Source organism: Zosterops lateralis, assembly GCF_965231275.1.
Source record: "Zosterops lateralis genome assembly, chromosome: W".
Taxonomy (NCBI): Eukaryota; Metazoa; Chordata; class Aves; order Passeriformes; family Zosteropidae; genus Zosterops; species Zosterops lateralis.
Window position 1 is genome coordinate 6,816,066 of NC_139801.1, and position 144,179 is coordinate 6,960,244.

At 45.0% G+C, this 144,179-nt stretch overlaps 1 protein-coding gene across 3 annotated transcripts; it reads right to left on the minus strand.

The window, feature by feature from the left end:
• Positions 1-1,248: 1,248 nt before the first annotated feature.
• LOC310922286 (Golgi phosphoprotein 3-like) lies at positions 1,249-110,784 on the minus strand. 3 transcript variants are annotated; one of them, XM_083882730.1, is made up of 6 exons: positions 110,334-110,784; positions 67,699-67,830; positions 38,751-38,865; positions 11,017-11,090; positions 7,783-7,893; positions 3,575-3,686 (listed from the first exon to the last, which is right to left on the minus strand). In XM_083882730.1, exons 1-6 carry the CDS (start codon positions 110,550-110,552, stop codon positions 3,666-3,668), a joined length of 672 nt encoding a protein of 223 aa, XP_083738856.1. In that variant the 5' UTR covers positions 110,553-110,784; the 3' UTR covers positions 3,575-3,665. The 3 variants fall into 3 exon arrangements, with proteins under 3 accessions (XP_083738854.1, XP_083738855.1, XP_083738856.1); XM_083882728.1 differs by lacking the exon at positions 11,017-11,090 and having other exon boundaries at positions 1,249-3,686; positions 110,334-110,773; XM_083882729.1 differs by lacking the exons at positions 7,783-7,893; positions 11,017-11,090 and having other exon boundaries at positions 1,249-3,686; positions 110,334-110,766.
• Positions 110,785-144,179: the final 33,395 nt, after the last annotated feature.

Below are 144,179 nucleotides of genomic sequence, written 5' to 3' on the forward strand. Positions count from 1 at the left end.
CTACTGAACCAACATTCATGTGAGGAGTTTGAAGGACTGTGTTGCTTCAATCTGTCATCTAAGGCTGAAAGCGTCAAAAAATCAATCCAGCAGCTGCGAGGAATGGTCGAGTCCATCAAACAAGAAACAGGGGACTGGTTTGATAACCTCTTCAAAGGTGTTGGACTCTCTAACATCGCCAGCTCGTGGATCAAAACCGGACTGTTGTTTCTGTTCATCATCTTAATTGTAGCCATTGCTTCTGGTTTGGTCAAAAGCCTGATCATGAATGCAATTTTCCCCACTACTGCCCCCTCAGTGCATTCAGTGACACCTGCCATCGAATTCCCACCAGACTCTGACTCCAGCAGCGAGTGTGACTCAGATATGTACACTCCAGACCAGTGACACAAATAAAAGAAAAAGGGGGAGGTGTGGGGGTGCTGGAATAGTATCATAAGTTTCTTAGTTGTAGGTTTGATGTGATTTGGACTTTAACCCTAGCCAGGTAAAGTTACTGTCTTGGAATGTGCTTATCAGAGGTTGATAAGAGTTGCCAAGACAACTCTAATCCTCTGCCCTGGGTTTCGATCATCCTATTGTGTTTTCCCCCATCCCATTGTACTTCTCCCCCACATGTCCACCATCCCCCAGACCCCAGACCTTCAGGAGAGGTGTCTGACAGGGATTGGTGAGTCTCCCAGGGCCACATCCCAAATCCACCTGATTTGTTAATGTTGTGTATTGCATTTTGACCTTACCCACCTGGCTTTGTGTGATTGGTCTTGTAACCTGTATCCACCCCTGAGATTTTGGGGGAACAAAAACCCCCTGTAACCGAGGCCCGGGGTCACTCCCCAGAGGCTCAGGCCTGGAACCAGGGGCTGCCCCCTGAGTCACCCGAATAAAACCTTTTCTCCCCGAGCCTCCGGAGTGTCCCCTCTTTTAAACCACGGCCGAGACAGCTAAGGCAAAGGGGCTGCGGAGCCAAAAACCCACGCAAAGGTACTGTTGGACGTATCAGAGCTAGCAGGGTGGCTCAGCTGACGCTGAGCTGACCTGAGAGACAGATACGCGAAGCAACAATAGTATTCTGTAAGTTTTCAAATATAAGAGTAACACAGCAACTTTCATTTTTCCTCCACTTAAAGCAATCACATTTTGAAAATGTTTAAAAGAAAATGTCCAACGTTCATGCCCAAGCTCCTCAAAGTTTTAAACACAGCATCTTACACCTAGGAGAACACCATTTATCTTTTTATTTGTAAACCAGAGTTTGAAATACCTTACATTATACTTTAATTTTTATAAAGAAACATAATTAAAGAACTGAAAGAACAGTGTGCCACTAAATGTTAAGGACTATATTTTTAAATCTTTATTTTAAAAAAGGTTCTATAGGTATGATGAATTTAAGCTGTATTTTCACATCACCTACTTAAGCATTTAAATTATATAAAATTAGGTGCAAAATTGGAAGTCCAGTCACAGATGAGGCTGTAGAGTTCTGCTCAAGATAGAAGAGGCCTACTTATGGCAGACACAACTGAACACTCACAAGTTAACTCAGTCTGACCCAGCCATGAATCCTGCAGATCTGTGTGACACTGCTGATTAGGTCAGTTTGATCTACTTAATATAAACTCTCTTTCTAAGAAGAATATTAACTAAAGCTTTCAGTTAAGCAATAAAACCTTTCTAATTAGCAACAACAAAAAATTACATGCTTATTCTGTTTCAGGCACTTTTAAGATCATAATTTATTTGCTGTAGGTAAAAAGCTAGTATACAGACTAAGTGATCTCTTAAATTTCAACTCTAAATTTATATGCCACCTAGTATTCTTACTCTGAATATTAACCAAAAAAAGTTTCTCAACACCTGTAAGCCCTACCATAAATCTTCATTGTTATGAGGAAAAAAATACATAGATTGATGCTTAATTTGTTCAATGCATATTTGCACTGTGAAACAATTGGGAAATAACAAGCAGTGGCAAAAAGAGAATACATTTTTTAAAAGACAAAGTATAATATATATTTTTAATAATAGTGTGCTAATCAGAATATTTTTATATAAAAAAATTAAAATATAGCACAGCATCCCATTACAGAAATTTTAATAATCTGAACTGCAGTCATTACTTGCTAACCATTTAAATGCAACGCCTACTAGAACTGACTTTTTGTTTTTAAAGTGTAAAATAGATTGAGAGATTTGAGACAAATATTAATTTGTGTACAAACAAACATAAAAACTGCAGTCAAGAACTGTACTAGTCACAAGTCTCTTCCATAGAGGAGGGGAAAAGAAGAGAAGTAAAAAAAGTACAAATGAAGATATGATGATAGAAAGTGGTCTCTTTCTAGACAGTAATTCTCAAAGACAATGTATAGACTTAAAATACCAGGATAGCAAACTCTGTAGACACTGGAAACAGCTTTCACACACATGCTCTTTATAAGAGGCCTTTTTTCCATCAAATGGCTAATGGCAAATTAGGGGCACCAGGTATAAAACTTGCAAAATACTAAGATGGGGCAGTTGTTAATTTACAATTTGATCTATATATACAATATAATGGAATGCATGCCATCCCAAAATGGATTTATGAAAAAAACTGGACCTTTCAACTCTAGCCTTATGACTCAGATATATTTTTAATGTAAACATAAGTATGCAAGAGACTTTCATGAAAAGTAAAATTTATGGGGCATTTTACAGGAACTATTGAAAAAGCTGCTTAATGGCATTTTTGCTGTTAAAGTAATTTTGTTAGATATAATTGAAACCACATCTGTATATAAAATGTCCTGACAGATACTTCAACATGAAGCTTTGGTGATTTTAAAAGGTCCTTCTTCAGTCTTAGGAGATGTACTGCAGAAGCATTGATGCATGCACATTTGTGTCAGCTGAGACTAGTGATCCAACTGCATGCACATTTCCTTCTTGAGGTATTTTCCATGTTAAACCACTTCAATAACAGTACGATGAAAAATAGACTAAACAAAGTATTTCAGATAACTCAAAACTGAATAGGAATTAGAATGCCAATATGGCAGTAAAAACCTTTTCTGATGTTTTTAAATGGGAAGGTCTCTTGTACCAGCAGAATCCTGTATACAGATAGAGAAGGAGGGAATTCACCACATAATTTCTATTAAGCAAGAGTTGAATCATCATGTGAGAAGGTACAAATAACAGAAAACATGAATAGTCAATAAAAGAGAAACAACTGGTTTACATCAAAAAAGAGAGAACACTTCGGTCTGAATGCAGTTATTTTGTGAAAGCTGCTACAACAGCCCATAGAACCTCATTCATGTTGGCTTTCATACATTCAACCTCAGGGTCTAAATCCAGAAGCTGCCGCACTCTCTTTGTGGCTAAATCATACTGCTCATCCAGAAGGGGGGCAAAAGCATTCTCCAAAACATCTGAGGCATGGGCTAAATAAACAAGTGCCAGCAAGCGTTTCTCCATGCGGTGAGGGTCATTCACCCATTTGTCAAGAACTGCTTCTTGAACCTTCTTAATGAGGCGCTGTTTGATATTGTTGTCGGTGAGAGGGTGTGTAGTCATGTCAAAAAGAAGGAAGTTTTGCTTTTCTGTGGTCAGTACACCTTTTTCCACTAGATTTTTTGCTAAACGTTCACGGACATTTCGCAATTGGTAATGCAACTTCAATGGGTTCCATGTTTCACCTAAAATAAAAAAAGAAAAAAGCCAAGTCAGGCAAAGTTTAAGCTGTATTATTACAGTGATTCTCTCCCCTGCTCACTAGAATGACCTGTCAAATTAATATAGCTGATTATTACACTAAGATATTGTGCTCATGTCAGTATTTAAAGTTTGGACAAAATGCTACTAAGCCATGTCTTGATTAGAGTTATGACAAATAACCACTCTTGTATTGAAGGGAACTAAAAAACCCTATGAACCCCCAAAATAAACCACCAAACAAAACACCACACACAGCTATGAAGAAAGAGTTACAAACAAAAAATAAGCGTCTTCTTCAGTCTTGTCCATTTGTCTACTTCCAGGCTTTTATCAATTCAGAAGCTGGAAGAAGCATCATTGCCATTCTTTCTGCCACAGAGATAAGTAACACCTATATTATATGTCCTACTCCTCTATTTCGTCATGTTTACATTCTTTTCTCCCTTCCTGCCCCCACCAGATGAAACAGTGACATGCACTGTGTGAGTGTAGGTGGGTGCATTACACACAGGCACATGGGCACAGGCTTTGATGTTTCAATAAAAATTTTCTCTAATGTTTTTTGTAAAGGCAGGAGAACTGGGCACTTCAATTTGTGTGCTTAGAGGAGGGAATTTTAAAAGCACAAAATCAGCATCAACAACTACTGAGAAAGCTAAGGTTGCCAGATGAAAAATTGTTTGCACCTGGTGAAGCAATACAATGCTTATTCTTCAAAACCCACTGGCCTATGGAGCCGCACAATGTTTATTCTGTAGGAAGAAAAACTGGAAAGTAACCAACCCAGTTGTGCCAACTTTTACCAGTTCACCAGGTGGTCAGGTATGATTTTGGGGTTGTTGACCACCAGGGACCACCAAAGAGACCCCCAGGGCAGAAGAATGCATGCGTAAAGGGGAGGGAACGTATGTTAATGATTTTAGGGAAATGGTTATCATATGTGTGTTTATTCCAGGAAAATCAATGAATATGTATGTAAAATATAGTATATAAACAGGAGCTTTTTCTGTACTCAGCATGCACAATTTTCAGAGGAGATATCCCCTTGTGCATCCAGCTGAATAAAGAATGCCTGCTTCTTAATGCTACATTGGTGTTAAGGAGGTTTTTTTACTGATTTTTGGTAACAGTTTTGGTGACCACAGATAGGACCTGCTCCTGAATTTCAACTGATCCGAGGGATCGCAGGACCTCCAGCCAGCACTGAGAGATTCCTGGGGAGAACATGCAATCCCTGAACCAAAGGAAATCAGAGCAAGACCCCTGGTAAGATAAAGGCGTTCTTTACTTTAAAGGTGTTAACCTGCCCATAAGGTGCAGCAAAAGCTTCACAGGGTTAAGTTTATAGGTACCTAAGGTGGGAACAGGGAAGGATCCTTCTAGGAGCTGCTAAATAGCAATTGGTTTGGAATACCACATGGTTTAAATGGGGAATGGATCATCGAGTGAAGAGAGGGCATTCTGGAAAAATTCCCCCTGGGATGCATATTAAAATATTGGGGAAAATTGTGGAAGGACCTGTCTTGGTTTGAAAGACAGGTGTCTGCCAAGGAAGGCAGGAGCCTTCCTTGGAATGGAAAATTTGACCCCCTTCACTCTGAATTATTATAATTTTGAAATGAAGGGACTATCAGGCAAAGATATGAGAAAAAAACCAGTTCTTTACTAGTATGTATAAGAACACAAACAAACAACAATGGCAGCATCAACAAACAGAACCAGAAACCCATTAACAGCCTTCTCTTAGCTGCCAAGCACTTTCCCCTCTGGTGTAGTTCTGGTCACAGCCGGCAGGGGCACTGGTGGCTCCCCAGCTGGGCGAGGGGGTGTGATGATTCTCCCATGGCTGCACGGGGGGCTGTGGCATGTGGCTGTCTCTCTCATGTGGACAATGGTGGGCGTGCCAGCAGAAGGGATGGGAAAAGAGCTTCCTTTACAAATTCACAGGGGCAGCCAATCCTGGTGCCCCCTCTGGATAGCAAAAGGCGTTGTAGCAGGAAACTTAAGAGGCAGCAAGCTGGAACGGCCAGGATGAGCAAAATGTCAGAGTGGTAGATGAGATGTATCAGAAACTCCACAGCTGTAGCTGGAACCATGGAGCATCCAGGCAGACAGGGGGGTGAAAGGCTACAGTGTAGCAAAAAACCTGGAGCGGTGGCAGAGAAATGGCAGGGGCTGGGCAGTGGCAGCCTGGCTCCTGAACACCGCAGGGAGAGGTTCCCTGGCATTTCTCAGTGGTGCTGGCTGGTCCCTGGGTCTGGGCTGTGTGGAGGGGGGCAGCCCCCAGCAAGAAACGAGGGTGTTCCTGGGTGCTCGCGTGGCACGCACTGGTTCTGGGCTTCCCAACAGCAGAGCAGCAGAGAAGTAAGCCAGCAAGCCCAGTCACAGTGCTGAAGCAAAAGAAACAACCCCAAAATTATATGAGATGATAAATCATACCCAGGACAGGACCCCTCACTCACAAACAATTGGTCGAGTATTGTAATAGTTGGTAGCTGAAGTATACTTTGACATTTTGTATTGTAATAATTGGTGGCTGAAGTACACTTTGGCAATTTGTAAAGAAGGGGAACATTGAAAAAGGTCAGGGGATATCAGACAGGGAACCAAAACCTGGCTCTTCAAACCATTAAGCTCATGACCTTAAGCAAAGATCAAGAATTTCCCTGAAGGAGATCGAGGGAATCATCCTCAGCTGAGCCTCTAGTTACATTATTGCTGGGGAATGAAAATGTAAATTTTTTAATTGATACAGTATCGCTGTTCACGAGACACAAAGAACAAGGCAGGCAACAGAAAATCAGGCAAGAAAGCTCTATTTTTATTTTCTGACTCCATCTTATATACACTTTGATCGGAGGGCAAAGGATTGGCTACACAGGTTTCTACCTCATTGACCTCATTGGTGAACATCACCATCAATCATATTTCTCCTCCCAGAGGACAAATATGTAAACAAAAGTAGATAAGTTCTAAATATCCATTGTTTTCATGAAGCTGTGTGAGAATCTCCACTGCAAAGATTCAAACACTCGAAAGCAAGAAAATTTAGGGTGACATCTCACCCTTATACCATTTAAAAAAAGAAAAAAGGAAAAAAGAAAATGAACAATGTTCAATTTCTTCTCATGGAAGGGCCATTGGAGTAATCACTCGTGTCATCGACATCAGAGTCATCACTCAGTGGTTCCTCCACTTGTTGACCTTCATTTTGGTCACAGTTTCCTGCTTTCAACATGACAGGGTTAATAGAATTCTGTGGTACCTTACGGTGCTCGATGGCATACAAAGCCTTTGCCAATTGAATGTGTGGAGTTTCACCCTTCATTCCCCATTTTTGTTTTTGAAGAACCGTGTCTCTGTGGCACAACACAGGTTCTTCAGCAAATGAAACAAAGCAACATTGCTGACTCCCTTCAAAATTGAATGACCCAACTGCTGTGCCATGTCGGCCACAGAAATGGAATCCGTGACTAAATGAAAAGGTTCCTGGGAAAACTTTGGAAATGCCATGACAGCAGCCCCCATTTCAACCAATTGGGCTGCTCCATCCTCATGACCTTCCAAAACTTGCCCCTCAAAGCCATCCTTCCAAGCAACAATGGCCTGTCTTGTCCTTCCCGAACCGTCTGTAAGGACGGTGGGTCTTTGCACTGGCTTCCAACTATCTTTGGGCCGCAAAAAAATTTTAAAGAATTTTGTCACTTGCAATAGCTCATGGCTCCAGAGCATTTGACAGAGAAACACTGCTTGCAAAGCTCCAGTCAAATTTCTCCCGTAATACCAAGAGCATGAATTTTACAAAAATCCGCATCCATCAATTTGCAAGCACTGTTGCCTGCATTTAATTATCAATTGAGCAATGAGCTCTAACAAAGTGATCGCCATCTTTTGCGACTGAATTCAAGCAATTAGCTCAAACAAAGTATTTGCCATCTCTTGCGGCTGATGGGCAGGAAGACCCAGTCCAGAATGTGCAAGGAATCGGACCATTCATCATTCCATTGGCCAATGATACCTGTAGGATGCAAACCAATCACAAGAAAACAATCTTTCAGATTCACAGTGAGGATCGACCTTTCGGAGGTCTTGTAACAACCTCCATTTCCCAGAGTTCTTTCCGATGCAGAAAACAGGAGTGTCCCAGGGACTGGTTGAAGGTTCCAGATAATCCTGGTCCAACAGCTCCTGAAACAAGTCACGAAGAGCAACAAATTAATCTTGAAAGAGAGTCCATTCCAGATGCCAAGCAGCAAAGGAGAGAATCGCAATGTCCACTCCAAAAATCGTTTCAGGACAGTCTCTGACCAGAACAACAGTCCAGTGAACTTGAGGCAGCTCAGTAACTTCAGAGCAGCCACCTCCTTGCCACCGGCTCTTTGTCCTGTGAACAGAAGACTCAAAAAATACAAATTTAACAATTCTGGTCCCTTCAGGGACAATGACAGGCAGAGGTGGGTGTGGAGACTGAGCTTGCCCAGCAGATCTCCATCAGCTCTGGGGATTAAGAAGTCACTCGAGTCTGAGCGCACTTCCTCTTCGCGCTCCACTGCCTGTTTCCCGAGCCTCATAGAGGCTGCCCATTCGCATGAATCATTGCCTTACAAACATTGGCCATGTGATTTGGCCTTCCACACTGTTCACAAAGAAAAAAGGAGTGGTCCCCTTTTGCACTTTCTTCCCTTTTTTCTGGCCGGCCTGAGCATTTGCCTGTTTTTGCTTCCAACCCTGCTGCCCCTTCTAGGTTGGCCGTAGGGCAGCAGCCACGGAAGCCACCTTACAACCTGTGGCGCCCATTTTTGCACAGGTCTCGGCCATTTGCGAGAGTGAGGGATCACCCGGGAAGGCCTCGATGATCCTCCTGCACTCTGCATTACAATTGCTCCTTGCCAAAGTCTTGAGCAACAACATTCTGGAAGCAGAATCATCCACCTGTCGCTCAACTGAAGCTGTCAGCCTCTCTGCGAACCACAGGAAAGATTTGTCTGTCCCCTGAACAATTGTGGCAAACGACTGCTTCGGTTCAGACATCTCCATTGTCTGTACCAATGCTGCCATGCCAGTTTTTTGGCACTGCTCCAGTACCCAGGGCTCATAGGCGATTTGCTTATTAACATCCGCAAATTCACCTATACCCAGCAGCATGTCTGGCCTGGCCCCATACCTAGGGTTGTCTTGATGAGCCATCTGATTCTGTGCTGCAGTGTTTTCAGCCAATTGAGTCCACTTAGACTCAAAAATGCCATATTCGACCGGCTGAAAAAGAACCTTGGCCAAACACTGGATGTCATAGGGTGGTAATACGTCTGTGTCTACCAGTCGTAGCACTTGCATCATCTCAGGAGACACCAGACCGTATTTTCCAACCCTATCTCGGAGATCAATCAATGCCTGCCATGACAAAGGAGCATGTTTCTTGCAGCCAGCGTCCCGAATCACAGGGAAAGCTTGCAGACCGCCTGGCGAGGCATCACCGTCCTCCGAATCCTGTCCCGTGGACTCCACAGGGACAGAAGTGAGAGCCTGTCTCGCAGCACCTGCAGAGTTAGGGAATCCATCCCTGCCCTGTAGGGGGCGCCGTGCTGAACCACGGTCGCCCACTGCATCAGCCTTGGCTCGGACATCATCCCAAAACCATGCGCGGTCCCGCGGCCAGACTATCATTCAGCACAGAGGTAAAGTCCAATGACCAGCTGAAGGGGACCTGGTGTCCCGGGACCCTTTGCCGTGGGGGAGCACCTGCCTGTTGTCAGCTTCACTGTTCCGTCCCCTAAAAGTGAACACCGTAGAGCTGACAGCCGCCTTTGCATCAGTGGCGGCTGCTCGCGTAGGGGCGCCCTGGCGCCGCGCGGGGTGAGAGCGCAGCGCTGGGAGGGATTCAAAGGCGCGAGTGATTCAGGGTGAGAGGAAACCATGGGGGAGGTGCTGCGTGCAGACTGCAGGTCCCCGCCGCGCGAGTCCGGGGCTGCCCCGAGACGGCGCGAATCTGCGCTGTCCTCCTCCACTGAGTATCTCATGGAAATGCCACAATGAGGGCAGTCCGCTGTGACCATCCCCCCTCCTTGGTCCAAGCGTGCTTTTGGCTCTTCCAAAATCAAGAGCCATTTAGGCAAAGATTTTTATGTTACAGGAATTAAATGCGGAGGAAGAAATCCCAGAGGAGGTAGAGAATACTGTAACCCCACTGGCATGGGCAACTGAGATGCCTAGATGATCAAATGTGACCAAACTGGTGAGGATTACTCTCAAACCTGAAGCCAGACCAGTAACACAAAAACAATATCCTATTAAGCGAGAGGCAAGGAAAAAGTTGGAGAAACTTATAGAAAAATTTTTAGAATATGGGTTATGGAAAGAGTGTGAATCAGAATATAATACATCAATATTACAAGTTAAAAAGCAAAAGAGTAAAACAGGGAATATTGATTTGGTACAAGATTTAAGGGTCATTAAAAAAATAGTACCTGATATTCATCCAGTAGCAGCTAATCTGTACACACTCTGGACAGCACTGAAAGGGGAATACAAATGGTTCACAGTGCTCAGTTTTAAGGATGCCTTTTTCTATACCTCTTGACCCAGATAGTTAGAAATTGTTTGCTTTTGAGTGGGAGAATCCAAACACTAGATGGAAGATGGAACTAACATGGACTGTGCTACTCCAGGGCTTCAAAAGAGGCCCACTATATTTGGCAATCAGTTGGCAAAAGAAATTGGAAAGCTGGAAAAACTGGACAGAACTTTACTATAATGCGTAGATGATATTCTGCCAGCAATCAAGACTGAAAGGAAGTGCCTTGATGCTACTATAAGCCTGTTAAATATCTTGGGATAATCTGGATACAGGGTGTCAAAGCAAATGGCAAAAATAGGCAAAGAAGCAGTAATATATCTTGGTTTTGAGATCTTGCATGAAAAAGAAGCTTGGGAAGCAGCTGAAAAGAAGTAATTTGCCACACTCTGGAGCAAGGACTATAAGAGTTCTACAAGCCTTCTTAGGTATGGCCAGATGGTGTTGGTTATGGATTGCCAATATGGGGTACTGGCAAAACCCTTGTATGATCGTCCATCGAAAAATACTTGGTATGGACTCCTGATAGTCAGAGGGCCTTTAAAGCCCTAAAAAGAGCCTTAATGGCAACCCCTGGACTGGGACTCCCAGACTGAACCAAACCATTTGAGTTATTTGTGCATGAAAGGATGCACCTGGCACTAGGGATACTGGCACAGCATTTGAAGTCATGGAAGAAGTCTGTGAGGTACTTTTCCAACAACTGGAAAATGAGAGTAAAGGATGTCCTGGATACTTACTTGAGAGTGGTGGTAGCTGCAGAGCTTTGAATCCAGGAAGCACAAAAGCTGAAATGAGCCCCACATGGTAACAGCTGGTTTGGAACAAAAAGGAAGACATTGGATAGGATGCTGAAATACCAAGTTGCCCTATTGGAGCAATACAATGTTGAGTTTAAGGTAACCACTACTTTGAACCCAGCCATGTTTCTTCAGGCTTCAGAAGAAGCCCAGAGACCTTTGTACCATGACTGCCTGGCAACCATTGAACAAGTGTGTTCTGGCAGACCATATCTCAAGAGCGATCCCATCCATGACCTGGAACTGGACCTGTACACTGGTGGGAGCAGCATGGTACAAAATGGAAGATGGGCAGCTGGGTATGCAGTGGGAATCTCGACCCAGGTAGTAGAAGCCCAGGCTTTATCTTTTAACACATCCACACAAAAAGCAGAATTAATGACCTTACACTGTGTGCTAGAAATCACAGAAGGAAAAAGGGTAAACATGGACTGATTTAAAATATGTTTTTAGAATAATACATGCACATGGAGCCATATGGAAGGAAAGGGGATTGTTATCAGCACAGAGATCTCCTACTGAGTACAAAGAAGAAATTAGTCAACTACTACAGGGTGTGCAAAAGCCAAAAGAAGTGGCCCTGATGCACTTGTAAAGCCCATCAGTTTGGAGACTCCTCATTTAATACAGGGAATCGATTAGCTAACAAACAGATCAAGAGGTTACTGAAAAAGGTATCCTTGCACTAATATCTAGCAAAAAGTTGAATGTCCTGGAACAAAAACCAAATTATAGTACTCAGGACAGGCAGTTAGCCCCATCATTAGAAGCTACAGAAAATCCCAGCAGTTGATTGGTAACCTCATGTGGGCAGGTAATTGTACCTCCACAATTAATGTATAAGATAACAGAACTGAAACATCAGGAAACACATTAGGAAATAAAGGATATGGTAATTAGTTTACCAAGGAATATAGTAAGCACAAAAATGACAGAAATTAATAGATCCGTTATTGAAAAATATGGGATTTGTTTGCAAAATAATCCCAAGAAAGGAAGAAGGCCACCTCTGGGGGTAGTTAAACAGGAGAATTCACCTGGTAATTATTGGCAAATTGATTTTGCAGAACTGCCCAGGCAGAATGGGGACTGGTACATTTTGGTATTGGTAGATACTTTTTCTAGATGGTCAGAAGCTTTCCCATGTTGCACCAACAAGGCAAGGGAAGTCTCAAACATTTTGCTGAAATTAATATTTAATACCACTGTGACTAACTCTTTTAAGTCTTAAAAGGCACATTGTTATCAACAGATCATTGGGACTAGACTCGCATGTACATCCTTTCCAACTAGGAGATATGGTGTGTGTCAGAATCTGGAATTTTTGACCAGTCCAGAAGAAGTGGAAGGGATCATATCAAGTCCTCTTGGTATCCTACTGTGGTGGTGCATTCTCCCCCTCATCATCCTCCTTTCCAGGCTGCAGTGTGATCTGAGAAATGCTTGTTAGGCTTTGGCCTTGAAAACAGCACCTGGGCTCAGCTCTTTCTGGGCTTATCAGAAATACTCTTTGCTCCCAGGAATTGCTAACAAGCTCCCGTTTTCCTTATGACCAGCCTTGGAAAATATTCCTGTTGCCTGAATGGCATAACATTCTGTCTTGGGGTGGTTTCCTATTCCCTGACCATCTGCTCTATGCTCTGAAATGGTTGCTGTAGCTTTAAGGTGGATCCAGGGGAAGGGAGAGCCTTGGGGCTCTTAGGCTCTGACGCCACTGAGGCCACATGGAGTAAATGGATTGCCCTCATCACACAGTGTGCCCATATTAGAAACCCAAACTGCCCTGGGATTTTGGAAATGATTACAAATTGGCCTGAAAGTGAAAACTTTGGTCTGACTGACGAAGAAGAGCAGGAACAGGTGATACATGCTGAGGAAGCACCACCGTACAACCAACTGCCACAAGAAGAAACACAATGCTCTTTTCACTGTCGGTTCCTGTCGCATCATAGGGATGAAACGAAAGTGGAAAGCAGCTGTATGGAGCCCCACACAGCAGGTTGCAGAAGCTGCTGAAGGAGAAGGTGGATTGAGCCAACTTGCTGAACTCAAAGCAGTCCAGTTGGCCCTGGACATTGCTGAAAGAGAGAAGTGCCCAAAGCTCTACCTCTATACTGATTCATGGGTGGTAGCCAGTGCTCTGTGGGGGTGGCTGGAAAGGTGGAAAAAGGCCAACTGTCAGCATAGGGGTAAACCAATCTGGGCTGCTGAAGAGTGGAAACACATCACTGCCTGGGTAGATAGGCTACCTGTTGTTATAGATACATATTATAAAGTTGGCTTTTCACAAATATTAAAATTAATACTATATGTATAATGTTAGAAGGCTTTGCTGTATTAATATAGTTTATTTTATGCTATTAACAGGGCTTAGAAATGGTAGTGTGATGAACGTATATATATATATTTTAGGTTATAATACAATATTAAAATAAAAACTATGTAATGTAAGATACTTTTTGTAGCTAACTCAGAAGAACGGGAAAGATATCAGGAAATTCCCCACATTCTTGAATTATCTGGATGAAGATAATAGTGACAGACCCCAGAGCTCCAAAGGAAGAATTTACTGATTCTGTTATCAGGGAATGGGATATGGGACGACCAAGTGGAGCCATGAAGAGATTTATCTGCAAGGAGTAATAAAATGTTGAATTGATGAAATGGAGGCAGGTTGGGGAGGGTTGAAACCAAGAGAACATCTAAACTCAAAGGAATGTTTGAATAATGCATTAGGGTCTTTAAATATGTAACATACTGGTGCTTTTAAAGAAGTGTTCTGAGATGATAAAGTGTGCTCTTGGCTAAATGCCAAGTCACCCAGCCATGATCATTTAACTAATTTGCTTTATTCTGTCTCCTAATTCTCTTTTTATTAAACTTCTTAAATTTTACCAAGAAAGTAAACCTCATTTTTCAGACTGTGAAGGTCTGCCATATGGATGACCATGTCCCCAAGAATTGGGCTAATGAGGAGCACCAAAACAATGAACAGGTAGATCAGGCTGAAAAAACAGAGGTCTCCAATTGTCATCCTTGCATTTCTTGCTTTCAAGTGTTTGAGTCTTTGCAGCAGCTTCTCACGCTGCTTCATGCAAACAATATTGCATTCTTAGAATTTATCTGTATGTTTTGCATTCTTGTTCTCTGAGAGAGAACTTGACTGATGGTCATATTGACCAATGGAGTCAGGAGGTTGTAACCTCCTTGGGCCAATCTTGGCCCTCTGTACAAAATGTATATAAGCTATTGGAGTCAGATAATAAAAGAGCCTTCCATGTTTCACCAAGCTGTTGCCTGCCGTCCTCTGTGAAGGTCCGCTCCCACGTCACAACATGTTGCCCCTCTAAGGGCAGGGGTAACATCTGGTGACCCCTCCGTGTCTGGACTGCAGCTGAGTCACATCTGCTGACCCTTTGTGTCTGAATGGCACATCTGGACACTGTCTGTGTCTGAACGGACTCCTGACGTGGGAGAACAGGTCACATCTGGTGACCTCCGACTGCAAGAGAACTGCACGTTGGTGGACTTCTGTGCCCAGTGAGAGACTGTAGCTGCTCTGCCTGAGGTATCGTGGTAAGAGATAATGATCTCTAAACCCTCCTCAGATGAGGAAATCCTCATGTTGGACCTTTGCCTTGAGGTCCTGAGGAGAGAAGAAGTCTCCTTTCCTGGAGATGCTCTCCAGAAATTGTTTTATTATGCTAGAACTCATGGGTTTTTTTGCAGCCTTCAATAAGTTTTTTCTACAGCAGAGTGGAAGTCTTTGGGCGACTATCTGCTCCAGGTTTTCTTTGCAGATCGCAGTGTGAAGCTTTTGGAACTCATAGCCACCTGGAGAAGGCTGGAGATGGTTCTGCCTAAATTGCAGCTTTCCAGCTCTGAGTACAGCTCCAGCCCCATCGGGCTGAGTGCCAGGGAAGACGGTGGAGTCATTCCTCCTGTTCCTGCTCCGCGGAGGCGGACAGGACAGCCGACCCCCCTTCCTCGGAAACACAGCAGCTTGGGAGAAGTCCTGCCTGCACTCAGCGCACTCCGCACAGCTGCTGAGGCGGGCACGGGGTCTGCAGAGCAGACTCCTTCCCCACCCACGCCTTATCGGCGGTGGAGTGTGGAAAAACTTGGGGCTTGTGAAAGCCCCATGGGACCGGAGAGATCAGCGCTCCTGAGTCCCATGCCGAAAAAACGGTGGGGGAGGCGAAAGATCGCCTCCCTCAATTCCCCTCCGCGTGCTTTCCTGGCCTTGGAAGCACCGGGAGCGCTCTTGGATCAGGGGGGCGGGGTGTTTTTCATGGACTGTCTGCACCGTGGGGCGTCGGTGGAATGTTCTGTGCGGCGGGGCAGCGTGGGGCTGCGCCGTCCCAGGGCGCCGGGCAGGGTGGCCATGCGCCTCTGCGGTGGGGACTTGCACGGGGCACACAGGTCCGTGCAGTTTGGCGACAAGCCAAGTGCCCGCCGGAGCGAGAGTGGGGGCCTGCCCAGCCCGTGAGGGGCAGGACGGCTCCGAGAAGCGGCAGGGCCAGCCCAGGGCACGCAATACAGCCTGCCCAGCCCCCGCGGGGGGGGCAGACCCAAGGAGTGAACGGGCCAGCCCAGGGCCACCCCGCACGGCCACGGAGTGAAAAGAAACCCCCCCGCAGCGGCCAGTGCCACCTGTGAGAAAGGGCAGGCCAGCCCCGGCAGCGCGACAGCCGCAGCCACGGCTCCGCTTGGGAATGCAGGGCCGGGAAACCCTCCCAGCCCCCCCGCTCCTCCCTGTGCCAATCGGGGCACTCCCCCCGCGCCTGTGGGGGCAGCGCTTGGCAAGCGGGACACGCCTCCTGCAGCGCTGCCATTTCCCCCCGTGCCGGGTCAGGGCCGCGCAAAGTGGGCAGCGGCCGCCGGTCCGAAAGCGGCGCCAAGGGACACACCCCTCCCGGTGCTGCGATTCCCCCCTGCGCCGAGCAGGAGCAGCACGAGGGAGGCAGCTGCGGCCGATCTGTTCATTTTAAAGGGACAGTGAAATCACAAGCGGGTGTTCCCCCGCTGCAAGGGGTCCCGGGGTCCCGGATCCCCCCCAGTCTTGGACCATGTCCCAACCGAGACTGATGCTGTGGGCGGCCGTCGGTCAGCACGGCGCCCCCTGCAGTGCAGAGATGGATTCCCTCGTTCTGCAGGTGCGATGAGACAAGTTCTCACGCCTGTCCCTGTGGAGCACAAGGGACAGGATTCAGAGATCGATGATTCCTCATCTAATGCTCAGGCCAGCAAGACTAATGCTAAGGCCAACAAGAAACAAAGAAAGAGTGCAAAAAAGAGGAATCACTCCTTTGTTTCTTTGTGGGAGGTGTGGACGGCCAAATCACATGGCAGATGTTTGCAAGGCAAGCCATGTGAAAGGCCAACCTCTGTCAAAAGGGCAGTGGGGTGCAAAGAGGAAGTGTGCTCGGACAGAAGAGTCTTCCCAGTCCCCACAGCCGATGGAGGTTTGTTGGGAAGGTTTAGTCCCACACCCACCTCTCCCTGTCAGTGTCCCTGAAGGGACCAAAATTGTATAATTTGTGATTGAGTTTCTGTTCACAGGACAAAGAGTCGGTGGTGAGAAGGCAGTTGCTCTGAAGTACTGAGCTGCCTGGATTTCACTGGACTGTTGCTCTGATCAGAGACTGTCCTGGAACAATTTGGAATGGACATTGTGATTTTTTCCTTTGCTGTTTGGCAGCTGGAATGGACTGTCTTTCAAGATCCATTTGTCACCCTTCGTGACTTGGTTTGGGAGCTGTTGGACCAGGATCATCTGGAAATTTCAACCAGTCCTGGGAAGTTCCTGTGTTCTGCATCGAAACAGAACTCTGGGGACTGGAGGTTTTTATAAGTCCTCCAAAAAGCCAATCCTCGATTGTGAATCTGAATGATTGTTTTCTGTGATTCATTTGTATCCTGCAGGTATCACTGGCTGATGAATGTCCAATTCCTTGCACGTTCTGGAATGGGTCATTTTTGCCCCATCTGCCACAAGGCGGCAAAATATCGTTTGAAAAAACAAACAAACAATCAAATATTTTTTTTGTTTGAGCTAATTATTGCTCGATTTCAGCCGCAAAAATGGCAAACAATCATTTTTGTATGAGCTCATTGCTCGACTGATAATGCAGGCAACAATGCTTGTGAATTTGATGGGTGCAGATTTTTGTAAAATTCATACTCTCAGTATTATGAGAGGAATTTGAATGGAGCTTTGCAAGCAGTGTTTCTCTGCCAAATGCTCTGGAGCCATGAGCTGTTGCGAGTGGCAAGAATCCTTTGGATTTCTTTTGTGCAGCCCAAAGATATTCAGAAATTTAGTGCAAGGACCCACTGTCTTTACAGACAATTTGGGAGGACGAGGTAGGCCAGTATTGCTTGGAAGGATGATTTTGAGGGCAAAGTTTTGGAAGCCCCTGAGGATGGAGCAGCCCATTTGGTTGTATTGGGGCTGCTGTCATGGCATTTCCACAGTTTTCCCAGAAACTTTTTCATTTAGTCATGGAATTAACTTCTGTGGTCGACATGGCACACAGATGGGTTGTTCAATTTAAAGGGAGTCAGCAATGTTGTTTGTTCCGTTTGCTGAAGAACCTGCGTTGGGCCACAGAGGCCTGGTTCTTCAAAACAAAAACGGGGAACGCAGGGTGAAACCCCGCAAATTCAATTGGCAAAGGCTTTGCATGCCATGGAGCACCTTACAGGTGCCACAGAATTTCACTAACCCTGCAATGTGAAAAGCAAGAAACTGTGACCGAATGAAGGTCAACAGAGGAGGAACCACTGGTCCTCCCATGGGAACAGAAATTGAACTGTAGTTCATTTTCTTTTTTCCTTTTTTCTTTTTTTAAAGGTAAAAAGGGTGAGATGTCGTCCCTGCATTTCTTGCTTTCAAGTGTTTGAGTCTTTGCAGCAGCTTCTCATGCTGCTTCATGCAAACAATATTGCATTCTTAGAATTTATCTGTATGTTTTGCATTCTTGTTCTCTGAGAGAGAACTTGACTGATGGTCATATTGACCAATGGAGTCAGGAGGTTGTAACCTCCTTGGGCCAATCTTGGCCCTCTGTACAAAATGTATATAAGCTATTGGAGTCAGATAATAAAAGAGCCTTCCATGTTTCACCAAGCTGTTGCCTGCCGTCCTCTGTGAAGGTCCGCTCCCACGTCGCAACATATTGCCCCTCTAAGGGCAGGGGTAACATCCAATATATTTGGATTGGCAGCACAAGGGAGAGTTGTTCCTAGCTCGATGGGCTCATGATGCCTCCGGCCATCAGGGTAGAGATGCCACCTATAAGTTGGCATGAGATCGAGGGGTGGATTTGACCATGGACAGTATCTCCCAGGTTATCCATGATTGTGAGATGTGTGCTGCAATCAAGCAGGCCAAGCGGGTGAAACTCCTATGGTATAGTGGGTGGTGGTCCAAATATAAGTATGGGGAGGCCTGGCAGACTGATTAAATCACACTGCCTCAAACCCGCCAATGCAAGCATTACATGCTCACAATGGTAGAAACCACCACTGGATGGTTGGAGACCTACCCTATGCTTCACACTACTGCCCAGAACATCATCTTTGGCCTTGAAAAGCAAGTCCTTTGGAGGCATGGTACCCATGAGAGAACTGAGTCAGACAAGGGGACTCATTTAAAAAACAGCCTTATCAACACCTGGGCTAGGAAACATATTGAGTGGGTGTATCATATTCCTTATCATGCACCAGCTGCTGGGAAAGTTGAGTGGTGCAATGGACTGCTAAAAACCACCTTGAAGGTGCTGGGCAGGGGGACATTCAGAAACTGAGAGATGCATTTAGCAAAGGCCACCTGGTTGGTTAACACCCGAGGTTCCACTAACTGAGCAGACCCTGCCCAATCCAAACCCCTGCATACAGCAGATGGAGACAAGGATCTGGTGATACGTGTCAGAGGTTTGTTAGGGAAAAATGCTTGGATTAATTCTGCCTTGAGTAAAGACAAACCCATTTGTGGGGTTGTCTTTGCTCAGGGACCTGGTTGCACTTGGTGGGTAATGCAGAGGTATGGGGAAACATGTTGTGTACCTCACGGGGATTTGATTTTGGGTGAGAACAGCTTGTAATGTTGGAATGCCTATGTACCACTGCTTGCTGAATGTCACTGCGACTATTTGTATATAGTTATATGGAGATATTTATAGATGTGTGTGTTTAGAGTTGAAGTGTATTAATCTGGGCATTAAGGAGATGATATGGAATAATGGGTGGAATGTCTTGGGGTGGTCTGCTCTATGCCCAGAAATGGTTGCTATAGCTTTAAGGTGGGTCCAGGGGAGGGGGAAGAAGTCTTGGGGCTCTTAAGTGGGCTTTTTTCAAAGCCTTACTCTCAGGCATCTGTGGTGCCATGTGTACTCCTTCCTCTTTTTTTTTTTTTAGTTAGTTGTCAGAGTCCAGGACATCCCCTTGGATGACCTGGGACCCCTGGGACCCGAGGAAGGGAATTTGAGCCCTGGACAGGGGGGTGTGGAGCCGGTCCGGGGGTTTGGAGACCTTGGCACAGAGCCCAGGAAAACACTGGGTTTGATTTTAATCCATGGGAGAGGCTTCCGACACAGAGAGAGAAATTGCAAACCACCAGGATGTGAAAACAGTAGTTTAGTACAGTAGAACATGCAAAATTCAGTAGTTTTAGGGTTCATAGAATAGAGGCAAATGGAGGACAAAATGATGGAATTTGAGTGGTACCTTGTGTTCCTCTCCTTCTTCCTCGTCCTCCATCTTCTGAGGTAATGATGACACAAGGTAGTTAGAGTGGATTGGGTCAAAGTAGAAATGACCCTTTTAGTGTGAGCACTAGGTATTGGTATAAAATTGTAAATAACCGACACGTAGTTATCTGTATAAATGTAAGGTGACACCCCATTGGTGGGCAGTTGCCTCATGTCTCAGCCGCTGTCTGGACCTCGGTTGGGAGCAGAGAAAATTCTGAGATATTGAATAATAAACAACACGAGAAACCTTAAAACAGAACCTTGAAGATTCCGCTTTTTTATACCAACGCAACTCGGGGCTTTTAGAGGGCCAAGGACTTTAAACAACCTAAATCTCGGCTGAGGAAACCCTCCCTGAGAGTTAGCTTGGTTTTTGTTAGCTTAGGCAAGGTTTTTCCCCTTTCCCTGGCCTTGGAGACTGCGATGGCAATCCTTTGTTTTTTTTTTTTTTTTTTTTTTTCTTTGAACTGTTCAGTTTGGTTTAGTCCAAGATCAGAGGGAACAGCTGACAGGAGATGAATCAGCCAGGGCCTGGTAGGACAGTGAGGGGCTGCTCCGGCCAGGCCCCAGACCTCAGAACAGCCAAACCAACAAGAGAAAGGACACCAAATCCACCAGCTTCATCTGTTGTGAAGAGAGGACCCACACCAGAGATTCACCAGGTTCTCATCTGTTTTGCCTGAGCTGCTGTGTGGACTCTTTGGGATTTTTTTTCCTTCCCTGAGACTGGAGCCGGCACCATTTTTTTCTCCCCACCATGTGGCCAGCCATTTATTTTTTTTTTTTTTTCTTTCCCTGGCATTTTGGGGGTTTTTGTTCTGGTGTATGGCTGTGTGTGGGGGGGAGTGTAAGTTCTGACAATTCAATATCTAGCATTTTTTCATCTTTTTTTCCTGTGCTGTGTGGGCACTTTGTCAATAAATGGTTTTTTTTTTTTTTTTTTTTTTCATCCACTAATACTTTTTTTTTTTTTTATTGGTGGATGTAGTGGTGTGGAATTTGATTTTTGTATAATTTTTGTATCTAAGTTTTGTAAAAGGTTTCCTTCCTACTCCCACATCCCTGCTTCCCTTGATCACAGTCGTTAAGTCACATAAGGGATTCCCCTTTTCCACAGTACGTCCCTTGATGGCCCAGGCCCAGTCTATTGTATGTTATCAATACCCAAGGCCAACGTCTTTTCTTTACTGATAACCCTGGCTCCAGTCGTTAAGAATCTATTATATCTTATCTGTGAACACACCCAAGGTTCTTGATAGCCCGGGCAGACCAGATGGCCCAGCCATAGTTTCGTGTTTCTCTCCACCCCTTTCACCCCTAAATGGTAATGTAGCACCCTCTCTGATTTGGTCACACCCCTTAATTTCCATTGAGTTCCACCCCTGTTCATAAAGGCAGGGGAGACCCAAAATCGCTCTCTCTGGTCCTCACTCTCAGACACACACTCAAGCCTGGAACACCTGGGCATCTGCCTTGAATAAACACCTTTACCACCGATTGTGAGTCGCTCCTTCTCCAAAATAAGCATGCTTCTGCCCCGGGTCCGGACCTGCCTAAAACTTCACCTTATCACGACAGAGCCCAGCTAGCCGGAGGGCGACCTGGCAACAGTCTTAGGTGGAAAGGGATTGTTGGAGCTTTTTTCTTTAGAGGAAACACTCATTTCCAGAGTGTTTTTCTCCTAAATTTGTCTTTAAACCAAGACACATTCATGTTCTCACACTTTCGAAGAAAGTGCCAACTCAAACAATGGCCAGGATAAAACATTGTTATGACTAAAGCCCACTGTCTTGCAACCCTAGAAACAGTGGTCCAAAAGGAGACCCTTTGAGCTGTCCTGGAATGCAGCAGGCTCCAACCAGCAACCTCCCTCTGAATGGGACGCCTCTCAGAGCCAGCAAATCCTCAGGTTTGCTATACTTGGAGGCTTATTGAAACACGATGTATCCTGGGCCAATATCCTCACTTTTCAAGGCCAGATCCTTCATCCATCGGGAGATGAAAAAGGATCAGAAGTGAGTATTTCACTGACCTCTGAGGGGAATTTTTCACAGGTACCTTCCTTGCACTGACCATTTCTGCCTGGGTGCATGCCCCTGTGCATATACTATAGCAAATCTGAGAGAAATACTGCATTCTTAGATGTTTACCTCAGATATCCAAGTAAGTTAGGCCTGTCAGTAAGGTTAAGCTATAGTTATAAACTTACTTAAATGCTGCTAAGTGTTGTTCTTTTGCTAAGTTGTTAAACATAACTTATAAGCTAAGTGTTGTGAAGTGTTCTTATGCTGAGTTGCTAAGTATACCTTCGAAGTTATAAGTTAGGTTAACTGCTGTTAAACACTATTCCTCTGTTAGATTGTTATGGTTAAGCTATAAATTAAGTTATAATTTAAGTTAGTATAAGTTGTGTTTTTCCTATGTTAAATTGTTGGGCTTAAGGTATAAGTTAAAGTACTGCTAAGTTTGAGTGTTGTTAAGCTTTTAGGCCGTGTTCCTTTTTATCCTTGCCTGCACTGTCTTTTGACACACACTCCCCTCCCCCATACCCACACCCACAAATCCACACACAGCCCCCTAGATAGTTCTCAGTTCATTTCTGGTTTGATTGCCTGTATTTTGTTTGGTTTTGTTGTTGCTTGTTTTCCCTCTTTGTGCCTTAGCTGTCCTGTAAGTAATAGAGTGAATCTTGCCAATGAACTTGTCATGCTTTGTTGCTTAATATTAAATCTGACTTTTGCTCATACCCTTGCCAGCGATTTTTTAAGTGATTACAAACTCTCGTCCATAACACCTACACTGCACTCAAGGTAGAAGGAATCAAGCACTGGGTTCATCACACATGGGTAAAACAATCACATATCATTCTGAATTGGTGGATAACCCTTTGTGCATGAAAATATGAAGGAAACAAGATTAACCAACACTGGTAAGTTTTCTATTTTATTTCTCATGGGAGGAATTTGTATTACTTGCTTTTTGATTAGAGTTTTGTAACAGCTTGATTACCAATACCAACCTCTGCAGAAAATCCAGTTCTGTGGGGTGTCTTAGCAATCTGACAAAAATATGGGAACATGTGGGAAGGAAATAGTACCTATGCCAATTGGACAGGGATAGAAAGAGAATATTCCTTAAAATGGACACATAAGAACAATATTCTTGAGAATTGTAATATCTCAAATCCAGATCTGAAAATAATTTCAGGATCTATTTATTGGATGACACATTGCACTAATACACCTTTGGAGATGTCAAATACCAGAAGTATGAAATAGACCTCAAACAGGACAGTGGGAATATATCCAGTCAGTTCAGTGGTGTCTAGACTGGAGAGTCCAGGCCTCCCAGAGGACCCCTTACAGGTAGATTTAAAATATACTAATTTAATAAGATCAAGGGAAAAGTATCCAAGGACAAAGGAAAGGTGGAATTGTACTCAAATGTACTAGTAGGAATCCTGGGGTACAGCACCTCATGACTGTGGCCCAGGCTCTAAGGTTGAGATGTGTTTGTAGAAATTATTCTACCTTTCTTAATGAGACCTGGTCTCACCTAACAAACAATGAGACTTGGAGAGATATAGACTGTCAGCAGGACACGGAAAAATCATTAGGACCCACAGTATAGGTAGGAAGTTGAAGCCAGGGATTCCACTAATAATTATAGACGGTTAGACAGAACTCACACAGATCCGGCCAGTGTGGTTAATCCTATGTGATTCGTTTATTACGTGCTGTGCAGCGACTTATATAGAACTTTACATAGTTTATATATGTAATAACTCTTTCATTGGCACACAGCAGAGGAAAGAATGTAAACACACATTATTTAGTTTACTTTTAAGGTGGCTAACACACGCCTACTAACAACTCTATTTCGTGACCTTCAACACCCTGTTATATTTCCCAAACACCTTAATATCTAATTCTAACTGTGCCACAGCTCACTAAGAATTTTCACTGTGTCACAGGCTTCAAGGACTTAACAGGCCTCAAGTCAGGCCCCAGTTAGGGTAGGTAGGCCTCAGTTAGGGTAGTTCAAGGAGGTCTAAATACAAATCATGACCTCCTTTCCTGAGAAAATCTGTAACAGAAAGTAATGGAATTTAGATCACGTTTGCCCTTGGGAGAATCAAGAGTTCAGTGGACACTGGGAATATTAACATTATGTCTCTTGTGGGAGGAGTCACCCTTGGGAACCTGATTATGGAGGAAAGTTAAATGTGATGAAACTTGGAAACATCCTAGTATGGGAACTATAGTGGCATGGATTTCAGAATCCATCTTTACTCCTCAAATATCTACCTTTAGAAACAGACTAGCCATACAAATTTTGACTCTACAAATGGAAACTTTAGTGAATGCTACTCAATTGAGGTTGTAGCAGGACCTTCCCCTACCTCAGGAAGGCTTATCTGTTCTGCCTATCAGCTGGTGGGATAGCTCAGGGCATCTTCTCCCTCACAGGAATTTGGTAATTGGTGAGATAACACAAGATGGACATCTGTCTGCCAGTGAGTTATTTCTGGTGCCATGGAGGTGGCATTCCCAGTTGACAATAAGCATCTTGCTTTTAGAGCAAGATTGAAGGAAGATAAGTTTGAATTTCTGACTGACAGACACTTCACTTTACAAACTATAAAAGCTACACAAAACTTTCACAAAACAGATGTTTTCTGCACATTCCCTGGAAAAGTGTGGGGCTTTTCCCCAAAGTTGGGACACCTATGTCGTGGTTACTTTTCAAGAGATTGAGTGAAAGGACTCTATGTATATCCCATCATCAATTGATGGTAAGTTACATTGACTCCTAATCTTTACTATTTCTTTGCAAGCTATAATATAGGTACCCTTATGTTGTGCACTGTTTTATGTAATCTACTAGTAGTTCTTTGTTTTTAACCTGTATCATAAGTAACTCTGTTTAAGGTCTTTTGTCTGTTAATCTTCTGTCTATTCAATAAATAACTAATTTTTAATACACCTGATCAGCCATTCTTGAGAATTTGTAAGCCAGAGAGATTTAGGTGCAGGTCACCTGAGTAAAGCTGCTGCCAAAAATCTGAACTGAAGGCAGGGCTGGTCTAAAGGCTCTCACTCGATCTATAACAGTGGTTTACTGAAATAAAGGAACAACTGCAAGATTGACTTTAGACCTATTGCTGTTACATGAATATGGAATATGTGGTTATGCAAATTTAAACAATACTTCTTGTGTGCACATTCTATATGTGACTGCTAAATTGGATGATCAGATAGAGAGGATAAAATTGGTTGCTGCATCTTGCAGAGAATTAAGGGCAGGATTAGAAAGTAAATGGTTGAATAAAATATTTAAAGACTTGGATTTTCTCTGGCTGGTTGGTTGACCTCATTCTTGCAAAGTATAATTGTGATCACAGTAATAATTCTGATTAGGATACTTACTTTAAGGTGCATAAAAACCATGATTGCTAATGCAATTCAAGGAAGTTATATGATGTTAGTAAAAAACCAAAGTGAGGCTTATGAAGGCTTGAAGGGAAGATTAGCTTCACAAGCCTCAAAGAGGGGGGAATGTTGCCAGATGAAAAATCGTTTGCACCTGGTGGGCTAATACCATGCTTATTCTTCAAAACCCACTGGCCTATTGTGACAGGACCTTTCACCCTTGATACAGCAAAAGCTTATCTGTTTTCCCCCCATGGCTCAGTCAAGCCAGAATAACTTGCTTTGTGGTGAATTATCTTGGCTGTAAAACATCTTTAGCCAGCAATAAACATCCTGCCCTGAATGCAGGGGAAAGGATAAGCAAAGATTTGTGACTGACAGACACAGCACTTTTATAAACTATAAAAGACCACTATGATTTTCACAAAATCAGAAACCTCTTACACACTCTCTGAGTGTGTGAGGAGTTCCCCTCAAAATCGAGACGTCAGCCTCAAGTTACTCTTCTGGAAGTTGAGTGAATGAAGACTTCTGTACACCACTATCATTTGTTAGTAAGTTACATTAGCTTCTAATCTGTACTATTTCTTTGCTAGCTGTAACATAGATACCTTTATTATCATGCACTGTCTTATGAACCGACTAGTAGTGTTTCTTTTGTTTTATCCTGTGTAGTAAGTAGTCTGGTTAAAGTCTTATGTTTGTTAATCTTGTGTCTATTCAATAAATAATCAATTTTTTAATATACCTAATCGGCCATTATTAAGAACTTGCAAACGAGAGGCATTTGGGGTGCAGGCTGCCACAAACAGAGCTACTGCCAGAAATCTGAGTCAAAGGCAGGACTTGTCTAAACTCTCCCGTCTCCGTTCATAACACCTATGGAACCCCACAGTGCTTTTTCTGTAGGAAAAAGAACTGGAAAACAACTGATGCCTTAAGATTTTTAGCTTTTTAAATATTTTTTCATATATTTTTTGCTTTGTAGACTGCTAATACATGGTTGTAGCTTCTAGCATTTTTCTTAACCTTTTCCCCTACATTTTAGAACAGTAAGCTAACCTTCTAAGACAATCCTGAAATACTGTTTAGTCTTATTTTCAAGAAGAGAACCTACAACAAGGACATTTTGTTTTCCAACCAGAATCTGAGAAGACACTACAAGAAATGGGGCAAAGAAGCCCCTGGACCAATTCCAATGGGACAGTACCCGGGGCAAAATTACCTAACCAACTGCTCTTCTAATTGGACAGTATTTGATAGGCATACTGTTGGAGTGTGAATCCCCTGGGCCAAATCCACACAGGCCCAGGAGTGCCCAGAGATGTGGGAATTGAATTAGAACCTTCATAAAATCTAAAAAACATAAATCCACACAGACATGAGGTAGAAATGCAAGTTTAGTTTTAAATAAATAGGGGATTTTAAGTGCCTGTATTAGCTAGTAAGAGAAGTCCTAAAGCCTTGTTTAAAGTTCAAGTAGCTTTGCCTTTTGCAAAGACAAACTCTAGACATAATGAAAATAATGTAACCTTGCTATGCATCCTTAGATAGAACAAATAGAGCTACATGCATAGAATTTGTGTAAGAATTTACGAAAATTAACACACATCAATTTTAGCTTAGGATAGGTCCAACACTTTTGTAGAGAGTTCATGTTTAAGCCTGATTGGCTGAAAATAGAATAAAATGCACTAAGAATGTGAGAGCACATACTCTTGGAGAACACACATGGGACTCATGAAAACACTGATGCCACTGTTGTTGCTACTGCTTCGACTGCTACTGATTAGATGCTCACGGGACACAGACTACTGATGTGTTTACTGTGGCTGTGGCTGTGGCTGCTGCTTCAGCTTGGGACTTAGAGACTTTATGTTAGAAGGCTTCTGCGTACTGCTACAGACTCTAATAACTTTGCCTTCATGGGACTGATTTAACAATGAAATAAAGGACTTGCTTTTACAACTACCCAGCTTCTAGTCTTCAATGAAGATGCGCCAAATTCTCGGCAGTATACTAATCAATGAACCTTATAAAAATAGTAATAATACTGTATCACACATGCATATCGCCATATTGTGAACCTTGAAGGCTTTTGATTAAAGATTTGCTTTTATATTATCATTTTAACACTGTTTGGAAAAGATCTGTGTTTTATTCCAGGCAACAGTTTTGGCACCACCAGACGAGACCTCCGGGACCCTGGGGAACTTCTCTGAACTGAGTTACATTCTGCTGGAAGGTCTTCTGCCGGAACCTTTTAGGAGTTTCCCACGGCAATCTGGGAGGCTCTGTGAGTCCCAAGATCCCACACAGAAGCAGAAGGTAATATAAAAGCAATTCTTTTTGTTGTAATTGTGCTAGTAATTTTTGCTTTTTCCAGAAATAGACAGGTTTTGGGGACTGGAATACGACCTTTTTGCAGGATCCTTTTGTTTGTGGTCTTTGGAGGTCATTTATTTATTCAATCTTTGAAGGTTTGCCCCAGCACAGGGGAGGGGGTGCCCCACTTGAGGCTCCTAGAGGCTTTTCTCCCCTTTGCGTTTTTGCCCAGGGAACCGCAGGTTAACCCCAGCTCAGCTCGGCTTGTGGAAAAGGAGGGAGGGAGTTGGGGCACTGAACCATGCTTGGTTCTGAGACAAGGGTTTTATAGTACAGCAAGAAATATCCGACTCTAGTGGTGGTGCCCAGCACTAGCTACCAGTGTCGCAACCTTGGGTATGCCGGTTCTACTTCGGATTCAGGGAAGTGGGTTTTTTTCCTCTCTTCTTTTCCTTTGCCCTCTCCAGTCAGAGTTTAACCTGCTTTGGCTAGGTTTTTCGTAATCCACGTGGCACAGCTTTGGTCTACTTTTTGCGTGTAAGCAGACATTCCTCCCTGCAGTGGCTCAGCTGAGCCGCAGTGAGCCACATAGAAGCCGTCATCTTGGTTTTGTGGAAAGGTGGGGAGGAGCAGGGTGCTCTGGTTCAGTGCTTCCTAGACTGCAGTAGCCTGCTCATGCTGATCTAAGTGAATGGTGCACAGAGTTAGGAATTTGACTTGACACCTCAAGGCAGTGGATGCTATACATGCTCTTGGAAGTGTTTTTCTTTTCCTTCCCCTGCCTAAAATAGAATATGGGGTGTGGGCTTTTAAAGGATGAAGAAATTCTTGATAATTCTGCCTTAGGTTTGGCATTACAACACTGGGGGCATTGACTGGCTCTAAGACATCTCTTGAAAGCCACATACTAATTAGGCTGTCTATGCAGCTTTGGCCTTTACATAATTTGGAGGGAAGAAAGGCTTAGCCATGATATGGAACCCTGGAAACCATTATGGTACCTCAGCTTCTGTCTATTCTCCACCAGGAACAAAGATGGGAGGAAGTTTTGTATGCAGAATTATTTTTACTCCTTATAAACCACCCAGAGTTACAAAAAAGGAAAAGGGGGGATTGTTATAAATGGATAATGTGATGGTTTGCTCTTGCAATTAAGCAATGAATATTGCGTGTATGTTAAGAGAAGTTTTGTTGATGTATGTTTATGTTATTGTAGTTTGTTGTTTGGACACCCTCTGTTCTCCCCATAGTCCCCTTTCCCCCCCTCTGTATTGTTGCCACCAGACAGCCTGGGTTGTCAGGGTTGTCTGGGACATGTGGAGGGAGGGTGTGTACATGTGCCCCTTGGATGGGGCAGTGGGGAATGGGGAAAGCCTGCTGCTGGGGAGACGTTGCATGACAACACCTTACCTCCAATCAAGTTGCAAGAAAGTCTCCACCAATGGACGGCAAAGAAGAGTTGACTGCCAGACTTTGGGAGGGGCCAGGGTTGGCTGATGCAACACCAGCGATATAAAAGGCAGAGCAGCCATTTTGTGGACAAGCTTCTGGCAGTTGGCCACGCTCCCAGCGCTGCCCTTTTTCCTTATTCAGTCCTTTGTTGTATTTGTTAAGGTTTAATAAACCTTTAAAATTTTAAAGTGAGGGGTCGTTTCTCACATGAATCAAATGAAACTCTGGTGGAGCAGCAGCCTGTTGTGGTTTTGAAAGGAAAGAAAGAGAAAGAAAAGGAGAAACAGTGTAAAGAGCCCCTAGAGAGCAAAATCTATGTCAGAGACCCAGATATATTAGACTTAGGTTTATTGATAGCTCTGAGTTTGAGGGGACTGGGGAATCAGGGACCCGTGAGAGTGGCTCCCGGTGCACTGCAACCACTATTGCAGCCGCAACCCATCCCTTTGCAGCCACAGCCACTACTGCCGCTGCTGCCACTGCCGCCGCAACCTGCTCCTTTGCAGTTGCCACTGGTTCTTTCACAGCCCTTGCCAGGTGGAGCTGCCCAGCTGTGCAAACACGGTCATGGTCCAACCCACCTCCTGCCCCTGGGACCCCTCTATGCTGCCCACGTAGGAGTTGGAGATGTGTGTCCTGTGAGTGCTACTGGGGTGGCTTGCGCAGGCACCGCCATTTGTGGGTGGAGGTGAGGTTGGGGGTGGAGCCCTGCACTGCCCGTGCTGCCAGGGGTGGCTCTGGCCCCGACTCTGCTATCTTTGTTGCAATCCTGGCTGCCACCGCCATTGGTGGTGACCTCCCCAACCCCACCTGTGCTGCTGATGGTGGCCCCACTGCCTTTGCTACTGCTGAAGGGAGGGGATGAGGGCAGGGACTAGCCCACCCCAGGGGATGACGTACCTCTCGTGGGCGGTGTGGCTGTGGCTGTCACAGTGGGTGCTGCAGAAGTGGCCCCTGACAGTAAGGGTGAGGGCGGGGCCCCTGTGCTGCCCATGGTCCAGGGCAGGGGTGGCAGGAGCCTGGCTCCCGTAGTGGGAGGGGCCATCCCACCTGCTTCCCTCTTCCCTCCTGTCTATGCTGCTGAGGTTGAGGGCAGTACTCCATGCTGCAGCAAAGGGGGAATGAGGCGGTGGGCAGGAGCCTGGCTTTCCCGTCTGCCCCTCCCCTCTCCCCCACCTACACAGCCCAAGGTGGGGGAGTGGGACCAAGTTTTGGGCCAATGGTTTGGCGTGCTTCCTATGCATACCCCAGTGCTTCCGGGGTGGCACCGGGTAGAACCCAGCTCCTACCCATTGGGGTAGCTCCAATTCTGTGGGTGGGGAAATGTGATTAACACATTTTATAGTTTTGTCTTGTTACATATAGGTAAAATCTTACAAAAGAAAGGCCTTGTAAAATCATCCTGCAGGACTTGTTACTCCAGCTAAGTATAGCTAACAGCTAGCCTGTCCCATGAGAACCTGCAAGCACATCGGCCGTTGCTCGTGAAAACTATCCAACACCTTTGAAAATAAGAAGTCTATCCCATGAGAATCTGTGAAGAAAAAATGTAAACATGTAGGAAGAAGTGAGCCTTAGCACGTACCCACATGAGCACCTACTAACCAATGAACTGAGTGGTAAGAAAGTTACTAACCAATTAGAATTAAACACGCTACCTTCTCATAGCCCTATAATATGAGGTTTGTGGAATACAGATTTGGCTTTTGCTGCTGGAACTTTGAAGTGTTGTGCCCATCTTTGTCCATCATCACAGTGACATTGGCTTTTGCAAATATTAAAGTGAATGCTATGTGCTGTGCATTATATGTTAACTTTTGCAGAAGTAGCTATAGTTGTGAAAAAATAACTAATGCTTTTACTTTTGTAGCTGACAGTAATTAAAATAACTCAGACATATTTGTGAAGTAGCTGATGTTGATTTAGAGTACTTGTGGTTAACTTACAATAACTAAAATAGTTAAACCATCTGCATGGTCAGATAACATTTGAGGAACAGGCATGATGAGGACCCCTGCTACTGACATTTTGACTATCAACAACTGTCACCTGCTGAAACCACGGAACAGGGGGGCATTGTGGAGGGTGATGCACGACCCTCAAAACCACATCCAAGATTACTGCACATGCTCTAAAAAGGCAGATCAGAGAAGGGGCCATGCTAAAAAGTTCCTGGAACATGTAAACAAGTTCAAAGAAATGTTTGAATATGTATAATCATTTATGGATATGTATTTGAATGATGCAATAGAAAAGGTGTATAAGAAGAGTTGCTATGGTTAGCCGGTGTGCCTTTGGCTACAGCTACGCACCCAGCGCTGTTACTTTTGCTTTATTGATTTTGTCCCCTATGGTCTTTTATTAAATTTTTAAAAATTCAACTGAGGAGTGGGCTCCATTTCTCACAGGAAATAATACAGACCTCCAAGAAAAAAGAAAGGCAGGCTCACTCTCCCTACTCTCCTCCTCCCCTGAGAAGGGAAACTGCAGAACCAAAAACTATTAAAAGTGAACCTGCCAGCATACACTCCAGTACCTCCTCCAAAGAGGAGGAAACTGAGGAAAAAACATCTGTTTCAGCTGGGAAGAGAAAGGAAAAAAAGGCAAAAGAGGCTATAGCAGCCTCTAGCCCTGTGGCTGGGTGCACCACATCTAAAAAGGAAGAAATTGTTATACAAGGTGCCTTGAGACAAGCCAGGGTAGCCAGGGTCCTGTCTTAATAAGGGTTCCCTTTTCTCTTGTTGAGCTGCAGCAGTGGAAGCCCTCAGTCAAGGAGTATAGACACAATACAGAAAATGTAGCTAATTTTGTAGAAAGAGCTAATTAATCACCAAATCCAGTTCTGAGCCCCTCAGTTTAGGAAGGATGTTGAGACGCTTGAGCATGTCCAGAGGAGGGCAACAAAGCTGGTGAGGGGCTTGGAACACAAGCCCTGTGAGGAACGACTGAGGGAGCTGGGGTTGTTTACCCAGGAGAAAAGGAGACTCAGAGGTGACCTTATCACTCTCTACAACTTCCTGAAAAGTGGTTGTAGTCAGGTGGGGGTTGGTCTCTTTCTCCAGGCAGCAACTGACAGAATGAGAGGACACAGTCTTAAGCTGTGCCAAGGGAAATATAGGTTTGATATTAAGAAAAAGTTTTTTATAGAAAGAGTGATAAAGTACAGGAATTGTCTGCCCAGGGTGGTGGTGGAGTAACCATACCTGGATGTGTTTAAAAAAAGATTGGATGTGGCACTCGGTGCCATGGTTTAGTTGAGGTGTTAGGGCATGGGTTGGACTCAATGATCTTGAAGGTCTCTTCCAGCCTAGTGATTCTGTGATTCTGTAAATCCAGACTGGAATGATTTAGAAGCCATAATGGATACTTTGATAGAACTAAGAAAAAGATGGTAAGGAGGGCAGTTCAGTCTGCAATAGAGGCACAGATGGCAACTGGTACTCTTCAAGGGTCAGTTACTGATTTTTTCCCTTCAGAGGATTCCAAGTGGGACTTCAGTGTAACAGAGCAAATGGAATGGTTGAAACAATATCAGAATTGGGTGGTCTATGTGATGAGAAATGAAATCCTTAAAGCAATAAATTGGTCGAGATTATACGACATAAAGCAAAATGAAAATGAATCCCCAACAGACTTTTTGAAAAGGCTAAAAGAGGCTGCATGAAAATACACGACTGGACCTTGAATCAGCTGAAAGGATGACACACCTGGTCTATCTGTTTATAGGTCAATCTACAGATGATATAAGAATAAAACTGTAAAAGGTAGAGCAGAGGGAAGATCTAAGTAAATTGTTGATATGGCTTGGAAGGTATATTGAAATAGGGGTTCAAAAACTGGAGATCCAAAGGACAGGGAAAATTGCCATGAGTATAATAGATGCAAAGGCCAGCATTGTAAAGGGGTCGATCAGGAAAAGACATCTAAGGAACCTAGAAAGGGTACTCCTCTGGATAAGAGCCAATGTACTTTTTGCATGAAGAAAAGACTGGAAAAAGGAGCATCCTGTGCTGGTGAAGAAGAAATTTCCAGACCCAGCTCCTGAACTAGCTGTGAATGGGGAATGAGGGGCACCAAAAGTCTCTTCCCCAGCAGATCCTTTGGTTAGCTAAGCTGGGGAAAAACAAAATTGAGGTTTTGGTGGATACGGGGGCTACATATTCTGTTAAATACTTTAGAAGGGAAGCAAAGTCAAGACACTGTAAAAGTGATTGGTGCCACAGGGGTAAGTGAAACAAAAGGCTTTTCTTCAAGCCTTTGAAATTCAAACTGGGAAAGCACTGGGAGAGTCATCATCAATTCGTCTATATGCCAAAGTCTCCTAAGCCTTTGATGGGTAGGGATCTATTGGAGAAGTTAGAAGCAGAAATTAAGTTTTGCAAAGGGAAGGGAATACAAGTTATAATTCCTGAGACTAAATTTGTTAAAGCAGCTGCCCTTTTCATACCGGAGGACTGTAGTGCAATCCCCACAGAAGTGGAAAATGCTGTCCTTCCAATAGTGTGGGCCAGTGATTTTCCTGGCAGGTGCAAATGGACAGAACCTGTAAGCATTGCACTTAAACCAGGAACCACACTGGTAAGATAAAAGCAATACCCTTTGAAGTTAGAAAGTCGTAGAGGGTTAGCCCCTATAATTGAGAAGTTCCTTAAATTTGGGTTATTGATAGAATGTGAATCCAAATAAAACATGCCCAGCCTGCTAGTAAAAAAGGCTGATGGTAAAAGCTACCGATTGGTGCAGGATTTAAGAGCAATTAACGAAATAACAGAGGATATTCACCCAGTAGTGGCCAATCCCTATACCCTTTTGATCACACTGACAGAGTTTCGGGTGGTTTACTGAGTTAGATTTCAAAGATGCCTTCTTCTGCATTCCTGTAAATAAGAATAGTCAAGAACTTTTTACTTTTGAGTGGGAAAATCCTGAAACAGGGAGAAGAAGCCAACTCACCCAGACAGTCCAACCCCAGGGTTTCAAGAATAGCCCAACTATATTTGGAAACCAGTTGGCAGAAGAATTGGAGGACTGGAGAAGACAAGAACCAGGAGGGGCTGTTTTACAATACATGGAATATACTAATTGCAGCCAAAGATCAAGATGACTGCATCCAAGTCACTGTAGTTTGTTAACCTTTTTGGGACTAAGTGGGTATAGAGTCTTAAAAGAGAAAGCACAGATTGCCAAGGAAGCAGTGATTTATTTGGGATTTGGGATCTTTTGTGGACATAGACAACTCAGCAGAGAACAGAAATAAGCCATGGATACTAGCACAGTTCCTTGGAAACCAGTGAAGAGCTGTGTTCTGCTTTTCAGAACAGCTAGACAATGTTAGCCAAGGGTGGCCTGGGTGTTTGAAAGCTGTGGTGGCTACTGTTATATTGATCCAAGAAGCTCGGAAATTCACCCTTGGGCAACACATTGTCATGTACATACCCCATGCAGTGCTAACTGTACTTGAATAAAAGGGGAGGGGGGCAATGGTTGTGCCCTAGCAGGATGCTTAAGTGCCAAGCTGGGTTGTTGGAGCAAGATGTTACCCTTAAAACAACCTCTGTCATCAACACATGTTTCTGTCCTCCATGTTGATTGACAGTGTGCCTGAGCATGACTGTTTACAGACCATAGAAGAGGCCTATTCCAGCAGACCAAACCTGAAGGATGTGCCTCTAGAAAATCCAGATTGGGAACTGTATACAGATGGAAGCTGCTTCATGAGAGATGGTAAATGAATGACAGGTTATGCAGTGACAACTACGGATAAGGTAATCGGGCAAAGGGCTTGCCACTAGATGTATCATCACAGAACACTGAATTGATTGCACTGACAAGAGCTCTAGAACTGAACGAAGGAAAGAAGGTAAATGTATGGACTGATTTTAAATATGCATTTATTAGTGTTGTGCATGCCCATGGAGCCATCTGGAAGGAGAGAGGGCTGCTGACCGCTCAAGGTATTGGGAACAAACATGCTGAACATATCCTTGCACTCCTGCAGAGTATTTGGAAGCCTACAGAGGTGGCTATTAAGCACTGCAAGGCTCATCAAAAGGAAAAACAATTCCCAAATTAGGGAATCATTTTGCCAATGGAATAGCAAAAGGGGCTGCAGATAGTACCACAAAAAAAAAAAAAAAAAAAATCAATCTGTCAGGGTTTATGAAGCCACGGATATTGATAATAAGAGAGGGTCAGACTGAGACAGACGTAGATCCAACCAACATGGTTAATTCTACGAAGTCCCCCTATTTCATCTAAAATGGCAGGTTATATACTCTTCTAGATAGTTTACAAATGCAGACACATTTCCATTGGCACACAGCAGAGGAAAGAATGTAAACACACATTGTTTGGTTTACCCTTAAGGTGGCTAACACCTGCATACTAACAATTCTATTCAATGACCTTCAACACCCTATTATCTTTTCCAAACACCTTAATATCTAATTCTAACTGCGCCACAGCTAACTGAGAATTTTCTCCTGTGTCACAGGCCTAAGGCCTCAGGTTAGGCCTCAGTCAAGGTAGTTCAATATCTATATATAAATCATGTTTTCTTTCCCTAAGAAATTTAGCAACAGGTTAACCCCAAAGTATGATCAGAAAGACCACCAGTTAATTGGGTCCATTAAGGCTGAAATTAAAGTAAATAAATGGGCTGTTACACCAGTGGGACAGGTTGTAGTCCCACTCCTGCTCCTTTGGGAGATAGGTCAGCAGGAACATGAAGGTACCCATTGGGGAACAGAAAATCTTTTGAAGCATCTGAAAAAGGTAGTAATAGGAAAGGGAATGACTGAAATTGTGCAGTCTATAATGAGCAAATGTGAAATCTGCTGTCAAAATAATCCTGATACAAGCAAAAGAGTAGTGCTAGGGGTGACAAAGGCCAGAGACCTTCTTGGAGACTATTGACAGGTGAATTTTGCTCTTACCACATAATGAAGGATACAGGTATGTACTGATGTTGATTGACACCTTCAGTGGATGACCTGAAGCTTACTCCTGTTGTACTAACACAGTAAAAGAATTGGTAAAAGTCTTGCTCAATCATATAATTCCAAGGTTTGGAATTCCTTTGGGGTTGTCATCAGATAGAGGGCCGCACTTTGTTGCAACAGTAGTGGGGGAGGTTAGTCGAATTCTGAGAATTGCTTGGGATCTGCATCGCCCTACAGACCTCAGGTGAGTGGTAAAGTTGAACATATGAATGGAACCCTCAAAACACAGATTAGCAAAATTTGTCAAGAGACATCTGGGACATGGGTTCAGGCTTTGCTTATAGCCTTACTGAGATTTCACATACAACCAAGGCAGAGAGGCAACATAAGTCCCTATGAGATATTGTATGGCAGGTCATATCCAATTCCACATATCCCTGGAGACATCTATATGAGGGGGAAAATTGACTAACAAAAGTATTTAATGGCTTTAAGCTCAATTTTGCAGAAGCTCCAGAGAAGGACTGGACACACCTGCTCATCTGTTCCAGCCTGGAGACTGGGTCTATGTTAAATGGTGGGACAGTGACCCCCTGCAAGTTAAGTGGAGAGGACCATTCCGAGTCCTGCTGACTACCCTCACTGCAGTCAAAGTTGCTGGCAAAGGACCCTGGATTCACTACTCCAGAGTTAAAAAGGCTTCTGCTTCTGAAATAACTGGAAAAACAGAGACAGATACAATTGATGATATGGTTTAAACTGTTCTTTTGTGTCTGCTATCCACACCATTGGTAACCACGACTCAGGTGTAGACTCAAAATTTGCAAAGCAGAATGGCCATCAATTTCCTACTAGCCTCACAAGGGGGTGTGTGTACAGTCATTAATATTAGTGTTCTTACGTAGATCAGAGAGGAAGGATTAATAACGATTTGGCTAAAATCTGAAGACAAACTCAAATTCTACATCAGGTAACTCTCACAGATCTTTCGTATACTTGCCTCATGGTTACCAAATTGGGCTTGGATAAAACAACTATTCATACTGGCTATATTTGTAGTTGCTGTCTGCATAATAGCTGGCTGTATGATTCAGTGCTGTGATTTCTGGTCATCTTTATGGTCTAACATCAAATCTAAGTGGTAGACACTAAACAATGTGGAATTTTTGTCAAGTATCTGAAGGGGGGAATGATGCCTAAAGATTTTTAGCTTTTATGTATTCTTCATGTATTTGTAGCTCTGTAGACTGTTAACGCATGGTTGTAACTTCTAGTACTTTTCCAGCTCTCTTTCACACTGCAAACAAACCCTTATTGATACATTCCTGAAATTCTGTTTAGTCTTATTTGCTAGTTTAGCAAGGACATTTTGTTTTGCACCATGTATCATAGACATAACAAAGGTAGAGTTAGAGGATCAGGAAGGAGGGATCCAATGGGGCAGAACCTGTGGGGGGAGATTACCTAACCAACTGCTCTTCTAATTGGACAATATTTACTAGATATACTAATTGCCTGATCTTATAAAATTGTACAAATCTAATTCCAGGCACCTTTTTTCCACCATATTGTGTACCTAAAGGCTTTTAAGTAAATGTTTACTTTTATATTATCATTTTAACGTTGTTTGGGAAGGTTTTGTTCTATTTCCAGGCAAAACCGCAAGGCACCATTTTAGGCCCAATTGTCTTCGACATCTTCATAAACTACTTAAACGTAGGACTTGAAGCTATATTAAGTTTGCTGATGACACTAAATTGCCAGGAGCTGTTGACTCCTTCAAAAGCAGAGAGGCCCTGCAGAGAGACCTTGACAAATTAGAGGTCTGGGTAATCACCAACTGTATGAAGTTTAACAAGGGCAAGTGTCAGATCCTGCACCTCGAATGGGGCAACTCTGGATATACGGACAGACTGGGGAACGAGAGACTGGAGAGCAGCTCTGAGGAAAGGGACCTGGGGGTCCTGGTTGATGGCAAGTTGAATATGAGAACAGTGTGCCCTGGAGCCATAAGGATCAACCATATCCTGGGGTGCATGGGGCAAAGCATTGCCAGCTGCTTGAGAGAGGTGATTTTCCTTCTACTCTGAACTGGTGCATCCTCACTGCAAGTCCTGTGTGCAGTTTTGAGCACAAGCATCACAATATAAGAAGGACTAGTGATAGGCCCTAAGGAAACATCTAGAACAATGTCAGGGGAGGTTTAAATTAGATATTAGGAAAAGGTTCTTTACCCAGAGGGTAGTTGGGCACTGGAACAGGCTTCTGAAGGAAGTGGTCATGGCCCCAAGCCTGACAGAATCCAAGAAGTGCTTGCACAGTATTCTCAGGCATGTGGTGTGACTCTTGGGGCTGTCCTGTGCCTGGTTAGGAGTTGGACTCTGATCCTTGTAGGTCACTTCCAACTCAGGCTATTCTATGATTCTGTGATACTCCAAACTTCCACTATCCTTCATTTCCAATTACAGAGAAAGGACATTATATCTCCAGGGTGCAGTGCTGATTTACTTCAGTCAGCAGAAGACACCTCTTCCACAGATGTCTTCTGACACTTCCATCTAGATCCTTTCTGTACCAAGTTAAGTCAAAAGCAAGTAACTCATATTTGATTAAAGGCTAAAATTAGCAAGAGACTACTCTAGAGGACACAGTGATGAACTTTTTTGCATGCAATCTTCACAAAAATCTAACAGTATAATCTCTAGTGATGCCAGATAATTAGCTTTATTCGGGAGGGAAAAAGCAAATATATTATGTTCAAGGCTTACCACTAAGCAGTTCAATCCAATTTTGTACTGTTTCAGGAGGTTGGGTCTCTTTTATGTGTTTCAGAGCTTCATCAAGCAGAACATCCCCTGTAGGAGCATCTGACTTGCAAATTACCTAGGACAGAATGAAATGCAGTCAGGATTTTTACTTAATTCATATACCATACCATAAACATCCAACAATAGAAATTTGAAAAATCTACCTGTTATCAGAACCAAGGAAAATTTTAAGGAGTGAGCTATATTCTCAAAGAATATGCAAGTTTAAGAAATACGTAGTTGCTAGAAAAACTATTTAGGATTTTAATTACAAAGCTCTGTTATGTCTTAAGTTATCTATAATCTCTATTAACCTTAATTGACCAGAACTATAGTATTATTAACATGCTTAATACCTAATTTTTTAAGGAAGATAATCAACTAACCGGGCAAGGTCCTTCACTTTCTCCCCAAAATAAAATATACTACTGTGCTAAATTGCTCTCTGATAACAGTCCATTTTACTGCTTCAAGTCAATTTATTCAGAATAGTGCAGATAGACAATTAGGCCACGTGAAATTGAGAAATCAATTAGAAAGTGAAAAGGCAGGAAAAATGCTTTTCTTCTTTCATATGTTGATGGATAAAATAGGTTCAAGACAACATCTATCAGTTTTACAGCTCTGAGGAACATTTTAACCAGCAACACTAAATTCCATTCACTAACAGTTAAAATACACATATTAGGCAAAATATGTGTGTAGCAATAAATCCATTAATATGCAGTCATAAATGAAGCATCACTTAAGTTTGTTATTAAATAACTTCTAAAATTATTTTTTCCCCAAGAGAGCACAAGAGAGAGAAAAAAAAATCATTTACAGAAGCATAACAAAATTTAAAAATGTGAGTAACTGCTTGTTTACCAGTATAAGTAGTTGCATAAACCATGTACAAACACCCTTTTTTTCTGCTTAGAAAAACAACAACGCCTATGGTTCTTCCAAGCTTGTCTCCTGGCTAGCTTGCTATTCAGATACCATATAAACGAGTTATTCCTTTGGGTCCAGATTTCAGACAGAGACGTGATCTTGCTTGGAAGAAGGAGAGGCTTACACTTGGTGGTAATTAGAAAGGTGTTTATTCAGGGTGAAGCCCAGGGTGCAAGAGCGTGAGTGTGAGTGAGGATTTTGGCTCTCCCCTGCTCTTAAGTACAGGGGCGTTACTGTTGGAAATGGGGGGGAGTGACTTAGGTACAGGGGGCATTGTCATTGCCATTTTGGGACAAAAGGGGTGTGGGGATACCTGAAGCCTTGGCTGAGCCATCTGGCTTTGCCAGAGCCATAAAGTACCAGGTTGTGTCAATTGATAAGGTACAATGGAAGATACAATGGGGAGGGAGAGGCCGATTGAGGGGATAATGACAGGGATTAAGGAAAAGGGGGTGGGGGTAGGAATGAACTATTACAGAAACTCAATAACAAAAATCATACAGAACTTTAGAAAACTCAAAATGCACACTGCAGCAAATGCCAAACTAAAACATACAGATTTAACTAGCAACCCAAGTCACAGAATCACAGAATGGGTAAGGTTGAAAAGAACCACAGTGTGTTCATCTCATCCAACCTCCCTGCTCAAGCAGGGTCATCCCATAGCATATGGCACAGGATTGTGTCCAGATGGTTCTTGAATATCTACAGTGATGGAGACTCCATACCCTCTCTGGTCTCTGTTCCAGTCCTCAGTCATCCACACAGGAAAGAAGTTCTTCCTCATATTCAGGTGAATCAGTTTCTGCCCACTGCCTCTTGTCTTATTGGTTGCCACCACTGAAAAGAGCCTGGCTGCATCCTCTGACACTCTCCCTTCAGATAATGATAGACATTGATAAGGTCATCTCTCAGTTGTCTCTTCTTGAGGCTGAACAGGCCCAATTCTCTCAGTCCTTCCTCTTAAGAGAGATGCTTCAGTCCTCTCATCATCTTTCTCACCCCCTGCTGAAGCAGGAAGAGCTTGAAGCCATGGTGCAACAGCAGAACTATGATGTGGTCGCTATCACAGAAATGTAGTGGGACAACTCACATGGCTGGAACGCTGCACTGGATGGCTACAAGCTCTTCAGAAGAGACAGGAAAGGGAGAAGGGGTGGAGGGGTGGCCCTTTATATTAGGAAGGCTTTTGATGCCATAGATATTATAACTAGTGATGATGAAGTTGAATGCTTATGGGTAAGAATTAAGGGGAAGGCCAAAAAGACTGACATCCTATTGGGAATCTGTTATCCTCCACTCAACCAGGAAGAACAGGTGGACAACCTATTCTATAAGCAGATGGAGAATGTTTCAGGAGCACCAGCTCTTGTTCTTGTAGGTGACTTTAACCTACCAGACATCTGCTGGGAACGTAATATAGCAGAAAGGAGGCAGTCCAGGAAGTTTTTAGAATGTATTGAGGACAACTTCTTGTTGCAGCTGGTGAGTGAGTCCACCAGGGTAGGACTATGTTAGACTTGTTGTTTACAAATAGAGATGGGCTGGTAGAAGATGTGGTAGTTGGAGGCCACTTGGGGCATAGTGATCATGAAATTATAGAGTTCTCAATATTTGGTGAAATCAGGAGGAACATCAAAAAGACTTTTATACTGGACTTTCGGAGGGTAGACTTTGACCTATTCAGGAGGCTTGTCCGGAGACTTACTTGGGAAGTAGTTTTTAAAAACAAAGGAGTCCAGGAAAGGTGGGCATGCTTCAAAACAGAGATCTTGAGGGCACAGGAACAGACTGTCCTTGTGTGCCGAAAGACGAGTCAACAAGGCAAACATCCAGCCTGGATGGGTAACGAGATTTTGAAAGAACTTAGGAATAAAAAAAGGATGTATCATCTCTGGAAGGAGGTTCAGGTCTCTCAGGAACCATTTAGGGGGGTTTCTAGGGTATGTCGGAAGAAAATTAGGGAGGCCAAAACTCAGTTTGAACTTAATTTGGCAACTTCTGTAAAGGATAAAAAATCTTTTTACAAATATGTTAATGGTAAAAGGAAGGATGAGACCAACCTTTGTTATCTATTGTGTCGCTATGTCGGACACACAAAAGACACGCAGGCCACAGCAGGTCAAGCAGCTATGAATATATTTTAATGTCTGACTCCATCCTTATATACATTTTGTACAGAAGGCCAAAGATTGGCCAAAAGGGTCACCACCTTATGAACATCATTGGTGGGCTTGACCATCAATCTCATTCCTCCTCCTAGAGAAGAAATATGTAAACACATAGATAAAGTTCTAATAATACAATATTGTTTATGTGAAGCAGCGTGAGAATGCCGCTGCAAAGGCACAAAATTTCACAGGCAAGAAATTCAGGGCGACATCTCACCCTTTTACCATTAAAAAAGAAAAAAAAAACAAAAAAAAAGAAAATGAACAATGTTCAATTTCTGGTTGTGGAAGGGCCATCGGAGTGATCACTTGCGACCTCGACATCAGAGTCGTCACTCAGTGGTTCCTCCACTTGTTGACCTTCATGTTGGTCACGGTCTCCTGGCTGTCTGTTGGCCAAATTCTGTCTCTGCGGTCTCAGGTCAGGACGAACACACTTTGCAGGTACCCAGCGAACTCCAGTATCTGTGGAGACACAAGCATACCCTCGCCCCGAAGCGATAAGGTCATAGGGACCTTCCCATTGCTTGGTGACTAGATTTCGCACCCGGACCTTCGCTCGGGGCTGATGCGTCTCGTCCGAAGCCTGCAATGAAAGGTGGTGATTCAGGAAAACAGGGTTACTTGAGTTCTGCGGCACCGTAAGGTGATTAATTGTATACAAAGCCTTTTGCAACCGACTGTGTGGGGTTTCACCCTGCATTCCCCGCTTTTGCTTCTGGAGAGCACGCTTGAGTGTACCATGAGCGCGTTCTACAATTGCCTGGCCGGTGGGGGAATGAGGGATACCCAACTTATGTGAAACACCCCACAACTGCAGGAACTGCCGCACCCTCTGCGAGGTGTAAGCAGGACCATTGTCGGTCTTGACAGCAGAAGGTATGCCTAAAACAGCAAAGGCCTGCCTCCAGTGGGCAATGACATCACGGGCCTTTTCTCCTGCATGAGCTGAAGCCCACATAGCAGATGAGAATGTGTCCACCATAACATGCACATACTTGAGCCGGCCGAACTCGGCAACCTGCGTAACATCTGTCTGCCAAAGTTCCAAGGCCTTAAGGCCCCTGGGGTTTACCCCTGCCGGCAAAGGTGCAGCGACTGCGTGACAGTCATCACAGGACTCGACGATGTCACGGGCCTCAGTTGGTGTCAACTGAAACTGCTTCTGCAGCGTATGCGCGTTCTGGTGGAAGAACCCATGTGATGCCTTGGCCTGCGCGAGTGTATCAGGCTGAGGTGCTACCCACGCTGGGTTAGCCAACTTGTCAGCCCTCGCGTTACCTTCCGCTACGAATCCAGGCAAATTCGTGTGGCTTCGAACGTGCAGAACATAGTAGGGATGAACCCTGTCCTGAAGTGCACACCACAGGGTCTCCAGTAAATGAAACAAGGCAGGATTACTGACCTCTCTCAATACCGAATGACCCAACCGCTGAGCAATGTCGGCCACATAAGCGGAATCCGTGACCAAATTGAAGGGTTGCTGGGAAAATTTCTGAAAAGCCATGACGGCAGCCCTTAACTCAACCAACTGGGCTGACCCATCCTCGTGGCCTTCCAGGACCTTCCATTCAGATCCATCCTTCCAAGTGACAATGGCCTTCCCTGTTTTTCCCGATCCATCAGTGAAGACGGTGGGTCCTTGCACTGGTTCCTGGCTATGTTTGGGCCTCAATGAAATTTGTGTGGATTTGGCCACCTGCAGTAGCTTGTGGCTGGGCAGATGATAAGTGATCTGCCCTGTAAAATTCTCCAGAGCACTTTGCAGTGACACACTGTTTGCAAGGCTCCAGTCGAAATCTTCCCGTGGTACCGGGAGCACAATCTGTGCAGGATCCACACCCATCAATTGAAAACACCGTTGTCGGCATTTGGTTATCAAACGAGCAATGAGCTCGAACAATGCCGTTGCCGTCTTCTGCGGCTGATGGGGCAAGAAAACCCATTCCAGGACATGCAAGGGGTCAGACCACTTGTCACTCCATTGGCCAATTATAGCTGTGGGATGTAAATCTGGAGTGGTGATGAACACAGTGACATCAATGGAGGGATCAATACGATGAACCTGTCGAGCCGAAACAGCTCGCTGAACCTCCTCCAGCACCTGACGTGCCTCTGGGGTCAGTGTTCGAGGTGATTTCAGATCAGTGTCCCCCTTCAACAGATCAAACAGAGGAGACAACTGTCCTGTGGTCAGTCCTAAATACGGACGCAACCAAGTGATGACACCCACCAATTTCTGGGCATCATTTAATGTGTGCACTGAATTTTCAAATTGCACCTCTTGATGCTGGATCGTACGCTCCAGTATCTTGACACCCAGATACTTCCAGGGAGGTTGCTGCTGAACCTTTTCTGGAGCCACCTGCAGCCCATCAGAATGCAAAGCATGGACCAGCTGAGGCTGAATCCTCTGCAACTCATCCTGGCTGGATGCAGCCACCACGATATCATCCATGTAGTAAAAAATTTGGGCATTCGGAAACTGCCTGCGAACTCCAGACAAGGCTTGGGCCACATACCATTGGCACAGGCTCGGGGAATTTCGCATGCCTTGCGGCAAAACTCTCCATTGATATCGTTTTGCAGGCTCAGCATTATTAATTGCTGGCACTGAAAAGGCAAATTTCGGTCTGTCATCAGGATGCAAAGGAATTGTAAAAAAACAATCCTTCAGATCCACAACAAGGACCGGCCATTCTGCTGGAAGCATGGTGGGCGATGGCATACCAGCCTGCAGCATCCCCATGCTTTCCATCACTGCATTCACTTTTCGGAGGTCTTGCAACAGCCTCCATTTCCCAGACTTCTTTTTGATGCAGAACACAGGGGTGTTCCAGGGACTGGTAGAAGGCTCCAAGTGACCCTGGTCCAACTGGTCCTGCACCAAATCACGAAGGGCGACCAATTTATCTTGGGGAAGGGGCCACTGAGGATCCCAAATGGGTTTGTCCGTCAGCCACCATATAGGAGGCGTCGGACACACTGCGCCCTTCGACACAGTGGCCCCAATTAAAAATCCGTCCCCATGCGCACCCCCCACGCGGCCAGAGCATCCCTCCCCCATAAATTGGCAGGGGTGTCGGTGACATGGGGCCAGACAACAGCTGCCTGACCCTCTGGGTTCGTGATTGTCACCGGCTTCTGGCTCACGTAGCAATGCTTTGTCCCTCCCAGTCCTGCAACAGGCAACTGCACTGGGTCCAAAGGCCAATCCGGGGGCCATGCAGCAATGGACACAATCGTGATGTCTGCGCCCGTGTCAAGGGTCCCGCGGAGATGAATTTCTGATGGCGTTGCACCAGGAAGGGACAGGGTGCATGTCTTCTCGGGACGTCTCTTCTTGGTCAGGACGTCCGTCCAGAAGACCTGAGGTGGTCCAGTGGATCCGAAGCCGCCATCTCCTCTCACCTGACTCTCTGCCCTGGGAACAGAGGACTTAAAAGGCACAAGTTGAGCAATTCTTGTTTTCTCAGGGATAGTGAGGGGAGGAGTGGACGTGGAGACCATGGCATAAATCCTTCCCGTGTAATCTGCATCCACGAGACCCAGATGCACAATGATACCCTGAATGGTGGTACTAGATCTGCCCATAAGAAGGGCACTCAAACCATCACCCAGAGGACCAAAGGCGTCCAGGGGGATTTTATGCACTGTGCTGTCCTTCAGGACAACCGTTTCAGCGGTGCAGACATCTACGCCTGCTGAACCGCAGGTGCTGGCTATGAGCTTGCCCAGCAGATCTCCATCGGCTCTGGGGATTGGGAAGACACTTGTGTCTGAGCGCGCTTCCCCTTCGCGCTCCGCCGCCCGTTTCCCGAGCTCAACAGAGGTTGACCATTCACATGAACCGTTGCCTTACAAGCATCGGCCACGTGATTTGGTCATCCACAGCGTCCACAATAAAATGAAACAGTGGTCCCCTTTTTCCCTTTCTTTCCTTTCTTCTTGCCACTTTGAGCATTTGCCCATTTCTGCTTCCCACCCTGCTGCCCCTTCCAAATTGGCTGCTGGGTGGTAGCCAAGGCAACCACCTTACCACCAGTGGTGCCCGTCTTCGAACAGGCCTCAACCATCTGCATAAATGAGGGCTTGCCTGGCAAGGCCTCAATGATCTTCCGGCATTCTGCATTGCAATTGCTCCTTGCCACAGTGGTGAGCAACACACCTCTGGCAGTGAAATCATCCACCTGTCGCTCAACTGAAGCCGTCAGCCTATCTGCAAACCTCAAGAAAGGTTCATCTGGTCCCTGAAAAATCGTGGTAAATGTCTGTTTCGGTGCAGCCACCTCCATTGTCTGTACCAATGCTGCCATGCCAAGTCTTTGACTCTGCTCCAGCACCAAGGGCTCATAGGGAATCTGCTTATTCACATCAGCAAATTCACCTACACCCGTCAACACGTCTGGCCCAACCCCATACCTAGAGTCATCCTGACGAGCCATCCGATTCTGTGCTGCAGCAGTTTCAGCCAATTGAGTCCATTTAGACTCAAACATGTCATATTCGACTGGCTGAAAAAGAACCTTGGCCAAACACCGAATGTCATAGGGAGGTAACACGTCTGTGTCTATCAGTCGTAGTGTGTGCATCATCTCCGGAGACCCCAGACCGTGTTTACCAATCCTATCGCGAAGATCAACCAGTGCCTGCCACGACAAATGGGCATGTTTCTTTCGGCCGGCATCTTTCACCACAGGGAAAGCTTGCAGCCTGGCTGGCGAACCATCATTGTCCTCTGAATCATGTCCCGCGCGTTCCACAGGGACAGGGGCGAGAGCCCGTCTCGCAGCCCTTGCAGAGCTAGAGGATTCATCCTTGCCCTGCAGGGGGCGCCGTGCCGAACCACGGCCGCTCAGAGCTTCAGCCTTGGCACGGACATCCTCCCAAAACCGTGCGCGGTCTCGCGGCCGGACCGTCACCTGGCATGGGGGCAGGGTCCAATGACCAGCTGAAGGGGACTCAGCGTACCAAGACCCCGTGCCATGGGAGAACACCCGTCTATCATCGGCTGCGCCATCCCGTCCTTTAAAAGTGAACACCGCGGGGCTGGTTGCCGCCTCAGCGTCAGAGGCGGCGGCGTGCGAACCGCTGCCCCGGCTCAGGGGTGGGGGGGAGCGCAGCACTGGGCGGAGCGTGTCCCGCCTCGCCGTGGCACTGCCCCGCACTGCCTTCACAGGCGCGGGCGATTCAGGGGGAGAAGAAATCACGGGGGAGCAGCTGCGATCCCCACGAGAACGGGGGGGGGCTTGGGGAGGGCGACAAGCTCTTCGGCGAAACCGCCCGAAGACAACCCAAACGCCGCCCCATCCCGGGATTCCTGTCCGGCGGAGCCGCAGCCGCGGGGGGGGTATTGGAACCGCCCCCAACAAGGTCTCTTCGGCTGCGCGGACTCCAATGGTGGTGGTCCGGCGCCCCCGCTGCGGGGTGGACGTCTCACTCTCCGAGGCTGCGCCCCCCTGCGCGGACCGCGGCTGCGCTCCAGGCTGCCTGGAGCTGCGCGTGCTTTGCCGATCCCTGCCGCACGCCTCCGGGGCCGCGTCACCTTCCTCCACTGGGTATCTCGTAGAGATACCACAATGAGGACAGTCCGCAGTCACCATCCCGTTTTTCCGGTCCAAGCGCGCCTTCGGCGCTTCCAGCGCCGGGAACGCGTGGGGAGGGGAAGTGGAGGGATCAGCCCCCCGCCGCCTCCGCAGCTTAGAACTCAGGTGCATCAGTTCCGCAGGGCGTCCACGAGCCCCGGAATCTCCCGCACCCAAACGCCTACGAGGCGCAGGTACAGGTGGAGTCCGCACTGGGGACTCCAAGCCCGCCTCAGCGACTTTGGTGACGGAGGGCAAGCTGCCCTTACTGCTGCGCCTGTGTGGAGCGGGAATCGGTTTTCCTGCTGACATCGCAGGGGCGCGGGAGGTATCCAGTAAAGCCTCCGCACTCCAGCACCGCCTGCGAGGAGCAGGAACAGGAGAAACAGCCTCACCGTTTCTCCTGGCCTCCAGCCCGGAAGAAAAATTCAGGCTGGAGTCATCCTTTGAGGCCTCAGAACCGGGAGGTTGCAAAATACCCAGCGCCCCTCCCAGCTTTTTCCAAGTAATCAACAACCTCACAGACTCCCTGCCCCCCTCTTCAGTATAAACCTGAAGCAGCTCGTCTCCCAGGGACTGCCATTCTGCCGTCAAAAAAGCGACCTCAGGATTCCAAAAGAAACCATGGGTTCTAGCATAAAAAAACAACCCGCAAACGTCCCCTTGAGGTACATAGATTCCCTTCTTCCGTAGGACCTCAAACCAAAGGTCCAGCACGAGGGCATCATCCTCTGAGGACAGGGAAGAGACCATCTCTCTTACCACTCGTTACCTCAGCCACACAGCAAATGCAATCTCCACACTGGAAACAAACGCAGTCTGGACACGGAAGGGTCCACCCGACGTGCAGTTCACACGCGAGGTCACCAGATGTCGCTATGTCGGACACACAAAAGACACGCAGGCCACAGCAGGTCAAGCAGCTATGAATATATTTTAATGTCTGACTCCATCCTTATATACATTTTGTACAGAAGGCCAAAGATTGGCCAAAAGGGTCACCACCTTATGAACATCATTGGTGGGCTTGACCATCAATCTCATTCCTCCTCCTAGAGAAGAAATATGTAAACACATAGATAAAGTTCTAATAATACAATATTGTTTATGTGAAGCAGCGTGAGAATGCCGCTGCAAAGGCACAAAATTTCACAGGCAAGAAATTCAGGGCGACACTATTGGATGCAGGAGGGAACTTAGTAACTGCAGATGAGGAGAAGGTAGAAGTGCTTAACGCCTTCTTTGCTTCAGTCTTTAGTGGGAAGATGGCTTGTCCTCAGGATAATTGTCATACTGGGTTGGTCGACAGTGTCAAGGAACAGAATGCTCCTCCTATTATCCAGGAGGAGGCAGTCAGAGAAGTGTTGAGTAGCTTGAATGTCCAAAAATCTATGGGCCCAGATGGAATCCATCCCAGGGTGATGAGAGAGCTGACAGATGAGCTTGCAAAGCTGCTCTCCATCATTTACCAACAAACTTGGCTTACTGGTGAGGTTCTGGATGATTGGAAACTGGCCAATGTGATTCCCATTCATAAAAAGGGTAGAAAGGAGCATCCTGGTAATTATAGGCCAGTTAGCCTGACCTCAGTACTAGGTAAGATAATGGAGCAGTTTATATTGAGAGCTGTTATGCAGCACTTATGAGATGGCCTGGATATTAGACCCAGCCAGCATGGGTTTAGGAGGGGTAGGTCGTGTTTGACCAATATGGTCTCCTTTTATGACCAGGTGATCCGCCTGGTGGATGCAGGGAAGGCTGTGGATGTTGGCTATCTGGACTTCAGCAAGGCCTTTGACACTGTCTCCCACAGTATAATCCTGGAAAAGCTGGCAGCCCGTGGCTTAGACAGGAGCACTCTTTACTGGGTTATGAACTGGTTGGATGGCTGAGCCCAGAGAGTGGTGGTGAATGGTGCTGCATCCAGCTGGGGGCCAGTCACTAGTGGTGTTTCTCAAAGATCTGTGCTGGGGCCAGTTCTGTTCAATATTTCTATTAATGACATGGATGAGGATATTGAGTCTTTCATTATGTCCTAGGGTGACGTTATGATGCTTGTATCCCTAGTCATCTGTTCTGTGTGCTGTATGTTGTGTTCTGTACCTTTAGGACTGGTTCTGAGAGTGAAACAAGAAAAAAAGAAGCGTGCCGTTTGTTTTGAAATACAGTGTTCACTCCTCTGCATTTTCTTCCTCAAAACAGTGTGTTCGTTGGATGCATGAACAGCAGCCAGAAAGAAGTTTTAGTTTTTTTCCTTTTAGTTAATTTAGCTAGCTGAGGCAAAGAAGCTTCCTGGCCTGTTTTTTTTCCTTTTTCTTGGGACTGTTTAAATCTGCTTGGGACTGAAAAACCCAGAAGAAGACCAGGATCTTGTGCCTGCAGCCCACCGGGCCTGGACCTCGGCATTTTCTGGCGCCGAAGGGACTGGGATTGATAAGAGACTGAGAGAGCTGAGCTAACTCCCAGCAAGGACTTCTCTCAGTTTTGCCATCTCGCTTCAGAGCAGCGAAAAGTTTTATTGTTTCATAATATTCATTCCTTATGCTTGTGAGCATTTTGTTTGTTAAATAAATAGCTTTTTCCACTTTTCTCCAAGGAAGTTCTTTTCCCAGACCGGCTGGGGGGAAGGACTGTTTAAGTTTGCTCTCCAGAAAAACCCCATTCAGAAGTTTCCCCTCAAATTTGCCCTAAACCAGAACATATTAGTAAATTTGCAGACTACATTAAGCTGGGAGCGTGTGTCGATCTGTTGGAAGGTAGGTGGGCTCTTGCAGAGAGACCTGGAATTGTTGGATGGATGGGCGGAATCCAATAGGATGAAGTTTAATAAGTCCAAGTGCCCAGTCCTGCATTTTGGTCACAATAACCCTCTGCAACATTATAGGCTGGGGATGGTGTGGCTGGACAGTGCCCAGGCAGAAAGAGACCTGGGGGTTCTGGTCGATAATCGACTGAACATGAGCCAGCAGTGTGCCCTGGTGGCAAAGAAGGCCAACAGCATCCTGGCCTGTATCAGGAATAATGTGTCCAGCAGGACCAGGGAGGTCATTCTTCCCTTGTATTCGGCATTGGTGAGGCTGCACCTTGAGTACTGCATCCAGTTCTGGGCCCCTCAGTTTAGAAATGAAATTGAGATGCTTGAGTACATCCAGAAGAGGGCAACAAGGTTGCTGAGGGGCTTGGAGCACAAGCCCTATGAGGAACAACTGAGGGAGCTGGGATTGTTTAGCCTGGAGAAAAGGAGACTCAGAGGTGACTTTATCACTCTAGAACTTCCTGAAAGGTGGTTGTAGTCAGGTAGGAGTTGGTCTCTTTCTTCAGGCAGCAACTAACAGAACAAGAGGACACAATCTTAAGCTGTGCCAAGGGAAATATAGGCTGGATATTAGGAAAAAGTTTTTTACAGAAAGGGTAATAAAGTATTGGAATGGTCTACCTGGGGAGGTGGTGGATTCACACCATCTCTGGATGTGTTTAAGAAAAGACTAGATGTGGCACTCGGTGCCATGGTTTAGTTGAGGTTAGGGTTGAGTTGGACTTGATCTTGAAGGTCTCTTCCAACCTAATGATTCTGTGAACCTGCTCCAGGAACTCCATCTCTCTTTTGCACTGAGGAGTCCAGAACTGGATGCAGCACTCCAGATGTGCCTCACCAGGGCTGAGTAGAGGGGCAGCAGGATCACCTCCCTCAACCTGCTGACAATACTCTTCCTAATGCACCCCAGGATACTATTTGCCTTCTTGGTCACAAGGGCACGTTCCTGGCTCATGGACAGCTTGTTGTCCACCAGGATCCCCAGGTCCTTCTCTCCAGCTCTGCTTTCCAGCAGGTCACTCCCAGTCTGTACTGGTACATGAACTTATTCTTCTCCAGGTGCAAGACCCTGGACTTGCCTTTGTTGAATTTCAGATGGTTCTTCTCTGCCCATCTCTCCAACCTGTCAAGGTCCTTCTGAAGGGCAGCAAAGCACTCTGGATTATTTGCCACTCCTCCCAGCTTTGTGTCATCAGCAAACTTGTTGAGGAAGCATCTGCCCCTTTGTCCAAGTAATTGGTGGAAAAGTTAAAACAGTACTGTATTGCCATAATACTAAGCCTGATGATGATAGTTTACATACTTTCCTTCAAAATCTCTCAAAACAATGTATATTGTTTTCATTCCTCTCGGTGATGGACTTTTGGATTGACCACTGGGGTCAGAGAGGTGTTCCCCTCATTGACCAATCCTTGACCAAATCCCAAATACTATATAAACCCTAAATCATAATAAACTGCCTTCTTTTCCCTGCTTCTACCTGACGGGTGAGTGTGGTTCTTTTCGTGTCCATAATTGCGACATCTGGTGACCGCTCGTGAGAATTGCAGGTGTGGAGTCAGTGAGATCAATCAGGTAACGGGTTGTGTGTGTGTAGCCTTTGTGGGAATGATGTCCAATTTCCCCGACTTTGATGCCTTGGCCTTGCAGGTCTGGCGAGGTTTGCTGGACCGGGCAAAGGCCCTCGTTTCCGACGCTGATTTTCAGCGTTTATATTATTATGGAAAGGTGAAAGGCTTCTTTACTTATGACGGGGCGCTGGCCTCGAGAGGTGCCTGGAGCCGCTTTGGTGATTATCTGATTCGGGCTTTGGCCGTGACTCGCGAGGCAGGCATCGCGGAGCTGACGTTGCTTTGGAGAGAGTGTGATAAAGCTAGAAGGAGATATGAGAGCTCGGGACTCCCCGTGGGGGCCTGTGTCGCCCCTAGGGCCACGCCAGCCTCACCCATCCCGCCCGTTCCTGCGCCCGGGAGGTGGAGGATTGGGGGGGGTGTTTCCCCCCCCGGTGCCAGGAGGGCGCAGGGGGGGGGTGAGGGGTCGTTGACTCAACCCGCGCCTCTGTCGGAGGCCGGAGCCAGGGCGTCTCCGTGTGGCATTGCCTCAGAATGCCCCCTCGGAGCGGTGGATGTGGAGTTAACCCCGTCCGACGGTGTGGGGGCGGTGGAGGCTCCGCCAGAGGCGGCCGCGGCGGGCTCGGCCCCGGCCGCTGCGCCTGGAGAGGTGACGGAGTCCCCAAGCGGTGAGCGGTCCGTCCCGCCCCACACGGGGAGGACGGTGCCCCCTATGGGTCCCCGTGGCACAGGTGGGACCATGCCGGCCCCTCCCCTCCCCGTGGCTGCCCCGCCGGGCGCGGCGAGTGCCATGGCCCACGCCGCAGGTGCTGGCCCGGGCCCGAGCAGCCCTGCACCGCACCCCGCCCTCTCCGCAGGGGCTGCCCCACCCGCGCCACCTGTGCCTGCCCCCGCGCCGCTTGCCAAGGCTGTGGGTGTCGCGGGGGGCGGTGCCGTGGCTCCGCCAGCCACGCCCCTCCTGGCGCCACGCCCTACCCCCTTCACGGATGCAGCCTGGCCCGTGCCGCCTGCGCTCACCCCCCCGCCGCCTGCCGAGGCTGTGGCTGTGGCGGAGGGCGGTGCCGTTGCTCTGCCAGCCGCGCCCCTCCCGGCCCTCCGTCCCTCCCCCGTGCTGGATCGGGGGGACAGCGGGGCGGCCTCGGTCCGTCCCCCTCCGGGTTCACCTGCTCTGGCTCGGCCTGTGGCTAAAACGAGGTCCCCTGTGCGGGCTGTGGTGACCAGCGCTCCTGCGCTGCCAGCAGACACGGGCTCCATTGGGGCTGCAGCGCCCCCAGAGCCGACGGGCCCGGGCCCGCCGCCCCCCACAGAACCCGAGGCTGCAGCGGTTGCTGGTCCCGGGGAATGCGCTTCGGGCACAGGCGGGGGCATGGGCCCCAGGAGGCCAGCGCCTCCCTGGGGAGATCAAGACTGTTCACTTTGTGTTTTTTGAGTTTTCACAGAACAGAGAGCCGGTGGCGAGAAGACAGCTTGTTCTGAAGCTACTGGGCTGGCTCAAGTTCACTGAATTGTGGTTCTGGCCAGAGACTGTTCTGAACGATTTATACCCTGTCTGTCCCTGGAATGGACATTGTGATCCTCTGGAAAGGACTTTCTCTCAAGACAACTTAGTCGCCCTTTGAGACTTGTTCAAGAGCTGTTGGACCAGGATCATCTGGGACAGTTCTTGGGACACTCCTGTTTTCTGCATCGAAACAGAACTCTGGGAAAGGGAGGTTGTTGCAAGACCTCTGAAAAGTTATTGCCATGGTGAAAAGCATGGGGATGTTGCAGGTTGATATGCTGTCACCACCATGTTTCCTGCAGATTGGCTGATCCTCAGTGTGAATCTGACAGATTGTTTATGATTCAGTTGCATCCTACAGGTATCATGGCCCAATGGAATGATGAATGTCCGATCCCTTGCACGTTTTTGGACTGGGTCATCCTGCCCCATCTGTCACAAAAGACGGCAAAAATTCATTGTTTGAGCTAATTGCTCGACACCAGCCGCAAAAGACGGCAAAATACATTGTCTGAGCCGATTACTCGACACCAGCCGCAAAAGACTGCGATCCTTTTGTTTGAGCTTTGCTCGATTGATAATTAAATGCAGGCAACAGTGCTTGCGATTGATGGGTGCAGATATTTTTAAAATTCATACTCTCGGTTTTACGGGAGGCATTTGAACAGAGCTTTGCAAGCAGTGTTTTTCTGCAAAGTGCTCTGAAAGTTTTTTAGGGCAGATCACGTGTCATATGCCCAGCCATGAGCTATTGCATGTGGCAAAATTCTTTAATAATACCCAGGAGCCAGTGCACTGTGATTACTGACGATTTGGGAAGGACAGGAAAGGCCATTGTTACTTGGAGTATGGATCAGAGTGGCTGGTTTGGTAGGTCATGAAGATGGGTCAGCCCAATTGCCTTGAGGGCTGCTGTCATGGCATTTCCAAGTTTTCCCAGGAACCTTTCAATTTGGTCACGGATTTCGCTTGTGTTGCCGACATGGCACAGCAGTTGAGTCATTCAGTTTTGAAGAGAGTCAGCAATGCTGCTTTGCTTCATTTGTTGACGACTCTGTGTTGTATCGTTGAGGGGGAAAAAAATAAATCTTTTAAACAAAAATGGGGAATGCAGGGTGAAACCCTGCAGAGTCGATTGGCAAAGCTTTGCATGCCATCAAGCACCTTACTGGTGCCGCAGAATTCTATTAACCCTGCCGTGTTGAAAGCTGGAAACCGTGACCAAATGAAAGGCAGCAAATGGAAGAACCATCAAGTGATGATTCAGATGCAGAGGATGTGAGTGTTCACTACGATGGTCCTTCCACCAGACTGAACAATGTTCATTTTTCTTTTTTCCTTTTCTTTTTTCCTAATGCAGAAAGGGTGAGATATTGCCATAATACTAAGCCTTCTGATGATAGTTTACATACTTTCCTTCAAAGTCTCCCAAAGCAATGTATATTGTTTTCATTTCTATATAAACCCTAAATCATAATAAACTGCCTTCTTTTCCCTGCTTCTACCTGACGGGTGAGTGTGGTTCTTTTCGTGTCCATAATTGCGACAGTACTGAGTCCAGTATAGAACTTTGGGGGACACCACTAGTGACGGGCCTCTGACTAGATCCTGTGCCACTGATCATGACCGTCTGGGATCTGTCATTCAGACACTTCTCAATCTACCTCACTGTCTACTCATCCAGTCCACACTTCCTGATTTTGCCTGAGTATGTTGTGAGAGACAGTGTTGAAAGCTTTGACGAAGTCCAGGTAGACAATATCCACTGCTCTCCCATCATCCATCCAGGTAATTGTTTCATCATAGAAGGCAATCAGGCTGTTAAAGTATGATTTACCTTTAGTGAATCCATGCTGACTACTCCTGATCACCTTCTTGTTGTCCATGTGGATATGTGGATACAGATGGCCTCTGAATGAGATGCTCCATCAGCTTTCTGGAGATTGAGATGAGGCTGACTGGCCGGTAGTTCCCTGGGTCTTCCTTCTTGCCCTTTTTAAAGGCCGAGATGACATTTGCTTTCTTCCAGTCTTCAGGCACCTTTCCTGATCTCCATGGCCTTTCAAAGATGATTGAGAGTGGCCTAGCAATGATGTCTGACATCTCTCTCAGTACTCATGGGTGCATCCTGTCAGGGCCCATGAACTTGTGGATGTCAGGTTTACTTAGGTGTTCTCTAACTCATTCCTCCTTGACCAGGGGAAAGTCTTCTTTCCAACATTCCTTAACTGTGGTCTTCTGGGTCAGAGATCCCTGAGGGTTGATCTTGTCAGTGAAGACCAATGTAAAGAAGGCGTTCAGTAACTCTGCCTTCTCTGCATCCTCTGTTACTAGGGTCTCCCTCCATTTAGAAATGGCCCCACATTATCCTTTGTTTTCCTTTTGTTATTGAAAAAGCCGTTCTTGTTGACCTTGACATCCTTGGTAAGTTTTAATTCCAGATGGGCCTTGGCCTTTCTTGTCTCATTTGTACCTTCTCTGACAACCTTTCCATATTCATTCCAAATGGCCTGACTCTGTTTCCACCTCCTGTGTACTTCCTGCTTCTGCTTGAGTTCTTTATTCCTCCATGAAGGTCTCTTGCCCCCTTTGCCCAATTCCTTGCTCATTGGGATGCACTGTTCTTGAGCCTGGAGGAAGTGATTCTTGAACATCAAACAATTCTCTTGGACCCCTCTTCCCTGCAGAGCCTGTTACCATGGGATTCTTCCAAGAAGATCCCTGAAGAGGCTAAAGTAAGCTCTGCTGAAGTCCTTGGTCATAATCTTACTGCTCTGCTTCCTCTTCTCCCGATACTGAATTCCACAATCTCATGGTCACTAGACCCAAGGCTTCCTCCAGTCTTCACATCTCCAATAAGGCTTTCCCTGTTTGTTAGTGTAAGGTCAATCAGCACACCATTCCATGTGGGATTCTCTACTACCTGTGACAGGAAGTTGTCATCAATGCTTTCCAGGAACCTCCTGGACTGTTTGTACTTTGCTGCATTGCTTTTCCAGCAGATGTCAGGGTAGTTAAAGTCCCCTACAAGAACCAGGACCTGTGACTGTGAGGCTGCTTCAAGCTGCCTGTAGAAGGCCTCATCCACTTCCTCCTGATCAGGTAGCCTGTAGCACACACCCACAACAGTGTCACCCTTTACTAGTCTGCTCTTTTATCCTAACCCATAAGCTCTTGATCCACTTGTAATCCACCCCAAGACAGAGCTCAATACATTCCAAGTGTAGCCTCGCAGAGAGGGCAACTTCACCACCACACCTTCCTGCTCTGGCTCTCCTGAACAGCGTGTAGCCCTTCATAACAACATTCCAGTTGTGAGCTATCTTGTAGTGGTGTGGGTTTGGTTTTATCAGTTTTATGTATGTATTTGTTCCTTGTATTAAGTTCATTTTTATAAGTTATAATGGTTTGCCCCATGCACCCATGTTCCACCCTCATTGGTTTCATCCCAACCCCAGTTATATGTCAGTCAGAAGTTATCCAGCCCCTGGGTCTTGTCTGTCACTTTGGGGTCTCTCCCAAAAGTCTGGAAAGTTCCAGGAAAAACCCCAAGTGATTGGACAAGAGTTCAGCTGTCTCCCCACCTGAGTTATTAATTTGTTACTATGTATGTCATTTATCCAGAGAGCCATGCCCCGTTGGCCCCTGATTTGTCCCCAGTTAGACCCATCCCTGAGTTCCTCCCCCAATAAAAGGTGTTGCATTCGGGGGTTGAAAAAGAGATTTTTTCCCTCGCTTTTCCTCCGCTGCTTCTGCTGAGGGGTGTCTGCTGGGGCAGATACCCTGATGAATAAAGCCAGCAGTTAACCCAGAACAGCCTCCTCTTTTTCCTGCTGTCGTTGCTTCACTCCTTCAAGCAAGACAAGAACTCACAGGGTCGGTGAGGTTCATTCTGCTACTGAGCCGTACCCTCATACTGTCGAGGTGTCGGGGCTAGCCGAGGCAGAGAAAGACACCTCAACACTATCCCACTGTAATTGCAATGAGATCAAAGCCCTGTGACTGCACATAGATCTCTACTTCCTCCTGATTGTTCCCCATCTTGTATGCATTGGTGTACAGGCACTTTATAGAGGTATTTGAGTGTGGTAATATCCCAGTCGGGGTGCAAATGGATGCCCCATAGTCCTGTCTTGTGGTTATGTCTCTGGCTGCTTGTGCTTGAATGAGATATTCCCTCTTAAGCCTCCTTTTGCTACTTGGGTGGTTGCTAAAGTTCTCCCCTTCCCACACCTTATCTCTATTGAGCCTGGCCCTGTCCCCATCCCCTTAAAATCTAGTTTAAAGCTCTCTCAAGGAGCCCTTCTAACTCCTGAGCTAAGATCCTTTTTCCCATTGGAGACAGGTGGACCCTGTTTGTTGCCAGCAGGCTTGGTCCTGTATAAACTGACCCACGATCAAAAACCCCAAAATTCTGCTGGTAACAGCAGTCCTGAAGCCAGGTATTCATCTGCAAGATCTTCCTGTTTCTTGCCCCATCATTTTCTGCAACTGGCAAGACAGAAGAGAATACAGTTTGTGCTCCAGATCCCTTGACCAGTCATCAAAAGGTCCTGAGGTCTCTCTTGATTCTCTATAGCCTTCTTGTTAGGACTTCGTTGGTACTCACCTGGAAAACCAGGAGCAGGTAATAGTGGGTCTTACTAGGCTGGGAAATTTCTTGGTGACATCCTGTATTGGTTTGGTGTGGCCTGGTTTTTGGCAGCAGGGGGGCCACAAAGATGGCTCCTGTGGGAAGCTGCTAGAAGCTTCCCACCATGTCCAGCAGAGCCAATTGCTGATGGCTCTGAAGATGGACATGCTGCTGGCAAAAACTGGGCCAATGAGAGAGGTTGGTAATGCCTCTGTGATGACATATTTAAGAAGAAAATCAAAACAAAGTCACAGGGTTTTTGCTCCTAGTCAGAGAAGAGGAGGAGATGAGAACATGTAAGGGAAAACAACATGGACACACCAAAGTCAGTGGAGGAGGAGGAGGTGCTCCAGGCGCCGAAGCCAAGATCCCTCTGCAGGCCATGGTGAAGACCATGGTGAAGCAGGCTGTGCCCCTGCAGCCCATGGGTCCACAGGGGAGGCAGAGATCCACCCGCAGCCTGTGGGGGAGGTGTCTATGCCGGAGCAGGTGGCTGCCTGGAGGAGGCTGTGATCCAGTGGGAGACCAGGTGGAGAGAGGAGGCCCCTGCTTCTAGGCTGGAGCAGCTTGTCCTAAGAGAACTGCACCCCATGGAAAGAGAGACCCATGATGCGGCAGTTTTAGGAGGACTGTCTCCCATGGAGGAAGTTCATGTTGCAGCAGTTGCAGTATAGCTGCTGCTTGTGAGAGTGGACCCATGCTGGAGAAGTTACTCATGTCTACATGCCGCTGCAACTCGGGGGTGGCACTACAGATGCCCAGATGCTGAGTCCACATGACACCCGAAAATGCACCGGAACCAGGAAACACCAGTACAGCGATGCCGAGCCTCTCTCCTACTTCCGGTCCCGCTCCTACAGTTGTCGCAGCCTCATCGCATCTACAGCCAAGGCTTGAGCAGCCCCAAGGAGCCACATTGCTGATGGATACCCCTCACAGAGGGAACCTGTTGCTGATTTTCTTAAATCAGGAGGTCATGATTTATATCAAGAGTTTGAACTACTGTGACTGAGTTCTGGCCTGAGGCCTTGACAAGGCCTCAGGAGCCTGTTGCGCAGATAAAATTCCATCAGGTATGTGGCGCAGCTAGAAAAAGACACCTTAAGGTGTTTGGAGAAGATAGTGGGAATTTGAAGGTCACTGAGTGAAGTAGTTAGTAGGCACATGTGTAGCCACCTTAATTGTAACTAAAATAATGTATGTTTGCATTCTTTCTCTTGCTGTGTGCCAATGACTGAACTATCCAAACTGTAAACTATATAGAATTGTATAAAAGACGCCATTTCTCTTGAAATAAAGGAGTTACGTAGTGTTACTCACATTGAGCGGAGCTGCGTTTCTCTGGCCAGTCCTCCCTTTTATTTTTATCAAGGTTTCCCTGGCAAGAGGAACCCAAGTCTCTGCGCTGCTACCAACCTCGGAGAAGAAGCCCTCACAACCCTGTCAGCACCAGCACCAGCACCAGCTCCATCTCCACTCCTATTAGACACCATCCCAGCACATGTTAACTTAAAACTGAGTCCTAATGAAATCTGCAAACATGTGTACTCCAACCCACAGGTAGTCAAACTTGAAACAAAACCCCAAAAAATTATATACACAAAAATGTATATATATATATATATATATATATGCACAAGTATGAGAACTGACAGTGGTCAGAACATAGATTTTTAGGCTTCAGGCAGTAGCTTGGGCCTGTGAGAAAGCCAAGTATATAACTCTCTCACACTGGCCTGGTGTCGTGGTTTGAAAGCAAAACAAGTGAGAGGCTCCAAGTCAGAGATATAATTTAATAAGAAGAAAGGTAAAAAGGTAAAAATAAAATAAAATAAATGCAATAACACAAAGGACCACTGACAGAGTCAGAATACAACCTGAGCAGGATGGTGGAAGCAGTCCAGGTGAGGTGCTCTTCCTGAAGCAGTGATCCTGTAGAAAGGTCTGATAGCTCTGGTCCTCTGGGAATCCAGTAGGTAAGGGCTCCTTGCACTGTTCCAAATACCAGCTTATATCCAGGTGAGAATGCTTGGCTCCTCCCCCTGGGCAGAGCATCTCACAATGGGATGATGAGTTGTGAAGTGGGTCCTTGATGGCCCATTAAACAGAGATAACTCCTGGAGGGAGTTACCTGTGAGTCATGGGCAAGGCGTTAATGGGCCATTAGCAGAAGAGCCCAAAGGAAGGGGGCCTGGGAAAACACTGCCTCACCTGGTTCCAACAGCTCATGGAGATGGTGATAGAATAAATACTTTTGTACATGCTACACTGCAACCCAGGACACCTGGGAAATCGTAAGGAGGAATCAAAACAATCCTTGGAAGGTGAAAAACCATTAAGGTGGAAAACAATTAAGGGTAGAAAACCATTAGAAGCTGATGTTTTTCTAACTTGTTTACTTGGAAGAAACGGTTGAGAGGCATTGCTCTAAATGACCAATCATATTGATTGTACTGAAACACTGTATAAAAGAGTCTGTCTTTCAATAAACTTTTGCTATAATGCCCTCCGAAGAACCGGAGTTCTACATATCATTATTTGAGCTGCCCCAAATCGTAACGATGCACAAGATCTTTTAATCTGTATTACAGTGTTTATTATCATTGTTAATCTGCATCCTACAAAAATTATTAGTCAGAGGGTACCACAGTGGTCCCTCGAAAAGGAGAAACTAGATGCCCTCAACTGGATTAAGTCCTACCTAAGATTAACCAACTCACAATCAACATCCTTATTTAACCTTCTAAAAAATGATCCTGGATTAACTTCCCCCAGAAAATTTAACCCCAAAGGCAAAATCCACTCTCGAAACAGTAGAGCAAGCCATAACGAACAAGTCCATCGGATATGCCCAAAGGTGTGTATCACTGTTTATTCTCGTTAATTTTCACCCTAGTGGTATTATTGGGCAGTGGGATATTCACTGGCCCGATCCTTTGCACATACTAGAGTGGATGTTTTTACCTTATCAACCAAAAAAGATGGCACTCACAGTTTTTGAGCTAATTGCACAATTAATTATCAAATGTTGTCACAAGTGTTTACAATTGAATGCTAAAGATCCTTCAAAAATTATTCTACCTGTAACACAAGAGCGATTCAAATGGTCTTTTGCTAGCTACACAGCCTTGCAAAGTCCCTTGAAAAATTTCTCAAAACAAATCACTTACCATTGACCAAACCAAAAATTGCTGAAGTTTAGTGGAGAAACTGCACTGTCTCTAAAACCTCTGGATAGCCAAACACCCCTAAAAGGTGTTAGTGTTTACTGATGGTTCTGGAAAAATGGGAAAGGCCACTGTAACATGGAAAGAGAAAGATGAGTGGTAAACATTGGAGGGTTATGAGAATGGAACACCTCAGTCAGTAGGGCTATGGGCTGTAGCTATAGCTTTCCAACATTTTCCCCACATTCCTTTAAATGTTGTGACCGAATCTACCTGTTGCTGATATCACACAGAGATTAGATCGAGCACTACTAAAGGAAATTAACAATGCATGGCTACTTGACTTGCTAAAGGCTCTGTGCCATGCCGTACAGGCCAGAACTTGTCCCTTTTTACAATACCACCTTGTAGACCCCTTGTGGTGGTTTAGGAAAAAAATGTAATTCTTCTGAGGAAGTTATAGCAAGGCCAATCAGTGACTAGGCATGAAAATTGACAGATAATATAGCCATTAGAAAGGTGACATGCCTCTGCGAACACACAGGGTTAAAAATCGGAGAAATCGCTGGAAGAGCCCTCTTTCTTCTGGGATTTGAGAGAGGTAAACCAGCCCGGCTCCCTGCTTGCCGCAGGGGGCCGGGCCGGGCAGCCCTGCCTGAGGCAGTCAGGCAGGAGGAGAGGAAGAGAGAGGGCCCTGTCTCAGCCGGATCGAACTCGAGCAGTGGTTAAACATGCTGCCACTAAAACCACAGCCTGGGAGGCCTGGCCAGGCCTGACCGGGCCCCAGCAGCCGTCAGCACCACCAGCCTGGGCCGAGGTGATGGAGGCAAAGGCCCTACCAGCAGATTTGTCATCACAGAAAGCCAAACTGATTGCACTGACAAGAGTCCTATACCCAAGCAAAGAGAAAAAGGTATGGACTGACTCTAAATATGAATTTAGTGTTCTCCATGCCCATGGAGCCATCTGGAAAGAGAGAGGACTTCTGAACACTCAAGGTAATCAAATCAAACATGCTGAACAAATACTTGCCCTCTTAGAGAGCATTAAAAAAAACTATAGAAGTAGCTATCATGCATTGCAGAGGTCACCAAAAAAGGAAAACCACTCCAGGATTGGGAAACCGTCTTGCTGATAAAGCAGCAAGAGGGATTGCAGAAAAATGTATTCTCACAGTAATTCCACAAAAGGAGATTGATTTGTCAGGGTTCACTCCAAAACATGACCAAGCAGACCACAAACTAATCAAGTTTCTTAAAGCTGAGATCACAGAAAGTGGGTGGGCTGTTACACCAGCATATCAGGCTGTAGTCCCATCCCTGATCCTGTAAGAACTAGCTCAAAGAGAACACAAAAACACACACTTTGGGGTTGAAAATCTGCTGAAACATCTAAAAAAGGTAGTAATAGGAAAGGGAATGACTGACATACAATCAGTAGTGCACAAATGTGAAATCTGCTGTAAAAACAACCCTGACACAAGAAAAAGAGTTGTATTAGGAGTAACTAAAGCAGGCAATCTTCCTGGAAGTTATTGGCACATAGATTTTTCAGAGTTACCACGCTAGGAGGAATACTGGTACATACTGGTGTTAGTTGACACCTTCAGTGGATGGCCAGAAGCTTACCCCTGTCACACTAATACAGCCAAGGAACTGGTGAAAGTCCTGCTCAATCATATAATTCCAAGGTTCAGGGTTCCTTTGGGGATGTCATCAAATAGGGGACCACACTTTGTTGCAACAGTGGTTAAAGAAGTCAGCCAGATTTTGGGAATTACTTGGGATCTGCATACACCTTATAGACCCCAAGCAAGTGGTAAAGTTGAATGTATGAATGGGACTCTCAAAACATAAATTAGCAAAATTTGTCTGGAAACATCCATTACATGGGTTCAGGCCTTGCCTATAGCTTTACTGAGAATTCGCATACAACCAAGGTGGAGGAATAATATCAGTCCCTATGAAATACTGTATAGCACACCATATTAGATTCCACATATTCCAGGTGAAATTCACATGAAGGAGAAACTTGATTTACAGAGATATCTAATGGCTTTAGGTTCCACTTTGCAGAAGTTCCAGACTTACATTGTGCTATCCAGACCCATAGGACTTGACACACCTGCACATCCCTTCTAATCTGGAGACTGGGTCTTTATTAAGTGGTGGGAAACTGATCCTCTACAAGCCAGATGGAGAGGACCATTCCAAGTTGTGCTGACCACTCTCACCGCAGTCAAAGTTGCTGGCAAAGGACCCTGGATTCATTACTCCAGAGTTAAGAATACTTCTGCTCCTGAAACAACTGTAAAAACAGACTCATGCAGATGAAAACATGCTTTAAATGATTCCTCTTCTGTGTCTAAAGAACTGTTCACAATAATCATTATTCTTTGCATGATACCCAGTTGTACAAGGCATTACTACTGTTAGATGTTTATTACTGTTTATTATTATTACTATTATTGCTAGATATTTATCTATTATTAGATATTTACTGTTGTTTTTATTCTTGTTAGTTGTTTACTATTTTTAGATACTTATCTGTTATTGAATACCTTTTATTAGTAGATATTTAGAATAGACACTCGACAAGGAAAAGGCCTTGTCAAGCCTCTAAATGGGGGAAAGGATGCTTAAAGTTTTAGCTCTCATGATTTTCAGATTCTGTGCTGCCTAGGAGTGTAGTTCTGAGCCTCATACTAAGTGTTAGTAAGCTCTCTTCATAGAGTAGGTAGACAAAACAAATCCTTTTCCTGCTGAAGAGCAAGGACAATGAGTACAACTTTCAGGCCCAAAAGCATAAACAACGGCAGACTGAAGAAAGAAATCAAGAAGGATGAGGCTTCACAACCTGAAGCTGTAATCGGACAATTAAACCCCAATATGCAAGTGGGCCAAAACTTATAAAAGTGTAAGACCTCGTGACCAGTCATCCATTTTGTGATCACTTTAAGTCCACCTTGGGTGTAACAGTTCTTTACTAGTATGTATAACAAGGCAAACAAACAACAGCAACTATGGCAGCAACAACAAGCAGAACCAGAAACCCAGTAACAGCCTTCTTGGCTGTGGGTGCTTTCCTCTTTGGTGTAATTAACAGTTGCAGCTGGCAGGGGTGCTGGCAGGCTCCTGGTGGGAAGGGCAGGTGCAATGATTCCCCCGCGGCTACAGGGGGTGCTGCGGCACGAGTCCAGGAATCTTTTCTCCACCTGGACAATGGTAGATGCAGCTGGCAGAAAGGGATGGAGAAGGGGTTTCTTGTATGAACACCCAGGGGCAGCTGATTCCAGTGGCCCCTTTGGATAGCAAAAGTAGCTGTAGCAGGGACCTTGTAGTAGCAAACTGGGAAGGCAGGGATGAGCAAAGTCCCAGATCGGTAGATGAGATGTATCAGAAACTTGGCATCTGTAGCTGGAACCGTGGGGCATCTGGGCAGGCAGGGGGTACAAATTACAGTGTAGCAAAGAAAACTCAGAGCAGTGGCAGAGAAAATGGCAAGGGCTGGGCAGTGGCTGCCCAGATCCTGAACACGGCTGAGAGAGAGAGAGGCCCCCTTACAGGGGGAGGGGACTCAGGGATTCCGGGGTTTTCCCCTGAGGCACCTGAGCAGATGGTGAAAGTCCTTGTTTTTTAGTGAGGTAGGGTGTTAATAAGATCTCAGTTCAGTGGTTTCTCTCATGAGCAAATGCTCACCCCACGGCAGAAGAAGAAGGACCTGGCTGGGCTCCTGCAGTAGTAGTGAATTCCCCTCCTCCCAGGCAGCAGCTCCAACCATCCTCCTCCAAAGTCAAGAGCAAGAGAGAGGTGGGAGCTGCACTCAACCCCTTTTCTCCAGCCCAATTCTCACGGTATCTCTGCCCCTCCATGAGATACGTCCCAGATAAGAGGAAAGCCAGCTGCACCCTTCCCAGGGAAACTTCTTGTGTCTCTCTTAAGAACTCGGTCATTCTTGTCTCTTAGCAACAAAAAATGGGAGAAAATTCTCAGAGAAAGAAACAAAAGGAGAACTCCTAAACCCCAACACATGCACGGCAAGCACTAATTGCAACACTATGTACACCAGTATTAAACTGGTGACTTGCAGGATACATCTGAATCTCTCAGTCATCCCTCTCAGCCGCAACCTGCATCTCACAAACATTGCAAAATGCAGTTCATTCAGCAGATTACAACTAGTGCTACTGGCTTCTCAGCAGCAAATGCTGCCACCACACTGGCCAGAGCCACTGCCAACTGATTGTGTGCAGCATAAACACATCAAGAGAACAAACAGGAACAGAGAACAAACGCAGAAAATTTTACAAGGTACTTCAGCTCACCATTAAAACTTTTTAGGTTATAACTCTGTGAAGCATTGATTTAGAAGAATTAAGGACTTTAGTTAAAATAGATATTGCTGAGGTAAGGTAGCTAAGCTTCCCTTTTGTTAACAGAAGCCGGATTGAAGGAACTGATAAATCATGGAACCTGTCAAACTAGGCTTTTACATCCTGAATAATCAATAGACTCCATGAATACAATACAATCATAAATCAAACAGTCCTGGAAAAACAGCATTCAGTTGTCATGTAACACTAAAGGTTTAAAAGTCAGAGCTGAGGAAGACAATCTTTCTTCATCATTTTGGGACCCCACCCCATAAAAAAGACCACCAATCCATTTCAAAGAACAAACTGCGCATGCTTAATGGCTTTTTGGCTAATTACCATACAAAGCGGGGAATGGGATGTACCAGTTATGAATATGCATTTGTGTTTTGGGTATTCAATACTCCTGTACATAAAAAGACCCTGTGATCATCTGTAAATTGCGCATGTGTATTTGGGAGTGATCCCGCACGCTGCCCGGCGTCGTAATAAACATACACTTTCTAACTTTAAACTGTTAGAGAGTCTTTGTCCGTCATAGTTGGATATCGGTATTAGATCAATATCCATATTTTTTTAATAAATCATCTGCACCTATCTTAGGTCACTACTCAGAATCCCTATCCCCATTGCCTTGGTTTGAAAGATAGGTGTCTGCCAATGAAGGTGGGTGTTACGGATTTCCTCGGGAAAGGAGGGCATGATGTGTATTTAGACCTTCTTGAACTACCCTAACTGAGGCCTAACTGTGGCCTAACTGAGGCCTGGTTGAGGCCTAGCTGAGGCCTAGTTGGGGCCCAAGGCCTATGACACAGCAAAAAATTTCTCAGTTAGTTGTGGCGCAGTTAGAATTGGATATTAAGGTGTTTGGGAAAGATAATAGGGTGTTGAAGGTCATTAAATAGAATTGTTAGTATGCAGGTGTTAGCCATCTTAAGAGTAAACCAAACAATGTGTGTTTACATTCTTTCCTCTGCTGTGTGCCAATGAAAAAGTTGTTACATGTATAAACAATGTAGAATAGTATATAAGTAGCTGCACTGCACGTAATAAATGGACTTCGTAGAATTAACCATACTGGTCGTATCTGCGTTTGTCTAGTCTAACCCTCTCTTATCGGTATCCCTGGCTTCTGGTGGGAACTTCCCTGTAAAATGGAAAATATGACCCCCTTTTTCCAAATTATTATAACTTTGAAATTAAGGGGCTTTCAGGCAAAGATATGGGAAAAGGAAGGACAGTTCTTTGCTAGTAGGTATATGTATAACAAGGTAAACAAACAGCAACAATGGAAGCAGCAACAAACAAAACCAGAAACCCGAACCATAGCCTTCTCTCAGCTGTCAAGCACTTTCCCCTTTGGTGCAGTTATGGTCACAGCCGACAGGGGTGCTGTTGGGTCCCAGTCAGGCAGAGTGGGTGCGCTAATTCTTCCATGGCTGCAGAGGGCGCTCAGTTGCTTCTTCATGTGGGTAATGGGGGGTGCAGCCAGTGGAAGATACTGAAAAAGGGCTTCCTTTACAACCTCACAGGGGCAATGGTTCCTGGTATCCCTCCAGATAGCGAAATGAGCTGTAGCAGGAACCTTGGAAGCGGCAAGCTGGAATAGTAGAGGTGAGCAGACCCCGGAGTGGCAAGCAAAATGTAACAGATACTCCGCAGCTGTAGCAGGAGCCGCAGGGGTGTCCCAACAGGCAGGGGGTGAGGAGTTACAGTGTAGCAAAAAATCCAGAGCAGAGGCAGAGAAACGGCGGGGCTGGGCAGCAGCAGCCTGGTGAATTCTTCCCACAGCAACTGCAGCCTGTCTCCCCTTCAATCCCGAGAGCAAGCGAGAAGTCCAGCCCCTCACCCCCCAGCCAAAATCTCAGGGTATCTCTGCCCTTCCCAAGAGAAAGTCCCTCAGCTAAGATAGTATCTCCAGCTGCACTCCTCCCCCTCCCCCTTGGCTACATCTTTTGTCTCTCTTAAGTACCTGTCATTATTGTCTCTTAGCAACAAATAGGACAAAATTCCATGACAGAAAGAAAAGAAAAAATCCTAACCTCCAAAACCGCATATAAAGAAAAAAAACCTATATTTGTTACAATCACCCTTAATTTATAGCTACCGTATTGCCTGAAGCACAACACAAAAGTAAATATGACCGTTTTCCTCCACTTACCTTTCTTGTTAATAGACTTTTACGCCTCATTCCGCAAGCCTCTAACTGAAGACGTCCTCGCAATGCCAATTCAATTAACATACAGCCACGCAATCCCGAGGAGATGCAATCATTCCAAAATGACGTGTAACCCTGTGAAGAATGAAAGGCAATAAGATATTTCCATTTCCACCTGAAAGCAAATAGAAAAAGAGGCTTACTGCATTCTCTAAATAGTACTCTGGCCCTCATACACCAGCATCACTAGTAAACACCATTCCTGTACTGAAACATGAAAGAGAAAACAGACTCATCCTCTATTAGTTTTGATAAAAATGAAATTTGAAATGTTTATCTTGTAATGTAGCAGTGAGGAGCCACCTCCGTGGCAACCCCCAGACCATGTTAAAAACGAACCTCTAGAGCTCCATTCAAAGAAGCCCGGCACCGCGAGCTCCCTGCCCCCCCCCCCCCGACGCCGGAGCGGCCGGCGCTGCCGCTGCCGGAACGGGGGAGAGAGGGGCCGGCTGCTCCCCCCCAAGCCCAGCACGGGAGATCCCGAAGCCCGCCCCAGCCCCGACTCCCACCGCTGCGGGGCTGGCTCTCCGTGGTCCCCGCCGAGTCGCTGGCTCCCCACGCGTCCCAGCCCGGGCCCAGCGCTGCCCACCGCAGAGACCCCGGCCGCCCGCAGCCAGCCTCCGCCGAGACCGAGAGAGAGAAAAGGAACCAGCCGCTCCCCCCCCAAGCTCCAGCCGCCAAGCAGTTGCCCGTCCCAGCCCAAGCCCCGGCGCGGAAAAACCCCAAAGCCCGCAAAACCACCACGTGGCTCAGCCGACAAGCGGCCAGCCGCCGCTGCTAGATGGCGCGTCCACAAGCCCGCGGAGCCGCGTCCCCGGGTGCGCCCAGGCAGACCCCACATGCAAATCAAAAGTCCGAGGTGCATGTCGGGACTCTTTTAACACTAGAAACCCCTAATAAAAATAAAACTAAGTAAAATTAAAACACACAAGAACCAATGCTGGGCCGTGTAGACCCTAAAGTATCAGGGGAACTGATTTTTCCAGTTTCTGTGACTGGCTGTGACTTAAGAGTGCCAAACCAGAAGTGAGACCCCCGAAGAAAACAAAAGCAATTCAGAACTCTGAAAACACTCCCAGCGAGGGACGGGTTCTCCAGCTCTGCTCAACTCCCTGCAGCAGAGCTGTTCAGCACCCTCCTCCTCCACGGCACACGGGCTGCCAAAAACCCCTCGAGCAACCATTATAAGAGCTGATTAATAAAGGCATTTTAAGGAGATTAATATTATCTCCGCCCATTTATTCATAACAAGTTTTGTCTATTAGTTTTGACACTTGGTCTCTGCTCTTTAAAAAGAAGGGAAACTTCAGGAAAGAGATGCAAAACCAGCAAGATATCAAGAACAGGGACACAGCTGCTTCACCGTGGTCTTTTGTAGTGGTTTTACGTTTATTGAATTTTCTTTTTGTTTAATTTAGTTTAGTGGTTTGAGTGTTTACCCCTTTTTTTCTGGGGGATAGGATTTGGGAGAAAAAGGCAAAACAGACTTAAGGTAATGAGATTTATTAACACACACTAAGAAGAAAATAATAAGAAAAAAATAAATGAAATTTCCAAACTCACTTTTTTTTTTATTACAAACTGTTCATTTTTTACAAACAATGTAAAGAACTTTATGTTTGTACTACTTATAAAATAGTTTCTTATTCAGTTTCTGAGAGAGAGAAGTTTCTCTTGTTGTTGTGATAGATATAGAATATAAATTTGTGTATAAAATTGTTGTATTAAAAAGCATGGGCTATTAAAGAGAAAAAGTTACCAGGGACATCTCAACAGTTCCTGGACCCATTTTGCACCTGTGGAGCACCTCATTTGCAACAGAAACAGCATGGTCTGGCCAGAGAATGGCCCATACATCTATGAGGAATGTCTACTTTACATCTACTTAAGAGCCTGATATTCATCTTGGAAGACATCTGCACCCTGAGAGAGATTTCAGAACTCACGGGAAACCAGAGCTCAGAGCCATATGAATAATTCGAATTTTTCATCTGCACCCCAAAGGAGGGGGTCCAGGAAAACTTTTGGCACTTACGGGAAATCCTTTCAGAATACAAGAAACACGTGAATATTCGGACTGTCTCAATAATCCTAGCCTCCGGACAAAAAAACTGTATAAAGACTGTACACCAATACCCAGCATTCATGGGCACGGTCAAATAGCACCATTGATGCTGTCAGCCTTGTCCACCCAACACTGATCGATGTTGTTTTTATTGTGGTTTTTGCAATCCAACCTTGGTAAATTGTTAAATAAATTATTTTATTTTGAATTGGCTCTTAATCATTTATAACATTGTTTTGGTAATTTTTTACAAGAGAAACAGTCTGTTTGTGTCTTTTAACTTACACAAAAGCAACCCGCCCAGGAGCTTTTGCAGTTGTGGAAATTTTTATATTATGTAGCTTTTTTTTGTGACTACATATGGGCTGTAGACTCACATATATATTGGGATGCTACTTTTTAAAGATAAGCAACTTCAAAGTCAAAGAATTTTTTATTTTAGGGAACAGACATGTCTTCTTACTTCTTTCACTGGCGCAGAGGGCTTCTCATTTTTCTCTGTGCAAACTTCTTATGGGATAACCAAATTACACCTTCTAATTCAATATTTACTCAGTTAATCACAGATACTTTTGCTTAAAAACTCACAAATCTTCTCCCCAATTTATATTGTCTATAATTTAAAGGATTATTCTAGCATATTTATATTACAGTTTGTTACTACAACTCATAGGAGATTTTTCAGCCTAGAACTAAGGCAACTTGCTATTTTTTCTACATAAGAGGTCACTCTTTTTTTACTGACTTTGAGATTTTTATAGTCTCTTTACATGTCTTCAATTTGGCTTTTCCCCTCTCTCTGAGAAGGGTTAGACTTTTTAAAAGTTTTAATTTGTGTCAGGAAAGAGATTAACATTCTTGTAGATGGGTCATGTGATCTCTGCTTGGCAGCAGCTGCCAGGATTTTCAAAAGCCGAGAGTATAGGGGAAGAGAACTCAGGTCGAGGAATCTTGGAGCAGCCTGGCTGGTGGATGCTTTCTGCCCCCACCCCTCGGTTTCATCTGGAGTGGCTTAGCTTGGAGCTGCTATCAGAGGCTGCAGGCTTCCTTCTCCCTGCTGGGGGAAAGGGCTCAGGCCTACGGACAGCTCCCCCGCATAGCGGGAGCGGCAGGGTGTTTTACAGCTACTTAAAAATTGATCTGGGCTGGGATGGGAGCATATGCTCGTCTCCCCCTGCCCGGGAGTCACCAGGACAGGCAGGCCTCCTGTGAAAAGCCTGGGTCGGGGCAGGCCGGGCCATCCCGCCCCCCCCCCAACAAGGAGATAACTGGGACTACTTTACTTCCTCTGGGGCTGGAAGGAAAAGGGCCAGTCACTTGGGATCCTCTAATTTTAAGTCAGGGTTTTCCAGAGGCATAACTAACTCTTTAATTGGTCAACCAAGCTGTTAACATTTCCTATAACTTCTTTAGAGAAAAAAAAACTTCACATCCGTGCTAAACTACCACATCTTCACCACAGGTTGGAAGGGAATCTGCTCCAACACCTGGAGCACCTCCACTCCTTCCTTCACTGACCTTGGTGTCTGCAGAGTTGTTTTTCTCATATATTCTCACTCCTCTCTGGCTGCAATTGCTCTCATGAAGTTTTCTCTCCCCTTCTTAAATATGTTATCACAAAAGTGTTACCACCATTTCTAATTGGCTCAGCCTTGGCCGGTAGCGGATCTGTCCTGGAGCCAGCTGACATTGGCTCTGCTGGACATGAAGGAAGCTCTCAGCACTTTGCACAGAAGCCCCCCCTGCTACCAAAACCTTGCCGCATGTGATATATGTTATAAAATAATTAATGCTGGAGAATTAAACATTTCAGCGTTTTGCGAAAACAAAGCCAGTAACGGGAAGAAAGCGATTTGCACCAGAAAAGAGGGAATCATCAAGCACTAGACTGTCTCCAGAAATGTGTATTCCAATGGATTTTCATCTGACAACACCTCCATGATATGCATCCTAAGATCAGATAATATGCCTGCCAAAGATGTGTATTGCCCGAACTAATTCATCCATTCCTGGAAAACCTTTCTTAAGTATTCATCCCTTCCTGGAAAATTTTTCGCAGCGAGAAAGAAAATACATAAATATGCTAAAGAAACAAGAGCAACAAAAGAATGAAAAAAACTCTGTTCAGTTGGAAAACTGTATAAAAACAGGACCCGGCAAAGGCAGAACTCGTGAACCATGGGGGAATCAGGGCTATATAGTCCGATTCGCTGTCCACCCAGCGTCGACCCCGGGCTCGGTACTGTTTTGCTTCTGGCTTTTCCAAAACTTATATTTTGACTATTTAATAAATTCTCTTTAACTATTAATTTGCCTACGCCTTTTATAACACCACACAAACCCAATATAGTTGTTCTAATATGGACTGCCAAACTGCAAGTTACATTTGTTCTATGAACCACACTACCACACTTCTTCAACTATATTTTTACATACAGTTTTGCCATAATGGGCAAAAAGTCCTTCATAACAATGTTTAAGCCATTAACTATAACATTACAGTCTCTCACAAGACTAGCAACAGTTAAATATTAAAAAACATGCAAGAATGGTATCTAAGACAAAACAAAATTTCTGAGAAATTGTTTTTTGAGAAATTACTGTGAAGACACTTGTTACAATCCAGAAAGACTTTCCAAAACTCACGTTGTTGAATCTCTGTGAAAACATCCACTTTGTGCTTCTACAGAGAAAAATTCAGTAAAAAAAACCAAATGCCCTTTCACAAAATTTATCCTAACCAGTAGCAAAGGCTCACTTAAATCAAGGGCAATACAATTTTATTTTATTCTTTTTGCAAATAAAAGCTGCCAATATATAGAGATATCAGACGCATACATCAGAAGTCTGCTAAACACAAACCAGTCACTAATGCATGCCATTAAATATAGATTTCTATGAACATGATAATATAGATTATATAGATGACCAATATTTAGAAAGTTTTTAAAAAGCTCTGGATCTCTAGAAAGTAATTACTGAAATATGTCACAGATTTTTTTTTAAAGGCCATAAATAGAAGGTTGGAAAGGCATTTAAGATTTTGGATAAGTCAACTCAGAGCTGATTTGAGAGTAGCTGTTACTCACAAAGAAGTCAGCCATTCTGTAAATTAAGACTTTGGTTCGCACCAGACATTTCTTTGCCAAAAAACATGCAAGATGGTGTGCAATATATACAAAAAAAAAAAAGACTCCTACACTCTACTGTTTTCAATTAAATAGTCTCTTTACATAAAAATAATTTTTGAAATCAGACTTTACACAAGCAAACTTACAGCTGTGGCATGATAAATATATACTTCTTTCTATTTCCAGAAAGTGTTACATTATTATGCAAACAATTCAAGTGCTAGAAATTTTTTCCCCTTCTTTAGCAATGAAAACTGAATTTATTTTTAAAATACTTTTCAATTAAGTGACTTTAACTATACCACTCCAAGTGTTGGAAATGTTACAAAGTTTAATTTTTTTTTTAATATAACTTTAGTCAGGGGTCTTGTTTGCCTTTGCCTGGGGGAAAGGAATTGAAGTTTCTTTTTAAAGGACTGTTTCACCACTCGAGGCCTGATGAGCTTAACATCTCAACAAGACTGAGAGTAGCATTGAAGATACACAAAAAATAATGACCATTAAAAACATCAACTCCAAATATCACCTCTGGCATGGTCAAAGACACCTGGCCTGGGAAGCGATAAGAGAACAAAGAATGAGAACCTAATTAACATCAAAGGCAAAGGGATCAATAACCAATAGGAAACCAATTCCTAAGAACTGTGTAACTTGGGACCAATGAACATTGACCAATGAATTTCTCTGGGTTTTGACTGTATAGGTATGTGAAAAACCTAGTAGGAATCATGTGTGATAGAATGATTTTCTCTGCACAACCCAGGCAATGTGTGCATGAAATGATTTCTGTTGCACATCCTGGCCAGAACAACATCCTGGCCAGAACAAAGTAATGCCTTGATTCTCTAAAAATGTTGGAGGGTTTTTGTTTTTCCCACAGTTTTGGTGACAAGATCATGTAATGTTTTTCAGAATACTTTTTTTTTACCCATAAGAGTTAGTAAAAATCTCTTCCCACTACAGAAATATACATTTTCTCTCTATTTTTCAGTTAACTCCTAATAGGGGAGCAGCAGCTCTACTATACCTGGCACAGGCCAGAAAAAGCTGAGGAAGAATGAAAAATCCATGAAAATCTCCAATTCAAAAGAAAGGAAAAAAAAAAGCACTTGCAGAGTTCCAACTCTGAGGCTTCAAGATACACACATGATAAAAAAATTAAAAAGTTATGTTTAACTTAGTTGGTTAAGGGCACCTATTTACACAACCTTCTACAGCAGAATGTAGACTAGCTGTCAGCACATTTCCTGATCTAACCCAGTGAGTCTTGAGCTATTATAGATTACTTTGTAGATCCACAGTCACGGCAAATAGTAATCAGCTTTTGAGTCTTTAAAAAAATGCCATAAAGACATGTAATAGTCTGTGAAGATAATGAAATGTAACAATAGCCTGCTCACCATAAAATAAAATATGTATTTGTGTCCTAGGGTGACTTTATGATGCTTGTATCCCTAATTATCTGTTTGTGCTGTATATTGTGTTCTGTACCTTTAAGATTGGTTTTGAGAGCGAAGCAGGGGAAGAAGTGCACAGTTTGTTTTGAGAAAACAGCATTCACTCCTCTGCATTCCTTCTTGGGACTGTGGTTCATCTGAAGCACAGACCGGCAATGGGACAGAGTTATTTTTTTGCTTTTAGTTAGTTTAGCTAGCTGAGGCAGAGAAGCTTCCTGGACTGTTTTTTTTTCTCTTTTTCTTGGGACTGATTAAACCTGCTCCGGACTGAAAAACCCAGAGGAGCACCAGGACCTCACCCCTGTGTCCCACCGGGGCCCAGGACAGCATTTTTCCAGCACCAGAGGAACTGATAAGAGACTGAACGAGCTGAGCTATCCACAGCAAGGACTTTCCGAATTTACCATCTCATTGAAGAGCGGTGGGAAGTTTTATTGTTTCATATTTGTGATAGATGTAGTGTATAAATTCGCGTATAAAAATATTGTATTAAAAGTTTGGACTATTAAAAGCTACAGAGGATGTCTCTGGGATTCCAAGGCCCATTGTGCAACTGTGAAACCACAAAATTTGCAACAGAAACAACAGGGCCTGGCTGGAGATGGCCCATACATCACCATTCATCAAGGATGGACTTTTACTTCACAGCTACTCAAGATCTGATATCAATCTTGGTGGAGGATCCAGAGGATGATCAAATCAGCACCCCAAAGGAGAAGTCCAGGAAGACTCTTGAGACTTCTTTCAAACTTAGGGGGAAATCTTTTCAAAACCTAACTCAGAAATAAAGAAATACATGAATATTCGGACTTTCAATAGACAGTAGCCTCCGGACAGAAAAACAAAACTGTATAAAAGCTGTATGCAGAGACCCAGCATTTGTGGGCAAGGTTGGATGGCACCGTTGCTGCTGTTAACCTGTCCACCCAGCATTCGATCAATGTTGTCCGATTTTATTGTGGCCTTTTTAATTTGATCTTGGAAAATTGCTAAATAATTTTTTTTATTTTGATTGGCTTCTAATCATTTATAACAATATTATTGATTTTTATACTTGTGAACACTTTGTTAAATAAATAGTTTTTTCCACTTTTATACAAGGAAGTTCTTTCCTGGACCAGGTGGGGGGAGGGGTCGTTTGAGTTTGCTCCCCAGAGGGACCTTATTCAGGAGTTATCTCCCAAATTTGCCCTAAACCAGGACAATTTGTTTTCACAACAATGGGCCCGCTTGGGCCCATCCTCAGGTGGATCTGCATGTTCAGTATTAAAGGTCAGTGTTAGGTCAGAGTCTTGGCCCTGACTCAAACTCAGTTTACATTTATGAAGAACAAAAGCAAGAGCTTCTCTGGGACAATGCCTGTAACACTTCCCAGTCTAAACTTCACTTTCTAACTGCCTTTCATTTTAAATTCATACTTAATAGTACTCCTAAAATCGTCACCTAGAACCCTCTACTTGAAAGCAAAACAAAATATCTGTTGTAACCAAACTGAAATGAACCAAAGGGGAACCTTCTGAAAGAGGAACATCACCAGAGTTACCCAAAACCTGTTCTCAGGAAATTCCAAATTCTTCTTTTATGAAAGGCACAAACAAAAAGATTTTATAAATTAGTAATGAATGCAATTTCTGAAAATTCATTTAGAGACAGCAGAAATAAAATGTTTCAACCCTTTTTAGCCATGATAGTCCCATCAGAAAGTGAGATGGCCAATCTGAAAAGAAACAGAAAGCCAAGATAGACAATTACAGATCCTGAGGAATCTGAAAGTCCTAGCTCTAAGGCAATATATCTGACAGTCTATCAAGGAGACATGAAACTTCAGGGTTTCTCAGCTAGGAGGGAGAAAGCATGTTAGAGAAAGCTTTCGTTTCAGCAAACAGTAAATTCTGAATTTACAGATAGCCTGTTTTCCATTAGAAGAATATTTCAGAGGAAAAATTTCAGCCAGCTCTACTTGGATGCTGAAAGATAGAAAACCTAGAGTTCCTGAACTGTGCTGGAGTTTGATTTTACATTTATTAATTCTGCATGGATGGCATTCAAATACTGTGTCGATGGTAGCAATATAAAAGCTGTAAGACATAAAACTATTGTTTTGTTTATACATAAGCAACTAGCTAGCTTTCTTAAACAATGGTTTCTTCCTTGACATCTATTCTTTCTGATATGTGGCAGACTATTTTTATGGTATGTTCTTCCATTTGGTTTGCATGGCAAGGGTAGGGTGGTGGGCTACAGGGGTGGCTTCTGTGAGAAGCTGCTGGAAGCTTCCCCCATGTCAGAGAGAGTTAATGCCAGCCAGCTCCAACAGAGACTCACTGCTGTCCAAGGACAAGTCAATCAGTGATGGTTGTAGCAACATCTCTGTGATAACATATTTAAAAAGGGGAAATAAACTGTTGTGCAGGAACAATTGCAGCCAGAGAAGAGCAGAGTGAGAATATGAGAGGAACAACTCTGCAGACACCAAGGTCTGTGAAGAAGGAGGTGGAGGAGGTGTTCCAGATGCTGGAGCAGATTCCCCTGCAGCCTGTGGTGAAGACCATGGAGACAAAGGTTGTCCCCCGCCTCCCACAGAGATCCACAGGGGAGCAGAGATCCACCTGCAGCTCATGCAGGATCCCACACCAGAGCAGGTGGATGCCTGAAGAAGTCTGTGACCCTGTGGGAAGATCGCCCTGGAGTAGGATCGTGGCAGGACCTGTGGGAAGAGGAACCCATGCTGGAGCAGGCTTGTTGGCAGGACTTGTGACCCTGTGGGGGAGCCCACACTGGAGCAGCCTGTGCCTGAAGGACTGCACTACATTAGAGAGACCCATGCTGGAGCCTGTGAGAAGGACTCATGTTGGAGAAGTTTGTGAAGGACTGTTTCTTGTGGGAGGAACTCCATGTTGGAGCAGAAGAGTGAGAAGAGTCCTCTTCCTGAGGAGGAAGGAGCAGCAGAAAGAACATGATGAACTGATGACAACCTCCATTCCTCGTTCCCCTATGCCGCTGGGGTAAGGAGGAAGTAGAGAATTCAGGAATTGAGCCTGGGAAGAAGGGAGAGGTGGGGGAAAACTGTTTTAAATGTATTTCTATTTCTCATTATCCTACTCTAATTTGATTGATATTAAACTAATTTTTATTCCCCAAGTTGAGTCTGTTTTGCCCATAATGGTAATTGGTGGGTGATCCCTCCCTGTACTTATCTTGCCCTATGAGCCTTTTGTTATATTTTCTCTCCCCTGTCCAGCTGAGCAGGGGAGTGATAGAGTGGCTTTGGTGGGTGGCCGGCATCCAGCCAGGGTCAACCCACCACAGTTCTCAGAAATCACAGATGACATACTGAAAACTACTCTGTGCTTACTGACATCATGGGAAGTTATTGAGAGCAACTATCTCCAGGTCTCATTAATCATCCTCACAAAATTTACATGTCAGCATAATAAAAATACAGCTTGAAACCTGTAAAACATACAAGGTTCAGTTCTACTTTTAAAATGAGAATCAGAAGAAATAATTGTCAACAGATGTACAGCCTGTGATGGACGTACTAAAGCAAATATGGAACTTGGAGAAACTTTGAAAGTCAGTCTAGATCATTTGTAGGATTAGGCAAAGCAAATTGATTAGTCTGCTGGTATAAATTATATATGCAATAATTTTCATGTTGCATAGCACCATTGGCTAAAAGTATGCTTGCTTCTAACATTTACACAGCAGTGTCATGAAGTGAGAAAACCTGAATGATTGCTCTGAGCAGCTATCTCAATACTGAGAAAAAGACTCATGTTTTGTACATACATAAATTCAGATATCTTTTCTTAGAGATAAAGTGGCAGAGAGAAATTATGGGGGGAGGGGGAACAGGAAAATAAATTGAAGAAAAAATGATACCCCAGTGTTTAATTACTTTCAAGGCATAAGCATCTCTTTTGAACCATTAGTTTCTGTGTACACCACTTCAACTATTCTTTGAGAGAATAATTTCAGTTTTATTGACCTTTCAAATCAATGGTGATAAAAATGAAAATTAGAAATGTTAAAAGATTTGAAGAGTTGAAACCCTTGATTGTCATAGAATAAGTGTATTAATATTTTAAATGTAATAATCTTAAATTGTAATGGTAAAAAGCCACCTCCGTAGTCCCCCTGGGGAGGGCAGTGAGGGGGAGAGCTGCCTAGTCGCTGGAAGCCGCCCGCAGGCCCCCCCCCGACCCCGGAGTGGACTGCCCGCTGCCTTGAAAGAGCCTGCACCCCCCCAGACCCCGGACCACCTTAAAAAAAAACCTGCACAGGCCCCGGAGCGGGCTATCCCAGCCCCGGCCCCCGCGGGATGCCAGCAGCCCGCGGCTCCCATCCTGGGCAGCCGCCTCCCCTCCCCGCAGCCGCAGACCGACGGGGCAGCCCGTCTCCAGCCCGGCCCGCTCCGCTCCCCGGGCCCCCGCCAGGCAGCCGCAGCCACCGTGGCATACCGACAGGGCGGCCTCCACCCCGGCCCGCTCCAGGGGAGACCCGGCTCCCCAGAGCCCGTGGAGCCACCACCACGTGGCACGAGCGGCCGCCCCCGGCCCGAACCCGGCGCAAAGAACCCGCGGCTCCTAGCACGCCGCCGCCGCTGCCAACGTGGCTCTACTGACGAGACAGCAGCGTCCCACCCTGGCCCGACTCCCCAAAGCCCGTAGAGCTGCCGCCGCATGGTGCAGGCAGCCAAACCAGCCCGAGTCCGGCGCAGAGAGCCCCACGGCTCCAGCCGCGGCCGCCGGACCACCGCCGCCACTGCGGTGGCATAATTCTGCCAACAAGATGCCCGCCCCGACCCGACCCCGCTCCAAAAAGGAACCGCTCCCCAAACCGCGGCAGATAGCCACCGAGGTGCCGCCACAGGCACCTCTTCTCCCCCCACCACCACTGAGCCCGCAGGACCTCCGAGACGCCGGCTCCCCAAGCGCAGCCATCTCGCTGAGACCAGTTGCGAAATGACCATGAGGCTGCTGGAGCCCCTGCAGTCCCTGCGCCCCCAGGGCGACCCCGTACATGTAGATTAAAAATCTCAAATGCATTCTGGGACCCTTTTTAACACCAAAAACCCCCTATAAAGAAAAACCTAAGTAAAATTTAAACCCACAAAAACCAATACTAAGCTGTATATACTCCAGAGCATCAATAGAGCTAATTAATCCAATTTTCGTAACTCGCTGTAACCTAAAAATACCAAACAAAAGGTGAGACCCCGAGGCAAACAAACGGAAATCAGAACTCCGAGGAGACTCCTGATGAGGGAAGAGTTCTCCAGCTCTGCTGAACTTCCTGCTGCAGAGCTGACCAGGACCCTCCTCCTCAAGGGCGAACCAGGCTGGAAAAACCCCTCGAGCCACCATTGTAAGAGCTGATTAATAAAGGCATTTTAAGGAGAAAAATATTATCTCCGCCCATTTTTAACAAATGGCACACATCTCATTTTAACCTTGTAAAACAACACGTAACTTAAGAGGGTATACCCTCCCTCATGTCTGAATTTTTAGTCATTTGAGGACTAAACCCAACAATGAAGTCCAAGAAAGCATGAACTGCTGCTGAAGACAAAGTATTTAGTTTTTCACTCCATTGCTGCTATCTCTTTTGACACCTCAGTAGCATTTGTGTAGTCAACTAGATGAGAACATTACCTATCTGAAAACTAATGTACAGTCTCTTCACCTGATTCAGTGAGAAAATGAGCAAATTGCAGAGGCAGCATGGAAAAGGGAAGGAACACAGTTGGGACAGATAGTGTCGTGGTTTGAAAGCAAAACGAGTGAGAGGCTCCAAGTCAGAAATATAATTTAATAAGAAGAAAGATAAAAAGGTAAAATAAAATAAATGCAATAATACAAAAGACCACTGACAGAGTCAGAATACAACCTGAGCAGGGTGGTGGAAGCAGTCCAGGTGAGGTGCTCTTCCTGAATCAGTGATCCTGTAGAAAGGTCTGATAGCTCTGGTCCTCTGGGAATCCAGTAGGTAAGGGCTGCTTGTACTGTTCCAAATCCCAGATTATATCCAGGTGAGAATGCTTGGCTCCTCCCTCTGGGCAGAGCATCTCACAATGGGATGACGAATCATGAAGTGGGTCCTTGATGGCCCATTAAACAGAGATAGCTCCTGGAGGGAGTTACTTATGAGTCATGGGCAAGGCGTTGATGGGCCATTAGCAGAAGATAGCCCAAAGGAAGGGGGGGCCTGGGAAGAACACTGCCCCACCTGGTTTCAACAGTTCATGAAGATGGTGATAGAATAAATACTTTGTGTACATCCTACACTACAACTCAGGACAGATAGCAAAAGGCAAGAGCATCCCCTTCTGTGAAACCCCACAGTTCAATGGACAAGCCTACTTCAAAAACTGAATAGTTTTCACAACCTGAATAGTTATGGCTAGAACTATTAAGTTAGTCTTTGGGATAAAGAGCTCAAAAAATGACTGAAAAAACAATACATTATTAGGCTACTTATACCAAAGCCATTCATGAGCACAGTCTGCTCAGAAAACACAAAGGACATAATGCTTAAGATATGCACTATATTCATCGCTACCTTGAGCTTCTCATTTTGGACCTCAGCAATGATTACCTTATTCAATATAAATTTGAAGTTTTATTCTTTAAATCTGACAGGACAGTACTAGTAGCACAGACAGAATATATAATACAAAATCATCATCTGTCACTCATTTCAAACCTACTGAAAAAGACAGGCAGTGTGATGGATATAGCTGGACTATATCTGCACACATGATTTGGCTTAACAGATACCAGTTTGACCAGTCTAGCTTGAAGTAAACAAGTCCCTAGATACAACAACAATAGGTCAGATTCAAACCAAAACAGAGGACCTCAGCCAATCCCTTTGAAGCACGGATACACCCATATCATTGACCAGTGAGCTAGGCGGAGTTGAGACCCTTAACCAATCATGGCTGTAAGCTGCCCTTCAATAAACGTGGACTGTTGCTGCATGATCTTCAGTGTGTTAATGTAACGTCCCTGTCTTCATCAACAGTGACATCTGGTGACCTCCTGACGTGATAGCAACAAGTGGCTGCGTTATTGTGGGGAGACGGGGCTGGGGGATAGTGCTGCAGAGCAGCGGGATTGCTGTGGACAGCCAGTGAGGCTGCGGAAGGCGGCGTGTTTTTGCCACAGGCAGCAGGATTGCTGTGAAGTCCCGGCGGAGCAGCGGAAAATTGCCGCAAAAGGCGCCAGGGAAAGCCGCATGGGTCTAGACCCCCCCCTTGTGGAAGAGAGATGCTGCCGGGAACATGGAAGTGGGGGGCTTGACACCAGAAAATCTCACTCTGAAGGTATGGACTTTCTTTCTTAAAAAACAGGGTCTCTTAGCCCTGCTGATGTAGTGTGAGAGCCACAAATTAAATGTGTCCAAAGGGGATGCCCTAGACTTAAAAACTTGGGAGCAGGCTGGACGAGAAATACTTGCCCCAGCCTCCACAGGCAATGAGACAGCCATCAACGTTATGAAACCCTGGAGGCTCGTAATGGACTTATTAGAACAGTTGAAGAGAGCGTGAGAGGTGAAGACACAGCAGAGGGATCGCTGCTGATGGTGCCTGCAGAGGTGAACGGCAAAAGTGTGGTGCCAGGGGAGGCGATGGAGGGCGCAGACACCACGCCGGGCAAGTGGGAGAGGAGGACGGGCGGAGAAGTCACAGCGTGCTGCAAAACCGCCCAGTATCATGCTGATGCCCCCCGCAGGGATGCCACTCCAGCAGTGTCCCCTGGTCGCCTGGGACCCTGCCACCGTCCCGGGCAGGGATGCACTGCTGGCGGAACACACCACAGCTGAACCATGCCCTGCCATGTCTGCCCAGACCCCAGAAATCGTGACCCACTACTTTGCCACTCAGTGCTCTGCCGCCCCATGTCCTGTTGTGTCAGCAGAAACCACCATGTCCCCTCCTAGCCTCTGTGAGACTGTATGTGGCTGCTACAAGATGTCTGCTTGCCGCTGGCTGCTGTGAAACAGTGCCTGTTGTTAGCTACTGTCGAGCCCCCGGCAACTGCAAAGCCCAGTCTACTGCTGAGCCACGCTCTGTGACCCCCCCCCCGATTGTACTAGCTCTATCACCGCACCACGGGGATGCCTGGCTCTTGTAGGAGCGGGGCTCCCTACAGCTGTTCCAACCATGATGTGCAAGGATTCGATCAGTGCTCGCAGGAGCCATCTACACCCCCTGCTAGCACATGCACGCCAGGACCGCCTCCTCCTGAGACCGAGTGGGCCAGCTCCAAGACCACGTCTTTGACCCAGCCTCCATGGGGCGTGACTCCGCCTCCGATCCAGCCCTCTAGGGGCTTCCCAGTGTCACCGATCCAGCCCTCTAGGGGCATGCCAGCTTCTCTGATCCAGCTTTCTAGGGGCGTGCCAGCACCTCCAATCCAGCCTCCATGGGGCGTGGCTCTGCCACCGATTCAGCCTCTCTGGGGCATGGCTCTGTCTTTAACCCAGCCTCCGAGGGGTGTGCCAGTGCCTCTGACCCAGCCTCCATGGTCAGGTCCAGGATATGCATCACCAGGAGTTCCTGGAGACATAATATCCAAAAGTAACAGCAGACTGGGGGACCCAGGAATCACCGCTGCTGCTCTCCTGAGTGCACCCCTGTTAACGGAACTGGAGCTGCCCCTGGAATATATACCAGCAAGGGACACAAGGGATACCAGCAGGGAAAGCCAGAACCATCATCCTCCTGTGGAACACCGTGATATCCCTGCCATCGCTGAACTGCCGACAACCTTGCCAGATCCTGTGAGCATCTGGCAAAAGTCTTGTGTCCCATATACAGATCCCAAGGTGCGAGGAGACCAAGGCTTCGGGTCAACAGGTAGAACCTCAGGTATTTTGGACCCACGTCGTGGGTGAGCAGAGGCCGAACATGGTTCGCATTGTCACGATGCCTCGAGCAAGAACTTCCCAAATAAAGGTCAGTGGGATGGTTTACACAGCAGCAGATGTCACCATCATCTCAGACCACACTTGGCCTCCATCGTGGCCCACCGAGCCTGTGGGATCCGCTGTTGCTGGCCTCAGAGGGACCACACTGAGCTGTTTGAGCAGCAAACCTGTTTTGGTAAAAAATCCTAAGGGACAAACAGCTACCATTTGACCTTCCATCACTGCATATCACTTAACCTGTGGAGGAGGGATGCTTTATCTACTTGGGGACTCTGGGTGGGGATGGATTTTTAATGGAGCCCAGTGTTTTAAGGGGTGTGAAATATCCCACACTACCCTTAAAATGGCTTATCACTCAGCAAGTGTGGGTACCACAGTGACCCCTCGAGAAAGAGAAGTTACATGCCCTTAAGTCTTTGGTGCAGGAACAACTGGCTCAAGGGGACATAGAGTCATCCACAAGCCCTTGGAACACTCCAGTGTTTGTTATAAAAAAGAAGTCTGGTAAATGGAGGTTGCTCCATTACCTGAGAAAGATCAATTCACCCATGGAGAGCATGGGCGCCTTCCAGCCTTGTATGCTATCTCCCGCAATGATTTCTGACAATTGGGATATTCTAATCATGGACCTGAAAGAGTGTTTCTTCACTATTCCATTACACCCAGTAGATACCCCAAAGTTTGCCTTTACAGTGCCTTTTATTAATAACACTGTACCAGTGGAGTGTTATCAATGGAGAGTACTTCCTCAAGGTATGAAAAACAGCCCTACAATTTGTCAGTGGTATGTTGCTCAGGCACTCTCATCAGTGAGAGAACAATTTGCAGGGGCATACTATTACCACTACATGGATGACATTTATATAGCAACCCAAACAAAAAGGGAACTCTCGCAGATTCGGCAAAGCCTGTTGCAAGCATGAATAACATTTGGGCTGCAGGTATCAACAGAAAAGGTACAGGAGCAACCACCTTGGAAGTACCTTGGATTCAAAATTATGGATCAGACCATACAGCCCCAGACAATTCATTTCTCAACAAAAATTCAAAATTTAAATGATGCTCAAAAACTTATGGATACCATCAACTGGCTCAGACCCTATCTAGGGTTGACCACTCCACAATTAGTATCTTTATTTGACCTTCTAAAGGGTGATCCTGATCTAACTTCTCCCAGGAAATTAACCACAGAGGCAAGGGCTGCTCTTGAGATAGTAGAGCAAGCCATCACAGAGAGATCCACTGAATATGCCTAAAAGTGTGTATTACTGTGTTTATTTTCATTGTTGATTTCCATCCTACTTCTGTTATTGGACAGTGGGATAGTCAGTGGTCTGATCCTTTACATTTTTATCCTGGTTTAGGGCAAATTTGAGAGAATACTCCCGAATAGGGTCCCTCTGGGAAGCAAACCCAAATGGCCTCTTCCTCCAACTGGTCCAGGAAAGAACTTCCTCAGAGAAAAGTGGAAAAAACTATTTAACAAGCAAAGTGCTCACAAGTATAAAAAATTAATAATATGAAACAATAAAACCTCCCACCACTCTTCAGTGAGATGGTAAATTCAGAAAGTCCTTGCTGTGGGTAGCTCAGCTCGCTCAGTCTCTTATCAGTTCCTCTGGTGCTGGAAAAATGCTGTCCTGGGCCCCGGGAGGCGCAGGTGTGAGATCTGGGTGTCTCTCTGGGTTTTTCAGTCAAAGACAGATTTAAACAGTCCCAAGGAAAATAAAAAAAAAACAGTCCTGGGAGCTTCTCTGCTTCAGCTAGCCAAGGCTAATTAAAAGCAAAGGAGATCTCCGTCCCACTGTCGGTCTGTCCTTCAGACAAACCACAGTTCAGGAGAGGAATGTGTAGGAGTCAGGCAGTTTTCTCAAAACAAACTCAGCGCTTCTCCTTCTCCCTGCTTTGCTCTCAGAACCAGTCTTAAAGGTACAGCACTGTCATAGGTTGAAACAGTTTGGTTTTTTTGGTTAATGGAATATCCCCTGCCAGGACCTTGTACTTTGTTTTAGAAAGGACAGGGACCTATCAGAGGTCAGTTTTGGGTTATTGGCATGTGGTTTGACCACTGAGAGAGTTGAAGACGACTTTTGGCAATACCCATATAAAGCTGAGTGTGCCCAAGCCAACCTCTTTTTTCCTGGCCAGAGGAGAAGGTAACACAGATGTGAGGGGCAGCCTAGGCTGGCCAGGCCCCGCTGCTCACCCCCTGTGGGGGGAAGCCAGCCCTGGTCTGGCCGTGCCTCTGGACTCCCTAATGGCTGCCAGGGGTGGGGGTGGAGGCTGCAGATTAACATCTAGTGAACTTTTAAAGCTTACCCCTGAGCTGGCCAGGGCCAGGGGAGATGTCCCCTTCCCCCTACCCCCATGAGACCGGGGGGGGGGGGGGGGGGGGGGGGGGGAAAGGAAGGCCCCTATGATTCTGGCTGCTGAGATCCCTGACTGCCTGAGCTGCTCTGATCTCTTGGTGTGAGTTTCTCCCCCTCCCCCTCCCCCATCAGTGCGGCCTTGAAGTCAGTTGCAGCCTGGAGAAAAGAAGACCTGGAAAAATTTAACTCATTCTTGGCACAGATGAAATTTCCAAAGCCCTAATTTTTTCCTTAGTGAGAGAGACAGCCAAATTTGAGACATGTAAAGAGACAATATGGAGATGTCAAAGTCAGTAAAGGAAGAGTGACCTCTTTAGTGGAAGAGATGACAAGTTGCCTTGGTTCTAGGCTGAAAATCTCCTATGAGTTATGGTAACAGACTATAATATGAATATGTTAGAATAATCCTTTAGATCATGGACAATATTAATTGGGGAGATGATTTGTGGATTTTTATTTCTTTTTTGAGCAAAGGCATCTGTGATTAACTGAGTGATTATTGAATTAGAAGGTGTGATTTGTGATCCCATGAGGTTTGAACAGAGACAGATGAGAAGAAGCCCCCTGTGCCAGTGAAAGAAGTGAGAAGACATCTCTGTTCCTTGAGATGAAGAATCCTTTGCCTTTGACGTTGCTTATCTTTAAAAGGTGACAGCCCAATATATATGGGAGTCTATGGCCCATATGTAGTCATGGAAAAGGCTATGTGATATGGGAGGTTCCACAACTGCAGAAGTTCCCCAGGCGACTGCTTTTGTGTGAGTTAGAAGCCACAAACAGACTGTTTCTCTTGTGGAAAGTTATCAAACAACAGGAGAGACTTCTCTCTCTCAAAGACTGAATGAAATACTGTTTTATAAGTGGTACTGACCTGAAGTTCCGAGTTTTGCCTCTTTACATTGTTTGGAGAAAATGAACAATTTGTGGTGGGAGAAAGGGTTGGTTTAGAAATCTCATTTGTGTTTTTTTTCTTTCTTTCTTTTCTTCTTCTTAGTGTGTGTTAATAAATCTGATTACCTTAAGTTGGGCCTGTTTTTCCTTTTTTCTCCCAAAAATCCTATCTCCCAGAGGTAAAAAAGAGTAGATACTCAAACCACTACACTAAATTTGGTAAAACAGGAATTTGGTGAATGTGAAACCACTACAAGCACAAACAGAACAGACAATTGGGGATACAGGCATCATAATGTCACCCTAGGACAATGTTTTAGAATGTTCCTACCTCACCAACCTAGAAAAACAGTCCATACCATTTTTTACTTAATTGCCCAGATAATCATTAAATGTCGTCAAAGGTGTTTACAATTGACTGCAAAAGATCCTTCAAAAATCATTATACCTGTGATGGAAAAGATTTTGAGTGGTGTTATGCCAACAGCACTGCTTTGCAAAGTGCGCTACAAAATTTCTCAGGGTAAATTTGCTATCATTTACTGAGTCATACATTACTACAAATGAGTAAAACCACTGCACTATCCCTAAAACCCCTGAGCAGTCACACACCCTTAAAAGGTATTACTGTGTTTACTGATGGTTCTGGGAAAACAGGAAAGGCAATTCTGACATGGAATGAAGAGAGTGAATGGCAAACATTGGAAGGTTATAAGAATGGGTCACCTCAGTTGGTGGAGCTATCTGCTATAGCTATGGCTTTTCAGCATTTTCCCCATACCCCTTTAAATATTGTCACTGATTCTGCCTACGGTGCTGACATAACACAGAGATTAGACCGAGCTCTGTTGAAAAAAAATTGACACTGCACAATTATTTGGCCTACTAAAAACTTTGTGGCACACCATCCAAACAAGAAACTACCCATACTACATTCTACACATTAGAAGCCATACAAATCTCCCAGGTTTTATTACAGAGGGCAACACAGAAGATGATCACCCAGCTAGCCCTGTCTGGACAGCACCACAGCCAGATATGCTGGCACAGGCAAAAGACTCACATGACTCCTTGCATTAAGGTGTTCGGGCTCTGCAGAGGCAATTTCTGCTGTTGAACACAGAGGCTCGTAACATAGTCAATACTTGTGCTGACTGCCAAGGCCATACTGCACCACCATACATGGGAGTTAATCCCCATGGCTTAAAAGTTTTACAAATCTCGCAGACTGATGTCGCACATATTCCCAAGTTCAGATGATTAAAATATATGCATGTACCAATTAATAGTTTTTCCTCTGCCATATGGGCAACAGTCCCCTCAGGAGAAAAGGGTCCGGACACCATCATATGTGGGCAATTAGTATTTGCTGCTTTGGGCATCCCTCATAACATCAAAACAGATAATTGACCTGCATACACATCACCATAAACTAGTAAATTTCTACAGCTCTGGGGTGTGTCACACCAAACTGGTATATCCCATTCAGCAACTGGACAGGCCATTGCCAAACGTGCAGATGGCACTTTAAAACGCATCTTAGAGAAACAAAAAAGGGGAATGTGTAGTGAAACCCCAAAGAGCAGAGTAGCTTTAAAACTTGAAAGCAATGCCATTGCCCTATACTGTGGGCTTGTAAAAATCTTGATTAAAAGAAAAAATTAAGCTTTAATCATACTGTTATATTTAATGGGTTTAGATCCTAATTTCTCTGCTCTGAAACTCTTTATTCTTAAGAAGCCACTGCAGCTCTGCTCTGTGCTAGAGGCTTCACACCAGCAATCATGGGAACAAGTAAGCAGCACCCCAGAAGTATTCACCTAGACTTCATCACCTTACAGTGTTAAAAAAGATTTTCTTGCTGAGAAATAAAGATGATACCTCTATTCCAACCATATTACCCACCACAGTCCAGCCCTTTTGCTGAGTCAACACCAAAAGAACTAATATTTCCCAGTTGTAGATCTTCTATAAACAGTTATCCTGTGTTACAGAGATACTGCCCTTTATTATAAATCTATTCTACCCTGTCAGTATAGAGATTTGGTAACTTCTAGAGAGTGAAATCCCAAGGTTATAAAGAAAATGCACATATACCTTTCACGGTTTCGTGGGATTTTCTTTGACATACTTTGACCTACATACAAATCACAAAAAATTAGACAATTTCTGCAGCTCTGGGGTGTGTCACTCCAAACTGGTATACCCCATTTACCAACTGCACAGGCCATTGTTGAATGAGCACATGGCATTTTAAAATGCATCTTAGATAAACAAAAGGGAGGGATGCGTAGTGAAATCCCACAGAGCAGAGGAGCAAAAGCTGTTTACACCTTGAATCACTTAACAGTACCAGAACAATCCCAAAACCCAATAATCTTAAATCATTTCCTATCACTGCAGTCATCTGGAGATGCCCAGTGACCTAAACCTAAAGTAATGGTAAAAGACATTATCATGAGCAAGTGGGAAGGTCCATGGAACCTCATTACATGGGGGCGTGGGTATGCCTGTGTCTCCACAGACTCCAGAACACGATGGATACCTGCCAGGTGTGTTTGTCCTGCTCTGCGTCCTGCTCGGGACCAGAGACATCTTCCTGATGAAGCTCCAGCAGACGTCATGGAGCAGTGAGTTGAATGACTTGTGCAATTGATACATAGTGATCTGGGACTTTTTGAGATGGCAACTTTATTTAAGGCAAAAACCTGAACTGGACAAGTTGCTTTCCCTCTTATTTGATTTTCCCATGGTTGTAAAGTTGAAATGTTTCTGGTTCATAGAGTTAAGCTGTAAGTTTGTAACTTCCAAGTAATGAGCCTGCGATGTGCCAATTTAAAAGCTTGTATTGATGGTTATCCTGTCTGACAGCTCCTGGGAATGGATGTAACATTTTCAATGATATGTGGGATGCATCACTGGCTAAGAGAGACTAGGCTTGTTGAGTTAGGTAAAATTATGTTTCATCATGCTGTCCTGTCATCTTATCTGCAAAGGGCCCTTTCAGGTAAGATAGCAGAGAACGCTTTGCATTTTATAAAGACTAGAAAGGATATATCTGGACTATATCTGCACACATGATTTGGCTTAACAGATACCAGTTCAACCAGCCTAGCTTGAAGTAAACAAGTCCCTAGACATGACAATGATAGGTCAGATTCAAACCGAAACAGAGGACCTCAGCCAACCCCTTTGTCACACGGATACACCCATATCATTGGCCAGTGATAACCCTTGACCAATCATGTCTGTAAGCGTGGGAAATTTGAAAGCCCTTGTCCTAGGGTGACTTTATGAAGCGTGTATCCCCAGTCGTCTGTTCTGTTTATGTTGGATATTTTGTTCTGTACCATTAAGACTGGTTCCGAGAGTGAAGAGGGGAGAAAGAGAAGCGCTGAGTTTGTTTTCCGAAACTGCACTCACTCCTCCATTCTCCTCCTTGCCTGCAGCATGGATGGACAGCGGGACAGAGATCTCCTTTGCTTTTCATTAGTTTTTAGCTAGTTGAGGCAGAGAAGTTTCCTGGACTGTTTTTTTCTTTTTTCTTGGAACTCTTTAAACCTGTTTTGGACTGAAAACCCAGAAAACACCTGGATCTCACACCTGTGGCCCACGGGGCCTGGGCATCCGTATTTTCCAACGCCAGAGGGACTGATAAGAGACTGTGCGAGTTGAGCTACAACCCATGGCAAGAACTTTCTGAATTTGCCATCTCTCTTCAGAATGGCAAGAGGTTTAATTGTTTAATATTATTCATTTTTTGTGCTTGTGAATATTTTGCTTGTTGAATAAATGTTTTTTTTCTACTTTTCTCTGAGGAAACTTTTTTCCTGGACTAGTTGGGGGGAGAGGCCACTTGGGTTTGCTTTCTAGAGGGACCCCATTTGGAGGTTTCCCTCCTAAATTTGCCCTAAACCAGGACAGCCCTATAAAAGGAGCTGCCCTTCATTAAACGTGGGCTGTTGCTGCATGATCTTCAGTGTGTTAATATGACATCCCTGTCTCCATCAAAAGCAACAAGGCAGAGACGATTTTTCTCAAAATATGAGCTGTGGCGAGTTGTATTTCATAACAGACTTGATCATAATTGTGACAGAATTCTCACTTATTTAGTCAAGAAGCTCCAGTTAGATGTAGTAATTTTTGGATCTATAGAAAGACAGCTGAAGAGGGTAGAGGGGGAAGGAATAACAGCATATTCTGTCCATGTACATTGCAACAGGTTAAAAATAATTAGGAATTTTGATCTGCCACAGTTTTCATGTTGAAGATGGCTGTTTCCTTCCCCTTGTATCCAATCTCCAACATAGGAATCTGCTGCAAGCAGCTTTACAACTTTAATCTGCTTTGTAGCTCTGATTATTGATGACAAACACTGCTTTTAAGTATTTTGATTTTAATGAAGAGTACTAGCAGACTGAGGAGCATAGGAGTATCATATTCCCAAAAGACGAGAAATATACTGTTTCCTTTTTGTAGTCTCTCTACAATTACTAATATTCTTTTATTTTTTGAAAGCAGATGAGATCACCTGAAGAACATCTACAAAAAATCTCCTTTAAACTGTTCCCAAATCCAAAGAGATAAAATACAAAATACAAGCAGCATCCTATATAAAGGATAATGAAAGCACCTGGTTTATTATAAATTGTTTTTGCATAGAATTTCAATCCTTTCTGTTGAACCAAAAGCTTCATTTTGTGAATGCCAAATTCATATATCAGTATTATTTTACAACAGAAACACTACATCCTCTTGGATATTCACATCTAGACATACAATTAAATGGAAGTTCTAGCAGACATAGGTAGGAGAGGACAAATAAGAAGTGAACAGCTTCTGACACCTTTACATGATTCTCTGGCTCCTACCCCTTTAACTGAAAGCAAAATTGCTGATTAGAAAAAGGAAAAATTGAAAAATTGCCTGCTATTGTTGCAGGTAAATAAATCTCTTTTTTGTGATAATGTAACTATAAGCAGTTAGATCAGTCAATAACTTACTGTAATACGTTTATGGATCCTTTAAATAGAAAAAACTTTTAAAAGCTAGTATTTTATTTGGAAACATCATCATTCTATAAGGAATAACTAATACAATTTCTGAATCTTTTGATGGGGGTGGAAGTCATCAAGATTGATGCTATATATGCTTAATTTGAGACTATTTTATAAAATCTTTGTCCAACAAATCTGATACCTGACTTTTCAAGCCAATCCAAAAAACTTTAACCATGTCGTTTTTCAGAGCAGGTGGTGTATCCTTTAAAGGCCTTTTAATAAATATCTTCTTTATTCCTTTAACTCTGTCCAGCCTCTGTTTCGGGTAGCCTCTCTAGGCATCACTATAGCTGAATTGCCTACCATATTACTGGTGGACTGGAAATCTCTTTTTCAAACAGTTTTGACGGGAGGGGCAATACTCTGTGTGGTGGACAGAATTTGTAGATTTGGCTCAAACCCAGGCTTTGAATAATGGTAATCAAAATACGCCACTTAAAATCATGGCATCCCAGCTCTCAGGGACTGGCATGTATGCCACTGCCTGTGCCCAGATGCATTTACAACCCCAGGCCTGGGACCAAAGCACAACTATTGCATTGTGTGCTCTAAGGAAAGTACCTGATAAAAAAAACCTACAGCAAAGATTTGCTACTATTCATCAAGATGCCCACGAACCATATATTACCTTCATCAAGCGACTGCAATCAGTGGTCAGACAGTAAACTGAAATGCAAGCAGCAGCTGATGCTCTTTTAAAATCCCTTGCTTATAAGTATGCTAATAATGACTGTAAAAAAGCTTTAGATTTAAAACGCAACCGCAACCGTGCCTATGTTGAACTTGCTGATTACATCAAAACATGTGCTAATGTCGGCTCAGAACAATATAAAACAGAACTAATTGCTACTGCAATTGCCCAGCAATTGTAAGCAGCTAAAGCAACTGTTAAGTGCTTTGCATGTGGAGACTAGGGGCATGTTCGGAAAATATGCCCAGACGGACAAAAAACTAGTAAAAAGCCAAATAAACCCTGTCCTCACTTCAAAAAAGGCCTTCATTGGAGTAACCAATGCCACTCTAAGTTTGACAAGGATGGAAACTCACTCCAAAATCAGGGAAACTCAAACAGGAGCAAGCAGGCCGGTGCCCTTAAACCCAATGGGGCCCAATTCAGCCAACCTCCAATGCAAACTCAAGTCTGGCAATGGGCACTCTAGGCTCTACCAGCCTGGATATGGCCATCAGCTCTACAACAGTCTTAAAAGATGCTTCTGTTCATCTATTACCCACCGCTGGTTTTGGCCTACTACCATTTCAAACTCATGCTTTATTATTGCATCGTTCTTCTACCACTCATTTATTTTACTGGGAATTATTGATGCAGATTATAGAGGGGAAATCAAAATTATGGCTTGGACTCCCAACCCCCCTTGCACTATGCCTGAAGGGACATGCTTGGCACAACTCATACCGCTGCCAGCAATTGGCTTTCCAGTGCCAATACTACAGCAGCAAAACAATGGGAGCTTTGGAAGCACAGGTGTTCCTCAGATCTTTTGGTCCAAAGCCATTGGAACGCAACAGCCATTACTCACCTGCCAAATAGACTCTGTCTTTTACAGGACTGGTTGATACTGGAGCAGATGTATCCATTATAGCGAAGGAGTGGCCTCCTGACTGGCCCTTGGCACCCTCTACAGTGATTGTCGCTGGAGTCAGCAGACATCAGATACTGTGGCAACCAGCCAAAGAACTGTACATTGTTGGACCAGAAGGCAAGACAACCACCTTGCAACCGTACGTACTCCCAATCCCAGGCACTTTGTGGGGGCCAGATCTACTGACGCAATGGGGCTTGATCATTTCAACACATTTTTGATAGGGGCCACTGATGAAATGCTGCTCCTGAAACTTACCTGGCTTAGTGATAAGCCTGTGTGGATTGAGCAGTGGCCCCTAAGACACAAGCAGCTTCACCAAGCCTGAATCCTTGTACAGGAACAACTACAATTGGGTCACATAGTCCCCTCCACCAGCCTATGGAATACACTTATTTTAGTTATCCCTAGGAAACTGGGAAAATGGAGACTTTTACAGGATCTCAGGGCAGTCAATGCAGTCATGTCACCTATGGGGTCATTACAACCAGGAATATCTAACCCCACAATGATTCCTAAACATTGGGAATTGGCAATAATTGATTTAAAAGACTGTTTTTTCACAATTCCTTTACATCCTGACAATGCACCTAAATTTGCCTTTTCTTTATCCTCTGTCAATCATGAAACCCCATGGAATGATACCACTGAGTTGTCCTACCCCAGGGTATGAAATACAGTCCAACTATTTGTCAATTTGTCATTCATTAATACAGCCAATATGGCAAAAATATTAATCTGTTTTGCTGTATCACTCTATGGAGGATATTTTAATTGCCTCTGACAGCGCAACACTATTAAGTGATTGCCTTGCTGCTTTAAAAATAACACTCACCAGCAGAAGTCTGTGCATAGCCACAGACAAAATTCAAACAGAACCCCCTTGGAAATATCTGGGCTTTAAACTGCTTGAAACAACAGTCACCCTGCAGTCAGTAACTTTGAAAACTAACATACGCACATTGAATGACTTGCAAAAGTTACTGGGAACCATTAATTGGATTCGTCCTTTGTTGGGAATTACAACAGAAGAACTATCTCCTTTATTTCAGCTGTTAAAAGGGGACCCAGATCTCTCTGCCCAAAAGACTTTAGAGACTGTAAGTGATAAAACCAACAAGTCCTTTACCACAGGTCAAAACCCAGGCTTGCTTTTGCAGTTGTTCGTGATTTTGCAATCCTTCCAGCCCTTTGCTCTTATTGGCCAATGTGATGTGCAAGAACGTCATCTCTGGTTACTAGAACAGATTTTCTTGCCACATACCTTTTCAAAAACTATAACCATTCAACTTGAAATGATTATTCAACTGCTGTCGATGGGATGACTCCGATGTCAGAGCCTAACAGGATATGATCCAGCAATGATACATCTCCCTATTACTGCAGCTGAATTAGATAATCTTTTCAGGGAACCACTATCATTTCAAATTGCCCTTGCAGACTACAATGGACAATTTATTCACACGATACCTCAACATGCATTGTTGCAGTCCTTCAAAGAACTCCCCTTCCAACTACGATGTCTGCAGTCAAAGACCTCTATTGCTAATGCAAAAACTGTTTTCACTGATGGATCAGGGAAAACACACAAAGCTGTGACCCTGTGGAAAAATGATACAGGACAATGGGAACACTCAATAACTTTCCAACCTGGATCTACCCAGCTAGTCAAACTGGCAGCTGTAGTAGAAGCATTTCGTCTTTTTTCACAAGAACCTATTAACATTGTGTCTGACTCTCTTTATGTTACAGGAATCATCAAGTGAATAGAACATTGATTCCTGAAGGAAGTCTCTAACAAAGATCTTTTTGTGTTATTAACCACTCTTTATAACCTTTTACTTCACAGGTCTCATGAATACTATATCCTGCATCTTAGCTCACACACCACTCTGCCTGGACCTATAGTGGAAGATAATGCAAAAGTAGATGCTCTTGCCATGGCAGTAACTATACCACAAAAATTAGGGCAGGCAAAACTTTCTCATGATTTCTATCATCAAAAGGCCCAAGCACTGGCAAAACAATTTGGTTTAACCTTACCACAAGCTTGAGATAGAGTGAATGCTTGTTCATAGTGCCAGCAAACTTTTTCCTTACTGCAAACATTAGGTACAAACCCATGAGGGTTAAAACCTAATGATATTTGGCAAACAGATGTTACCCACATATTGAGTTTTGGGATTGTTAAATATGTGCATGTTTCCATTGATACTTTTTCAGGTTTCATAGTAGTAACAGCTCACAAAGGTGAAAAATCAAGAGATGCCACCCAATATGGGCTGCATGACTTTGCTACTATGGGCATTCCTCAGCAGATAAAAACAACAGACCTGCATATACATCTCGAAAAACACAAGATCTTTTCCACAGTTGGGAGATCAAACATATTACAGGTATTGCCCATTCTCCAACTGACCAAGCCATAGTGGAGAGTGCACATTTCACATGGAAAAACATGCTACTGAAATAAAAAAGGGGGAATCTCATAAGCATGCTCCCTCAGGAGCAGCTTGATAAAGCAACCTGTTTTAAACTTTTTGAATCTTTCCACTAGGGATGACTTCACAACACATCAAAGGCACCTGGGTCAGACAACTGATGGAGAAGGAGTTCACCCAGAACTTATATACAAGGATGTACACAGTGGTCAGTGGAAAGGTCCAGTTCTACTGTTAGCTTGGAGAAGAGGTTATGGATGTGGTTTTTTGCCCACAGGACCATATTGGCTTCCAGTGAGATACATCAAACCCAGCCAAGGATGACAACGAGTCTTGTCGTCTTTATTCTGCTATACTGCCATCAAATGGTGGAAGGAAGAATCTACTGGGCACACATTTTTGACCCACCACTGTTTCAGCCTCTGACCTGATGGGATCCAGAACCTCCCCTCAGCAACAATGGAACAGAATGGGTAGGAGGAACTTGGCTTCTTCCCCTAGATCAGGATATTGTAAATATGTATGCTACCAATGCTTCTTATGTTACTAATTTACTGCCTATTTGCTTAATGTGCAATCAAACGAGTACCTTTTCACCTTTACCTTGTGCCAATTTTTCTATGCAATTGCACTTGATATATGAATCCTCAGGAAAAAAATTGACTGCTATTACATTGCAAACCATTCTGTCCACCTCCAACAATCCTGTGGATGCCACTTTACCTCATTATCCTAAATGTTGTTGTACATCCATTTCCAATTTACGACATTTGGAATGGACCTTGTATTTAGGACAACAACCACAACAATAGTTCTTACAGTATGGGAAAATTATTGACTGGGGACCACACAGCCTCCTTAGAAAAAAGGGGACAAATAAAACCATCCTTCCCTTCCAAAAGGCAAACCGCAGCATTGTTTGGCATGATGGTGGAATGGCCAGACCATTGATTCAATATAATCTAGGTAGTAATCAATCACATGTTCATAAGCATCTGAGGAAAATGTTGTTACATGCTTTCAGTAATACCATATAGCAGGTGAGCTTAAACAAGAATGCTATCCTTGCAAATTTGACATTGCTAAAGAAACAATCACTAATGACTTGTACTTTGCACCCATATGTTTTTGCTTTAGCTAATGATTTTTCAATTGATTATAGGAATGGATTGTATTTTCTGTATAGTAATGCTTTTGTTTTTAAATCATGTGTAACCAATGAAGATATGAGTAACTTTTCTGTCCTTCTTCCATTTAAGAGAAGATCAGAAATTTGGGTACCTGTAAATCTGACTAGGGCTTGGGAAGGACAAGATGGACTCTCCCAATTGGCTCAACTATTCCAGGAGGAAATCCAAAAGAGTGGGAAATGAGTTTGCAGATTTCTGGGTTGGTTGATCTTTGCCACCATTTCTGCTGTAATAGTTTTAACCACAGCCTCTGCAGCTGTTGCAGCTTTAACAAATTCCATTCAAACTGCCCACACTGTGGGACAAGCTCTAACCAATATTATGAAAGAGTTACATGTCACTGTTGAGTCAGAGAAAGGGATGCAACATACACATGCTGAGGATCATGTGGCAAAAGCCTCGTTTATTGTCTGCCAGCCCCTATTATAGGGTTTTCAAATTTCCCCCGCTTACAGACCTGATTGGTCAAGGGTCTTAACTCCGCCTGGGTCACTGGCCAATGATATGGGTGTATCTGTGCCTCACAGGGGTTGGCTGAGGCCCTCTGACTGGGTTTGAATCTGACCTATCCTTGCTGTCTACTTCAATCAAGGCTGGTCAAGCTGGTATCTGTTAAGCCAAATCATCTATGCAGATATAGTCTAGCTATATCTGTCATAGTTACAAACACCAGCAAATTGACAAGGAAATAATGACCAGATTAGATGCCTTGGAAAGTGCTCTTTTGTGGATTGGCAAAAGATTTGAGGCTCAAAAAGCCCACGTATCTTTACATTGTGATTGGGAACATGCATAACTCTTTGTGTCGCTCCTCTTCCATGGAATGAAATGGATCAAAATTGGGAAACAATCAAAAACCACCTCCAAGGAGCCTTTGATAAAGCCTTAGGACAAGATATCCACTCACTTCACACTCAATTAAATGATCAACTCAGAGATTTGCAAACTCTGGAGGAGCAAAATGTGCTGAGACCTAAAAAAAATTATCTTGGCTAAATCTGAAAAACTGGTTTTCAGGAATAATTTTACAAGTTTGGGTTTTTATTGGATTGAGTTGCTGGCAGTGATATCTTTTTTAATTTTCTGTCTAGTTCTTTTCAACATATTCAGAGCCGTTAAAGGCACACAAAAACAAGCTATGGTTGCATTTGCTTTGTCCATGACCCCAAAAAATAGAAAAGGGGGAATTGTTGGAGTAACAGGTGTTGGTGTAAGGAAAGAGTCAGAGAGTGGTGGCAGCAGTGCCAGCAGCAGGAGCACATCTCTGGACAGCATGTACCTGAGACAGAACTGGACAAACGAGTTTCCATTTCTACATCAACATAGAGCTGTACACTCTTCATGCTCCTTTACGATGGATTTGGAGAGAACAATGGAAAATGTCAAGAGGACAGATTTATTGTAGAACTGTGATTACATCTGTATGCTGTAAACAAAAAAAGGCTCTTAGGAGTAAAGATATATATACTGATGCTTCCAAATAAAATCTCAGATTCACTCTCTCTCTGCTGGTGGGTCTTGTCCCTTCATGCATCACAGACTGCAAGCATATAAAGCACTTTAAACTCTAGTGAGAGCCAATTAAAAGTTTTTTCACCAGAATAACTAAACATACTCATAAGATGTTGGGGGGAAATGCAAATGACAGAAAATAATGATGGAAGAGAAAAAGGAAAAGCTTCACTGCAACATTCATCGATGACAGATTAGAACATCTGGATTGGGTGGCCAGGTTTTGGAAGCAAGGGGGCTACAGGGGTGGCTTCTCTGAGAAGTTGCTGGAAGCTTCCTTCATGTCTGAGAGAGCCAATGCCAGTCAGCTCCAAGACAGATCTGCCACTGGCCAAGGCCAAGCCCATCAGAGGTGGTAGCAATGCTGCTGTGATAAAATATTTAAGAAGGGGAAAAAATTATTGCACAGAATTAATTGCATCCAGAGAAGAACAGAGTGAGTATATGAGAAAGGAACAACTCTGCAGACACCAAGGTCAGTCGAGAAGGAAGGGAAGGAGGTGCTACAGGTGCAAGAGCTGAGATTCCTCTGCAGCCTGTGGTGAAGACCATAGTGAAGCAGCTGTGCCCCTGCAGCCCATGGAGGTCATGGGGATGCAGAGATCCACCTGCAGCCTATGGAGGAGACCCATGCCGGAGCAGGTGGATGCCTGAAGGAGACTATGACCCCATGGAAAGCCCATGCTGGAGCGGGGTGCTGGCAGGACTTGTGACCCTGTGCAGGACTCATGCTGGAGCAAGCTGTGCCTGAAGGATGACACTGTGGAAAGGGATCCATGTTGGAGCTGTTCATGAAGAACTGTAGTTCATGGGAATGACTCATGTTTGAGAAGTTCATGGAGGACTGCTTCCCAAGGGAGAGACCCCACGCTGGAGCAGGGGAAGTACCTTATCACTCTCTACAACTCCCTGAAAGGAGGTTGTAGCCAGGTAAGGGTCAGTCTTTTCTCCCCAGGCAACCAGAAACAGGACAGGAGGACACAGTCTTAAGCTGTGCCCAGGGAGGTTTAGGTTGGACATTAGGAAGAAGCTCTTCACAGAAAAAGTGATTGGGCATTGGAATGGGCTGCCCAGGGAGGTGGTGGAGTCACTGTCCTTAGAAGGTGTTTAAGAAAAGACTGAATGTGGCGCTTAGTGCTATGGTCTAGTTGACAAGGTGGTATAGGTCATAGGTTGGACTTGGTGATCTCAAAGGTCTTTTCCAGCCTAGTTGATTCTGTGATTCAGTGACTCCTCTCCCTGGAGAGGATGCAGCAACAGAAACATCCGGTTATGAACTGACTGTAACCCCCATTCCCTGTCTCCCTGTGCTGCTGGGGTGGGAGGAGGTAGAGAATTGGGAATAAAGTTAAGCCCAGGAAGGAGGAAGAAGTCGGAGCAAGGGGGTTTTAAGATTTGTTTTACTTCTCATTATCCTGCTCTGATTTTATTGGTAATAAATTCAATTAATATCCCCAAGTTAAGTCCTGGCTGGTGCGGTATTGTTGACAGTGCACTGCTGTGGCAGTGATCACTACCCGTCGTTCTTCAACCCTCAGCACTCCAATAGAAGAAGGGTCTTCTGAGAGACCAGACAAGGTATTCAGCTGTCTAATTTCCTCCGTCTCCACAACAGCTATCCCAAAAGCCCAATGGTGCCCTTTTGGGTCCTTGAAATACCCTCTCCTGAGGTAATCTATGCCATGGATGCCTGAGGCCACTGGGCCAGTCACAATAGAGTGTTTTTGCCATTTGTTCTGAGTCAGGCTAACTTTGGCTTCCAGTACAGTCAGCTGTTGGCATCCCCCTGTCACCCCAGAAACAGATGGATTCTGCCCCTACATATCTCAATGGCATCAGGGTACATTGTTTGACAGTGTCAACTAAAGCCTTACTCTTATGGGTCTCATGTGCCAGACCATCAGGTCCACACAGTCTAGTAGATCCACTTGTCCCTTTTCTCCACCTGGATGGAGGCAGGACCCCTCTATTCCTGGTCATAGTACTCATTACTCACTTCCTGTAAATATGACCTGGAGGTCCCTTCAAGACGATCAGAAGCAACATAAGCCCTCCTATTCTGTCTGAGGACCTGCCCACTGGAAACTGAAGCAGCATTTATCCTTAAAAAATTTCCTGCAGTGGTTGTTCTTCCTTTCAACTCACATAGCCATGATCCTGGGGCACAGGTGGGTTTTCCATCCTACTTCCTCATACCCTGTCTTGGTTTAGGGCAAATTTGGGAGAAAATCCTTGAAATAGGGTTTGTCTGGAGAGTAAACTCAAACGGCCCATTTTTCAGTTGGTCTGGGAAAAGAACTTTTTTGAAGAAAAGTGGAAAAAAATATTTATTCAACAAAGTGCCCACAAGCATAAAGAATTAATAATATGAAACAATAAAACTTCTTGTTTTGGAGTGAGATGGTAAATTGAGAAAGTCCCTGCCATGGGTGTAGCTCAACTTGCTCAGTCTTTTATCAATCACTCTGGAGGTCCAGGCCCCAGAGGGCCACAGGTGCCAGCTCCTTGGTGCTCCTCTGGGTTTTTCAGTCTAGAGCAGGTTTAAACAGTCTCAAGAAAAAGGGGGGGGAAAAAGAACAGTCCAGGAAGCTTCTCTGCTTCAGCTAGCTAAACTAATTAAAAGCAAAAAAGGATTTTTGATTTTTGTCTTGCTGCTGTCTGTGCCTCAGACGAATAACACCATCTTGAGAAAAAATGTAGAGGAGTGAACGCTGTTTTCAAAACAAACTACGTGCTTCTTTTTACCTTGCTTTGCTCTCAGAACTAGTTTTAAAGGCACAGAATTCAATATACAGCACAAACAGAACAGATGATTGGGGATACAAGCATTATAAAGTTACTTTAGGACATACCCTCTCCATGGTCACACAGGTAACAATCACAGGTTGCCTTGTGTGGATCCTCTCTCAAGCAGGGAGGCTTTTGCTCCCAATAGCAAAGACATTGGTCTGTACTGGCAGGGTATGGGACATTTCCTCTTTAAATTGCTGGAGGTCCTTGGACAGTCTTTCCATGGACAAGACACAGGCCCAAAGGGGAAAAGAGAGACTTTCTTTATACTTCTGGAGTTGGACAACCAAATTATCCACTGTTTGTTCTCCTTCCTTCCATGACATCACTGCCTATGAGTTGGCATATGATGATGGTGTGCTCTGCTCCGCAGGAACTTCCACCACAACGGTTGTGTACAGTGGACTTCATCTGAATCTATAGGGGACTGCTTGTTACTTGAATCCTTACAGAGTATGTCCAACACAGTTAATTCTCTCAGGTACTGGGTACCTTTCTCCATGGTGTTCCACTTGCCTTGGTGCACTGATAGATTGTCCTGGAAAAGATACTTTCCCTCACACTTGACAGGAGTTGCCTCCAGAGGCTGAGGATTTCTATCTTTTTCACAAACCCCTTGTCAATGCCTGCATCCCTGGACAGGGATCCCAGTTGCTTGGCTTTATTACCCTCTAGTTTCCAACTGTGGGCTACACTATCCCAGCATCAGAGCAACCAGATCACCTGGGGATCACCCAGATGGCAGCTGAAATCTTTTCACATATCTCGCAGCTCACCCGGGAATAGGAATTGGGTGATTATCTCTGGCCCTGCCTCTTCCTTCTGTTGTGAGGGCCCTACTTCCTCCTCATGACTCACTACGTGAACTGATTTTGTCTTGGATTTCTTCTCTATAGGGGCAACTGCTACCAGCATGGGTTGTCCCTCTGGTTCAGTTGCAGTTTGTGTGGACAGTACCTGTTGATCTGTTTTCCTTCCTCTCCCCCTGAGGGTGCCATCTAATGACAAGCAGTGTCCAATAAGTAGTAGCCAGGGCCCAGCACACTGCAATAAGTTGCCCCTCTCTGGAACTGCCACAGTGATTTTCTTTGAAATATTCTTCCACTTTATCAGGGTCCTGTATTTTTTCAGGAGTGAACCTCCAAACCATTGGAGCACAATACTCCTTTGAAAACTGACCCATTTCCTCTCACATTCCATGCCACTCATGACTATCCACCCTTGGGGCAGATCTCTGAAAAACCTCCCTAGAAATCTTTCTTGACTCTAAACACAGTGTGGACCACACTGAGGAGACCTGGCAGACTTAGCAACAAGAACATGCTTTCCTTAACATCCAGAGGGAATTCAAAATTCTCAAAAGCTACTGTAACAGGCCTGAAGGAGAAGGGGGTGAAAGGCTTGGAAAAATCATCCTCCCCTGTTCCCCCCACAGTCTGGGTATGATTATTAATGGATCTCCAAAGGTATAGCAGCCAAGACCAGGGCAGAAGAACAACACTGAATACACATCACAAATGACCCCCATTGTCCTTGATGTTTTCATGTCATAAACTGATATCCCACAGTATAGCAACAAAGTAATCCTGTTACCCTCCCTGCTCTGAAAAAGAGAACCAGGAGGAGCACATACAGGAATATATACAGGGTTAGGTATCACATCCACATGAAAAGATCAAGCAACATTGTGACCTAATACAACAAATGCTTAGATCAAATTTGTTTCCAACCCACTCTGACTCACTCGATCACTCCCCACTCTCCACCCCCCCCCCCCCCCCCCCACGGAGGAGAATTAGAGACATAAAAAGGCAAAGATCACAGGTTGAGATAAGAACAATTTACCAGAAACAGCAATGAGATAAGAAAACCAACAGTAACAGCAACAATACTAATAGCAGAGTGTACAAGATAGGCGATCGATTCACATGCATGATTGCTCAGCAGGGGACCTGGACTCCACATACCCTGGCCAAATCAGAAGGGTACCCACCCCATTCCTTCCCCCCTGTGCATGGCATGAGGTGGTATTAAATAACCTGAAGGTCCTAGATGTATCCATCCTGGCTGCTGCAAAAATTAACTGCATCCTGGCCAGAACCAGGGCAGTAACTTACAAGTGCTTAAAAGAATATTCAGCAACAGAAAGATATGCAAAAAGCTTGATGGTCTAATTTCCTGTTGTGATTAATAAATCCTGTAACATCCACAAATAGTATAAGACCTATGAATGTTTAACAGCTCTCCAATTACTAAGATCTAGCTTACAAGACATACTATTTTATTATCTTAATGATCCATCACAAACAGAAAGCAAAAGAATTTTTTTAATGTCTGATATGTGTATGTGAAATCATCCTGAAGTAACATTTTATGGATATTTCTGAAAGGAAAGAAAATAAATTACTGAAATTGATCCAAGACCTGTTTGCAAACTGGAAAAAAAACCCAGTTAAAAGTGGCACATGGTGAACTGACTAATATTTTTTTCTGTCTTTACTAAAAGTTATGAGAAAACAGATTGAGAATGCTGTCTATGCAGAGGAAACTGAGCCACACATTTACTCCAGACTAGCTTTCCCTTCCCATACTTTTAGTGGATAAAAAACTGAACATGAGATGGCAGTATGTGCTGGCAGCCCAGAAAGCCAACCTTATCTTGGGCTGCATCAAAAGCAGTGTGGCCAGCAGGTTGAGGGAGGTGGTTCTCCCCCTCTACCCCTCTGGAGTCCTCAGCACAGAAAAGACATGGGCCTGTTGGAGCAGATTTAGAGGAAGACCATGAAGATGATCAGAGGGCTAGAGCACCTCTCCTGTGAAGACTCTCCTGAGAGAGTTGGGGTTGTTCAGCCTGGAGAAAACTCCAGGAAGACCTCATTGTGACCTTTCAGTACTTAAAGGGGGCTTATAAAAAAGATGGGGATAAACTTTTTAGTAGGGCCTGTTGCAATAGGACAAAGGGTAATGGTTTTAAACTAAAAGACAGTAGATATAAGAAAGACAATAAGAAAGAAATAAGTAACTAGATATAAGATATTTTTTTTTATGATGAGAGTGGTGAAACACTGGCATAGGTTGCCCAGAGAGATGATAGATGCCCCATCCCTGGAAACGTTCAAGGTCAGGCTGGACAGGGCTCTGAGCAACCTGATCTTGTAGATGTCCCTGCTCATTGCAGAGGGGTTGGATGAAATGACTTTTGGATGTCCCTTTCAACTAAAACCATCCTATGATTTCCCCAATAATGCAAAACAGAAATGATTATGTGCTCTAGTACTTATTTGCTCTGTGAGTAGCAGTCGTTCTTGAATATATTATCTGTAACACTAATCAATTTAGCATTGCAAAGGTGGCCTGTTACTGTGAAGTTTAAGTAACTGAGATAAATGCTGCAGTACTTCAACTACTTTAGGATCAAAGAACACCTAAAATAACATCACTTTTTCTTTAACATAAAATGATGTTAACTTTTAGTTCCACTTCTAGCAATTAACAGCAATACTTTCTCAGCTATACTTCATGCAAAATGTTTTATAAAACAGCTTGCTACAGGAGAGGAAAAGGTTACAGCTTTGTTTTTTTAAGTGCTTAAAAATACTGAGAAGTATCACTAAAAAAGCTTTAACATTGTTTTTGCCTTTGTCTTACACTAGATAGCTTAACACGAAAGAAGGGATTACTACACTATACTCAGTTATCCATGAATAGATAATATAAGTTACAGATTAGCCATGCGAGATAACCACATTAGCTGCATACAGAACCATGAAATATAAACACCATTTCAACACAGTCAACTTGTATCCCAAGTGCTGCTTCCAAATCAGCATGTTGTTCTCCAAAAAGCACAGAAGCAGGATTTACTCAGCAGCACAGTAAAGAGGCACTTCACTGCATCTTGTCGCACATACCTCCTACCTTCTGCTAGCCTGTAATTTCGGTATGGATATGAAATTTAAAAAAGGACCAAAAAGACCTATAATATAAAAGAAAAAATTTTCATCACAGACATTCCATACTTTGTTGTTATTAGGCCCTAATCATTTTGCCATGGGAAGTGGTCAAATAACCATCCCTGGAGGTATTTAAAAGACATGTAGATGTGGGACTTAAAGACATGCTTTAGTAGTGGACTTGGCAGTGTTAGTTTAACGGTTGGACTCTATGATCTTAGGCTTTTCCAAACTAAATGATTTTACAATTTGAGATAAAGCATGCCTTTGTCAAAGTTTTAACACAATCATACATCATTCTTCGACTGAAATGCAAATTCCCAGTAGATGCCTCTTCATGTTTCACTCATTTGTCTCAGAAATGAAAAAAAAAAAAAAACAAACTTAGGAGTTTTTGAGTTGACATTCAGGCTGTTGCTGAAACTTTTTTAAGGGGAGAGAGGGAAGAGAGGAGGAAGAAAAAAAAAGATACAAAGATGCCTTCTGAAAACTTGTTTGTTACACAGGCAAAAAAATCACAGACTTCTGAATCCTAATATGAATTTCACAAAGGCAAATCTTAAAATCAGGGAAAATACCATTCGTATTTTGAATGTTTTCAAAATTCCTATTTCACCTTTCCAAAAAATCTTTTTAATTGGATTAATATATAAAATTAAGTAAGAAATCCAGCTACTCTGATTTTGTAAGAATAAAGAAACTACATTTTAGCATTAATCTAATCAACACAAAACAGCACATCTGAAGCAGGCAAACTAGCTCCCTAACAACATATTTCAATACAATGAAAAGTATCAGAGACGTTCACATGACAAAAAACTATGCTGTAACACTAAATCTTCAGCAATAAATTAAGTTTCTAAGAGCCAAACATGAGTAGCTAAGGTCCAAGAGAATTTCTATACTGAAGTGAATTAACATTACTTCGCTCTCACAAAGGACATTTTAATTTTCACCAATGAAAGTGTAAATAAAACTAGAAATATTTACTGCTGCAGCAGACTACAGTACGTGACAATTATTTCAGTATGTTATGTGAGTTTTCTTTCAGCAAATAAAGAATTAGTTACAGATCAAAGAAGTATTTTATCTTACTAAATATAATTGTCTGAACTACAGGTGTTGTTTCTCTATAGCTGCTTTTATTTCCTTAGTTGTGGCACATTGTTTCGAGGATAAGATCAGCTGTTTGCATTACTATATTTTAATAGATTCCCAACTTGTTCTGAATGAGAACTCAAAAAAAAAAAAAATCCCAAAACAAAAACACACACAAAAAAACAAATGACAAACCAACCATAATACCCCCTACATATATAAAAAACTTAAATGGAATGACAGCTACAGACAACCTAGCAGTCTCTCAGTTTTCTATGGGACTGAGTTACAAGATGTCTGGAAGAACTGTAATGAAAAAAGAGACCTGTATTCATCTCAACTGCCGTTTGTAAATCAGCTAACAATATTTACCACTTCATTCTTTTGGGAGAGGTGACCTCATAAGCTTCAGTAGTTCTACAGAATAGCTTCCCTTTTGCTATGGCTTTAACTGGTCCTACTACAATATTATTTTTAACCTAACACAGTATTTTGTTTCAGTAAGTATTTTTTATTTCTATAGCAACAGGCTATTGCTCTATTCTAAATAGAGGAACATGATTCCGTTTCCCAGTCATGTTTCTGAAGGGTTTCCAAATAAATTATAGATGTTCCTTTTCTTCTAGTGCTTCTGTTCCTCTAAGGACACCAGATCTGTCATGAACATATTTTAGCACATACCCCTTAAACCTATCTTGATCTTGAAATACAGAAATAGTTATATATACACAGAAGATACAAATGGAAGAACCATTGGTAAAAAAAAAAAAAAAAAAAAAAAAGAGCAACCAGCCCAGATACATAAACTACCTTTAACTAGGCCAAATGAAAAAAAAAAAAAAAAAAAAAAAAAAAAAAAGTTAATTTTGTTCAAGCATTGAGAATGAGATTGAGGTGTGCTGTGTTCGTTTTGGGGCAGCTGGACATTCCTGTGGTAATGCAATCCCGACACCTCTAGCAGGTGCTTCCAAATAGGGAAAGAATCTCAATTTACTTTTGACATGTTAGGAAGTTAGCTGGAAAGTTCTGTGGATTTCTCCTTGTAATTGGCTCAGAGCCAGCCCAGAAGTGTGGATTGGACTTCAAGAATGTAACTCAAAGACTGTTGTTACTCTCATTGGGCCAAGGGCCAAAAAGCCCACCTAAGCTATTAAGTACTAAAGAGAAAGAACAAAGGAACTCCTCGCTTTTCAAGGTGCTGTAGCAAGCAAGAGGTTTGTCTCTGTGCTGTGCTTGGCTTTGTTGTTTTGTTTTAGTATTATTTTCCTTCTTTATTAAAACCTTTTTGATTTTTCAAGGCACTCTCAATCACGCCGTCTCACTAATTATTATAGCTATGTTTCTGCCAGGCTGGCCCTCAGTGTGGGTAAAACCCATACATTCCCATGACTGCATGACTGCACCCATACTGCAGCAATAACACAAGACTTTTGTCTGTAGTTGTTACAACCATTCCACTATCCTGAAAGCAGGATTCACATAAATATATGTGTCCTAGAAACACTAAAGTAATCAATCCATCACTGTCTAAATCTGCCTGAAATTCTCTCTCCTATGCGTAAAGGTTCTGCAATCTACACTTAAAAATTATTAATGGCAGGTCTTTACATGCAAGCCTTCTTTAATAGAATTTACATAGTGTTAAGCCATATTCACCAGTGTTGAATATTAGAAGTGAAATTACCAAAAAAGACCCTCAAAACTAAATTATCAATGCAGTTCTCAGTGATTTTTTTGAGGAAAAAAAGAGGCTATTTTTAGGGAAACGTTCTTAGGCTAACTCAGACTATTATTTATTTTAAACTCAACACTAATTATTATCCTGTTGCAATAAAAAGGAAGGACATTATCAGCTTTAAATTTACTGGCTTTCCTTTGCCTTTCCCTTACACTTCATGTAGTTTCACAATTATACTTTCCAGAGCCTATATTGCTTTTCGCTGCTTGCTGTCATGACAAAAATTCACACAAATTTCATGGGAAATAAATTTTATCAGAAGTAGAAATTTTATTAAAAGCATTTCCAGATGCATAAAGTACCTAAGTTTTGCTAACTTATCATTAGAATAACAGAGAACAAAAAAACCCCTTTGAAAATTAATCTATAGTTTTATTTTAAAATTTAAATCATGGAGATTTTAACTCATTGAGACAAAGCCGTTTACATAGTGTTAGAAGAAAAGAGTACAATCAGACACAAAACCAAAATAAAAACCCCAATGGATCATGTCTAACAAAGCACAGAAATGGTGCATGCTGAGGTTTGTGCACATAAGATCCCTACCCTAGAGGCATTATCATCCCTTTTGTCTGACATCTCAGCTGCAAAATCTCAAGGGAGTCACAAATATATGTGCCACAGTAATCACTTAGCTACTTTTTGCATTCAAATAAATATTAGATTATCAGCAGTTTGCCACTGTTGCACTTAGCAACATTGGATGATTTACAATTTTGATGCACACCAATGCAAAGCTGGATTTTTAGGCCCAATGTTTGATATACTAGGTATACTTGCACCATATATTCTTTCTAGGCAGACAGATTGTTCCTTGCCCTTAAAGCTTTACAGCCTAATGCCTGCAAAATTCAGATTTAGCACACATTCATGGGGGGGGGGGGGGGGGGGGGGGAAAGGCCTGAATGATCATCCAGTCTATCCCATCTTCCTCAAGGCAAGACCTCCTAAGTAATCCTGACAGATATCTGTCTTGTCATGCTTAACTTACTTTCATGCAGCTATTCAGGTATGTAGAAAGAGAAATGTGCATGCGCACAAGCCTTCAGATTCAACAGATGGAAGAACACAACACTGAATATCTACTGACTTTATTAGGATGCCATGGCAAGGTCCAACTGAAAAAAAAATGTGATTACAGGAATATGGCCCAAAATACACAATCCAAAGGAGAAATAAAATATCTTATTGTGGCAAGTATATTACAGATATACAAACACACATTAAAAACCAAATGTTTAGGAAAATTACTCTTTAACCAACTTTACCAACCATCAAATCTATTTTAGATGCAGTGTAGAGTCAAAGAGCACATAACTAGGCAGCTTTCCCCCCATTATTCTGCATTCACAAACAGTTTTAGGAGACTTCCACCCAAATCAATGAACTGCTTCATTAGTTTACTTCTCACAAAAAAAAGAGGAGGTTGGTTAACAAAACTCATAATACATAAATAATGGTATATTATGCTTCACCATACATTGCATCAAACAATTGACAGGATTTTCTGTAGTGTGCATGCTTTTTATATTGATTACCTCTTTCAAATTAAACAAAAAATCCAGCACACTGGTAGAAATATACCTTCCTCAATGACTGTTATTAACAGTTTCATGTCACCTAATTAAGCTATAATACAGTAAAAATGCAGAATTACATAATAATGCCATTTCCTCATTTTGACAAACTTCTCATTATTTATGGCCCATTTTTGTCAAATGTATTTCCCCAAAGTTAAAGACATTTTTAACACAACAGTAGTCTGGAAAGTCTTATTTAAAAGGGCCACTAAACATACTAAAGCACCTGAGAACCCCATAAGCACCATAAAGTTGTGTCTAACAAAATACATAGGAGTACATAAGTCTTCGACATTAGAGTTACAGGTAAGTACAAGAGTACAAAAATATAAGAGGTCTAACCAGGGCCTCTAAGTCAACTGCCAACGCTATCAGAGGGTCCAGGTCCTCTTCCTCCTCCAAGCCCTACTCTGCCTTCCTTGAGATGCTACAAATATTAGAGCCCTTCTGCAAAAATCCTGCATTCAAAGGACAATCCAAAACCTCCTACAGGTTTCCTTCCGCTCAACATCCAATCACCTTCCTCACCTCATCCTAAATCCCGAGCCTGTTCCAGCACGCGCCCCTACCCCTAAGCTACATAACAGTCCACGGTCACCCACAACGCCTCTGCCCCAAACCTACAGCAACGCTTACCCAGCAGCATCCTTGCTCCCATCCCACCCGCGCCCTAGCGCCACTTACGTTCCCCATCAACAACCTCCGTAAGCCCCCGAATAAGCAGTATCCCGTCAGCCACCCCCTACTCAACGCGCCCGGCCGCACCTCACGGTCCTTGAGGCCCAGGAGCAGCACCTCTTCCATGAGGGTGAGGCGTGTTTCTTTGGAATCGCCCTTCTCATGGTCGCCGGGCTCGTCCTGGCGGACTTCATTTTCAGGGCCGCCTCCCGCCTCCCGCTCCTTGGCGGCAGCGGCGGCGGCGTTGCGGGAGGCCTCTGTCCGGCGCTGCACCAGCCCGGAGCTACGCTGGGTCAAGGAAGTCATGGCTGGAGGCGGTGGAAGGTCAAAGGCCTGCCACGGGGAGAGGAGCTTGGCGACAGATCGGGAGGGGGAAAAAAGAAGAGACGGCAGCCACTCCTACCTCCGCCCTAGCCGCACCGGGGCAGCGGCCGGCCGGGGGGAATCATGGGGAGCGGGATTCGGCCGAGGCAGGAGAGGCGGAGGCAGTGGCGGTGGGAGCCGGCGTTCCCCGCCTGCTGCGGCCGAGCTGGCGGAGGTGACTTCTCCTCCAATATGGCGGCGCAGGCTGATGTCAGTGGAGGATGTGGTAGTGGCAGGCGGGGGGGTACGACCGGAAAGTGCCGTGGACGGGAGAAGCCCCTCACGGGGCTGGAGCTATGGACGGAGACCGTCAGGGATACAGCCCTCTCAGCCTCAGGGAGTACAGGTGGTGCCGGCTGTTATTGACTGTTACTAATCATTACCCGGGGCTGTGGAGGACGGTTAATCCAACGCTCAGGGCGGAGGGGAATGGAGGCTGGACAGCCGGTGCCCGCCGCGGCAAAACCCGGGAGCTGGGTAGTACACTCTCATAAATGAATTTTTTTTTAAGTGCTTTATTTACAACCTTAAGTCTGCTGGATTTCACTTTTAGCCCCAAGTCTGATTGCCCATGCAACCCCCAGGAATAAATGCATCTACATATATATATATAAACTCAGCAACTAAACTCAGGTGAGCACACAGAGCTCTCCACAGTCTTGACTTTAAACCGAATAAATGGAGTCCATCTCTGCTGTCAATGAGGCATCTTTTCAAACCTTAAGCCCTTTTGAGTGTGGCATGCCAAAAACTCAAAACTGAATTATTAAAAAAATATGGCTATTGATCTAATACCGATATCCAACTATGACGGACAAAGACTCTCTAACAGTTTAAAGTCAGAAAGTGTATGTTTATTACGACGCCGGGCAGCGTGCGGGATAGCTCCCAGAAACACACGCGCAATTTACAGATCATCACAGGGTCTTTTATGTACAGGAGTATTGAATACCCAAAACACAAATGCATATTCATAACTGGTACATCCCATTCCCCGCTTCCTGTGGTAATTACCCAAAAAGCCATTAAGCATGCGTAGTTAGTTCTTTGAAATGGGTCGGTGGTCTTTTTTATGGGACGGAGGTCTCAAAATGATGAAGTAAGAAGGGTCTTCTTCGCTTTCACTTTTTAACCTTTTAGTGTTGCATGACAACTGAATCCTGTTTTTCCAGGACTGTTTGATTTATGATTGTATTGTATTCTTGGAGTCTATTGATTAGTCAGAATGCACAAACATAGTTTGACAGGCTTCATGATTTATCAGTTCCTTAAATGCGGCTTCTGTTAACAAAGGGGAGCTTATCTATCTTACCTCAGCAATATCTAGTTTAACTAAAGTCCTTAATTCTTCAAAATTAATGTTTCATTCCCCACTTCTTTAAAGTGAGTAAATTCCTTTACTCAATATATAGAGTCTTCCTCATCTATCCAAGCCATACAGCTAGTGTCTCTCAAGACCAAGCCATACACCTTTGATAGTGAAGTTAAGGCTGCTACTCATCGTAGCATCCTCCAATTCCAAACAAGTATCACAACACATAAAACTAAACTTATACTAACCAAAATAAGCAACACAACTATAGGGTGGACTAAGGCATTTAGTATACCGGTTGCTGTCGGAGACCACCCAAAAAGCACATCCCACCAACGATGAGACAAATGTTCCTCAAGCCTTTTAAAAAATCCTTTGATGGTCTCTGTGCCATGGTGAATTGTAATTAATGTCGTTTTCCCCCCTCTCTAATTTCCTTTAGGATTTCTCTCAATTGGGAATGTTTCATCAATTGAGCGACTAAAGTCAAATTCATTCCTATGGGCACAGGCAGTATCTTCTGCACAGTGGTTAGATTAGTCTTTATATACTGATGTGATATTACAGGTGCCCGATAGGAAAAATCACATCCCTTAATTCTAACAAAATTGCAAACACACAAATTGAATTGGATCTCATTTACAATTTGGTTGTCTATCCCTATGATAGGGCATGCTGTCCTTAGACAGACACAACCTTGTCCTGTATACACCAGTGAAGTTTTCTGTTTGCCTGTATGCGTTTCAAAGTGACAGATATTCTGGTCCGTATCCAAACAAGTGTCTTTGTCACCTTCTAATGTCCCTTCACATATGTATCCTAACTGTCTTTTCGCAGTACAGGGCTCTAGATTAACAGTTTGCCATTTTCCTTCAATTTCTCGTGCCCACATCCTGTGTTCAGAAGGGTACAATACAGTTCCCTCATGATTTAATCCTAAGGGGACTATTGGATGTATTAGGTCCACTGAGGCACCATGTATAGTTAAAACAAAGGCTGTCACTATACTAGTCACAGGGTTATAGGTGAAATTGACCAGCACCCACCAAGACTGGAGTTCCTTCTCCATATCAGAGGCATTGTCCCAAACAATTTTGAGAATTTCAGCAGGGAATGTTCCCTCTCCGCCTTCCCTGATAACTGCGGCAGCCACTGATTGCATCCACAGTTGTGCCTGAGTACACCCTAGAGCCAGAGAAATGTTTTCACTAGCTGTACCTAGTGCATTAATTATTACCTCATGATCTCGCTCTTCTGTGTTTTCCCATTCTGGTAGTATTTGGGTCAATTGCCAATGATTCTTACGCAGTGTGAGTAGAGAGGATTGAAAGGTTGCTGTAGTTGGACTAAATCATTCCCTACTGAGGCTAATTTATTCATCAGTACTTCTGAATCTATGGTATTTAGTACTCCCAACCCTGTTCCTAGCACCCCAATGAGATCTCTCTTACTTCTAAAATTAGGAGGCATACTTTTTTGGAGCCAAGTGGTTCAGTCCATAAAGGAGTTCTTGAGAAATGGAGCACATTCTGGTCAAACGTGAGAAGCATTTACCTGTACTCCCATTTCTACTCGTTTTAAAGACCACTTTGGGTTAATTATCAGCTTCTGAACTCCTGTCTTTTTAATAGCATATGGCCCAATTTTGGTAATTACAGGAGTTATTTGTTCCTCTACTTCTGGGATAGCTGGCACCTGGGGGATCACAGCCTTTCTTGACACTGGTGGAGCAATCTTGCTCTTGTCCTTATGGAGCTCAGTACATACTTGAGTAATGTTAAAGTCAATGTCATACCATCTTATTGCACACCCCTCTATTTTGAGTCTAAACTGAGGACATTTACTCAAGCATTTGTCACAGCATTCAGGACTAATCCGGGTGGATCTCATGGGTGGGTGGTAAGCCTCATGGAACCCGTCCTGTACGAATGCATACTTACACCCCCAAACATTTCTTCCTTCCCATAAGCTTGCATTCGTAACTCTTAGCATCTTATTTAAAGCCTTACGAGAGTAAGCATCATAAGCTCTTCCTTGACATCTGTTTATCTCGGTCACATTGTACCTATGTGGTATTATGTTGACTCTTGCTATGGTTAAGGTAATTACTGCAATAATTACAATTTTCCACATAATGTCCATAATAACTATTAGTCCATCTATTTGTGGTTCCGAGTGAGCTTCAGCTTCAGTTCGTTATTGCCTGGTGTGATCTTCCAGATTCCTTCTGGGGCTTTCTTCACTCGGGAGTGATGGATCCAGGCCTTCTGTTCTTTGATCTTGATTGCAGTGAAGGTAGTAAGAAGCACCTAGAATGGTCCTTTCCACTGTGGTTCCAAGGTCTTTTCTGCAAATGACTTAATATATACATAATCCCCAGGTTGTATATCATGTACTGGCCCATCTAATTCCCTGTTTTCAGCTCCAACCACATATTTCTCAATTTCTCTTAGTTGTCTCTTTAGGGCCACGATATACTTATGTAGGGTTTCCTCTCCTACTTGCATGGGTGCTGTTCCTTCTTGAACTGCATACAGCCTTCCATACAATATTTCAAAAGGACTTAGTTTCTCTTTCACCCTTGGTTTTGTCCGAATTCGCAATAATGCCAGTGGGAGAGCCTGGGGCCAGGGCAAATTTACTTCTTGCCCCAATCTCACAATTTGTTGTTTAATCAAGTGGTTCATTTTTTCCACTTGGCCACTAGATTGAGGGTGGTATGGGATATGCAATTCCCAGTCTATTCCCAGGTGGTTACTTATTTGCTGTACAATTTTTGAAATAAAGTGTGGCCCTCTGTCTGAGGATATGGTGGCTGGAACTCCAAACCTCAGTATTATTTCTCGCAACAGTGCTTTGGTTACCTTTTGGGCCTTAGCTGTCCTGGCAGGAAAGGCTTCTGGCCATCCTGAAAAGGTATCAGTTAACACCAATAGGTAACGATATCTTCCCTTCCTGGGCAGCTCTGTAAAATCAATTTGCCATTGTTGCCCAGGTCCACAGCCTTTCCCAATTTGTCCCCCTTTAGGCTTTGGGGTATTTTTGGGATTAGTTCAGAGGCAAAGGCTACACTGACGAGTTACTTGTATCACTGTGCCCTGAAATTTCCTGGCCATGATTCTTTATTTTAAATGGTTATACAGGGCATCTATTCCCCAGTATGTTTTCTCATGTTCCCTCTGTACTAATGACCACAACAAATAGGAGGGTACTACAAGTTTTCCTTCTTCTGTTACAGCCCATCCCTCCTGGTTGTAACTTGCCTTTTCTGTCTTAATAAGTTTCTTATCCTTTTTATTATATATTGGCTTAGCCTAAATAGAAATTTTTCCATCTGGAATTAATGCTGCCTCAATTGTCTCATCAGGTATCTCACTTTTTGCTGTTTCATTTGCCTCTCTATCCACCAGCATGTTCCCCTCTTCCAATTCTGAGCTCACTTTCTGGTGGGCCTTGATGTGTGTGATGGCTACCTTCTCAGGTAGCTGTACTGCATCTAACAGTCTCAATATTTCTTGTGCATGTCTAATGTTCTTCCCTTGTGAGTTTAACAGTCCTCTCTCTTTCCAAATGGCTCCATGTGCATGAACTACTCCAAATGCATACCTTGAGTCCATATAGATGTTAATTCTTTTTCCTTCTGCTAGCTCTAGGGCTCGAATTAAGGCAATTATCTCAGCCTTCTGTGCAGAGGTATTTTTTGGTAATGGTCTGGACTCTATTATCTCTCTGCTTGTGATAACTGCATACCCAGCATGCCTCTTTCCACTGATGACATAGCTGCTCCCATCAGTGAACCAGGTCTCGGCATTTTCAAGCGGGGTTTCTTTCAGATCCGGGCGACTGGAGTAGGTAGCCTCAATGGTCTCCAGGCAATCATGGATCACTGTTTCTCCCATACTTCCACTGAGGAAGGAAGCTGGGTTCACAATGTTAGTTACCACAATCCCAACATCATCTTGTTCCACCAGTATAGCTTGGTACTTCAGGAATCTCTGTGGAGAGACCCAATGTCCCCCTTTCACTTCCAGGACTGTAGACACTGTGTGAGACATTAGCACCGTCATCTTCTGACCCAGGGTGAACTTGCGTGCCTCTTGGATGTTCACTGCCACTGCTGCAACAGCTCTGAGGCACCCTGTCCACCCCTTAGCTGCCATATCCAGCTGTTTAGAGAGGTAGGCAACTACCCTTCGATATGGGCCCAGATTTTGTGCTAGTATCCCTAAAGTGATCCCTTGCTTCTCATGAGAAAACAAAAAGCATGGTCTACTCACATCTGGAAGTCCCAAGGCTGGAGCTGACATGAGGGCCTTCTTTAGCTGGTCAAAGGCTTGAGTAGCTTCTTTTGTCCATTGAAGATCTCTGCTTCCTTCCGTGATCAAGGCATACAGAGGTTTAACAAATAATTCATAATTATAAATTCACAGTCTGCACCATTCTGTCATGCCTAAAAAGGTTCTCAGTTCTTTCACTGTCTGAGGCTTTGGGGTCTGGCATATTGCCTCTTTGCGATTTTGCCCTAAGGTTCTTTGTCCAGCACTCACTTCATAGCTCAGGTAAATTACTGTTTGCCTCACCATTTGGGCTTTCTTCTGGGATACTCGAAACCCCTGCAGGCCCAAAAAGTTTAGGAGGCTTACCGTCCAGTCCACGCATGTTTCCTGGGTCTGGGTGGCTATTAGGAGGTCATCCACATACTGGAGCAACTGTCCTTCTCTTGGTGGAGGTTCCCAAGATTCCAAATCCTTTGCAAGCTGCTCCCCAAATATAGTGGGTGAGTTTTTGTACCCCTGAGGAAGCACACACCATGTGAGCTGGTTCTTCCGTCCAGTTTTGGGGTTCTCTCACTCAAATGAAAAGATTTTCTGGCTAGCTTCATGGAGAGGGAGGCAGAAGAAAGCATCTGTAAAATCTAAAACAGTAAACCAGGTTAGTTCAGAGGTTAAACGAGTTAACAAGGTATAAGGGTTAGCAACTACTGGATACAAGCCTTCAGTTATCTTGTTAACAGCCCTTAAGTCCTGTACTAGCCTGTATGACCTGTCAGGCTTCTTCACTGGCAAGATAGGAGTGTTGAAATCAGACTGACACTCCCTCAGTAGTCTTATCTGCAAAAAGTTTTCAATAATTGGACTAATCCCTTCTCTATCTCCTTTCTTTAGAGGGTATTGTTTAACCCTTACTGGCTGTCCTCCTTCTTTAAATTTATCTGTACTGGTAGTGCATTCTTTGCCCTGCCTGGTATGTCAGGAGCCCACACTCCAGGAAACACCTGATCTATTATTTTCCTGAAATTCTCTTCTTCATTTGCAACTTCAATTTCTTTGATTATCATCATTAAACTTAACAGTTCTACATATTGTTGATCCTTTACCTCCAAAATAATTTCCCCATTCTTAAATATTATTTTTGCCTCCAGCTGATCTAGCAGATCTCTGCCCAGAAGTGCAGATGGAGCATTAGGCATATATAAAAATCGATTAATTTCCCATTGTTTCCCCAATTTATACTTCAATGGTTTGCAAAAATAAGCTCTTTCAGATTGGCCAGTTGCTCCTTTTACCATAACATAGTCATTGATTACAGGTATTAGGGCCTTATTCAGCACTGAAAACGTTGCCCCTGTGTCTATTAAGAATTCTATTTCTTTTTCTCTGCTCCCTAGTTTGACTATAACCAGAGGGTCACCTAGGGTGGGGCCCTCCGGTCCTCCTCAGTCCTCTTTGACATGAGCAACCACCTTTTCCCCTTTTTGACCACCTTTTCTATGTTCATCACCCTTTCTTAATTCTGGGCACTGGTTTTTCCAGTGACCAAATTTCTTGCAGAATGCGCATTGATCTTTTCCCAGTCAGAGTGGTCCCTGTTTTGGTGGACCTTGCCCACGTTTTCCTTTTTCCCTCTCTTTTGCTTCTGCTACTAATTTCTTCATCCCTTGTTTATATCCTTCTTCCCGGTTACTAAAAACTCTCCAGGCCTCATCCAGTAAAGCTTCTAAATTCCGGCTGTCTGGACCCCGGATCTTCTGGAGTTTCCGCCTGATGTCTCCTGTAGACTGTCCTAAAAATAAATTTATTAATTGCTGTGTCCCTTCATTAGATCCAGGATCCAGGGTGGTGTGTCGGCACATTGCATCTCACAGGTGATCTAGAAATTCAGAAGGTGTTTGGGAGGGGCCTTGTTTGACAGCATATAGGGCTGACCAATTTATGGTTTGGGGGATGGCCCTTTCTAGCCCTTTTACTATCAGTTCCTGGTATCTCTTTAACCGTCCCAACTCCTCATCATTATTAGGATCCCAGCCTGGGTCTTGAAGGGGAAATACATCTTTGACATCTTCCTGTGTTGTTCTACAATCATCCTTGGCTAGATCCTTAGCTACTTTCAAAACTAATTGCTTTTCAGTCTCTGTTAAGGCATCAAGCAGCAGTTGGAGGTCTGCCCAATCAGGTAAATGCTGCTTGATTATAAACTTCATTCTCTTAGCAACCCCTATTGGATCACTTTGATAGCCCTTAGCACTCTTTTCCCAAATCTCTAAATCAATCGAGGCAAAGGGAACCTTAATCAGTTTTGTTTCTCCATCAGAGGTCATTGCTTGTCTTAGAGGTGCTTGTATGACCTCTGTGGTTTGTTTTTGGGTCCTTGATGCTATAGGCCCTTGTGGGGGAAGTTTGGGGACTGATGGGGGAGGTTCAGGTTCATCCCACTCACTGTCACTGCTAGGCAGTGGTGGATATGGTTCAGGAGTGGGTGGAAAAAACCCTACCTCAGTTGCTGTCTTTCCAAAGGAAGATGAAGTTAGAGATGAAGCGGGGGAGGTTTAAGTTAATGTTGATTCTGAATCTGCATTTCCCACCACCCTCCTCCTTGCCTGTCTTTTTGGGGGTGGTTTAAGTATATCTGTTGTCTCTTGTTCCAAAGCCTCTACTTGGTATACCTTGTCAGGATGTGCGCACCTCTGATTTATCGAGCAGGTGCTGCAACACCATTTGGGCTTCCCTTTAGTAGCTTTATTGTCCTTTTCAAGGGCCAGTACCAAAGGATCAGATGGTGGCCTTATGCCACAATCCCTTTGCCACTCAGAGTGATTTCGAAGGCTGAAAAACATATCTGCATATGTCACCTCTGACCACCTTTGTTCCCGCCGGAGGAAAAGCATTAACTGTAATAATGTCTCATAGTCCAGTGTACCATTTGCTGGCCACTTTACTCCCTCATCAAGTTTATAGAGTGGCCACCACTGTGTACATAACTTAATCAGCTCCCTCTTGGTTTCTGTACCATCATAGCCCACCAGCTCTTTCCAGTGTGTTAAAATGTACCCCAAAGGGCTTCCTCTGGTGAAGCCACGGATACCGATAATAAGAGAGGGTTAGACTGAGACAGACATAGATCCGACCACTATGGTTAATTCTACGAAGTCCGTCTATTACGTGCAGTGCAGCAGCTTATATACCATTCTACATAGTTTACACATGTAGCAACTTTTTCATTGGCACACAGCAGAGGGAAGAATGCAAACACACATTATTTGGTTTACTCTTAAGGTGGCTAACACGTGCTTACTAACAACTCTATTCAGTGACCTTCAACACCCTATTATCTTTCCCAAACACCTTAATATCTAATTCTAGCTGTGCCACAGCTTACTGAGAATTTTCTCCTGCATCACAGGCCTAAGGCCTCAGGTTTGGCCTCAGTCAGGGTAGTTCCATATCTATATATAAATCATGTTTTCTTTCCCTAAGGAATTTTGCAACAGATCCCTGTTTTTTCCTTTTGAACTACCTAGACTGAGTCAAAGGCGTGGCTAATTGCATTTTGTATACACTTTAACACATAGGACATAACTATTAATATAACTGTAATAACAATAAAAAAGATGAGTTCAGAATGGATTAAGCCTTTGATTTAGCTAGCAAAACCGCATGAATTGAGCTATTTATCAAAAGGAGTATTAACAACTACAAGTTTTTTCAGGTTACTTTTTAGCTGTAAAAACTGCTTGTGGATTAAAATGGTCAAACAGATTTATACAACACAAAAAAATAGAAAACCCAAGCTATAAGTCTTTCCACACAGGACAAAAGGATGGTTGTAGTTTTGACACTTGTTGAATTCTGTGTGCTCACTTTTCCATTCTTAAAGCTGTTAGAAATTCTGTGCTTGACATAATTTTCACATTCATTGCAGAAATTTTCTTGTGTTTGATATCTGCAAAAACACAAGCAAGCTTTTTGCCATAGGTTAGTAACAAACTGTACTTTGATTGAAACTGCGCAACTCTTGTTTAAACTTGAAATCTATCAGGAAATGCTTCACATGCAACAACTGAAAATCTCTTAAATGACAAACAGTTAACAATTGTCAAACAACAACACATGTAAATTTAAATGATTGTCAATTACCAAAATATAGTTTTGTTTTTCCAGAGTCTGCAACAGCTGAAAAACCTTTCTTCCAGTGAAAACCTGGGTATCATTTCCTGGGCAAGGCTCCCAAATTCACTGCAAAAGTCTGTCCAGCTGTTATATTTATAAGGTCAATTTGTCAAGTCAAAATTACTTGTATTTAGTTTTTGGTGCAAAAACATCTGGGCTTATTGATGATTATATCTCTTCTAGTTAAAGTCAAGGTGTGGCCAAAACCCTGCCTTTATCTAGAGTGATATTTTTTAATATAGTTTTAAAACAAGGCTTTTAACAATAATAATTACAAAATGCTTAAACAACTAAAAAAAAACATAAAAGAAAATCTTGAAGAGACACGTGTCTTATGGATAGTTAGAAAAGAAGTGCACATGAGAAAACGGCTATAAATATCTTAACTTACTTAACTTACTATTTTAAAACTTATTTTTTCAACTTACTTAACTTAAAACACAACACAAAACCTCTACAAAATAGCTTACAACCTATAACAATCATGATGTAAAAATTTTCTTCTCTTCCATTCACACACTTCTCAGTGCTTCATTACAGCTGTGTTCTTTGAAGCTTTCTTATTTCTGAGAAAAAACAACTAAATTCTGCAAATTAGATTAGCATATCTTAACAAAACTTACATTTAAAACCTACATACAATAAAACTTTAATAAAATATATGCCTATTATCTTGAACTTATCTTGTTATCTTAATTTTAACTTACTTAAAATTTAACTTATTTATTATCTTAAAACTTAATTAATTATTCTTAGCTTACTTAGCCTAATTTCTATAATTTGTTGGAGTCCAGGGCATCCCTCTGGGCGCCCTGGAAAGTCACAGACCTTGGTAGAGAGGCCTGGGACCCGAAAAAGAGGGTCTGGGGTCTGTGCAGGGGGGTTTGCCTGGCACAGAGCCCAGGAAGACACAATCTTTGATTTTGGTCCATGTGAAAAACATCCAACAGAGAGAAGAATTGCAAGTCACAAAGGTGTTACTGAGAGTAGTGTAGTTATCACTGTGTAGAAGATTTTGTAGTTTTGGGTTTTTAGAATGTAGATGCAAAGGGACAAGATGGAGTTTTTAGGGCGGTGCCCTGGGTTCTTCTTCTTCTCCCTTGGCATCCATCTTCTGCAGTGACGTGGGCACAAAGTAGATTCAGTGGATTGGATCAGAGTAGAAATGACCCTGTTAGTATAGGTGATAGACATTGGCACAGAATTGTAAATAATGGGTACGTAGTTATCTGTATAAGAGGTAGCGACCTCCCATCACAGGGGGGGAGTCACCTCGTGTCCAGGCTTCTGTGAACACCTTGGCCGGACACGGGGGAGTCACCTCGTGTCTGAGCTGCTGTGAACATCTTGGCTGGACACAGGGGAATCACATCGTGTCCGAGCTGCTGTGAACATCTTGGCCGGACACTGAGAATTGTAAGATAAGAACTAATAAACAACGCAAGAAACCAGAAAACCAAGACCTTGAGACTCCTCATCATTCTTGCACCGAGCACCAAGCTCAGCACAGAACACAGAGTCAGACAGCAGACCCTAAATCCTTCAGAGATCAAGAGGGAAAATCACTCCCTTCGTGCCCACACGAACCACCAGCTTTGGAATCTCGGGTGAGAAACAGTCTATTAAACCCGAGAATAATTATATAAACTATTTATTTCACATGCTATAAAATTAATTTAAATCAAGTTCAGGAGCTTTAGAAGGTGTTCTAGGTAGGTTGTTATCATCTGGATCGCTTTTCTTGTTTGATGGTACTTTTGCTGGAAGACACACACAGATAACTCAACTTGGCACTCAGACAGGATCAGCGTCTCTGTTGCACAGATGACTTTGAATGTGCATGACACAGAAGAAACAATGGCATTATCTCAGCACATTGCTCAGTTGTAAAACAGTTCTCCAAGGCGTTGATTCTGGGTTTGCCTGTGGAGTGCATTTTCAATTCTTTGCACAACTCTAACCACGTGCAAAGAATCTGACACGACAATGCCATGTTGGACTTTTTGGCTGCTTATTGTAAACTACACTTGCAAAACCCAACAACGCTTCTGGCAGTGCAACAGAGTGTCTCAACAGCTATTTTAAGTCTGTTGATTCTCTTTTGTCTATTTCCACAATTCTGTCATTTGCCCAGCCATTCATCTGCTCAGCCATGAGCTATTGCACATGGCGAAATTCTTCAATAATACTCAGGAACTAGTGCACTGTCATTACTGACGGTTTAGAAAAAACAGGAAAGGCCATTGTCTATTGAAGGATGGATCGGAGTGGCCAGTTTTGCTGCAAAATCAAATTTTTGGTCAGATCGGTCTTCCCTTGTTTTTCTTTTGCCATGGAAAAACAATGGCAAGTGGGCATATTTTAGGGTAACTATTATACTTGTATTTTTAATTTGCTCTGGACTGAAAACCCAGAGGAGCACCAGAAGCTGTACTTGCACAGATTATTTCTACATCATTCAACACTCCAGAAAACAACCTCTGATACCTGAATAAAGGAAGCTCTGCTGAGGAGGCACAAACTTGTTAACTGTTAGCATTTTTAATATGTCTAGTATTAAGTAATTTTTGAATCAGCTGTTCTACAATTTGCAGCCTTGTTTCAGTCATTGGCCACTGCTCAACTCATACAGGGTTGTTGTGGGGGTGCTGGAATTGTTTCATAGTTTTTTTAGTTATAACTTTGGTGTGGTTTGGACTTTAACCCTAGCTAGGTAAAGCTCCTGTCTTAGAATGGTCCTTATCAGAAGTTGATAGGAGTTTCCAAGACAACCTAAGCCTCTGCCTGGACTTTGGTCATCCCATTGTCTTTTCCCCCATCACAATGTATATTCTCCCCCCCTTGTCCATCATCTCCCAGGCCTGAAACCTTCGGAGAGGTGTCGGACAGTGGTTGGTGGATCCCCCAAGACCCCACCCCAATTTACCTGATTTGTTGAAGTTTGTGTATTGTATTTGGCATTAGCCAAGTTGCTTTGTTTCATTGGTTTTGTAACTTGTACCCACCCCTGAGATTTCTGGTGAACAAAAACCTCCTGCAAACCAGGCCCTGGGTCACTCTCCTGAGGCACAGGCCTGGGACCAGGGACTGCCCCTGGGATCCCCGAATAAAACCTTTCTCCCTGAGCCTCGAGTGTCCCCTCTTTCGAACCACGGCCGTGACAGCCAAGGCAAAGGTACTGCGGAGCCAAGACCCACGCAAAGGTACTGTTGAGGCGTATCAGGACTAGCAGGGTGGTCCAGCCAACCGCTGGACTGGCCTGAGAGACAGATACGCGAAGCAACAGATTGGCGCGCCAACTGTGGGGCCTGCAGACGCCTTTCGACCCGGCTGTGCCGTGGGGGCTGACACGGAGGCCCGAGAAAACGCTCGGACCCTGTGACCCAGAGACCTTCTGAGAGGATATCGCTTTGTCATGTCCCAAGGTCTTCAGCACTCCACGAATCCACTGGGATTGCTCAAAAAGCGCCCCTGGTGGACGAAGGGAACAGCTCCTGCCCAGAAGAGTCCACTTCTGGCTTGTGGTTGCCCCAGCAACGTCTCCAGCGTCCTGAGGGCTGGGTGAGTATTTTCCTCTAAGGGAGGGGAGGATACCCACCACAGAGGCTTGGAAAAGCCTCAGGGATACCCCTGGGAGGGAAGGAGGGGGGACCAGGGGTCCGCCCCGAGCAGAGGCCCTTACCCCCAGGAAAGGGACACCCGCAGGGATTTGGGGTGGTTTTGCTGGGAAGGGGTGGTGAAAAAAGTAACAGCTAGTCGGAATGGGAAACGGACTAAACACCACCCAGAAAGAGGTTTTTAAAAGTTTAATTGGAGTTTTAATTGTCGCCAAAATTAAATACTCAAAAAAGGAACTGAAAAAATTTATTACGTATTTGTTTTTGCATTTTCCGAATGTTACTTCGGACCAGGTGAACAGCATTTGGTTCTGGGAAAATGCTTCTAAAAAGTTGGAACAGTTAGCGAAGTCAGGAGATGTCCTAGCTTCACAATTTGCATTTTGGGCCTGGCAAAAAAAAGCCGCTTTAAAAGAGATCAGAGGAAATGCAAGAAATCAAAGTTGCATCCTCTCAAAGCATTCCCTCAGTCCCTTCCCCCTCCCCCTGCCTCTCCTGAGTCTCCCAAGTCCCCCCTGTCCCGTCCCTCTGCCTCCCTCAAATCCCCCAAATCCCCCAAGTCTCCCCTTTCCCCTCCCTCCAAGTCTCCCAAGCCCTCCAAGTCCCCAAAAACCCCCCAAACTCCCCCAGGGATTCTGAAAAGTGCTCTGGCCCCCCCAGGGATCCCCCTGTCCGGGCGCTTTAAGAATTCCGGGGTCCCCTCCCCCCTGCAGGCACGGCCGGGCTGCGAGGGGTTCCTGGGGCAGCCTGGCTGGCCAGGACGCCCAAACCCACCCCGTTACCCCCCCGATTTCCCCAGCCAACAAACCCAGAGTCCGTTTTTCATGTGCTGAGGAAAACTAGCCCCCGACACCCCCTGTCGGGACCGGCAGCGAAAACGGCTGTGAAAACCCCCCAAAGGGAGACGCAGAGGGTCCCCCTCTTCAGAGAACAAAGAAAATTGCCCCCGTAGTGGTGGCAGCCACGAGGAGCAGCCATTCTCTCTTTGTTCACTTCCCCATCCCCCTTCTTTCTCCCAGAATCCCTTTCCTCCCCCTCCCACCGGCCCTTCCCTGTACCCACCTCTCTTTTCCTCTCATGGCTTGCCCCCGCCCCTTCCCCCACCCCCGCAGGGCCAGGGGTGGGGTGTGCCCGCCTCTTACTGTGCAGGCGCCGCCCCGACTCCGTCCTGAACCTCCCTCCTGCCGTCCCCGCCCCCGGAGTGGAGTGTTCCTGCTCCGTGCCGTGCAGGAGCTGCCCCATACCCGCCCCAGCAGCCCCTCCCCCCTCTCCCCACTTTCCCGGTGCCGAGCTGTCCCAAGCCATGTGGCTCCGGGGAGGCTCCGTACCCACCCCATTCCCCCCCCGCCCCGGTCCCGCTCCCGGGACTGGGAGGAGATCACGGCACAGCCCAAACAGCGTGGGGCTCGCCACTTCTCCCAGCCCCGGTGCCACCGGCGCCGTTCCCGCTGGCTCCCTTCCCCCCTCCGCCGTGGCCACCCCCGATAGGGCCGTGGACCCCCTTCCCCGACCCCCGCGGCGCGAGCGAGGCGCCGCCTCTGCCCCAGCCCGCCCTCCGGCAGCCCCCGCGCGGCGCGGACGGAGCTTCTGTTCCTCTCCCACTGCCATGCGGCGCTGCTCCAACCCTGGCACCGCCCCCCCACCAGCACCAGCTGCTGCCGACGGGGGCATGGAGCCTGCAGCCCTCTTCCACCACGAGTGCTGCTGCCCCCCCACTCCCGCCCTACTCCCCACTCGGTGACACGGTTTTCCCAACTGCACCTCCTTTGGGGAACGCTCTTCCGAGCTTCCAGCCGCCCCAGCCGCCCGTGCCACAGGCAGACTGGGTGCCCCCCCCAGCATACAACTGGAGTCCCGAGACATGCTGCAAAGTTGCAGTTGTCCCGGAACCCGCAGCTGATGCTGCGATTGGGAGCCCAGTGGGAGGGAGTCAGGAGCCAGGGGGTGTGACCCCAGGTGGTGTGCCCACAGTTACTCCGGTGACATACCGTCGGAGTCGGGGGCAGGGAACAACTGTTGCCACCTGGAAAGCATTGTCACAAACGCTGGTCAAGGATCTCATGAAAGCCTTGAAGGAGTATGGGCGAGATAGCCCGTACTTCGAAGGCATGTTGTTTTCTTCCTTTGGTGGAATCACAGTTGTCCCATTTGATTTAAAGCAGATTTTCAAATGCCTCTCAAGCAAAATGGAGTTTGAGCTTTGGGAGGTCACTTGGGGAAAACTGCTGAAAGCTGCCCTTCCAGGCTTGTTGGAAGATCCAACCACAGCAACGGACAATGCAGGCAACCCAATTACCCTAAACCACCTGTTAGGTGAGGGTGATTGGAAAGCAGCCACAGATCAGGCCGCCAACATTCCCCCAAACGTCCTTGAGTTTGTAGCTAATCAAGCTTGTAAAGCCTTTTTGAAAATGCAACCATATGGTCCCTCACAATGTTACTTAGGGATTTTTCAGGAACCACAAGAACCCTATGTCAAGTTTGTGGAGCGACTTGCATCAGCAGTTGAACAGCAGTTAGTTGGAGAAGAGGGACAGAAACAAGTGATACAGCAGTTAGCATATTCCCATGCGAACGAGGAATGCACTGCTGCCATAAATCTCATACACAGACAACCAGGCTCGACACCTCCTCTCAAGGAGATGCTGCAGGCTGTGAGTGCCATCGTCCCACACTGCAGAAAACCAGCCCTGAGAGAGGGGAAAACATGCCAGAAAATCACCGCTGCTGCCATGGAAACACCAGAACCACACAAGAAGAACACTCCTGCACGAGCTAACAGCCAGTGTTTTCTGTGTGGAAAAAACGGTCACTGGATCAATCAGTGTCCATTGAAGGGACGATCTGACAATTTCTTAAAACAGGAAAGGGAAAATGAGGGGAGGGAGAACAAAAAGAACACCAGGGTGTTAAAAAACTGATTGGGGAGCGCAGGACTGCCCAGCGTGAGGACCCCAATCGGGCAGCCCAATTAACCCAAAAAGAAAAAAGGTCACCTAAATCAGATTTGTCTCTCTCTTCACAGGACCTGACAAAACAAGGGAAACCGAGGCACATAATATTGCCTGAGCCAACAGGATCCTTGACAACAACAGACAGGTATGAGCCCTTTAGGCTCCAGTTGGCTGAGCCTCTTCACCTGCGGGACAGTCAGTGGCAAACAGCCATGGTCTCAAAGGAACCCGGAACGTGGCACATGGTGGAGACAAAATTTGCGGTCATCGGAGGCTGTAAGTTCACCCCCTCAGACATACAGATCGCCCCTGGGACAATCACAACTGACCCAGAGCAATTTGTTGTGTGGCTCCGCAGTGAAAACCCACCCACCTTCCTACCAAAGGGGCAAATTATTGCCCAGGCCATCCCAACAGTGCAAGGGCTTGCAGTAAAAGCAAGTCCAGAGGAAAGTGCCACAGAGAGTGGCAAAGGAGAAAGCGACAAAGACACCACTGTCGCTGTGGTAAAAAAGATAGGCTCAAACAGGCCAAAAGATTACTGTAAGCTTTCCGTGGGTGGGGAATCCAAACTCCTTAAAGGAGCTTGGGACACAGCCGCTGATGTGACGGTCGTCCCAGAAAGGATGTGGCCATCACATTGGGAACTGCAGGACATTGTCAAACATGTAAACGGTATTGGAGGCTTGCAATTGGCCAAGCAGTCAAAAAAGGCAGTGACAATTGAAGGGCCAAAAGGGCAAATGGCCACGCTACGCCCTTTCGTTTTGGATTTTGACGAACCTCTGTGGGGAAGAGATTTGATGTCCCAATGGGGGGTCACAATTAACATTCCTGACCCTCCAAAGGTTTTTCAGGTGGTGGTCACTGAGGAGCGCCCCATCCAGAAACTGAACTGGCTGTCAGATGAACCAGTCTGGATAGAGCAGTGGCCACTTTCTAAGTAAAAGTTAAAGGCTCTCAATGAGCTTGTGGAAGAAGAGCTGAAAAAAGGCCACATTGAAGAGACCACTTCACCGTGGAACTCTCCAGTGTTTGTCATTCAGAAAGCAGATAAGACCAGGTGGAGGCTCCTAAACGACCTCCGCAAAATTAATGAGGTAATTGAGGACATGGGACTCCTGCAACCAGGGATGCCCGCCCCAAGCATGCTCCCCGAAAACTGGAATTTGACTGTCATTGACATAAAAGACTGTTTTTTCCACATTCCTCTCCACCCTGATGATGCTCCACGCTTTGCCTCTTTGGTGCCCACCTTAAACCAAGAGGCTCCGCGAAAGAGATATCAGTGGAAAGTTCTTCCTCAGGGTTTGAAAGTTTCGCCAGTGATTTGTCAAAAATTTGTTTCTTCCCTGCTGGCACCTGTGCGTGCAGCGGTGCCCCAAGTAATAATCCATCATTACATCGACGACGTGTTGATTTCCGCACCAACAGACGACCTGTTGGCGCATGCACTTGTTACCCCAGCGTTTAGAGGGGCAACACTTTGAGACGTGGGAGCGGACCTTGACAGAGGACAGCATGCAGCAGCTTGGGGAAACATGGAAAGCTCTTTATTATCTGACTCCAATAGGCTTATATACATTTTGTACAGAGGGCCAAGATTGGCCCAAAGAGGTTAGAACCTCCTGACTCCATTGGTCAATATGACCATCAGTCAAGTTCTCTCTCAGAGAACAAGAATGCAAAACATACAGATAAATTCTAAGAATGCAATATTGTTTGCATGAAGCAGCATGAGAAGCTGCTGCAAAGACTCAAACACTTGAAACCAAGAAAAGCAGGGACGACATCTCACCCTTTTTACCTTTAAAAAAAGAAAAAAGGAAAAAAGAAAATGAACTACAGTTCAATTTCTGTTCCCATGGGAGGACCAGTGGTTCCTCCTCTGTTGACCTTCATTTGGTCACGGTTTCTTGCTTTTCACATTGCAGGGTTAGTGAAATTCTGTGGCACCTGTAAGGTGCTCCATGGCATGCAAAGCCTTTGCCAATTGAATTTGCGGGGTTTCACCCTGCGTTCCCCGTTTTTGTTTTTGAAGAACCAGGCCTCTGTGGCACAACAAAAGGTTCTTCAGCAAATGGAACAAACAACATTGCTGACTCCCTTTAAATTGAACAACCCATCTGTGTGCCATGTCGACCACAGAAGTTAAATCCGTGACTAAATGAAAAAGTTTCTGGGAAAACTGGAAATGCCATGACAGCAGCCCCAATACAACCAAATGGGCTGCCCCATCCTCAGGGGCTTCCAAAACTTGCCCTCAAAATCATCCTTCCAAGCAACACTGGCCTACCTCATCCTGCCAAATCATCTGTAAAGACAGTGGGCCCTTGCACTAAATTTCTGAATATTTTTGGGCCGCAAAAAGAAATCCAAAGGATTCTTGCCACTCGCAACAGCTCATGGCTCCAGAGCATTTGGCAGAAAAACACTGCTTGCAAAGCTCCAATCAAATTCCTCCCATAATACTGAGAGTATGAATTTTACAAAAATCTGCACCCATCAAATTCACAAGCATTGTTGCCTGCATTATCAATCGAGCAATGAGCTCATACAAAAATGATTGATTGCCATTTTTGCGGCTGAAATCGAGCAATAATTAGCTCAAACAAAAAAAAAAAAAATATTTTCATTGTTTGTTTTTTCAAACAATATTTTGCCGCCTTGTGGCAGATGGGGCAAAAATGACCCATTCCAGAACGTGCAAGGAATTGGACATTCATCATCCAGTGATACCTGCAGGATACAAATGAATCACAGAAAACAATCATTCAGATTCACAATTGAGGATTGGCTTTTTTGGAGGACTTATAAAAAACCTCCAGTCCCCAGAGTTCTGTTTCGATGCAGAACACAGGAACATCCCAGGACTGGTTGAAATTTCCAGATGATCCTGGTCCATCAGCTCCCAAACAAGTCACGAAGGGCGATGAATGGATCTTGAAAGAGAGTCCATTCCAGCTGCCAAACAGCAAAGGAGAAAATCGCAATGTCCATTCCAAATTGTTCCAGGACAATCTCCGATCAGAGCAACAGTCCAGTGAAATCCAGGCAGCTCAATACTTCAGAGCAACTGCCTTCTCACCACCGACTCTTTGTCCTGTGAACAGAAAACTCCAACACAAATTAAACAACTCTGGTCCCTTCAGGGACACTGACAGGGAGAGGTGGGTATGGGATTAAACCTTCCCATCAGACCTCCATCAGCTGTGGGGACCGGGAAGTCTTTTCTGTCCGAGCACACTTCCTCTTTGCACCCCACTGCCCTTTTGACAGAGGTTGGCCTTTCACATGGCTTGCCTTGCAAACATCTGCCATGTGATTTGGCCGTCCACACCTCCCACAAAGAAACAAAGGAGTGATTCCTCTTTTTTGCACTCTTTCTTTGTTTCTTGTTGGCCTTAGCATTAGTCTTGCTGGCCTGAGCATTAGATGAGGCATCATGCACCTCTGATTCCTGTCCCGTGTGCTCCACAGGGACAGGGGTGAGAGCTTTTCTCACCGCACCCACAGAGCTGGGGAATCCATGCCTGCCCTGCAGGGGACGCCATGCTGACCCACGGCCGCCCACAGCATCAGCCTCGGCTGGGACATGATCCGAGACTGAGGGAGATTCGGCATCCCGGGACCCTCTGCAGCGGGGAAACACCTGCTTGTGATTGCGCTGTCCCTTTAAAACTGACAGATCGGCTGCAGCTGCCTCCGCCGCGCTGCTCCTGCTCGGCGCGGGGGGAGACCGCAGCACTGGGAGGGGCATGTCCCTCGGCGCCGCTTTGGGACCAGCGGCTGCTGCCCGCCCCGCGCGGCCCCGTCCCGGCACGGGAGGAGATCGCAGCGCTGGGAGGGGCGTGTCCCGCCTGCCAAGCGCTGCCCCCACAGGCGCGGGGGGAGGGCCCCAATCAGCATGGGGAGGAGCGGGGGGGCTGGGAGGCTGTCCCGGCCCTGCTTTCCCAAGCGGAGCCGCGGCTGTGGCTCCGATGCCGGCCGGCTTCGCTGCCGCTCCGCGCGGGGCTGGCCCGCCCTTTCTCAGGGGCGGCGCCGGCCTTTGCAGGGGGGTTTCTTCTCGCTCCGGGGCCGCTCCCCCCCGCGGAGGTTGGACAGGCACTGTTGCCCACTCCGGGCCGGCCCCACCGCTTTTCGGGGCCGTCCCGCCCCTCACGGAATACCTTATTGACATTCCACAGTGCGGACAGTCCGTAAAAACCACCCCTCCCCCCCGATCCAAGAGCGCTTCCAAGGCCAGGAAAGCACGGTGGGGGAGGGAAGTGGGGGGGGCGAGTTTTCGCCTCTGCCGCCGCTTTTTCAGCGGCGGCTCTGGACTGGGATGGGGGTCCGATCCCGAGGGGCTTTCAGAAGCCCCGAGTTTTTCCACACTCCATCGCCGATGAGGCGTGGGTGCGAAAGGGTTCTGCTCTGCAGAAGACCCCGTGCCCGCCTCAGCAGCTGTGCTGAGTGCAGGCAGGCTTCCCGCCATGCTGCTGCGTGGAAGGGGAGTCGGCTGTTCCACACGTCTCCGTGGAGCCGGGACAGGAGGAATGACTCCACCGTCTTCCCTGGAACCCAGCCCGATGAGGCTGGAGCCGTCCTCAGAGCTGGAAGGCTGTACTTTAGGCAGCACTTTCTCCAGCCAGCTCCAGGTGGCTATCAGTTTCAAAAGTTTCACACTGCGATTTGCAAAGAAAACCTGGAGCAGATAGTCGCCCAAAGACTTCCACTCTGCTGTAGAAAAAACTTCTTCAAGGCTGCAAAAAAACCCATGAGTTCTAGCATAATAGAACAATTTCTGGAGAGCATCTCCAGGAAAGGAGACCTCTCCTCAGGACCTCAAGGCAAAGGTCCACCATGAGGGTTTCCTCATCTGAGGAGGGTTTAGAGATCATTATCTCTTACCACGATACCTCAGGCAGAGCAGCTCAGTCTCTCACTGGGCACAGAGGTCCACCGACGTGCAGTCTCTCACACAGTTGGAGGTCACCGGTGTGACCTGTTCTCCCCCGTCAGGAGTCCGTTCAGACACGGACAGTGTCCAGATGTGCCGTTCAGACACAAAGGGTCAGCAGATGCGACCCACCTGCAGTCCAGACACGGAGGGGTCACCAGATGTGACAGGAGACCCTCTTCCCACACGTTCGGGGTCACCAGATGCACTGGAGACCCTCTTCTCACATGTCCGGGGTCACCAGATGTTACCCCAAGCCTTTAGAGGGGCAACACGTTGTGACGTAGGAGTGGACTTTCACAGAGGACAGCATGCAGCAGCTTGGTGAATCATGGAAAGCTCTTTATTATCTGACTCCAATAGGCTTATATACATTTTGTACAGAGGGCCAAGATTGGCCCAAGGAGGTTACAACCTCCTGACTCCATTGGTCAATATGACCATCAGTCAAGTTCTCTCTCAGAGAACAAGAATGCAAAACATACAGATAATTTCTAAGAATACTTATTGTTTACATGAAGCAGCATGAGAAGCTGCTGCAAAGACTCAAACACTTGAAACCAAGAAAAGCAGGGACGACATGCACTCGACCTCACAGTGTCCACACTGGTTTCTGCAGGTTTTGAGCTGCAAGAATCCAAAATTCAAAAGATGTCACCCTGGAAATACCTAGGGCTTGAAATTGGGAAGAGGACAATTGTTCCTCAAAAATTGGAAATCAAGACCCAAATTCAGACCCTTGCAGATGTCCATCAGCTGTGTGGAGCTTTGAATTGGGTGAGACCTTGGCTGGGTCTTTCTACTGAAGACCTGGCCCCCCTTTTCAATTTGTTTAAAGGGGGAGCTGAACTGAGTTCACCCAAGGCCCTCACCCCAGAGGCAAAGATTGCACTTGATAACATTCAACACGCATTGTCCGCCAGACAGGCCAACAGATGTAAACCTGACCTGCCTTTTCGTTTCATCATCTTAGGAAAGCTGCCACATCTCCATGGGATGATTTTCCAATGGAACAGCAAAACCCTCCAAAAATCAAGGGAGGTCCAAGGCAAAGAAGATCCTCTCTCTATTATAGAGTGGGTTTTTCTGAGCCACCACAGGACCAAAAGGATGACAAAGCCACAAGAATTGATGGCTGACCTGATCCGGAAAGCCAGAGTTCGCCTTAGGGAACTGGCTGGTTGTGACTTTGAGTGCATTCATTTGCCAATCAAATTAAAATCGGGTCAAATTACAAAAGTAATGTTAGAGCACTTGCTTCAAGAGAATGAAGCACTGCAGTTTGCCCTAGATAACTACCCTGGCCAAATTTCTATTCATCGGCCTGCCCACAAAATTTTCAATTCGGATGCCCAATTTCAATTGGAGTTAAAAAGTGTCCAAAGCAAGGAGCCTCTTAAGGCTCTAACCGTCTTCACTGACGCGTCCGGAAAGTCCCACAAATCAGTTATGACTTGGCGGGACCCTCTCACCCAGAGGTGGGAATCAGAGGTTGTTGAGGTGGAAGGATCGCCTCAGGTGGCTGAGTTGGCCGCAGTCGTTGGAGCATTTGAGACGTTCCCTGGACCTTTCAATTTGGTAACAGATTCGAGTTATGTTGCAGGGATAGTTTCTAGAGCAGAACATTCTGTGCTGCAGGAGGTTTCCAACGTCACTCTTTTTCAGTTGCTTTCTAAGCTGGTCAAACTGATTTCCCACAGGAAGCAACCCTTTTATGTGATGCACACCAGAACACACACAGAGCTCCCAGGGTTCATAGCAGAGGGAAACAGGAGAGCCGATGCTCTCGCTGCCCCTGTGGAGGTGGCCCCTCTGCCAAACCGTTTTGAGCAAGCCAGAATCAGCCATCAGCTTCACCATCAAAACGCGCCAGGTCTGGTCCAGCAGTTTAACTTAACCCGTGACCAGGCCAAAGCGATTGTGACCGGCTGTCCACAATGTCACAAATGTGCCATCCCATCCATGCCCACAGGCGTGAATCCCCGTGGTTTGTCCAGTTGTGAAGTGTGGCAGACAGACATCACGCACTTTGCCCCCTTTGGGAGGCAGAAATACGTGCATGTCTCTGTGGACACGTTCTCAGGAGCTGTTTTCGCTTCTGCCCACACAGGGGAGAAGGCTGGGGATGCTATCAAGCATCTCATCCAAGCTTTCTCTGTCCTGGGCATCCCAAAGTCCCTGAAAACAGATAATGGGCCAGCGTACAGATCCGAGGAATTCTGCAGCTTTCTGCAGCAATGGGGAGTGGAACACAAAACCGGCATCCCCCACTCTCGACAGGTCAGGCGATTATGGAAAGGACTCATCAGAACCTCAAAAGAGTCCTCAGCCAGCAGCAACCGATCCTCAAAATTGAACCACCATCTGTAAGACTAGCCCGTGCTGTGTTCACTTTGAATTTTCTTAACTGTTCCTTTGAGACCATGAACCCACCGGTGACAAGGCACTTCCTTGGGAGCTCACAGTTAGAGCCCCGTGAAAGGCCAAAGGTCCTTGTCAAAGATCCAGAAACTTTGAGGATACAGGGTCCTCATGAATTGGTCACCTGGGGGCGCGGGTACGCCTGCGTCTCCACTCCCACCGGCTTGCGGTGCATCCCCTCTAGAAATGTGAGACCCTATGTCCCCAAGACTTCAGAAACGAAAGTACCCCAGGTCACTGTGGCCTCCTGGAGAAGGAGGAAAAAGGAGGAAGAGGAAGCGGGCCCAGAGGCAAGTCCTCCTAGCCCAATTACTCTTCCCTCATGGGTTTTCTGGCATGAAGAGGAAACAGAAGAGCTGTTTCCTCCAGCTGAATGTTTTCAGTGTTTGTTTAACTAACCCCTTTTTTCTAAGTTCTATCATCCAAGGCTGAGAACGTCAAAACATCAATCCAACAGCTGCAAGGAATGGTCGATTCCATCAAGCAAGAAACAGGGGACTGGTTTGACAACCTCTTCAAAGGTGTTGGACTCTCAAACATTGCCAGCTCGTGGGTCAAAACCGGACTGCTAGTTCTGTTCATCATTTTAATTGTAGCCATTGCTTCTGGTTTAGTCAAAAGCCTGATCATGAATGCAATTTTCCCCACTACTACCCCCTCGGTGCATTCAGTGACACCTGCCATCGAATTCCCACCAGACTCTGACTCCAGCAGCGAGTGCGATTCAGATATCTACACTCCAGACCAGTGACACAAATAAAAGAAAACAAATTGGCAGATGTGTGGGGGTGCTGAAATTGTTTCATAGGTTTTTTAGTTGTAAGTTTGATGTGATTTGGACTTTAACCCTAGCCAGGTAAAGTTCTTGGCTTGGAATGTTCTTATCAGAAGTTGATAAGAGTTTCCAAGGCAACCTAATCCTCTGCCTGGACTTTGGTCATCCCATTGTCTTTTCCCCCCTCACAATGTATATTCTCCCCCCCTTGTCCTTCATCTCCCAGGCCTGAAACCTTCGGAGAGGTGTCGGACAGTGGTTGGTGGATCCCCCAAGACCCCACCCCAGTTTACCTGATTTGTTGAAGTTTGTGTATTGTATTTGGCATTAGCCAAGTTGCTTTGTTTCATTGGTTTTGCAACTTGTACCCACCCCTGAGATTTCTGGTGAACAAAAACCTCCTGCAAACCAGGCCCTGGGTCACTCTCCTGAGGCACAGGCCTGGGACCAGGGACTGCCCCTGGGATCCCCGAATAAAACCTTTCTCCCTGAGCCTCGAGAGTGTCCCCTCTTTTGAACCACGGCCGTGACAGCCAAGGCAAAGGTACTGCGGAGCCAAGACCCACGCAAAGGTACTGTTGAAGCATATCAGGACTAGCAGGGTAGTCCAGCCGAACGCTGGGGTGGCCTGAGAGACAGATACGCGAAGCAACAGGTTGTTAGTTAACTAAGTGATCTTCAGAATGCTGATCTGTGGTTACAACCAAGCCAAGCTGGGACAACACATCTCTGCCCAACAGTCCTGGAAACGTGACAGGCAAAGGCATGACGCACAGTTGTGCTGTAATACCTTGATTGTCTTCAAAAATGATGCAAATGGAATCTGTGCTGATTGCAGAAATTCTTATTTCACTCACTCTGATGATGTGGTTGCTCGGAGCCTGTAAGGACCACTCAGAAGGCCAGTACAATTTATTTAGGATAGAAACACTTGCTCGACTGTCCAGAAGTAGTCTTAGCTGGATTTGATGAGAACCATGCTGCAATCGCACTTTAGAAAAGGCTGGCATTGACACTGAAGATACAGGTGGCATTGCTGGTGAAAATGAAAAAAGGCTATGGTCTCTCTGGGCTCTAGGTTGAGAGCTTGCAGCTGTTTGTTGCTCTTGTTCGTTATGATAATGTGACAGTCGAACAAATCTGGAGAGAGCTTGATGCAATTTGGATGAATGCTGTTTGCGTTGTGAGGCAGTGACACGCTGCGCTTGTTTCTGCAAGTGCTGTCACGCGCTGCAAACGCTGTGACTTGATTGTTTGAAGCTTCTGAGTCTGAATCAGAATCAGAAAGAAGAGAATGTTTTGTTAAATCAGGGCTGTGCGACCACGCTGGTGTCTCTGCAGGCGCAGCCGCTGCTGCTGTTGTTGCCATGGACGCCGTGGTTGCCAGGCGCTGCAGAGCCTGCGTCTCCCTCGCAGGAGGGAGCGAGGATTCAGCATCACTTGCGCGCCACCGCGCTCTGATAAACGACGTCTCTTCTCTGTTCCGGGTCAGTGTGCGCCCGTGCGCGCTTACACTGGATTTGCTCTGCCTGCGCCGTCACGTCACCCTGGTCTCCGCCTCGCACTCCGCCTTGCGTTCCGCCCCTGTGCTGCGTCACTTGGGACTGCCCATCTCCGCCCTCAGCCCCGCCTGAGTCCCCGCCTGTCTCCACGCCCACAGAGTTGGGCGGCCGAACTATTTCCAATTTGTTCTCAGTTCGTCTCGGCGGCCGAGGAGATAAGATCTCCGCCTGCGGAGTGGGGCTGATGGGTGCACTCAAGCCGCGAATCGGGCGATTGCAAATGCAGAAAAATTTCGCAACTCTGGCGGGTTTTTGGATGGAGGGGACAGATTTTCTGGATTTGTCTGCTCTGCCCCTTCTAAAGCCTCGATCGCTGCTGCAGCTGCTGCAGCCGCTTTTTCCTCAACTGTGACAACTTGCAAGGTACGATGTACTTTTTTGCCACACAACACCAAGTTCACGGGCACTCGTTCTGTTTTCCCCTTTGGAATCAGTCGATTCCCAAAGCAAATCTCCAACTTCCTTCCATTCCGCGGCACTGAACAGCAAGGACAGCTTATTTAACTTCCCATTTTTCTGAGCCCACAGGGCTAACTGCTCTAACTCACTCTCCTTCAGTTTTTCACCTCTCTTAGAGAGGATATTACAAAGCAGTCGCACTGCCGCACCAAGGTCGGCATCCATTTTATCTTTGTGCTGTTTCTGAGCTGTTTCCCCACTGCGGCTTACCTTTGGCCACGGGATGGCGCTGACGTTTTTTGAACGGCCGGCCCTGCGGCTCCAACCCTCTGCTCCTTCCTCTCAGTCTGTTCGGTCTCGGCTCGCTCTGCATCCAAGCCGGTTCCGATTCAGGTCCAAGCAAGGAGGCTTAATGAGTTCTTAATGCATCTAAGCTAGAACTCTTGCGAGTTCTTCCTGCATGCAAGGCAGAATCCACCCAAGAACTCTCACCACAATTAAAACAGAATTCTCATAACACACACGTCTAGACGATTTCTGCATCCAAGCACACCCATCTAAGCGAATAAACGCATCTAAGCGAATTGGTCCCTGTCCTCAGGCGCCATTATGAAGCCAGGGATACCGATAATAAGAGAGGGTTAGACTGAGACAGACATAGATCCGACCACTGTGGTTAATTCTACGAAGTCCATTTATTACATGCAGTGTGGCAGTTTATATATCATTCTACATAGTTTACACATGTAACAACTTTTTCATTGGCACACAGCAGAGGGAAGAATGCAAACACACATTATTTGGTTTACTCTTAAGGTGGCTAACACGTGCTTACTAACAACTCCATTCAGTGACCTTCAACACCCTATTATCTTTCCCAAACACCTTAATATCTAATTCTAGCTGCGCCACAGCTTACTGAGAATTTTCTCCTGCATCACAGGCCTAAGGCCTCAGGTTAGACCTCAGTCAGGGTAGTTCAATATCTATATATAAATCATGTTTTCTTTCCCTAAGGAATTTTGCAACACTCTGGGAATCTCTTTGCTCTCATTTGCCCCCATGTTTAGAATCCTCTTTTCCCAATGCCTTTTGATCTTATCCCAATTCTTAAGTTTCACTTGGTATTCCTCTGGTACAAAAATATGCTGGCCACACTCAACTTTAAGAATTTTTACTGGTTTCTTTTAGGTTCCTGAAATCCCATCCTTGGGCAGGGGAACTCTTCTGAACCAGCCTCCAAATTCTTGTGCCTCCTATTCCTGGGCATATAGTTTAACCAGCAAAAGGGAAAAAAACAGCTTGTTAATCTTAAAAAAGAAAAAAAAGTTAGTAGCATGTATTCTTCAAAACAAGGCTCGAAGCATCAGCTGTTGAGGAAATAATTTATGGTTGCACAAAAAGAAGGGGGAAAAACTTTCCCAAATTGCTGGTTATTCGTCACTCATTAAACCAAATCCTCTGTTATGTTTTGCTGTGGGTATGTTACCACCTAAATACGTTTGAAAATTGCAATCAACTTCCCATACACCTTAGCAAGCATGCAGCCGAGAACCAGTCGTATTTCTTGCCGTGCTGTAACCAAAGGACAAATGGAAATTTTGCCAAGAAGTAGCCGAGTTTCAGCAGAGATTTCACGATTCCACGCTATGCTAAAAGCTGTGCAAACTGCAGTTACAACTCGTCCTAAAGCCTTTCGGATTATTGGACAGGTTTCTGCCACCTGACTCAGAATGCTACAGAATGCAGCATGACCTATTTTGCCTGCGTATCTCAGCACCAAAAATCCTTCAGCCACTTCTGCCGGCGTTAGGCGTAAGTTCTGGGTTCTCTGCTTTTCTTGCACAAAACCACCAAAACGGGAGGGAGTCCCAATCTCAGGCGGTTCTGGCTATTTTTACAATTAAAACTGCACTCCACAAACAAAGAATAGTTAAAATAAACACATCAGGCTTTTCATAATTTCACAAAGAACCTAAAGACACAGCCTAAGGCTACAAATTCTGGCTCCCTGCCAGTTACCAGAGCAACTCAGATTCCTGCCCGGTCACTGTAGTTCGAAAGAAGAGAAAAAAAAAAAAAAAACCTTTCCGCATCTCTCACTCCTCCAAAACACAAAATAAACAGCTTCAACACACACACACACAAATTCCTCTCACCAGTCAAAACTCTGTTGCTAACACACAGTCAAAATTACACACAATTCAATTCACAGCTAAACACAACAAATCCTTCTGCCCTTTCAAGCAAAGATATCCCTCCGCTGATTCTGGTGGGGATTTTAAAAACCTTTCACAACTTTAAACTTGCAAAACTTCCAAAAACACTTGCAAAGGTTAGTAGCACACTCCAAAATCACACAAACCAAAATGCCTACGACACAAACTTTCACAAACCACAACACATACTGTACACAAATTATTCTTTTCCCCACCTAAGCACACACAATCACAAAACCACGAGACCACCAAACAGACACGGATCCGTCCTCAATACACACACACATCTGGCATGCAGGACTGTGACCCAAAACGGGACCCTTAGCGTCTCAAAACTCGGGCTAGCCTCTCAGATTATAGATTACCAAGGTGCACCTTTAAACTACAAGCCGAAATCGGAGCCACCGCTGCTCCTAAAACCAACAAGACCGGCGGCTCTGCTGCCACTGCTGCCCCCCCCCCCGCCACTCAGGATGCAGTCACAAGTTACCAGATTTTACCTGGAACAAAAACAACAATTTACAAGACTCCATGGAGTTTCCAAAACTCAGTCAGGCCTCTGCTTTGCATAAGACATCTCTTATGACTTATAAGCTGCCTCTATTCAAAGGTACCTGTTTTCAATATATTTTTTCCATTAAACATACCTTTTGTCCATAGTTCCAGCAGACTCTGGTCTTTCCTCGTGGATGTCAGTGGGGCCGCAGGAGCCCTCTGCCCAGAAAATTCTGGGCAGGCACCGGGGGAGTCCCATACCCTGGTGGCCCCCTTGGCCAGAGAGACCAGGATCCTTCCTCAGTTGCCAAAATGAATTATTAAAAAAATATGGATATTGATCTAATACCGATATCCAACTATGACGGACAAAGACTCTCTAACAGTTTAAAGTTAGAAAGTGTATGTTTATTACGACGCCGGGCAGCGTGCGGGATCACTCCCAAATACACATGTGCCATTTACAGATGATCACAGGGTCTTTTATGTACAGGAGTATTGAATACCCAAAACACAAATGCATATTCATAACTCTGGTGCATCCCATTCCCGCTTCGTGTAAAGCTATTAAGCATGCGTAGTTTGTTCTTTGAAATGGGTCGGTGGTCTTTTTTATGGGACGAGGGTCTCAAAATGATGAAGTAAGAAGGGTCATCTTCGCTTTGACTTTTTAACCTTTTAGTGTTGCATGACAACTGAATCCTGTTTTCCAGGACTGTTTGATTTATGATTGTATTGTATTCTTGGAGTCTATTGATTAGTCAGAATGCACAAACATAGTTTGACAGGCTTCGTGATTTATCAGTTCCTTTAATGCGGCTTCTGTTAACAAAGGGGAGCTTATCTATCTTACCTCAGCAATATCTAGTTTAACTAAAGTCCTTAATTCTTCAAAATTAATGTTTCAAAACTACTTATGAAGGTTGAATCCTATATATGTTTCTAGATAGCATATTTTATTAAACATTAAAAGTGCTTAAGATGCAAGGATTGCCTGTACTTTTTAGTCCACAATTAGGGTATTGTGTTTGGCCATATTGAGATAGCATATAGATTTTTAAAAATAATATGTATAATATATAAATATAAATATAAAATATAAGTGCACCTTGTTTACCAAGAGCTCCAAGTCACTTTGCAAGTCACTCCATTATTTCTCACCCCCTCAATGCTTGCATAATCTGCTAATGTGACATGGTGATAATTCAGTATAGCTTCTTCAAGACCATTGACAAAAAAGAATAGCAGACAGACAAAACTGAACCCAAGAGGATCTGAATCACTCACACAAATGTTTGATGATTGTTCCTCTTCTGTTTGGAGATCTGCCAATTATTCACAGTTCACTTAGTGTGTGGCATTCTGATTTTTTAATCTTTCTAGTTTTTTAATTAAAATGTTGTCGTAGTTTGACACTGGCCAAACACCAGACACCCATGAAAGTTGCTCGCTCACCCTTCCCTGTCACAGCTGAGCAGAGGAGAAAAAAAAAAACAATAAAGGGTTCATTAGTTGAGATAAGGACTGGGAGAAAACACTCCAAGGGCAAAACAGGTTCGACTTAGAGTTGCAAAGTGAATTTATTACTAACAAAGTCAGAAGAGGATAATGAGAAGTAAAATAAGCCCTCAAAACCACCTTATCTTCCTCTAACCCCTCCCTCCTTCCCACCAACAGCTCAGAGAGATGGCATGGGGTTTTTGGCCAGTTCATCATCCGAGGTTTTCTTCTACTGCTCAGGTAGACAAGTCCTTCCCCTGCTGCACCATGGGGTCCCTCCCACGGGAGCCAGTACACTAGAACTTCTCTGACATGGCTGCAACCTGAGTCTCTCCCACAGGCAACAGTCCTCCCAAAACTGCTGTGGCGTGGGTCTCTCTTCCACAGAGTGAGTCCTGCAAGGACAGGCTGCTCCAGCCTGGAAGCAAAGGCCCTCTCTCTCCACCAGGTTTCCCACTGGATCACAGCCTCCTCCAGGCATCCACTGGCTCCGGCATAAGCACGCCCCCCGCAGGCTGCAGGTGAATCTCTGCATCCCCCATGAACTGCCATGGGCTGCAGGAGGACAACCTGCTTCACCATGTTCATCACCACGGCCTGCAGAGGAATCTTGGCTCTGGTGCCTGGAGCACCTTGTCCCCCTCCTTCTCTACCAATCTTGGTGTCTCCATGTTGTTTGCCTCACATGTTCTCACCTCCTCCTCTTCTCTGGGTAGAAGAAAAAACTGTGCCCACTTTGGTTTTTTTCTTAAATATGTTATCACAGAGGTGTTACCAACATCTCTAATTGGCCCAGCTTTGTCCAGCAGCATATCCATCTTCAGAGCCATCAGGGATTATCTCTGCTGGACAGGATGGAATATTCTAGCAACTTCTCACAGAAGCCACCTCTGTGGCCCCCCTGCTACCAAAAAACTAGGCCACGCCAAACCAATACGAATGTTTTACTGTACCAGGTCAAATGCCAAAACAAAGCTTAAGGATATAATCAGCACTGTTATTTTTATCAAATAAGCATTTGCTCAAAGAAGAGATACTGTTGGGAAAAATTTTAATTGTAACAAATAGTGTTTAGTTTTGCTGATGCTGGCATCTCAAGAGTCAAAAATAGTTAACAGTTTGTTCAGATAGTTACAGGGAAAAACAAGGCCCTGCCTAATTGTTACAAAAGGCTGAATATGTAAAAATGTTTTTTAAGAAAGGATGTTCTTTGATGTTTGATCTTTGTAACTTTCTAGCCTAATCAACAAGAAGGAAGATTTAATCCGTGAAATAGAGAACAGCTGACAAGCTCTGAGTGATGTCCACGTGTTAGAAAAACAAATTAAAGTTTAGGGCTTGACATGCTTCAATGATCTCAGACTGGGTGGGGAGGTTAACATTGTGGAAGAAGGATGTACCACTGATAATGGACACAAGGAATGCAGAATTTATGGGCCACAAGGACATTTGGCAGAACTCCTGAGATAAGGAAGAAACTCAGCAACTGCTGAAATTTGCTCCAATTGGGTACCAACATAAGAAACCCACTGTCCCAAAAGAAAAGAGAAACTGAGCATGTGGGCTAAGTAGCATGAGAAGCAAGAGAACCATTAACCTATAGATGATAGAATGCTAATTAATAAGAGAACTATGTAATTTGTAGCCAATGAACACTAATTCCTTTGTGGGAGTAGGTGTTGCATACCCCTCTCAAAGGAAAATTTAATTGTGTTTTATTGTATTCTGTGATGAGTTCCAGTCAATCATCAAAAGGGGAGGGTTGGATAAATCATCCCTGGAATGTATTTTGAAACACTGGAGGGAGATTGGAGGTGCAATGGGAGGCTATCTCTCCAGAAAACAGTTAATTGAATACTGTAACACTTGGTAACCTTTGTACTTTTTGGATGATGGTGAAAAATGGCCAAAAAATGGAACTTTAAGTTATAATACAATGTTATAATTGATGTTGTTTTGTCATAGGTAAGGGAAATTGAATGAAGTGTCATATGTAAATTTGTTTTTCACACTGTGAATTCATCCAGAAATGAAAAGAAAAAAAGTGTAACATTACCAAATGATCCTATGATTTTAGCTTTAGAGAAAGATCAAAGAAAAAGCCTAAGCAATGCTGCTCAGTTTGTAGTATTGGGAAGTGTTGTATAAAGTATGCTTCCACAGAGGAAGAGGAGGTTGATTTGCTGGTAGCCCATCAGTATGTCGCATCCCCTCCTTGATGACCTGAGGCTTCATGGGCCCACCAAGCCAGAAATAACTCTCCCTTATGTTGCCAGTCCAGATCTACCTGTGACACTGATTATGGCAGCCCAATACACCTGTTTCTTGTTACACTGCTCCTCATTAGCCTGACTCTTAAGCACATGCACATCCACATGACGGATGTACACTGTCAGCTTCTCAACATGGGAAGCAACGTCTTGCCACTCTTCAGCAGCCCAAATGGGTTTTCCCTTCCACTTTTTCCACCTTTCCAGCTACCCCCACAGAGCATTTGCTACCATCCACGAGTCGGTGTAGAGTGTTGGCCACTTCTCTTGCTTGGTGTAGTCCAAAGCTAGTTGGATGGCTTTCAGCTCTGCAATCTGACTCAATCCATCTTGTCTTTCAGTAGTTTCTGCAACTCACTGTGTAGGGCTCCATACAGCTGTTTTCTATCCCTACAATATGGCAGGATCCATCAGTGAAGAGAACATATTGCCTTTCACTCTCCGGTAGCTGGTTATATGGTGAGGCCTCCTCAGCACATCTCCTACTCTTCTTCCTCTTCAGATGACAGTCCATAATTTTCACCTTTGGGCCAATTCGCGATGATTTCCAAGATCCCAGGGTGATTTGGATTTCCTGTTTGAGCTCACTGTGTGATGGGAGCAATCCACTTACTCCAAGTAGCATCAGTGGCATGATGTGTTGCAGAGACTTTTCCT

Excerpts from the sequence above, each read along its gene's own strand:
- LOC310922286 (XM_083882728.1), bottom strand. The coding sequence starts at position 110,552 with ATGACTTCCTTGACCCAGCGTAGCTCCGGGCTGGTGCAGCGCCGGACA. Across the intron at positions 7,894-38,750 it reads TTGGATTGAACTGCTTAGTG|GAGCTGTTGGACCAGGATTA; the intron begins GTAAGCCTTGAA and ends GACTTGTTTCAG. Across the intron at positions 3,687-7,782 it reads TGTTACAAGACCTCCGAAAG|GTGAAACATGGAACCCATTG; the intron begins GTCGATCCTCAC and ends TTTTTATTTTAG.